This window comes from Leptodactylus fuscus, chromosome 11 (assembly GCF_031893055.1).
Source record: "Leptodactylus fuscus isolate aLepFus1 chromosome 11, aLepFus1.hap2, whole genome shotgun sequence".
Taxonomy (NCBI): domain Eukaryota; kingdom Metazoa; phylum Chordata; class Amphibia; order Anura; family Leptodactylidae; genus Leptodactylus; species Leptodactylus fuscus.
In genome coordinates, this window is record NC_134275.1 from 46,127,049 (window position 1) to 46,248,944 (window position 121,896).

The 121,896-nt window shown below is 44.7% G+C and overlaps 4 protein-coding genes across 8 annotated transcripts; 1 reads left to right on the forward strand and 3 right to left on the reverse strand.

Annotated features, from left to right (window-relative positions):
* Positions 1 to 20,646: 20,646 nt before the first annotated feature.
* On the reverse strand, positions 20,647 to 22,227 carry LOC142184197 (uncharacterized). Its single transcript, XM_075258952.1, has 5 exons — positions 22,144 to 22,227; positions 21,685 to 21,823; positions 21,247 to 21,493; positions 21,013 to 21,118; positions 20,647 to 20,926 (listed from the first exon to the last, which is right to left on the reverse strand). The coding sequence occupies exons 1-5, from the start codon at positions 22,208 to 22,210 to the stop codon at positions 20,715 to 20,717; spliced, it is 771 nt and encodes a 256-aa protein (XP_075115053.1). The 5' UTR covers positions 22,211 to 22,227; the 3' UTR covers positions 20,647 to 20,714.
* Positions 22,228 to 46,929: 24,702 nt separating this feature from the next.
* On the forward strand, positions 46,930 to 103,984 carry SYN1 (synapsin I). 4 transcript variants are annotated; one of them, XM_075259587.1, is made up of 13 exons: positions 46,930 to 47,252; positions 61,965 to 62,022; positions 65,392 to 65,483; positions 74,548 to 74,704; positions 75,351 to 75,440; positions 92,664 to 92,726; positions 93,388 to 93,530; positions 98,764 to 98,838; positions 100,161 to 100,263; positions 100,359 to 100,502; positions 101,593 to 101,653; positions 101,803 to 102,505; positions 102,988 to 103,984. In XM_075259587.1, exons 1-12 carry the CDS (start codon positions 46,930 to 46,932, stop codon positions 102,471 to 102,473), a joined length of 1,980 nt encoding a protein of 659 aa, XP_075115688.1. In that variant the 3' UTR covers positions 102,474 to 102,505; positions 102,988 to 103,984. The 4 variants fall into 4 exon arrangements, with proteins under 4 accessions (XP_075115688.1, XP_075115685.1, XP_075115686.1 ...); XM_075259584.1 differs by having other exon boundaries at positions 101,803 to 102,469; positions 102,950 to 103,984; XM_075259585.1 differs by having other exon boundaries at positions 101,803 to 102,469.
* TIMP1 (TIMP metallopeptidase inhibitor 1) lies at positions 77,316 to 83,353 on the reverse strand. Its single transcript, XM_075259606.1, has 6 exons — positions 83,261 to 83,353; positions 82,111 to 82,244; positions 80,602 to 80,681; positions 80,100 to 80,217; positions 78,030 to 78,151; positions 77,316 to 77,802 (listed from the first exon to the last, which is right to left on the reverse strand). Exons 2-6 carry the CDS (start codon positions 82,217 to 82,219, stop codon positions 77,476 to 77,478), a joined length of 756 nt encoding a protein of 251 aa, XP_075115707.1. The 5' UTR covers positions 82,220 to 82,244; positions 83,261 to 83,353; the 3' UTR covers positions 77,316 to 77,475.
* A 2,726-nt stretch (positions 103,985 to 106,710) lies between the features above and the next one.
* ARAF (A-Raf proto-oncogene, serine/threonine kinase) lies at positions 106,711 to 120,229 on the reverse strand. 2 transcript variants are annotated; one of them, XM_075259741.1, is made up of 17 exons: positions 120,164 to 120,229; positions 117,902 to 117,942; positions 116,515 to 116,764; positions 116,162 to 116,265; positions 115,415 to 115,517; positions 115,189 to 115,340; positions 114,254 to 114,340; positions 114,022 to 114,160; positions 113,156 to 113,183; positions 112,934 to 113,052; positions 111,983 to 112,185; positions 111,722 to 111,898; positions 111,290 to 111,336; positions 110,267 to 110,385; positions 110,057 to 110,188; positions 109,668 to 109,802; positions 106,711 to 107,779 (listed from the first exon to the last, which is right to left on the reverse strand). In XM_075259741.1, exons 3-17 carry the CDS (start codon positions 116,755 to 116,757, stop codon positions 107,639 to 107,641), a joined length of 1,929 nt encoding a protein of 642 aa, XP_075115842.1. In that variant the 5' UTR covers positions 116,758 to 116,764; positions 117,902 to 117,942; positions 120,164 to 120,229; the 3' UTR covers positions 106,711 to 107,638. The 2 variants fall into 2 exon arrangements, with proteins under 2 accessions (XP_075115842.1, XP_075115840.1); XM_075259739.1 differs by having other exon boundaries at positions 114,022 to 114,163.
* Between the last annotated feature and the right edge of the window lie 1,667 nt (positions 120,230 to 121,896).

Here is a 121,896-nt window from a genome sequence, read left to right on the forward strand (position 1 = left end):
AACCAGTCTGGCCATTCTCCTCTGACCTCTGGCATCAACAACGCATTTCCGCCCACAGAACTGCCGCTCACTGGATGTATTTTCTTTTTCGGACCATTCTCTGTAAACCCTAGAGATGCTTGTGCGTGAAAATCCCAGTAGATCAGCAGTTTCTGAAATACTCAGACCAGCCCTTCTGGCACCAACAACCATGCCACGTTCAAAGGCACTCAAATCACCTTTCTTCCCCATACTGATGCTCGGTTTGAACTGCAGGAGATTGTCTTGACCATGTCTACATGCCTAAATGCACTGAGTTGCCGCCATGTGATTGGCTGATTAGAAATTAAGTGTTAACGAGCAGTTGGACAGGTGTACCTAATAAAGTGGCCGGTGAGTGTAAGTATCTGCGTGTGCTCCTCAATAATAAACTAGACTGGGCTGATCACCTGGAGGCGCTGCACAGAAAGGGCCACAGCAGACTCTACCTGCTCAGGAGGCTGAGGGCCTTCGGAGTCCAGGGGACACTTCTTAGGGCCTTTTTCAACTCTGTGGTTGCCTCAGCCATCTTTTTCGGTGTGGCCTGCTGGGGGAGCAGTATATCAACCAGGGACAGAAATAGACTTGACAGGCTGATCAGGAGGGCCAGCTCTGTCCTGGGGAGCCCCTGGACCCAGTACAGGTGGTGGGTGACAGAAGGATACTGTCCGTGGTGACCTCCATGCGGGAGAACAAATCCCACCCCATGTATGGGACCTTAATGGGACTTGGCAGCACTGTAAGTAACCGTCTGCTTCACCCCAAGTGTGAGAAGGAGCGCTATCGCAGGTCCTTCCTTGCAACCGCGACCAGGCTGTATAATCTACATCAGACCAAGCGAAAATCACTCCGCACAGAGAACTAATGATTATGACAATGACCATGAAGTCTCCTTCTTTCTCTTCCGTTCCTTAGCTGCTATGGACTCCTAGTATATCTTCTCTTCTCAGCTTATGTGTGTCTACTTCCGTAATATATTACCATGTATTATCCTGTACGTGTATTACTATGCCGCTGTAGCATACTGAAATTTCCCCACTGTGGGACTATTAAAGGGTTATCTTATCTCTTATCTAAGAAATACATTTAAAAAATGCCATGCAATGTGCTCCATGACCACTAGGTGTCAGAGCTGTACTTAGAATTATACTCCATGTATAATTCTTAGTAAGGTCGGGGCAGACACCAGTGTATTGGCATTAACATGCCCTTTCCATTCAGCAGCTCAGACGTGTCAGGTCACTGGTTACATTACATTAAATGGTGCTCAGTACAAACACAAGAATGAGGCTTGTGAACTTGAGGAACCCGGAGGCGAATCGCTGAATATAATGTTATGTAATGACAACCACAGATCAGCAAGAAATGCATTACTATGGAATATGTCCTCTAAAATGTCTGCGCACTGCGTGTTTGAATCATGTTCATCCTGAACACTCTGATTCATGGACAGAGTGCTACCAAAAGTACCAAGACACTAAACCAGTGCATAGGAGCCTGTCATATAGTAATAGCACTAAAGCTGAACACTAAAGGGCTAATATATAACTTATATAAGAGCTTCACAGTCAGTCCCATGAAATCTAACTATTAGAGATGAGCGAACACTAAAATGTTCGAGGTTCGAAATTCGATTCGAACAGCCGCTCACTGTTCGAGTGTTCGAATGGGTTTCGAACCCCATTATAGTCTATGGGGAACATAAACTCGTTAAGGGGGAAACCCAAATTCGTGTCTGGAGGGTCACCAAGTCCACTATGACACCCCAGGAAATGATACCAACACCCTGGAATGACACTGGGACAGCAGGGGAAGCATGTCTGGGGGCATAAAAGTCACTTTATTTCATGGAAATCCCTGTCAGTTTGCGATTTTCGCAAGCTAACTTTTCCCCATAGAAATGCATTGGCCAGTGCTGATTGGCCAGAGTACGGAACTCGACCAATCAGCGCTGGCTCTGCTGGAGGAGGCGGAGTCTAAGATCGCTCCACACCAGTCTCCATTCAGGTCCGACCTTAGACTCCGCCTCCTACAGCAGAGCCAGCGCTGATTGGCCGAATTCCGTACTCTGGCCAATCAGCGCTGGCCAATGCATTCTATTAGCCCGATGAAGTAGAGCTGAATGTGTGTGCTAAGCACACACATTCAGCACTGCTTCATCACGCCAATACAATGCATTAGCCAGTGGTGATTGGCCAGAGTACGGAATTCGGCCAATCAGCGCTGGCTCTGCTGGAGGAGGCGGAGTCTAAGGTCGGACCTGAATGGAGACTGGTGTGGAGCGATCTTAGACTCCGCCTCCTCCAGCAGAGCCAGCGCTGATTGGCCAGAGTACGGAATTCGGCCAATCAGCGCTGGCCAATGCATTCTATTAGCCCGATGAAGTAGAGCTGAATGTGTGTGCTAAGCACACACATTCAGCACTGCTTCATCACGCCAATACAATGCATTAGCCAGTGCTGATTGGCCAGAGTACGGAATTCGGCCAATCAGCGCTGGCCAATGCATTCTATTAGCCCGATGAAGTAGAGCTGAATGTGTGTGCTAAGCACACACATTCAGCACTGCTTCATCACGCCAATACAATGCATTAGCCAGTGCTGATTGGCCAGAGTACGGAATTCGGCCAATCAGCGCTGGCTCTGCTGGAGGCGCTTAGCGCTTAGCACACACATTCAGCTCTACTTCATCAGGCTAATAGAATACATTGGCCAATCAGCGCTGGCCAATGCATTCTATTAGCTTGATGAAGCAGAGTGTGCACAAGGGTTCAAGCGCACCCTCGGCTCTGATGTAGCAGAGCTGAGGGTGCACAAGGGTTCAAGTGCACCCTCGGCTCTCCTACATCAGAGCCGAGGGTGCGCTTGAACCCTTGTGCAGCCTCGGCTCTGCTACATCAGAGCCGAGGGTGCGCTTGAACCCTTGTGCACACTCTGCTTCATCAAGCTAATAGAATGCATTGGCCAGCACTGATTGGCCAGAGTACGGAATTCGGCCAATCAGCGCTGGCCAATGCATCCCTATGGGAAAAAGTTTATCTCACAAAAATCACAATTACACACCCGATAGAGCCCCAAAAAGTTATTTTTAATAACATTCCCCCCTAAATAAAGGTTATCCCTAGCTATCCCTGCCTGTACAGCTATCCCTGTCTCATAGTCACAAAGTTCACATTCTCATATGACCCGGATTTGAAATTCACTATTCGTCTAAAATGGAGGTCACCTGATTTCGGCAGCCAATGACTTTTTCCAATTTTTTTCAATGCCCCCGGTGTCGTAGTTCCTGTCCCACCTCCCCTGCGCTGTTATTGGTGCAAAAAAGGCGCCAGGGAAGGTGGGAGGGGAATCGAATTTTGGCGCACTTTACCACGCGGTGTTCGATTCGATTCGAACATGGCGAACACCCTGATATCCGATCGAACATGTGTTCGATAGAACACTGTTCGCTCATCTCTACTAACTATCAATGAGTCAGTGCAGAGAAAGGACAGAAATAGCAAAAGTATCTCATTGGTGTGTACAGCGCCTTGTCTAAGCACCCGCACTGTTAAAAGATTAATGTGAAAATGGATTTCTTATTATGCAAATGGAGAGAGAACCGAGTTACAGGAAAAGGCATTGCAGACCCAGCGCACACCATTATATATCCAGTGCAAAGGTTATACAAAAATATAACTACTATAATATTGCCCCGTGTGTACAAGAATATAACTATATAACTGCTATAATACTGTTCCTATGTACACGAAAATATCTACTATAATACCGCTCCTATGTACAAGAATATAACTACTAAATACCGTCTCCTACGTACAAGAATATAGCTACTATAATACCGTCTCCTATGTACAAGAGTATAACTACTATAATACAGCTCCTATGTACAAGAATATAACTACTATAATACTGCGCACTATGTACAAGAATATAACTACTATAATACTCCCCCTATGTACAAGGGTATAACTAATATAATACTGCCCCCTATGTACAAGAATATAAATACTATAATACTGCCTTCTATGTACAAGAGTATAACTACTATAATACTGCCCTTATGTACAAGAATATAACTACTATAATACTGCTCCTATGTATAAGAATAGAACTGCTATAATACTGCTCCTATGTACAGTACAAGAATGTAACTATTATAATACTGCCCCCTATGTACATGAGTATAACTACTATAATACTGCCCCTTATGTACAAGAATATAACTACTATAATATTGCTCCAATGTACAAGAATATACTGTAACTACCATAATACTGCCCCTATGTACAAGAATATAACTGCTATAATACTGCTCATATGTACAAGAATGTAACTATTATAATACTGCCCCCTATGTACAAGAATATAACTACTATAATACTGCCCCCTATGTACAAGAATATAACTGCTATAATACTGCTCCCTATGTACAAGAAAATAACTATTATAATACTTCCCCTATGTAGAAGAATATAACTACTAGAATACTGCCCCCTATGTACAAGTATATAACTACTATAATACTACTCCTATGTACAAGAATGTAACTACTATAATACTGCTCCTATGTACAAGAAAATAACTATTATAATACTCCCCCTATGCAGAAGAATATAACTACTAGAATACTGCCCCCTATGTACAAGAATATAACTACTATAATACTACTCCTATGTACAAGAATGTAACTACTATAATACTGCTCCTATGTACAAGAAAATAACTATTATAATACTCCCCCTATGCAGAAGAATATAACTACTAGAATACTGCCCCCTATGTACAAGAATATAACTACTATAATACTGCCCCCTATGTACAAGAATATAACTACTATAATACTGCTCCTATGTACAAGAATGTAACTACTATAATACTGCTCCTATGTACAAGAACATAACTACTATAATACTGCCCCCTATGTACAAGAAAATAACTATTATAATACTCTCCCTATGCAGAAGAATATAACTACTATAATTCTGCCCCTTATGTACAAGAATATAACTACTATAATACTACTCCTATGTACAAGAATATAACTACTATAATACTGCTCCTATGTACAAGAATATAACTACTATAATACTACTCCTATGTACAAGAATATAACTACTATAATACTACTCCTATGTACAAGAATATAACTACTATAATACTACCTCCTATGTACAAGAATATAACTTTTGTAATACTGCCCACATGCAGAAGAATATAACTACTAGAATAATGCCCCTATGTACAAGAATATAACTTCTATAATACTGCTCCTATGTATAAGAATAAAACTGCTATAATACTGCTCCTATTTAAAGTACAAGAATGGAACTATTATAATACTGCCCCCTATGTACATGAGTATACCTACTATAATACTGCCCCCTATGTACAAGAATATAACTGCTATAATACTGCTCATATGTACAAGAATATAACTATTATAATACTGCCCCCTATGTACAAGAATATAATTACTATAATACTGCCCCCTATGTAGAAGAATATAACTACTAGAATACTGCCCCCTATGTACAAGAATATAACTACTATAATACTACTCCTATGTACAAGAATGTAACTACTATAATACTGCTCCTATGTACAAGAAAATAACTATTATAATACTCCCCCTATGCAGAAGAATATAACTACTAGAATACTGCCCCCTACATACAAGAATATAACTACTATAATACTGCTCCTATGTACAAGAATGGAACTACTATAATACTGCTCCTATATACAAGAATGTAACTATTATAATACTGCCCCCTATGTACAAGAATATAACTACTATAATACTGCTCCTATGTACAAGAACATAACTACTATAATACTGCCCCCTATGTACAAGAAAATAACTATTATAATACTCTCCCTATGCAGAAGAATATAACTACTAGAATACTGCCCCTTATGTACAAGAATATAACTACTATAATACTACTCCTATGTACAAGAATATAACTATTATAATACTGCTCCTATGTACAAGAATATAACTACTATAATACTACTCCTATGTACAAGAATATAACTACTATAATACTACTCCTATGTACAATGATATAACTACTATAATACTACCTCCTATGTACAAGAATATACCTGCTATAATACTGCTCCCTATGTACAAGAAAGTAACTATTATAATACTCCCCCTATGTAGAAGAATATAACTACTAGAATACTGCCCCCTATGTACAAGAATATAACTACTATAATACTACTCCTATGTACAAGAATGTAACTACTATAATACTGCTCCTACGTACAAGAAAATAACTATTATAATACTCCCCCATGTGGAAGAATATAACTACTAGAATACTGCCCCCTATGTACAAGAATATGACTACTATAATACTACTCCTATGTACAAAAATGTAACTACTATAATACTGCTCCTATGTACAAGAAAATAACTATTATAATACTCCTTCCATGCAGAAGAATATAACTACTAGAATACTGCCCCCTATGTACAAGAATATAACTACTATAATACTGCTCCTATGTACAAGAATGTAACTACTATAATACTGCTCCTATGTACAAGAATATAACTATTATAATACTGCCCCATATGTACAAGAATATAATTACTATAATACTGCTCCTATGTACAAGAACATAACTACTATAATACTGCCCCCTATGTACAAGAAAATAACTATTATAATACTCTCCCTATGCAGAAGAATATAACTACTATAATACTGCCCCTTATGTACAAGAATATAACTACTATAATACTACTCCTATGTACAAGAATATAACTACTATAACACTGCTCCTATGTACAAGAATATAACTACTATAATATTACTCCTATGTACAAGAATATAACTACTATAATACTACTCCTATGTACAAGAATATAACTACTATAATACTACCTCCTATGTACAAGAATATAACTTTTGTAATACTGCCCACATGCAGAAGAATATAACTACTAGAATACTGCCCCCTATGTACAAGAATATAACTTCTATAATACTGCTCCTATGTATAAGAATAAAACTGCTATAATACTGCTCCTATGTACAGTACAAGAATGTAACTATTATAATACTGCCCCCTATGTACATGAGTATACCTACTATAATACTGCCCCCTATGTACAAGAATATAACTACTATAATACTGCCCCCTATGTACAAGAATATAACTGCTATAATACTGCTCCCTATGTACAAGAAAATAACTATTATAATACTCCCCCTATGTAGAAGAATATAACTACTAGAATACTGCCCCCTATATACAAGAATATAACTACTATAATACTACTCCGATGTACAAGAATGTAACTACTATAATACTGCTCCTATGTACAAGAAAATAACTATTATAATACTCCCCCTATGTAGAAGAATATAACTACTAGAATACTGCCCCCTATGTACAAGAATATAACTGCTATAATACTGCTCCCTATGTACAAGAAAATAACTATTATAATACTCCCCCTATGTAGAAGAATATAACTACTAGAATACTGCCCCCTGTGTACAAGAATATAACTGCTATAATACTGCTCCCTATGTACAAGAAAATAACTATTATAATACTCCCCCTATGTAGAAGAATATAACTACTAGAATACTGTCCCCTATGTACAAGAATATAACTACTATAATACTAATCCTATGTACAAGAATGTAACTACTATAATACTGCTCCTATGTACAAGAAAATAACTATTATAATACTCCCCCTATGTAGAAGAATATAACTACTAGAATACTGCCCCCTATGTACAAGAATATAACTACTATAATACTACTCCTATGTACACGAATGTAACTACTATAATACTGCTCCAATGTACAAGAATGTAACTATTATAATACTGCCCCCTATGTACAAGAATATAACTACTATAATACTGCTACTATGTACAAGAACATAACTACTATAATACTGCCCCCTATGTACAAGAAAATAACTATTATAATACTCTCCCTATGCAGAAGAATATAACTACTAGAATACTGCCCCTTATGTACAAGAATATAACTACTATAATACTACTCCTATGTACAAGAATATAACTACTATAATACTGCTCCTATGTACAAGAATATAACTACTATAATACTACTCCTATGTACAAGAATATAACTACTATAATACTACTCCTATGTACAAGAATATAACTACTATAATACTACCTCCTATGTACAAGAATAAAACTTTTGTAATAGTGCCCACATGCAGAAGAATATAACTACTAGAATACTGCCCCCTATGTACAAGAATATAACTACTATAATACTGCTCCTAAGTATAAGAATAAAACTGCTATAATACTGCTCCTACGTACAGTACAAGAATGTAACTATTATAATACTGCCCCCTATGTACATGAGTATAACTACTATAATACTGCCCCCTATGTACAAGAATATAACTACTATAATATTGCTCCAATGTACAAGAATATACTGTAACTACCATAATACTGCCCCTATGAAAAAGAATATAACTGCTATAATACTGCTCATATGTACAAGAATGTAACTATTATAATACTGCCCCCTATGTACAAGAATATAACTACTATAATACTGCCCCCTATGTACAAGAATATAACTGCTATAATACTGCTCCCTGTGTACAAGAAAATAACTATTATAATACTCCTCCTATGTAGAAGAATATAACTACTAGAATACTGCTCCTTATGTACAAGAATATAACTACTATAATACTACTCCTATGTACAAGAATATAACTACTATAATACTGCTCCTATGTACAAGAATATAACTACTATAATACTACTCCTATGTACAAGAATATAACTACTATAATACTACTCCTATGTACAAGAATATAACTACTATAATACTACCTCCTATGTACAAGAATATAACTTTTGTAATACTGCCCACATGCAGAAGAATATAACTACTAGAATACTGCCACCTTTGTACAAGAATATAACTTCTATAATACTGCTCCTATGTATAAGAATAAAACTGCTATAATACTGCTCCTATGTACAGTACAAGAATGTAACTATTATAATACTGCCCCCTATGTATATGAGTATACCTACTATAATACTGCCCCCTATGTACAAGAATATAACTACTATAATATTGCTCCAATGTACAAGAATATACTGTAACTACCATAATACTGCCCCTATGTACAAGAATATAACTGCTATAATACTGCTCATATGTACAAGAATGTAACTATTATAATACTGCCCCCTATGTACAAGAATATAACTACTATAATACTGCCCCCTATGTACAAGAATATAACTGCTATAATACTGCTCCCTATGTACAAGAAAATAACTATTATAATACTCCCCCTATGTAGAAGAATATAACTACTAGAATACTGCCCCCTATGTACAAGAATATAACTACTATAATAATACTCCTATGTACAAGAATGTAACTACTATAATACTGCTCCTATGTACAAGAAAATAACTATTATAATACTCCCCCTATGTAGAAGAATACAACTACTAGAATACTGCCCCCTATGTACAAGAATATAACTACTATAATACTACTCCTATGTACAAGAATATAACTACTATAATACTACTCCTATGTACAAGAATATAACTACTATAATACTACTCCTATGTACAAGAATATAACTACTATAATACTACCTCCTATGTACAAGAATAAAACTTTTGTAATACTGCCCACATGCAGAAGAATATAACTACTAGAATACTGCCCCCTATGTACAAGAATATAACTACTATAATACTGCTCCTATGTATAAGAATAAAACTGCTATAATACTGCTCCTATGTACAGTACAAGAATGTAACTATTATAATACTGCCCCCTATGTACATGAGTATAACTACTATAATACTGCCCCCTATGTACAAGAATAAAACTACTATAATATTGCTCCAATGTACAAGAATATACTGTAACTACCATAATACTGCCCCTATGTACAAGAATATAACTGCTATAATACTGCTCATATGTACAAGAATGTAACTATTATAATACTGCCCCCTATGTACAAGAATATAACTACTATAATACTGCCCCCTATGTACAAGAATATAACTGCTATAATACTGCTCCCTATGTACAAGAAAATAACTATTATAATACTCCCCCTATGTAGAAGAATATAACTACTAGAATACTGCCCCCTATGTACAAGAATATAACTACTATAATACTACTCCTATGTACAAGAATGTAACTACTATAATACTGCTCCTATGTACAAGAAAATAACTATTATAATACTCCCCCTATGTAGAAGAATATAACTACTAGAATACTGCCCCCTATGTACAAGAATATAACTACTATAATACTACTCCTATGTACAAGAATATAACTACTATAATACTACTCCTATGTACAAGAATATAACTACTATAATACTACTCCTATGTACAAGAATATAACTACTATAATACTACCTCCTATGTACAAGAATAAAACTTTTGTAATACTGCCCACATGCAGAAGAATATAACTACTAGAATACTGCCCCCTATGTACAAGAATATAACTACTATAATACTGCTCCTATGTATAAGAATAAAACTGCTATAATACTGCTCCTATGTACAGTACAAGAATGTAACTATTATAATACTGCCCCCTATGTACATGAGTATAACTACTATAATACTGCCCCCTATGTACAAGAATAAAACTACTATAATATTGCTCCAATGTACAAGAATATACTGTAACTACCATAATACTGCCCCTATGTACAAGAATATAACTGCTATAATACTGCTCATATGTACAAGAATGTAACTATTATAATACTGCCCCCTATGTACAAGAATATAACTACTATAATACTGCCCCCTATGTACAAGAATATAACTGCTATAATACTGCTCCCTATGTACAAGAAAATAACTATTATAATACTCCCCCTATGTAGAAGAATATAACTACTAGAATACTGCCCCCTATGTACAAGAATATAACTACTATAATACTACTCCTATGTACAAGAATGTAACTACTATAATACTGCTCCTATGTACAAGAAAATAACTATTATAATACTCCCCCTATGTAGAAGAATATAACTACTAGAATACTGCCCCCTATGTACAAGAATATAACTACTATAATACTACTCCTATGTACAAGAATATAACTACTATAATACTACTCCTATGTACAAGAATATAACTACTATAATACTACTCCTATGTACAAGAATATAACTACTATAATACTACCTCCTATGTACAAGAATAAAACTTTAGTAATACTGCCCACATGCAGAAGAATATAACTACTAGAATACTGCCCCCTATGTACAAGAATATAACTACTATAATACTGCTCCTATGTATAAGAATAAAACTGCTATAATACTGCTCCTATGTACAGTACAAGAATGTAACTATTATAATACTGCCCCCTATGTACATGAGTATAACTACTATAATACTGCCCCCTATGTACAAGAATAAAACTACTATAATATTGCTCCAATGTACAAGAATATACTGTAACTACCATAATACTGCCCCTATGTACAAGAATATAACTGCTATAATACTGCTCATATGTACAAGAATGTAACTATTATAATACTGCCCCCTATGTACAAGAATATAACTACTATAATACTGCCCCCTATGTACAAGAATATAACTGCTATAATACTGCTCCCTATGTACAAGAAAATAACTATTATAATACTCCCCCTATGTAGAAGAATATAACTACTAGAATACTGCCCCCTATGTACAAGAATATAACTACTATAATACTACTCCTATGTACAAGAATGTAACTACTATAATACTGCTCCTATGTACAAGAAAATAACTATTATAATACTCCCCCTATGTAGAAGAATATAACTATTAGAATACTGCCCCCTATGTACAAGAATATAACTACTATAATACTACTCTTATGTACAAGAATGTAACTACTATAATACTGCTCCTATGTACAAGAAAATAACTATTATAATACTCCCCCTATGCAGAAGAATATAACTACTAGAATACTGCCCCCTATGTACAAGAATATAACTACTATAATACTGCTCCTATGTTCAAGAATATAACTATTATAATACTGCTCCTATGTACAAGAATATAACTACTATAATACTACTCCTATGTACAAGAATATAATTACTATAATACTACATCCTATGTACAAGAATATAACTTTTGTAATACTGCCCACATGCAGAAGAATATAACTACTAGAATACTGCCCCCTATGTACAAGAATATAACTACTATAATACTACTCCTATGTACAAGAATATACGTACTAGAATACTACTCCTATGTACAAGAATATAACTACTAGAATACTGTCCCCTATGTAAAGAATATAACTACTATAATACTGCCCCCTATGGACAAGAATATAACATCTATAATACTGCTCCTATGTACAGGAATGTAACTATTATAATACTGCCCCCTATGTACAAGAATATAAATACTATAATACTGCCCCCTATATACAAGAATATAACTACTATAATGTTGCTCCTATGTACAAGAATATACTGTAACTACCATAATACTGCCCCCCTATGTACAAGAATATAACTATTATAATACTCCCCCTATGCAGAAGAATATAACTACTAGAATACTGCCCCCTATGTACAAGAATATAACTACTATAATACTGCTCCTATGTACAAGAATGTAACTACTATAATACTGCTCCTATGTACAAGAATGTAACTATTATAATACTGCCCCCTATGTACAAGAATATAACTACTATAATACTGCCCCCTATGTACAAGAATATAACTGCTATAATACTGCCCCCTATGGACAAGAATATAACTATTATAATACTGCCCCTATGCAGAAGAATATAACTACTAGAATACTGCCCCCTATGTACAAGAATATAAGTACTAGAATACTACTCCTATGTACAAGAATATAACTACTAGAATACTGCCCCCTATGTACAAGAATATAACTACTATAATACTGCCCCCTATGTACAAGAATATAACTGCTATAATACTGCTCCTATGTACAAGAATATAACTATTATAATACTGCCCCCTATGTACAAGAATATAACTGCTATAATACTGCTCCCTGTGTACAAGAAAATAACTATTATAATACTCCCCCTATGTAGAAGAATATAACTACTAGAATACTACTCCTATGTACAAGAATATAACTACTAGAATACTGCCCCCTATGTACAAGAATATAACTACTATAATACTGCCCCCTATGTACAAGAATATACTGTAACTACCATAATACTGCCCCCTATGTACAAGAATATAACTGCTATAATACTGCTCATATGTACAGGAATGTAACTATTATAATACTGTCCCCTATGTACAAGAATATAACTACTATAATACTGCCCCCTATGTACAAGAATATAACTATTATAATACTACCCCTGTGCAGAAGAATATAACTACTAGAATACTGCCCCCTATGTACAAGAATATAACTGCTATAATACTACTCCTATGTACAAGAATATAACTACTATAATACTGCCCCCTATGTACAAGAATATAACTATTATAATACTACCCCTGTGCAGAAGAATATAACTACTAGAATACTGCCCCCTATGTACAAGAATATAACTGCTATAATACTACTCCTATGTACAAGAATATAACTACTATAATACTGCCCCCTATGTACAAGAATATAACTGCTATAATACTGCTCCTATATACAAGAATATAACTACTATAATACTACCTACTATGTACAAGAATATAACTACTATAATACTGCATCTATGTACAAGAATATAACTACTATAATACTGCTCCTATGTACAAAAATATAACTACTATAATACTACCTCCTATGTACAAGAATATAACTACTATAATACTACTCCTATGTACAAGAATATAACTACTATAATACTACTCCTATGTACAAGAATATAGCTACTATAATACTACCTCCTATGTACAAGAATATAACTTTTGTAATACTGCCCACATGCAGAAGAATATAACTACTAGAATACTGCCCCCTATGTACAAGAATATAACTACTATAATACTGCTCCTATGTATAAGAATAAAACTGCTATAATACTGCTCCTATGTACAGTACAAGAATGTAACTATTATAATACTGCCCCCTATGTACATGAGTATAACTACTATAATACTGCCCCCTATGTACAAGAATAAAACTACTATAATATTGCTCCAATGTACAAGAATATACTGTAACTACCATAATACTGCCCCTATGTACAAGAATATAACTGCTATAATACTGCTCATATGTACAAGAATGTAACTATTATAATACTGCCCCCTATGTACAAGAATATAACTACTATAATACTGCCCCCTATGTACAAGAATATAACTGCTATAATACTGCTCCCTATGTGCCAGAAAATAACTATTATAATACTCCCCCTATGTAGAAGAATATAACTACTAGAATACTGCCCCCTATGTACAAGAATATAACTACTATAATACTACTCCTATGTACAAGAATGTAACTACTATAATACTGCTCCTATGTACAAGAAAATAACTATTATAATACTCCCCCTATGTAGAAGAATATAACTACTAGAATACTGCCCCCTATGTACAAGAATATAACTACTATAATACTACTCCTATGTACAAGAATGTAACTACTATAATACTGCTCCTATGTACAAGAAAATAACTATTATAATACTCCCCCTATGCAGAAGAATATAACTACTAGAATACTGCCCCCTATGTACAAGAATATAACTACTATAATACTGCTCCTATGTTCAAGAATGTAACTACTATAATACTGCTCCTATGTACAAGAATGTAACTATTATAATACTGCCCCCTATGTACAAGAATATAACTACTATAATACTGCTCCTATGTACAAGAACATAACTACTATAATCCTGCCCCCTATGTACAAGAAAATAACTATTATAATACTCTCCCTATGCAGAAGAATATAACTACTAGAATACTGCCCCTTATGTACAAGAATATAACTACTATAATACTGCCCCCTATGTACAAGAACATAACTACTATAATACTGCCCCCTATGTACAAGAATATACTGTAACTACCATAATACTGCCCCCTATGTACAAGAATATAACTGCTATAATACTGCTCATATGTACAGGAATGTAACTATTATAATACTGTCCCCTATGTACAAGAATATAACTACTATAATACTGCCCCCTATGTACAAGAATATAACTGCTATAATACTGCTCATATGTACAAGAATATAACTACTATAATACTGCCCCCTATGTACAAGAATATAACTATTATAATACTACCCCTATGCAGAAGAATATAACTACTAGAATACTGCCCCCTATGTACAAGAATATAACTGCTATAATACTACTCCTATGTACAAGAATATAACTACTATAATACTACTCCTATATACAAGAATATAACTACTATAATACTACCTACTATGTACAAGAATATAACTACTATAATACTGCATATATGTACAAGAATATAACTACTATAATACTGCTCCTATGTGCAAAAATATAACTACTATAATACTACCTCCTATGTACAAGAATATAACTACTATAATACTACTCCTATGTACAAGAATATAACTACTATAATACTACTCCTATGTACAAGAACATAACTACTATAATACTACTCCTATGTACAAGAATATAACTACTATAATACTACCTCCTATGTACAAGAATATAACTTTTGTAATACTGCCCACATGCAGAAGAATATAACTACTAGAATACTGCCCCCTATGTACAAGAATATAACTTCTATAATACTGCTCCTATGTATAAGAATAAAACTGCTATAATACTGCTCCTATGTACAGTACAAGAATGTAACTATTATAATACTGCCCCCTATGTACAAGAATATAACTACTATAATACTGCCCCCTATGTACAAGAATATAACTGCTATAATACTGCTCCCTATGTACAAGAAAATAACTATTATAATACTCTCCCTATGCAGAAGAATATAACTACTAGAATACTGCCCCTTATGTACAAGAATATAACTACTATAATACTGCCTCCTATGTGCAAGAATATAACTACTATAATACTGCCTCCTCTGTACAAGAATATTACTACTATAATACTGCTCCTATGTACAAGAATATAACTACTATAATACTGCCCCCTATGTACAAGAATATAACTGTTATCGTACTGTTTCTATGTACAACAATATCTTGTCTTGTCTTCCATAACTTCTTGCATGTTGTTACTATACTGTATTGGTAACTATGGGGGCGTTCACACTACTGTCATTGTCTGACAGCTAGTGTCCGCTGCTAGTGTCTGTTCAAAATCTCGCACGGAAATTAGGAGCAGAGACTAGCTGTGTCCGTGACAGTTTTCATTCATTTAAATGGCAATCGGGTGCATTCTTTTGCACTCCGTGCCTGTCCGTAACTGTCCGTTTGTAAAGATGTCCGACTTTTCAAGCGAACAGAAAAAACCTACATGTCGTGTTTTCCTGTCCGCTTGAAAAGACATGGACTGTAAAAGAACGCACCCGATCGCTATTTAAATGAATGAAAAATGTCACAGACACAGCTAGTCTCCGCTCCTAATGTCCGTGCCAGATTTTGAACAGACACTAGCAGTGGACACTAGATGTCAGACAATGACGGTAGTGTGAATGCTCCCTTACAGATTATTCTGCCATATCTGTAGTGTTTAGGGGAAGCATGGACATGGAGGATTGTATTTACTATGGCCATGAGGCAGATGCAGTGAATTTTGGTTAATGTTCTTACTCTGTGGTGTGATCAGACCCCATGGTGGTTCCTAATAAGATGACTATGTGACCATTCACCTCTAGGCAAGAGTCTCCAATCTTGTATGGTCAGACTTTGCATATCCTATTAATGATCTTCATATCTGGATCTTCTACAATTCTTTGAGCCCCCCCACCAGACAGCACAACAAGATAATTTCCCCCCTCCCCCTCGTCCCATCTCCTCCATCACCCCTGTTTTTGGCCCTCAGCCACCCATACACATTGATCAGTCTTTTCTACATGATACAAGATGGCTCTTTGTCTTCCCTGGATTCCGGAGTGTTTGATGTAGGGCCTTAGACAAACCTATTGTTCTTTTTAGATACCCCGAGGGGCAAATTGCTTTTTTTCTATAGAATGACACACACAGGCATTCTTCACATATAGCCTGCAGTCTTGGATTTCCTTCCAGGAGACCGGTCGGACCGGTTGATCCAGGGATCGTATTCCTGAGTGGATTGTAGCTTCACAACTCATAGCCTGAGGATTGTTGTCTGAAGAAGGTAACACCTTAAAGGGACAGCTGTGGCTGCTTGGCATGTGGGGAGGAATGCTCCTGTGACATGTCGAGAAGCTGCGAGGACTTGTCTAGAAGGTGGGGTGGACGGCTGAGGACTATTACACATCTCCCAGCTTCTTATTAGCCATAGCTCTTAATTACCCCTCTTGAAATCCAAGGAGCGCTCTCATGTCTGACCGATTTATGGAAACATCCTCAAGGATATAGCGCTTATGTTATGTATGTACGGAAATCTAGGATGGAGTCTCAAAAAATTACTAAGCATCTGAGAGGTCACATCACTGGGTCAAAAGTCAAGAAGATGAAGGATGTGCTTCAAGATGGCGGACCTTTGGCTCTAGACTTTAGACGCACTCCTTTCCTATTAAAGTTACCCCTATCCATACTGTCAGATCCGACCCATCATGAGAATGGGGTGTCTGGTGGGCCTGTATGATTGGAGCGGATGGTTGCTGCATGTGGCTGTCCACTTCTGTAGGACAGCTGGAGATACGCTGTAGCCAAGCCCTCTGCTTGTATCTCAGGCTATAGCCAAGCACTGTACTTGTATCTCAGGCAGTCCTATAGCGAATGAATTGGGTGGCAGTATATGTGTGAGCGGCTACTCCATGTGGTGCCACATTATTGTGATCAGTAACGATCCCCGGGGTCGGACCCTACTAATCCCATATCCAGAATATTGCTGGAATATTACTCTAATGTCATTCATGGAGCAGAGGAGCAGAGGAGTATCTCTCTAGATATCTGTGTGATATGAGCTATGTATCTAAGCCTATCATGTGTGATATGAGCTGTGTATCTAAACCTATCATGTGTGATATGAGTTGTGTATCTAATCCTATAATGTATTATATAAGCAGTGTATCTAAACATATCATGTGTGATATAAATTGTATCTAATCCTATTATGTGTGATATTGTCTGCTGAGCTATAATGCTAAGCCTATCATGGGTGATACCTTTGAGCTGGTGTATCTAAGCTTATTACGGGTGCTACTGCTTGCCTGCTTGTATATGTAAGCCTATCATGTGTGATACCTTCTACTGAGCTGTGTTATCTAAGTCTATCATGTCTACTGTATCTAATCCTACCATGTGTGATACTGCCTGCTTATCAGTGTATATAATCCTATGTGTGATGTGATACTTTCTTCTGAGTTGATGTATCTAATCTTATCATGTGTGATACCTTTTTCTGAGCTGTTTATATAATCCTATTAGGTGTGTGATACTGTGTACTGAGTTGCTGTATCTAATCTTTCCATGTGTGATACTGTCTGCTGAGCTGAGTATCTAATCTCATCATATGAGATACTGTCCGCTTGTATATGTAAGGACATCATGTATGATAATGTGTATCTAAGCCTGTGTGTGCAATATTGTTTGCTAAACTGGTGTATCTGAGCCTATCACGTCTGATACAGTTTGTTGTATCTAAACTGATCTATTATCATTATATACAAAATAGTATAATATGATGAATAGTGGGTAATTGTGTCACCTCTATAGATATGTATATATTATATATACACACAGTGGAGGGGCCGCCTGTCTTGGGGTCAGATGAATCATGGTGCCGCCGTCTATAGCGCAGTGAATCACTCGCCGCACACCTGGGTCTGAGGATTTGTGTCAAGTTACAACCTGTTCATTATAAGAGGCGTGATCCTGGGCCCCGGCGTCCTCTATAGGGGCCACCAGTTCTCCATTAGATACAGTATAAAGCTTCAGGGTGCCTATACTTTTGCACTCTGAGCTTTCTCATACACGTGTCTCTCAATTTCATGACGTTTACAATCACTGCTTGTTGTCAGTGGATGGGGGGACATCTAGGGACTGAAAACCTGTACTTCTCACAGCTGAGGGTTCGGTACAGTTGTATCCAGTCTCTAGACATGCATATATTCTATCTACACTGATACATAGTGACAAATCATCAGCACAAGAATTGTTCTGCCATTGTGTTTCCCTTGCAGAGGATGATTTAGTCGCTGACAACCAGCAGAGATCCTGAAGATGGTGAGGAATTAAATCACCAACTATCGTATTATATTATCAAGCTTTGACATAACAAAGCTTCGCTTCTTACATATGGGCCCCCGAGTTTTACAAAAATGTAATTCAGTACATTGCAAAAGTATTCAACCCCCTAAAAATAGTTCATGGACGTATCTGAATTACAGATTTGACTTAGCCAGGGTGCTCTTGTCTGCCATCTTTTCAGTTTAGGGGGTTGAATACTTTTACAAGACACTTGTTAGAGAATTCAAAGTCTATATTGTTTCCACAAAGGAGTTTTCCCTCCATTGACACTTATTCTCTATACTCAGGGCATAGGGAAATATGTCTCATTACTGCAGGGACCCCCATCAATCAGAAGGGGGGGGGGGGCACCGAGTCCTTATATGAATGGAGCTATTAGGTCATGAACTTATATGAGACTGACAGAGATAGCCAAGCTTCATCAGTCCCATAGAAGTGAATGGGGCAATGGTCACCCATGTGCATTACTACCCCATTCACACAGGGGACTTGGGGATCCCCAATGTTGTGGTCAATGGGCACCCCAGCAGTAATGAGACATCATTTCTCCTACATCCCTTGTATAAGGATTACACAGCAATAGTGGAAAACCCATTTAGAGAGTCAAGGACTAGAGAGGTTACTAATTCTAAAAAAAAGTGACTTGCAAAAGTATTCAACCCCTTAAAATGGAATGGAAAGATCTGGGTAAGAGAAATCTATTGACTATTTATAGGGGGGTTGAATACTTTTGCAAGGTACTACGTTGCCCTCCCATCAATAAAAATGTAGTTTCTCATGATTGTGGGGGGCTCAGCAATGGGACCCACCAGCAATCAGACATATACCCAATCTCCTGAGCAGAGGGGATAGGTGTTCTTCATGGGAACACCCTTCTGATCTTGTTACGTGAATTATATGGGTTACACTGTATTACTGGCATGGCCGTATGGTCAACTGGACGTACCCTGACGGCCACCAGAGGGACTACTCCAAGAACCCATCTTTCCATGGCCATAGATTCAGATCTTGGCCCCACCAGAGGTTCCATTTTTGGAAGTTTAGAGAACCGAGTCCATCATTAAACAAATCACTTTTATTACAATCATTTCATTTGTACACAGTGATCCAACATAAACATGTAAAAGGTAAACAGCGACCCCAAACCCATCGCCCCTCCAGTGATAACCTGCACCCCCAAAATTCTTCAAAATTCCTTTTTCGACCAAATATCAATAAATATATATTACAAAGTAGAAACAAAGAGTCTATGATCTCCAGTCCTTGGGCAGTGGTCACACATGAGTGTGGAAGGTCCAATAAAGGTCCATTAGTCAGTGCTAATGCCTGGTTGGGTTTTCTTGAGAAGATGGAGAGTCTGCTGCTGCTCGAATTAAGAGCCATCTGGAGCCCAGGGCTTTGGAGAAGTGGTCTTCTACTGAACTGTAGGAGGAATGAGATGGAGGGGAGCGGGCACTTGGTTGGGTGGTGCAGGATTTGAGACTTCTTTGGAAATGTTCTTCTACTTCAGGAGAGCAGGTTCTAGGTGATCCTACAGATAGATGAAGATCATTTTTTTAGGTCAAATTCTAATAGTCATATGAGGCAGTGATTAGAAATGAAGGTCCAAGAACTTACGTTGGGTTTGTGACTCCTGGAGAGACCTTGCTGTGGTCTTGTTCTCTGTAGCTGGAGGTGAACATGCTTTAGGTCTAGATATGCAGGTGATTACAGAAGGTCTCATCTGAAAGAAGGACAGTCATATTAGGCATGGCAAGGTCGACTCTGGCCAAGAGACCATACAGGTAGACCTAAAGACGACAACAAAGCTTCTGCTACTCATTCATGGTCAGCCATGAGGACATTACCCACCTGTTGCAGCATGGCTGAGGTCACCATAGGTTGTTCACTTGGCTTCTCCAACCTTTTGATCAAAGCTAGAGGTTGTTCTTCTTCAGTGTGTGGTGTATCCTCCTTTTCCAAGAGCCTCTGTTCAGGTATCAACCTTCTGAGAACATTTTTCAGGTTCACATGGGCAGCAAGGACTTTAGGACTGGTGGGTACTGCTGCGGTAGGTTGTCTGGCTGCACACTTCACATTCACGGGTGAAGACTTATCCCTGTTAGAAGATAATAAAGTCTTAATGGGTGGGTTTACATACATTTTCATATGACAACGTGGAAGTTACAGTTGGCGAAGAAGTTTTAGGGACAGTGTTATGTTCTACAGGTCTCCGTATAGGACAGTGGAGGAAGGGTCTGCAAATTTTTGGTTGGGTATGTTGTATATACATGGTAGAACAATGCTTACCGATTCTGGTGACTGGAAGAACAAAACCTCTTCTGAGGTTGTGGAGGATCTGGGCTCAGTTTGCGCTTGATGGGGTAGATGGGTATTCCATGGTTGGTTAATGGACGGTACCGGTCCATGTTGCGTGCGCTGTGCTGCCCTGCAATGAAATAGTGAAGATTAGTGATGCTGGTAAGTGAGATTGCTGAAGACCCCCAAGAGATTAGTGAGGACCTCCACAATATGACATGTGAGGTCCTCAGTTTTATGGGCAAATGAAGGAGCCAATACATAAAGATAAGTCAACCCATCTGTAGAAGGTCTATTGATGGCCACCTAGATTGGACCGTACTGCAACTTTTCACAATGCAACTTTTTCAACAAATCATTGTTAAAATTGGGGTAGACCACCCTAAAAATTCATAGGATAAACAATATAATAGTAAGCCAAATATTAGACTGAATGAGAGCACCACCCACCTTCTAGGATGTAGACTTTGAAGCCACTGGAGATTCCCATGGTATACTGCAGGCTGGACACGGCCATTGTCCTTGTGGTACTGAGATCACAGACAATTCTACCTGCAGCTGCACTGAGCTGGTTTTATATTTACCTGGATAAAAGGACAGCCAATCAGAGGCGGCGTGATGCTTGGCCCCACCCCTCACCTGGATGATCACCTTACAGAGCATGCAACCCCCCCCCCCAAACTCTTCACCTGTGTTGTCAGCACCTACTGTGCTTGCACCTTTTAAGTAAATGCAGCGGGGAGGGGGATAGGAAGGTGGTGGTGGTGGGGTGGTAACAAAAAAGAATTCCTAAGACATGATAACGCTATATGTGGCAGCCCTGGAACAGATACAATGTCTGCACAGCTTCAGTCTGCTCCCTCCATAGAGTCAGCAATGCAGTTCATGTGGATCTATCTTGCATCAAAGGTAATGCAGGATATGAGCAAAACATCTGTCATACTGTGCTGAAATATCAGTAAACAAATAATATCACCATGTAGTACTGACAATATCAGAATACAGTCCCAGATCAACAGCAGCATACTGTGCCCTAATATCGCCATACAGTGCCCAGACAATATCAGTATACAATCCCAGATTAACAGCAGCATACTGTGCCCTAATAATATCGCCATACAGTGCCCAGACAATATTAGTATACAGACTAACAGATCAACAGCAGCATACTGTGCCCTCATTTTATCGCCATATAGTGCCCAGACAATATCAGTATAAAGTCCCAGAACAACAATAGCATACTGTGCCCCAATAATACTGCCATACAGTTCTGCATGAGATCACAAACTTTACCGCAGTAATACAACTATTTGTTGTCTAAACAGACAATATCAGTATACAGTTCTGGAAAACAGCAGTGTACCATCTAATAATATCGCCATATAGTGCTACACGAGATCACACAGTGTCCCAATAATATCACTAATGGAATAATAATAATATAATGAAATAATAATATCGTAATATAGTGCCCAAACAATATAAGTACACAATCCCAGAATAGTAGCAGCTTACAGTGCCCAAATAATACTGCCATACACTGCTGCACAAGGTCCTCATACACAGCTCCAATAATACTATTATTTATTGCCTACATAATATCACCATATGGTGCTAAAATATTACCAGTATACAACCCCATAACAATACCAGCATACTGTGCCCTAGTAATATCACCGTATATAGCTGCATGAGATCACCAGTCAGTACCCCAATAATATCACCATTGAATGCATGAATAATATTGCCATACAATGTTCAAATAATATAAGTATACCGTCACAAAACAATAGCAGAATACTGTGCCCTAATAATACCGCCATATAGTTCCCAAGCAATACTACTATATAATCTTAGAACAACATTAGCATAACATGTCCAAATAATACCACCATACAGTGCTTGCATAAGATCACCGGGCAGTGCCTCATTAATATTTCTGTTCATTGCAGTTACTGAACAATATTGCCATGAAGTGCCCACACTGTGTCAGTATATAGTCCCAGAACAACAACAGCATACCATGCCCAAATGATACCGCCATACAGTGGTTTCATGAGAACGTCTGATATTACCCCAATACTAGTTCTATTCATTGCCATACATTGGCCAGAACTATAGGAGAATACTGTGCCCAAATAATACCGCTATACAGTGATTCCTCATACATCTGCAGTTTGTTATAATGTATTAGTGCATGCAGTAACGTATTTTTAGACTATTTCCATTCACTGTCAGCAAGTAGAAATGTCGACAACAGAGAGGATCTGACACAAAGTCTATTAGAAACCTGCACAACTTGCAGGTTTGTACATTTGGGGGGTTAATATTTTTGCAATCTACAATAATCAGCTCGGCAACTACTGGCTTGCAATAAATAAATTAGTCTGAGGGGCATGATACAGAATTATTGAGCAGGTATGATGGCGGGCAGACAGACGCAGGCATTGGTGGTGGTACAGTACAGGCCCGCACACGTATCAGGCAGGTAGCAGGCGCATTCCCTCATACAATCCAGTCGGTTTACATACTTCTCATTCCTCCATAGGATCACAAGGTATGCGCAAGAACATGTTACAGCACAACATGTATTGTTTGTCCATATTACCGATCCAGCACATGACACAGAGTCCCCGAGGGGGGAAGACGTACGCAGGAGCTGATGACATATCTTTGATCGACGACCCCATTGTACTGTGCAGATGAGTAAACTGGTGGTCAGCAACCCTCTGTATCATTGTATCAGTCTGAAAAGGGTTAATTCCGCCCATAGAGTCACAAAGGCTTCTTACATTTCAAATTCAGTGCATTGCAAAAGTATTCAACTCCTCAAACCTGCCCATTTTATCAGTCCAAAAAGAGTTGATTTTGCCTATAAAGTCAGAAGAGTTGCCCAAGTTTTAAATTTAACACATTGCAATAGTATTTCCCCCCCCCAAAAAAAAAAAAAAAAAAACTATCACCCGTTCACAAGCCCTCTGTATTATGGTATTAGTCTTAAAAAGGGTTAATTCTACCTATAGGGTCTCAAGGGCTTCCCATGTTTTAAATTAAGTGAATTGCAAAGGTATTGGACCCCTTCTAACCATCAACAGATTTGGATGGGTTACAAATGAAAGAAACTAAGGCCTCTTTCATAGGATGCATTTGAGTGCCCTAAGGATATGTTCACACTACATTGTTGTCATGCTGAAAAATCCCACAAAAGCAGAGACCTGAGATTTTTTGTGGATTTGTAATACGAAATGTCACAGACCCCCACATGAAATAGCCCCATTCGATGTGCCAAATCTGAATGAGCAAAATTCACCTTGTGGAATCCACTGCAAGTTTATTGCAAAATCTCATAGTTGGTCGGTTATCAAGAACCTAATTCACAGGTAGGACAAATTCATTCATCATAAATCTTGTAAATTTGGCGTGAGGTGGTGGGTGAATATTTTTGCAATCTACAATAATCAGATCGCCCTGTTGCCTAGCTCAGTGGCATAACTAGGAATGGCCCGGGCCCTGTGGCAGCCGCCTCCGCTGCCTCTACGGTAGCCACGCCCCTGGCCTAGCTGATTATTGCAATCTACAATAATCAGCTAGGCAACAGGGGATCAGTAAATGGATCAGATCATGGGGCATCTGTTCTATACTACTCCCCTCCCAGAGGCTGAATATTTTTGCAATTGGCAATAACGAAAGATTGTGAATGACAATTTGTTTTCCCTTAGCCCAAACAGCAGCACACTGGGGTAATCCTGCCCCTATGAGCTGTTAGGACAGGTGGAATATTTAATTACCAAACAGCAATCAACCCCTATAAGAGGTCAGAGGACCAACTCCCCTTTGTGTTAGTAGCAAGTAAAAAGTTTTAGACATCTATTTAACAGGAGTAATATGACATAGTACAAACAAATAGTACAAATACAGCATAGGGAGGGAGCCTTGTGCTGCTGTTTGGGCTAAGGGAAAACAGATTGTCATTCACAATCTTTCGTTCCCCCTACGCCCAACAGCAGCACAACTGGGGATTTAGCAAGTATCGCTTTACCCTAGGGCGGGTGATCCTGGCAAGCTGATGCCAATACTGAATGTCGAAATGCTGTGAACTCCCTTGTTCGCCACTCAAGTCTATAATGTTTGGCGAAAGTTAGCTGAGAACTCCAAGAAGCCACTGCACATATCTGTTCCAAGGAAAGAAAACGTCTCTCGGCCCATGATGTCGCCACTGCTCGGGTGGCATGGGCACGGATAAGGTCTGGTACCGGGAGGTTCTGAGCACGTAGGGAGCAGATAATGGCTTCTCTAATCCATCTTGATAGAGTTGGTTTGGATGCTTTGGTCCCCTTGGTGTGGCCAAACACATTGATCAGTAAATTCTCTGACTTCCGAAAGGACGCAGTCCGCTCAAGATAAATCTGCAACGCTCTCACCAAGTCCAACTTGTGCATCCTTTCTTCCCACTCAGAGGTGGGAGAGGGGAAAAACGCTGGTAAGACGATTGCCTGGTTAATGTTCTGAGGTGTGGGTACCTTTGGCAAGAATCCTGGGACGAACCTTAGTTGCACTCTGTCTGGAAAGAAGGTTATAAATGGCTCAGAAGCCGCTAGGGCTTGTAGCTCACCGATCCTCTTGGTGGAGGTTATTGCCAACAGGAAAGTTATCTTGTATGCTAGGTACTTCAAATCCACTTCAGATAGGGGCTCGAAGGGGGGCGCACAGAGCCCCTGCAGAACTGCGGCCAGGTCCCAGGTCGGGACCGGAGACTGCACCTGAGGACGAAGTCTACTAGCCCCTCTTAGAAATTGCTTAATCAGAGGATCTAGTGCTAGCCGGGTCTCCAGGAGTGCGGACAGAGCTGAGACTTTGGACTTTCAAGGTAGCAGGTGCTAGCCCCTTCTCCAGGCCGTCTTGTAGGAACTCCAAGACTGCATTCCTATCAGGGTCGCGCTGGTTACTCGAACACCAGTTCTGAAAGATTCGGGCGACCCTCCGATAGCTCTGGTTAGTTGACTTCGCTCTTGAGTGCGCCAAAGTTCTTAGCACTCCCTGGGACAATCCTCTTTCGCCAGCTAAAGGCTGGCTACCCTCCAGGCAGTGAGGTTGCATCTGTTCAGGCCTTGATAGGGCCGACTGTTCCGGATTACCAGAGTTTACACTGGTGGAAGCCTCCAGGTGTTCCTCCGTCTCATGAGAGTGAGGACGGTGAACCATGCCCTTTCTAACCAGAATGGCGAACTCCTTGCCAAGCTCTGGTTCTGCCTGCGTTTTGTCAATACCTTCCGAATCCTCAGTTGATGAGGGTAGACGCACTTCCGTCTGAACCTCCCGGGTCTTGACAGGGCATACAGCGCCGGAGGATTGTCTTCCCGAACTGGGGAGCAACGTTCCTCTATTGCGGCGCCGTTTGAGGTGGCCATCAGATCCACCTCCTTTGGTAGGATAGTGGAGAGCACCCTGGTCGGGGGATGACCTGGCTAAGGTGATCCGCATTCTGGTGAGTCAGTCCCGCAGACTGTAACCTGGAATCTGAACCGCTGGCCGCTGGGAGATTCATAGATCCGAATAGATGAGGATCCTGGCGTCTGGTAACGTGGAGAGGGCTCTCATCCTCCGTTCGGAATGACCGTAATCGGCTGTGATCAGGCTGTCCGTCCTGGTCCTTTACTCCCGAAACTGTAGAGTCCACGTTAGAAGCTTCACTTGAGCTCTGGTAATCTCTCGCCAGCTGGGTAAGCGCGTTCTCTTCAGGTAACGCCAGGTGCTCTGTACCAGGGTCTCCCCCAGATGAGCTCCCCTGGACAGGGAGGCATCTGTGGTCAACAGGGTCTAGGTAAACCTGACCGAGGACCTGCCATCGCGAAGATGGGTCTGCCGGGCCAATCATGGCCGGGCACTGATGGTTCACTGGATAGGCTTTTTTAGTCCCTAGGGACAGCGATTCCGGACTCGCAGCTTCTTGACATAGAGAAGGTGCCTCCAGGTAGGAGAGTCCCTGGTGAATCCCCGGAACTGGATTAGATTTGATGGAATCATAAAAAATCCTAACGGGTCTTCCTTGATCCTGGCTTAGAGAAGCCCTCTGTCCCATTAAAGGGCTCCCCAGCCTTACTAGGGGGCTGGGGGAAGACCCGTGGATACTACTCCCCTGGAAATAGGGGGGGGGCTGAACTTCTGCCGTCTGGGAGGGTGGAAACTTGAGGACAAGGTTTTCCATTTGGGTGTTCGTCCCTTTGATCTAAGGTCCTGGGCCGAGCTATGAGAGATCCTGCGAATATACCTGGCCTGAAGGTCCCTTAAGGAAACCGCATCCTGTGGCGGAAGCGGTCTAGGTCGAAGATGAACCTGAGTCCTTCGCCCAAGATTCTGGAAACCAAGAAGCCTGGAGAGAGATCCTTCTGGACGGGTATTCAAAGATGAAGTTGTTTGGAGCCCTAAAAAGGGCAAGATGTTCTCTCGGCCGGTGGAGCCTTGATGTAGCAATGACCCTGGGACCTTTGCGTCAGGGCCCTAGATGGACGGGCCCGATTTCTCCCAGGATGGCAGACCACTGATGGGTCAGGGATCCGTCTTACGATCGCAGAAAGTGCCGCGTCTTCTACCTCTGCCCTGGGGAGCGGAGCGTCCACGCCCCCTGAAGCCTCTGGTGGAGGATCCTCGGCCCCGAAAGGCAGTTCTTCTCCTTTCAGGCAGCTGCGGCAGATTTTTTGTTTTAGTGTCCGCCAGATCCTCCATGATTTTGTCCAGGGCTTTACCAAAAAGCCTACCTGGCTCAAAGGGCAGGGTACAAAGCCCTAGTCTGGAGGCGTTGTCCACCCTCCATGGTTTAACCCACAACGGTCGCCTGGCCACAGTGGTGAGGGCCATAGATTTGGAGGCGAGTTTTAGTTGCGACCTGGAGGATTCAGCCAAGTGGTCCACCAATAAATTAATATCAGTCATAGCCGATAGGAGGTCGTCCCAGTGGACCCCCGTGTCTATGTCCCTAGCAAGGGAAGATAGTTCGGCCTGTAGGGCAGAGACCACCTCATTAGCCGATATGGCCACGGAGGCTTGTGACGAGGCGACAGAATATGCCCGCCTCAGGGACCCCTCTACGCAGCGGTCCAACGGGTCCTGCAGGCTTGAGCCGTCCTCGGCTGGCAGGACTGTCCGGCGGGATAGTTTGGCAACTGCCACGTCAACTTTAGGCGGTGGTCCCCAGGCACCCTGCTGGGACTCTGACATAGGGAAGAGTGCCCTGAATCTAGCGGAAGGTGTAAATGCTTTCTCGGGACGCTTCCACTCGCCTTCCATTACCTGGACCAGGTCAGTATTAGCCTTAAAGGACTTAGCCCTCCTGCTTGGCCCTTCCCCTGCCTCCCGATCACATGATCTGAGGACTCTGAAAAGTCTGCCCATCTTGTCGAGGGGAAACACCTCCTTCTCCACCTCCACAGGGTCCTCCTCAGAGGACTCAACCTCCCCAATATGAAGCCTCTCAAGAGGCGGGAGGGAGGGCTCCGAAGCCTCCAGCCGGGGCCTCTTGGCGAGGTGGGAAATGGTCTCGTCCACCTTTCTCATGGACTGGGACACGAAGTCCTTAACCCAGGAGACCATCTCTCTGATCAGGGTAGCCTCAGAGGGAGGCGCTCTGCATCCCTGGCAGTACCTGTATTCACAGGCATCAGGGAGGGGGATTTTACATTGGGCACAAGACAAATGTCTCCTCTTTGCCGTGGTTTTCCTCCGAGGGAGGGTCGAGGATGATGAGGAGGACATACTAAAGGGAGGAAGGAAAGAGACAAGAACCCAAGGAGCACTATATAAAAAAATCCGGACCACAGTTACAGCCCCAGCCCACTCTCCCCTCCACCATCCTTGATAGCACGAACCAGCAGTTCCAGCTCCTGAGCTTTGAATCCTGAGGCAGCAATGCTTCAGAAGTACCTGTAACCGGAGCGACAGGTACCATCTTGTGGTGGAGGGGGGTTTAAATAGGCCAGCTGGGGGAGGGACAGGGGGCGGAGCCACGCCCCCACCACCTGGGTCCAAGCTACTTCCTCCTATTATCCTCAAAGTTATTCACCCCCCTCCCCGAGCACTAGGGGGGGGGCTACCTCACCAGCAGTGGCTTACCTGCTGATCTTCACTGTCATCCGACAGCCGCGGCCTCTAACTCTGGCCGCGCGGTCTGCGCATGCGTGGTTTCCCCGGAAACGGTCCCTGGCTCGGGTGGAACCCGGGAACCAAAAAACTAGTTCCCAGGCCCTGCCGGCAGACGAAAGTTCCTACCTGCCGGCTCCTGCAGTATCCGACATCCGCGATGCCGCTGCACACACGCTCCAGCGGGACCCGGACCGGAGCAGGGGGAGAGACTCATCCGGACCACGCAGCAAGGTAAAAAACTTAGGGGGGGGAGAGGGGACCCCTGTAAGAGGCCAGAGCACCTCTCCCCCATCCACCTGTCCTGTCCCACAGGACAGAAAAAACACAAAGGGGAGTTGGTCCTCTGACCTCTTATAGGGGTTGATTGCTGTTAGGTAATTAAATATTCCACCTGTCCTAACAGCTCATAGGGGCAGGATTACCCCAGTTGTGCTGCTGTTGGGCGTAGGGGGAAAGAGGTATATCAAGAGGGCTGTATAGATTTTTGGTGACTCCTTTCACCCCTTGTCATACCTTCCAACTTCTATAAGTAGCCACACTTGTGCATAGCCAGATCAGAATAGAAGGGGTCTTGGTGTTAATGACCAGTGCATATGAGGTTCCTTCAAAACCCAGTAGGATCTGTTATGGCCACAACGATTACATGACGGCAACCATGTTATCTGGTGGCTATATATACTGCCATATTGGTCCATTTCATAATTGTTGGAAAACCCAAACAGCCTTGGTGGGATCTTCTGCCCATCTAAAGTCTATGGCTGGCTTTAACATAAGAAATTCAGAAGACCAGTGTTAGACTGGCTACTAGAGGATCCTTCAGTGGGCCCAGGTTCTAACATATTAATGGTCCAGCAGAAGACACCCAAATTTGAAGGGTACTATGGTCTATTTACTAGGGGATGTTGGAGGGTGGGCCCCAGAATCATTATATCTGGTGGTCCCAAGGATCCTCACTCCAACACTATGGAATAAATATTAAAAATTGGGGTCTACCTAGAAATATCCAATATCTATGGTGATCTTCAACCCAAGATTTTCTGAAGACCAGTATCAACCTGGCCCACCAAAGTAGGCTCTAACACAATAATGGTTCAGCAGAAGACACCCAAATTTGAAGGCCACTATGGTCTATTCCCTAGGGCTTGTTGTTGGGACCCAGAATTATTTTATCAGGTGGGCCCAAGGAACCTCAATCCGACACTGCAGAAGACACATTGAACATTGGGGTTTACCTAAAATATTCAATATATAAGGTGACTTTCTAGCCAAGATTTTCAGAAGACCTCCCAGGCCCACCAAAGTACCAGCGGATCCTTCAGTAGGCCCAGACTTTAACACAGTAATGATCTAGCAGAAGGGACCCAAATTTGAAGAATACTATGGTCTGTATCCTAGGGGTTGTTGGAGAGTGGGCCCTCAGAATGATTTTATTTGGTGGGTCCAAGGAATCTCAGTCTGACACTGCAGAAGACACCTTCAACATTGGAGACTACCTAGAAGAAATAGCCAATACATACGGTGACCTTCAAGCCAAGGAACATCATCTTATAACATCTCAGTCCTTTATAAAGTCCCTCACAAGGTCTACTAAGGTGGAATCTGGTTCTCCCAGTTTAGGTGTAAACCAGCATGGTCTTGAATTGCGGCACCAAGAAAAGTTGCCTCAGGGGCAACTTTTTGAAAAATGACCCCCCAAGGTTCTACTTATGCATGTAGTCAGATTGTATCCCTATTCTGATGAGGGAAGACAAAGCATTCCTTAAAGGAGACCTGTCCAAGTTAACCCAGGTTGGACAGAGCAATGTATAAGGTGAAATCCACAGCAAATCTGAAACAAAGAAGCCATGGATATTTTCATTTCTGCTTATGTCCAGTGTGAATGTACCCTTAAAGGCAGTGGCATAACTAGGAATGGTGGGGCCCCGTGGCGAACTTTTGACATGCCCCTCCCCCCCGACCGACACCGACGACCTTGACCGACCCCCCCTACGCATTCCTGCGTGCTCTATTATACCCCATAGTGGCCCCTGCACAAACTATTAGGTCCCTTAGTGGCCCCTGCACACAGTATTATGTCCCTCAGTGGCCCCTCCACACAGTATTATCCCCCATAGTGGTGACCCCTCCACACAGTATTATCCCCCATAGTGGTGACCCCTGCACATAGTATTATCTCCCATAGTGGTGACCCCTGCACACAGTATTGTACCCCATAGTGGCCCCTGCACACAGTATTATGTCCCACTGTGGACACCCATAAACAATTATTATACTCTGGGGTCTTTTCAGACCCCAGAGTATAATAATCGGAGACCCGGGGGAGAAAAACATTTAAAAAACACCGTTACTTACCTCTCCACGATCTGGGCAGGCTTTGGCCTAGTCGTCTGAAGTCTCGTAACCCCGGACTGCGTGCCCGGTCATGTGACGTCTGACGTCATTGAGGATGGACTACTTCGGAGGCCGACAGCGTAGGAGCCTGGAGATAGGTGAGTAACAGAGATTTTTATGTTTCTTACCTCTCCCTGGCCGCTGATCATTATACTCGGGGGTCCGATAAGACCCCCCCGAGTATAATGATAGCAGCGGTAGCGGCTGTCACCGGGCCCCTAATGTCCCGGGCCCTGTGGCAGCTGCCTCCGCTGCTATGGCGGTAGTTACGCCACTACTTAAAGGGCCGTGTTTTTTATGTTCTCGGCATTGAGCTAAGTGACCTAAATTAGTGATCCCGGGGGCAGGGATTTCTTTGCACTTCCTGTCACTAATCCCAGAAGAATGCTACTGGCAGCCTCTCCCCATACCTGAATTGGCTGATAACAGGGAGCACTAGACGGCATTTACCTGCAAATGGCGCCACAATAGACTATAAGGGAGACTGTCTCTTTAAAAATACATATATCCTATAGTTATAATTTCCAGTTATTTAAGGGAACGCCCGGCTCTGGAGAATGGGAAGTGTTCTGAGCACACACGACGGGCACCACGCACAATGTCATGTAGCTATGAGTTATCCGATGTGGGGCATCAGGCCCCGGGCTATGGATTGATGTGCATTGTTATTAACTGATATTTCCTGATCTGCCCCCCTCCCTACAGACATAAGGCCAGGCATAACGCTGACACACCTTCCCAATCCTCACCCTGCCCCGAGGGCGCCACAGGAAAGGCAAGCCAGACTCTGCACACTTCCATGGGAGCGGCACAAGCCTGATCCGTGCCTCACTGCCTGTCCCCACATACCAGTCAGCCGGGTCTATGTTTACTTAGCCATCACTCACATCACAAGGAAGAAAAGCCAACACTACACCCAGCTATCTTGTCCCCACACCGCGGCCATAAATCACTGGGATGCTCTGTCTGGATGAAATTACTTAAAGGGGAGCTCCAGTTTTAAAAATCGCCTATTACTAGAAGGGTCCCTAGTGATAAATTCATCATATGGAGCCCCCAAAGCTTGGCACCTGAGCACTTACATAGGGCGGGTTCACACCAGCGCCTGGTCACTTTGCAAACTCAATCAAGTGAATGGGTTTGAAAACTGACTTCCAGGTTTGTGTCTCCAGTTCAGTTTCTCTGGCAGAAGATGGAAACCGGCCAGATTGCCTAAAGTGGAGACCGGGTGCTGGTGTGAACCCGCTCATACAGAGATGTCAACGTGATAGAGCAAGACCCCAAAGCAGACCGAAAAAAACTTATAAGCCCCATATATTAATATCAGACCTCTTAAATGTAGTCATACCTCCTATATTACTATAAGACCCCTATATTAATAACACATGCCAGACCAGACCCCATGAATATCTTCAGACCCCCTATATTACTACCAGACGACCTTAACATTAATTACGGACCCCTGTATCAATATCATATCTGAGACTATACTCTTATATTACTATCAGACCCCCAAAATATATTCAGACCCCTATATTAATAACCAGACCCCCTACATTATATTTCTATCAGATCCCTATGTTATTATCATATCTCAGACCAGACCCTAAATATATTTCCATATATTTCCATATTACTATCAGATCAGACCCCTACATTAATTCCACGCCCCTATAATAATATAAGACTCCAGACCAGACACCCTAAATACATTCAAACCCCTGTATCAACATTAGTCCCAAGACCAAACACCTATATTATCATCAGATCCCAGACGAGGTCCCCTAAATCTATTCAGACCTCCTATATTACTATTAGACCCTTATATTAATATCATACAGCCTAAATACATTCAGACCCTTATATCAATATTAGTCTTCAGACCAGATATTAATATCATAATATCAGACTTCAAACCATACCCTTGTATAAATATACCCCCTTATATACCCCTAAATATATTAAGACTCCATATATTAAACCACAAACCAGACCCCCATTGTATTTAATTCAGACCCCTAAATATATCTAGACCTCAGATCAGACCACTTAAATATTCAGACCCCCTTATATCAGATCTTAGATAAGATTCAAATATTAATATCAGAGTAAGACCTTAGTCCAGGTCCCCCTAAGTATATTCAGACCCCTATATTTATATCAAACTCCTACATTAATATAAGTCAAACAAGACCACCATAATGTATTAGACTTCAGACGAAACCCCTATATCAATGTCAGACTTCAAACCAGACCAGACCCTATAAATATTCTCAGACCAGACCCCTATATTAATATCAGACCCCAGTCTGGACAACCCTAAAGATATGTAGACCCCAATATTATTATTAAACTCCCTACCAGATCCCTCAAATATATTCAGATCACTATATTAGACCCCAGAGCAGATCCCTATATTAATATAAGACCAAGGTTCCTATTTTAGTTTCCAATCTCAGACCATCCCCTAAATACAATCAGACACCCTATATTAGACTCCAGACTCCTTATTTATATCAGACAGAAGACCCCCTATATATATTCAGACAGTAGACCCTCTGATATTAATATCCTATAAATGGCTGTTTCCTTTCAATTTTTTTTTCCATACCATATAGTAGCATAGCTATAGGGTGCGGGTTCACCAGCCTGCAACTGTAATTTGTGGGGGATCCTGGTATTCAGATTCCCTGCTGCGCCACCATAGGGGAAGTAAAGAATTACATTGTGTCCACTGAGGTCAAAGAACCGTCTGACTGTATGGACAGGCCGAGTCCTCCAGAGAGAGGGACACTCTTTGCAGCCACAGACACTACGACCAAAAATCCAGCAGGTGTGGATGAATGGGAACATCTCTATCATAGTCAAATGAGGTCACATGTTGCCACATGACCGCCTAGATATAGTACGCAAAATCAAAGTCGCCGTGTAACCCTAGCCTTATACTTTACAGCAAGAATTATAGGGAGCGGCAGGTGCGGGGAGATCAAATCCCTTGCAGCTGCTCCTTCCAGCTCCACCTGCAGGATACAGGTGCCATTTACAGACCCCTTATAGTGACCACATCTGCCATACATGGCCTGCCATCTAGAGAGCGCAGCTGTGGTGAATTTGATCTACCTGTCCCTGCTGATAGATATCTGCAGGTCTGGCTGGGTATAAAGGGTGTTTACGAGGAATTATCATCTGGGGGATTTCCACCCTATAATGAAGAATAATGTAATACAGAAGCGTGCGCGGGGACAAGTCTCGTCACATCCACCGGGAAAAAATAGAATTAGGTCAACAGGTGAACAAGTTGTGACGGCGCGTTGTTGGGAGGTGGGGGTGTCGTGACTTGTGCACATAATGATCCTTTCACAAGCTGCACACACTCCTCAATTGTGTGATGGGGCAGATTAAAGCGGGCGGCCCCCCCACCACCACCACTCATCTCCTTACTTGTTGAGTGAAGGCTTGTGCCAGCCATCTGCTGGTGTTTACTTTGCAGGGTGTTTGCTCAGGAATGTCAGCCCCCGGGCACTTGTGCGGCTCAGGGGAGGGGTCAGCGAGGGGGGGTCCTGGTTGGGTTTTGGAGAGATAAAGATCCCTTCAGGGGGGTGGACATTGGGGTCAGAGATGCTTCCTGTGAACAGGTTGAGGTGACATAAGGGTGGAAGTTATATAAAGGTGCAAGGGGTGATGGGAGGAGCAACGTGCAGAGCGATCGGGGTGATCACCCAGGATCAGTCGTGTGTTCTGGGAGAAGGCACGGATTAGTGATTGTGATATTATAGAGAGGGGAGTCACTATAAAGAGGGGGTGCACACTATAGAGAGGGGACTCATGTAAAGAGGGGACTCACACTATATAGAGGGGACGCGCAGTACTATACAAATAGTAGGGACACAGTATAGAGGACATATTTACAATACAGAGAGTAGGGGCTTAGTATAGAGGACATATGAACAATACAGAGAACAGAGACACAGTATAGAGGACATATATACAATATGGAGAGCAGGGGCATATTATAGAGGACATATGTAAAATACAGAGCAGGGGCACAGTATAGAGGACATATATACAATACAGAGAAAAGAGGCACAATATAGAGGACATATGTACAATACAGAACACAGGGGCACAGTATAGAAGACGTGTACAATACAGAGAGCAGAGGCACGGTATATAGGACATATGTATAATACAGAATACAGGGACACGGTATAGAAGATGTGTACAGTACAATACAGAGAGTAGGGGCTTAGTATAGAGGATATATGTACAATAAAAAGAGCAGAGGCACAGTATAGAGGACATATGTATAATACAAAGAGCAGGGGCACAGTATAGATGACATACAGGTGCATCTCAATAAATTAGAATATCATCCAAAAGTTTTTTTTTTTTTAGTAATTCAATTGAAAAAGTGAAACCCATATAATATATTGAGTCATTACAGAGGGAACTTTTTCTAATGTTTCTTTCTGTTAATGTCGATGATTATGGCTTACAGCCGAGGAAACCCCAAAAGTCATTATCTCAGAAAATTACAATATTATCTAAGGCCCAGTTCACATCAGCATTTCGGTTTCCGTTTGGAGAGATTGCTTGGGGACCCCCCTAACGGAAACCTGTACGCATTAAAAAGGGATTTCCAAAGAAACCACACAGATCCCATAGACTATAATGAGATCCATGTGGTTTCCACACGAAACATGCGGAGAGAAAAGTACTGCAAGATGCACTTTTCTTTCTGCATGTTTTGTGCGGAAACCAAGCAGAAACCACATGGACCTCATTATAGTCTATTGGGTCTGTGTGCTTTCTTAGGTAACCACTTTTTAATGCATATAGGTTTATGTTCGGGGGTCCCCAAACGGTCTCCCCGAACGGAAACCTGAACGCTGATGTGAACTGGGCCTAAGACCAACTGTAAAAAAATTATTTAACACAGAAATGTTGGCCAAATGAGAAGTCTGTCCAGTAAAGGCTCTCAATACTTGGGGGCTCCTTTTGCATGAATGACGGCATCAATGCGGCAATGTGGCATGGAGGGATCAACCTGGGTCACTGCAGAGGTGTTATGGAAGCCCAGGTTGTATGATAGCAGCCTTCAGCTCATCTGCATTGTTAGGTCTGGGGTCTCATCTTTCTCTTGACAATACCCAATAGGCTCTCTATGTGGTTATGGTCAGGTGAGTTTGCTGGCCAGTCAAGCACAGTGATTCTGTGGTTATTAAACCAGGTCTTGGTACTTTTGACAGTGTGGACAGGGGCCAAGTCCTGATGGAGAATGAAAATTCCATCTCCAAAAAGTTTGTGGGCAGAGGGAAGCATGAAGTGCTCTAGAATTTCCTGGTAGACGGCTGCCCTGACTTTGGTCTTGATAAAACACAGTGGACCTACACCAGCATATGACATGTCTCCCTAAACCATCACTGATTGTGTAAACTTCCCACTAGACCTCAACCAGCTTGGATTGTGTACAGCGGCCTCTCCGCTCTTCCTCCAGACTCTGGGACTGAGATTTCCAAATGAAATGCAAAATTTACTTTAATCTGTAAACAACACTTTTGACCACTGAGCAGCAGTCCAGTTCTTTCTCTCCTAGGCCCAGGTAAGACGCTTCTGGAGTTGTCCATTGGTCATGAGTGGCTTGAGACACAGAATGTGACACTTGTAGTCCATGTCCTGGATATGTCTGTGTGGTGGCTCTTGAAGCACTGACTCCAGCAGCAGTCCACTCCTTGTGAATCTCCCCAAAATTTTTAAAGGTCCTTTTCTTAACAATCCTATCAAGGCTACATTTATCCCGGTTACTTGTGCACCTTTTTCCACCAGACTTTTTCCTTCCACTCAACTTTCCATTAATATGCTTTGATACAACACTCTGTGAACAGCCAGCTTCATTAGCAGTGGCCTTTTGTGGCTTACCCTCCTTGTGGAGTGTGTCAGTGACTGCCTTCTGGACATCTGTCAAGCCAGCAGTCTTCCCCATGATTGTGTCGCCTACTGAACCAGATTATAAGGGACCTTTTTAAACACATAGAAAGCCTTTGCAGCTGTTTTGGGTTAGTTATACTAATTTTCTGAGATAATGACTTTTGGGTTTTCCTTAGCTGTAAGCCATAATCATCAGCATTAACAAAAAGAAACACTTGAAATTGTTCACTCTGTAAGAACTCAATATAATATATGGGTTTCACTTTTTCAATTGAATTACTAAAAAAAAAAATTACATTTTGATGATATTCTATTTCATTGAGATGCACCTGTATGTCCTCTATACTGTGCCCCTTCTCTTTGTATTATACATATGTCCCTTATACTGTGCCCCTGCTCTCTGTATTGTACATATGTCAGGGACACAGTATAGAAAACATATGTACAATACAGGGAGCAGTCAGAAATAATTGAGATTCATAATCCGCATCCAGCTACTGTATAACGTGTCCACACCAGAGCGATTCACAACAAAGAGATCCAGAGTCACAATATGGCGGATCCAGAGTCACAATGTAGTATGCACTGTGTGTGTGTTCTTTCACCTAATCTGTAAGATTTACATTTGCTGTCAGTAACTAAGAAACTTCTTATTTACAGCAGCAGTGGAGGCTGGAATGGAGGTCTATCCTCTTCAGTGATGAGTCCTGGAATGGAGGTCTATCCACTACAGTTTGTAGTCCTGGAATGGGGGTCTATCCTCTTTACTGATGAGTCCTGGAATGGGGGTCTATCCTCTTCAGTGATTAATTCTCACATGGAGGTCTATCCTCTTCAGTGATAAATCCGGGAATGGAGGTCTATCCTCTTTAGTGATGAGTCCTAGAATGGTGGTGTATCCTCTTCAGTCATGATTCCTGGAATAGTGGTCTGTCCTCTTCAGTGAGTAGTCCTGGAATGGAGGTCAATCCTCGTCAGTGAGTAGTCCTGGAATGGAGGTCTATCCTCTTCAGTGAGTAGTCCTGGAATGGAGGTCTATCCTCTACAGTGATGCATCCTAGAATGGAGGTCTGTCCTCTTCAATGAGTAGTCCTGGAATGGAGGTCTATCCTCTTTAGTGATGAGTCCTAGAATAGTGGTCTATCCTCTTCAGTGAGTAGTCCTGGAATGGAAGTCTATCCTCTACAGTGATGCATCCTAGAATGGAGGTCTGTCCTCTTCAATGATGAGTTCTGCTTGTGTCTCGAATACAATGATAGCTGGAGATTGGACTGGAGACCACATAGGCAACGCCACGTAGAGGCCTTCACAAGGAAACATCACACCATTTGTCCTCCCAGGATTATGGTGTGGGGTTGTATAATGCATGGCAGTCGGACCTCTCTAGTCTACATTTCAGGCATCTGGTACATCTAGGTTGTCATTGGTTGTCCATTGTAAAGGGAGCCAATCCTGATGATTTACGTGCCCAAGTGTATTAGCGTGGCATAACATTTCTCAGACAACCATTAATAACCTCACTGACAGCTGTGAAGGCATGTAAGTGCGGGGATTTCTGCAGGTGGCGCTCACACTGCATACTGGATAAATCCAGATGTTTTATTCCCACTTTTTATCATTTATATATCCTTGACATGTCTGTCCATCTTGGGATTTCCAGAACTCCAAGACTTTTCCTTCTTGGTGCTACAATTTCAACAAAACAACGTGCCATGTGCTCCTCAGTATATGAACCTCCTGGCTGAAACAAAGCGACACTTGCTCCTCAGTATATGGAGCTCCTGGCCGAAACAACACGCCATGTGCTCCTAGGTATATGGAATTCCTGGACGAAACAACACACCATGTGCTCATAAGTATATGTATCTCCTGAATGAAACAAAGCGACGTGCTCCTCAGTACATGGAACTCTTGAACAAAAAAAAGCGACATGTGCTCCTCGGTACATGGAACTCTTGAACGAAACAACGCACTATGTGCTCCTTGGTATATGGATCTCCTGAACGAAACAAAGCGACATGTGCTCCTCAGTATATGGATCTCCTGAACGAAACAAAGCAACACGTGCTCCTCAGTATATGGAGCTCATGGACAAAATAACACACCATGTGCTCCTTGGTATATGGATCTCCTGAACGAAACAAAGCGAAACATGCTCCTCAGTATATGGAACTCTTGAACAAAACAATGCGCCATGTGCTCCTTAGTTTATGGAATTCCTGGACGAAACAACACACCATGTGCTGAAGCTCCTGAACTAAACAATGCACCTTGTGTTGCTTAGTATATGGAGATCCTGAAAGAAACAATGCACCATGTACTCTTCAGTTTGTGTATCTCCTGAATGAAACATGTGCTCCTCAGTATATGCAGCTCCTTAACGAAACAACATGCCATGTGCTCCATAGCATATGGAGCTTCTGAATGAAACTACACACCATGTGCTCCTCAGTATATGGAGCTCCTGAACAAAACAATGCACCATGTGCTCCTCAGAATATGCAGCTCCTGAACGAAACAAAGCAAAGTGCTCCTCAGTATATGGAGCTCTTGAACGAAACAATGTGAAATGTGCTCCTCAGTGTGCAGAGCTCCTGAACGAAACAACGCACCACGTGCTCCTCAGTATATGGAGCTCCTGAGAAGTCGAGTGAAGGGATCTGAGCATATAAACAAGGATGTGGCAATGGCTGTCGGACAGTGCTGCCCTATTTTGAACCTGGAGTCCATGACGTCACCCAGGAGGCCAGAAGTCACCTGCAAAAGGATCCAGAAGGAGCACCAGACGCTACAAGGATGTCCAGAAGAGTTGAGGGAAGGTGAGTATGAATGTTTTTTTGGTTTTTTTAACATCTATTATACTCTGAGGTCTGAAGACAGCCCAGAGTATAAAAATTTCACTTCTAGTTCACGATTGACGAACCCCAAAAGTTTTGGGTCATACAAAATTTACACTGAAGGGTTCAACCCAAAGCAGCTAGCTCATCTCTAATCCAATCTCGTTCAATGCTCCATACACTGAGGATCACATTGTACGTTGTTTTGCGCACACTGCTTCATTTGAGATTGCAGAATATTCAGGAGTTCTTTCCTGTGAATCTCTGTACAATCCTGCAGGTAGTAGACAAATGATAGGAGGCCATCTAGTGGTAGCTCTGTGAACTGCATGCCTCTATACCTGCAGTGCTACACAAAGCTCATGAATGGTTACCCACTGGCCGGCTCGGCTTCATGTAATCATTTATTCATAACATGCACGGCTGCCGGGGAGAGAACATAATATAGTCATTATAAACAGATGTAGACGGATATTAAGGCTGGAGGAGTCTGTTCCTCAGGAATTAGTGCTCGTGATTTATGCGATGAGTGTGGTGGCATGCATATGGTCTATAGGATGGTGTAATAATATACTGCGTAATGTTTAAGTAGTGCAGATTATATGGATAAGCGATCTTATTATATCTATAGCGCTTGTATCCGCCATCACTATTGTGTTCCGCCATGCCCTCCACTATACCTATACTATAGAAATAAGTAGACCTACTCCTCCTATAACTATATCTCAGCAATTGGCAAAGCTGATGTAGCAGAGCTGAGATTGTCATTTAGCACACTGAGCCAATGTACTAAGTTATTGGAACAGAGTTGTAAGGCCTCATGTGCAGTCCAAGGGGGTTCCAAGAATAATAGAGCATATCCTATCCAGCTGCGTGAAATCTGATCAAAATAGAATCCCCATTGATATCAATGTAACTCAGAAGGCACTAAGATGTTATTTAAGTGCCTTCTGTTATAAAATCGGAATCCCCTCGGCCTACATGAGGCTATTGTTTTCCTCATTGGCAAACAATGGACCAACATAAAGTTAAATAACAATTCAGCTCTGATACATCTCTTTTCTTTAGGTATATGTACAGTAGTCTTTAGTATTAGGGAGGTAAGGCATATTATCTGCAGTGGTCGTGTAATACCGTCAGATCATGTGACCTGATGAGGGTCATAGGGTGAACTGGGCTCATTGATGTGATTGAAGGCTAGTCCATCTGGTCCAAGCACACAGCAGAGCAAATTGCTGCAAAAATTCCTGTTATGATATAAGGTGTCAGTACACACAGAACATCATAGCTTGTGTATATGGGTTAGTCACAGACTGGTCAGAGCGTCCATGCTGATCCCTGACCACTGCTGACTATGATATAAGGCAGGGGTCCTCAAACTTTTTAAACAGTGGGCCGGAGGCAGAGCAGGTCGCACAGACATCGGGAGCAGTGCCCTCCAATAGGTAAAGTGAAGTGCTCTCCATGGCCTCGCCCGAGTTCCCCAGGAGCTTCATTATAAATGCACGCCTGCCGGCGTTGTCGGCGGGGCCAGACAGAAGTGCTTGGCGGGCCGCATGTGGCCCTCGGGCTGCAGTTTGAGGACCCCTGATATAAGGTGTCAGTACACAAAGCTTGTGAATATGGGGTAGTCATAGACTGCTCAGAGTGCCCATAGTGATCCCTGTCCACCTACAATGGACACAAGACGCAGAATTAGAGCAAGGAGAAATGGTAGAAGGCTCCTGGTCTAATGGATCACGTGCCGCTTACATCTTGGTGCCACAGGACACCATCAAGCCCCCTGTATGCTCCTCATCCATAGATATCCTGATGAGTGGCTGACGTCTTTTTTGTCACCATATGTCTGGATACAAATATTTGTCAGTCTCGCTCCGCAGTAAACGCTCATATCCTTCCAGATATCTCCAGCAGATTACCGCTGTCACCATGGATCCCTCCACGTCTCCATACACCTGTCTCTCCATCTGTACCAGGATGTCTTTGTTTGTCTGACTCTCTCGAATTCACAGTCTTTCTACTGGTATTGTCTGGTCATCCCTGGAGAGTTCAGTTGTTGTTGGTCTTCTGTTCCGCTCTACAGTCTCCAGATAATCAATGGTAACTTACTCTACGCTCTTCTTTGTTTGCTTCATATTGACTCTCTAAAGACGTCCACATTACATGGAACCATCACCAAGCCTATGTTTTCTGTAAGACAACCAAGGCCTCTGATATTTGTCTGATGGTGATGGCGTACCAATAGCATGCCAACACTTTCTGAAATATCTGGAGACTCTTGAATTGTGCAGAGGTCTCCTGAAAAGCAGACAAATATCCTGAGAGCTGCAGTGTATGCTATCTCTAGTAGTTCTTTATTTGCTTCTGATCTTGAACACTGTCTTGACCCTGCACGTTTGGTCTGTGGTCCATAAGGCAGTGGTCTTCAACTTGTGACTCTCCTGATGTTGCAAAACAACAACATCCAACATGTCAAGACAGCCAAAGGCAACAGCCGGAGAGCCACAGAATGTAGACCACTAGTTCAGGCCAGAATTTTGCACACCACACACAGAACACTCCCTTTTTTCACCCCTTTTCAATATTTCACTGATGTTCCTGCTCAAAAGTAGGTAGGTTTGACCTGAAAGCATATCTGCAGCTTCCGTCTATGGTGGATTTAATGTGTACGGGGTAAGAGGTCAGCCATGTTGTGGGGACCATTACACATCTGGGTTGGCCAAACAGCTAATTCCACCCACGAAGAGTCCAAGTATGAGGATATCATTGCTACTACGTTGGATCATCGATGGATCCCACCACCAACACAAGATATTGAGACATCTACGTCTTGGAGCTTATTAGCAGTGGTTACCTCCCTTCCATCTCTCCACAGCTTAATGAGTCAAACAAGCTTTATTGATACAACTGAAGTCACAGTGGACCTAGAGTTAGGACTGTTCCTTATTATAGACACTTCAGCCTCTTCCTCCTGTTGCTTACAATATCTTAGCCTCTCTAAGGATGCTTATAGTTGGCTAGCTGGTTGCTTTCTCTCTTATGTTCCTTATCACCAGCTGTCTTTCCAAGGGGAAGAGGTCTCAGGGTGATATAAAATACACATATATGATGCAAACGACTTCTCGGTCTCCTCAATGTGCACTTCTTCTTAAAGGTAAACTGCACACAAAAAAAAGCGTTTTTTTGTTTTTTTTTAACAGGTGGGGTCTACGTAATTTTTGGTTGTTGAGGAAAAAACCTAAGAACACACCTCGAAGCCTGAACATTCAGAGATCACTGCAGATAATCTCAGTATGCTGTATGACATCCCACCCATATTCATTAGAGGCGGGGGGGGGGGGGGGGCATAATGCTTATACTGTATACAATGATGTGTTTGACAGAGGCAGTGCACCCTGCTCCATCTCTCCCATCTTTATTTGCCCCCTGTCCCATTCTGTACACTCTCTCCTCCCTGTAAGCCCCTGGTTCCTCTTTCTGTATTGTCTGTCCTCTCTGTATACCCCCAGTCCTCTCTGTGTACTTTTATCTCTTTATACACTCACTCCTCTCTGTATACTCACCAGTCTCTCTCCCTGTAGAGCCTCTCCTCTATGTAAACCCCCCGATCCCTCTCTCTGTACAGTCTCTCCTCAAAAATATACCCCCCCTTTTGCACACTCTCTCCTTTCTGTACAACCCCTGGTCACTCTCTCTGTATTCCCACCAGTCCTTCTCTATATACACTCAATTCTCTCTGTATACAGTGTTGGCCAAAAGTATTGGCACCCCTGCAATTCTGTCAGATAATACTCAGTGTCTTTCAGAAAATTATTGCAAGCACAAACTCTTTGGTATTAATACCATTTATAATTTATTTTGCTTGAAATGAAAAAACCACAAAAAAGAATGAAATAAAGTCAAATCATTGATCATTTTACACAAAACTCCAAAAATGGGCCGGACAAAAGTATTGGTCTTCAGACTTCATAATGCCATGCACCCGGTCAAGCAGTCCAGTACCAGAGGCAGCAAAGCAACCCCAAAACATCAGGGAACCTCCGCCATGTATGACTGTAGGGACCGTGTTCTTTTCTTTGAAGGCCTCTTTTTTTCCCTGTAATCTCTATGTTGATGCCTTTTCCCAAAAAGCTCTACTTTTGTCTCATCTGACCAGAGAACATTCTTCCAAAACCTTTTTGGCTTTCTCAGGTAAGTTTTGGCAAACTCCAGCCTGGCTTTTTTATGTCTCTGGGTAAGAAGTGGGGTCTTCCTAGGTCTCCTACCATACAGTCCCTTTTCATTCAGACGCTGACAGATAGTACGGGGTGACACTGTTGTACCCTCGGACTGCAGGGAAGCTTGAACTTGTTTGGATGTTAGTTGAGGTTCTTTATCCATCATCCGCACAATCTTGCGTTGAAATCTCTCGTCAATTTCTCTTTTCCGTCCACATCTAGGCAGGTTAGCCACAGAGCCATGGGCTTTAAGCTTCTTGATGACACTGCGCACAGTAGACACAGGAACATTCAGGTCTTTGGAGATGGACTTGTAGCCTTGAGATTGCTCATGCTTCCTCACAATTTTGCTTCTCAAGTCCTCAGACAGTTCTTTGGTCTTCTTTCTTTTCTCCATGCTCAATGTGGTACACACAAGGACCCAGGACAGAGGTTGAGTCAACTTTAATCCATTTCAACTGGCTGCAAGTGTGATTTAGTTATTGCCACCACCTGTTAGGTGCCTCAGGTAAGTAACAGGTGCTGTTAATTACACATATTAGAAAAACATCACATGATTTTTCAAACAGTGCCAATACTTTTGTCCACCCCCTTTTTTATGTTTGGTGTGGAATTATATCCAATTTGGCTTTTAGACAATTCTTTTTGTGGTTTTCCATTGAAGATAAATTAAGTGAAGATAATAATACCAAAGAATTTGTGATCGCAATCATTTTCTGGAAGAAACTGAGTATTATCTGATAGAATTGCAGGGGTGCCAATACTTTTGGCCAACACTGTACACTCTCTCTATACTCCCTGGCCCCCCTCTCTGTATGGTCTCTGTATATCCCCAGTCCTTCTCTCTGTATACCCTCTGCTCTCCTCCTCCATCTTTCCCCTGTATTTCTCTCTCAGTTGCTCCTCAGTCTCCTGTAGTTCTCTTCCTGTACAATCCCTGCTCTCCTCCATTCCCTCAAACTCCTCTGCTGTCCTTCATTCCCTCAGTGTCCTCCATTCGCTCAACCTTCTCGGCTCTTCTCCATTCCCTCAGTGTCCTCCATTCACTCCGTCTCCTCCATTCCCTCAGTCTCCTTTGCTCTCCTCCATTCCCTCAGTCTCCTCGGCTCTCCTCCTCAACTCTCTCAGTCTCCTTTGCTCTCCTCCTTCCCCTGTATCTTCCGTTCTGTCTCCATAACTGCTGCTCTGCTTCTTCCTTTGGGTACCGGACTGCACCAATTCCCCGCATTGTAGAGGGAGGGATGCCGGTGATTCACCATCACCGCCCCGCCGCCCCCTTTTAGCGCTTGGTATATTCTATCATTGCGGAGTTCATAGCACGAAAGGACTTTTCCATGGTCACATATAGGGGAGTCCACTGGACAGACCAAGTTGGCGGGGGGCAGGGAAGAAGATGCTCATCACGCTCGGTCGCCGAGGAGACAGATTGAAGAGCAGCCTCGGAGCGGCCGGAGCAGCTGGCGGTCCCCCGGTCTCACGGCTCCGTCCTGGCGGTCTCCCGGTCTCACGGCTCAGTCCTGGCGGTTCCCCGTCCTTAGCTGTTTGAGCCGGTCTACAGCGACCTTATATCTTCTAGATTTGTCACCGACTTTAAGAGGAGAACGGATCGCTGACTGGAAACGGAGCAGCCCGAGCCGTGACACCGGGTCCCTACCGGGCGCAGCCGAGCCCCTCAGCGGTCACAGACCGGTCATTCACACCGACTCGTAACCGATCAGCAACAGCACATGATGAATTACCTGCGGCGCCGCCTGTCGGACAGTAACTTCATGGCCAACCTGCCCAACGGCTACATGAGCGACCTGCAACGGCCTGACCCCCCCGCCCCGCCCCCCGCCGTCTCCCCGGTACCGCCGGCCGTGTCACCGGAGCCCAGCACCGGGGGAGGAGGAGGCGGCGGCGGAGGATTCTTCTCATCCCTCTCCAATGCCGTGAAGCAGACCACGGCCGCCCTCAGCGAGCAGGTGTCCACCGCGGCCGGGGGGGTGTCCGGGGCGGCCGCCAGAGGGGCCAAAGTACTGCTGGTGGTGGATGAGCCGCATACCGACTGGTGAGGAGGGCAATATGGAGGGGGGCTGAGGGGATGGGGCAATATAAGGAAGGGCAAGTCATTGACAGGAGATTGTGACTGGAAAGGGCAGGGCATGGGGGGAGGGGGGTATTTGGTAGAGGATGAAAAGGACACCTGAATGGAGGTTATTATTGGAGGGTGGAGATGGGTGGGTGGTAGGTACTTGTGGACAAGGGCAGGAGTGGGTGGGTACAGGTGGAGAAGGGCAGGAGTGGGTGGGTACAGGTGGAGAAGGGCAGGAGTAGGTGGGTACAGGTGGAGAAGGGCAGGAGTGGGTGGGTACAGGTGGAGAAGGGCAGGAGTAGGTAGGTACAGGTGGAGAAGGGCAGGAGTAGGTGGGTACAGGTGGAGAAGGGCAGGAGTAGGTGGGTACAGGTGGAGAAGGGCAGGAGTGGGTGGGTACAGGTGGAGAAGGGCAGGAGTAGGTAGGTACAGGTGGAGAAGGGCAGGAGTAGGTGGGTACAGGTGGAGAAGGGCAGGAGTAGGTGGGTACAGGTGGAGAAGGGCAGGAGTGGGTGGGTACAGGTGGAGAAGGACAGGAGTAGGTAGGTACAGGTGGAGAAGGGCAGGAGTAGGTGGGTACAGGTGGAGAAGGGCAGGAGTGGGTGGGTACAGGTGGAGAAGGGCAGGAGTAGGTAGGTACAGGTGGAGAAGAGCAGGAGTAGGTAGGTACAGGTGGACAAGGGCAGGAGTAGGTGGTAGGTACTTGTGGACAAGGGCAGGAGTGGGTGGGTACAGGTGGAGAAGGGCAGGAGTAGGTGGGTACAGATGGAGAAGGGCAGGAGTAGGTGGGTACAGGTGGAGAAGGGCAGGAGTAGGTAGGTACAGGTGGAGAAGGGCAGGAGTAGGTGGGTACAGATGGAGAAGGGCAGGAGTAGGTGGGTACAGGTGGAGAAGGGCAGGAGTAGGTAGGTACAGGTGGAGAAGGGCAGGAGTAGGTAGGTACAGGTGGAGAAGGGCAGGAGTAGGTGGGTACAGGTGGAGAAGGGCAGGAGTAGGTGGGTACAGGTGGAGAAGGGCAGGAGTGGGTGGGTACAGATGGAGAAGGGCAGGAGTGGGTGGGTATAGTTGGAGAAGGGCAGGAGTAGGTAGGTACAGGTGGACAAGGGCAGGAGTAGGTGGGTACAGGTGGAGAAGGGCAGGAGTAGGTAGGTACAGGTGGAGAAGGGCAGGAGTAGGTAGGTACAGGTGGAGAAGGGCAGGAGTAGGTAGGTACAGGTGGAGAAGGGCAGGAGTAGGTAGGTACAGATGGAGAAGGGCAGGAGTAGGTAGGTATAGGTGGAGAAGGGCAGGAGTAGATAGGTACAGGTGGACAAGGGCAGGAGTGGGTGGGTACAGGTGGAGCAATGCAGGAATGGGTGGTTACAGATGGAGAAGGGCAGGAGTCGGTGGGTATAGGTGGACAAGGGCAGGAGTAGGTAGGTATAGGTGGACAGGGACAGTAGTAGGTGGGTACAGGCGAACAAGGGCAGATGTAGGTAGCTACAGGTAAAAAATAGCATGGGGTAGGTGGGTTATTAGTGAAGGTTGGTGAATACAGGTGGAAAAAAGAAGGAGCAGGTGGGAACTAATGGACTAGAGTAGATGGGTACAGATGGAGAAGGACAGGGGTAGAGTGGTACAAGTGGGAAAGGACAGGGTTAAGTGAGCACAGGTGGAGACGGGTAGAGTAGGTGGGTGAAGATGGAGAAGGGTAGGGTATAGGGGTGACGAGGTGGTGTGGGGTAAGGGAGTGACTTGGGGTGGTATAGATGTGCCTTGAGGGAGGGCAGGGTGTATAGTGACTAGAAGTGCAGGGTATACAGGTGTCTTGAAAAAGGGGGACAAGTAGCTGAGGTGTAGATCGACCAAGTCTGCAAAGGAAATTTCAGTGTTAAAGAAGGAAACTACAGGAGGTTGAGTTGGTGTAAAGTTATGGTATAAGATGGAGAAGAATATTAGGGTTCAGGGGTGACATATTAGTGAATGGGGTGATGAGATAAGATGAGGCCACGTGGATTTTCAGCAGGATGTAGAGTTCTACAGATCTGTGATGGCATGTCCTTTATAATTATGATGATGATGGGTAGGGGCACCCCACAGATAGTGGGCATCCTCAGACACCCCTACAGTAGTATTCTTGTGTGATATGAAGCATTTGCCTGTGGAGATCACTATTTTCCTCTCTGCCCTTCCCCCCGCTCATCATGTAGTAACAGGTTGTATGTAGAATTGTGGCCAGTGAATTAAATGTGGACGTGGCCCTATTCTTGTGTAATTTTCATTAAGTCTTTGGCCAGGGGGTTGGTGTCTGCATAATGCTATATTGTGTGTTTTTAGTACGTGCTACAATGTCTTTGGAGTTGGTCAGATTGTAATGGGCATTGGGTATGGGTTCGGGGCTGCCCGTACATTGCCTGCCGCTTACTCTACTGAAGTTGATGCCCCGCAGTTGCCCTGACTTCACAATATGTATTGAATGGCTTGAACATACAGAGTTTATCATAACACTTGGAATATCACCCCGATCATTCCCGGCGTGTGGTCGCTGTGCAGACGCAGGCATGTACTGGCGCTGGAGGCTTTTAGCTAATAACCGCTGAGGATAAGCAGATGGCCGTGTCTAATTTGGCCAACGATGTGCATGAACTAATTGCAGAAACCTGGTCCTCAAGCTGAGGGTCTAGTGGCCACGGCAGCCTGCGCGTGGTAATATGTTCGGCTCTGGTGGGCGAAACATTGTACTGCTATAGGTGTGGGATGGAGTGTGACTATAGAGGCCCTCATAGTGGTCCTCAGGTTTCTTCAGCCTACTTCTATGACCTGAATCAAGTTTCCCTGAGACTGAGAACATGTTGAAAGTCATATCCAAAGTCTGCGACAGTGGACTGGGGTAGCGTTGAGGTGGGTGTCTTATCAAGGCAACTGCTTCTCTAAAAGGAGCCATCTTTAAGACCCCTGCCAGTCATAGCCAATTTTGTGGGACTGTCACAGATAGCCAGGCTAAAAATTAGGGACAGGAGATAACCTCTCTTGTGATCAATCGGGTCCCAAAAGGTGGACTCCCACTGATCAGACACTTATTCTGGTGCAATGCCTTTAGGAGATGAAATGGCCAGGAGGGACGTGATAAATTGTTCTGGCCTTGGAAAGAACCACCACAGTGCCCCAATAAAGCGTCAATGAGCCAAGTTGTAACCCTGCCCTGGAAAGAGGGCAGAACAAGTCTATGAAACTAGACAAGAGTATTATATGGGGGTGTCACACGTACCCCATAGAGGGATGTGACGCCATTGACTGTTAGAAATAGACAAGAGCGGAGGAAAAGACCAAAGGTCAGGAGTGAAGGTAAATTATGTGCCATGGACAAATGACAGAATGATGGAAGGACAGAAAATGTAGACTGATGGACACAAAGCAAGTAGGATGGATGATGGAGGGAAGTGGGGCAGGGAAATGGTTCAGAGGATAGAAGAACCAGAGACTATTCCCGTAATGTGATCTGAACTGGAGGATCCACAGGGAAGACTGAAAGAAATATAGATAAATGCAGCAGTGTAACTATATCCAGTACCTGTATACATCATGTTATCAACTTACACTTAGTGTATACTCTGAGAAGAGCAAGGTAGGTTAGGCTGTTACTTAAAAAGGTATAAAATAGAACTATATGGTGGAGAAGATATAAGTGATGTATCCCAGCATATATCTATTCAGTGACAGATGTTGTAGCCCTCTGCTGAAGATGGTACAGTAGTATATAACAAGAGAGAAACATACAAGCTCATGGCAGATAGAGAAATCCTAGGAATCATAGCAACTAAAAAGAAAGTGATGTTGATAATACAGCCCGACCGTGGTTGGAGGACATGAGGAGGGGGCACAGCATGTAGATATAACAGGCAGAAATGTTTTTTGCAGAGGTTGGGGACATATGCAGCTATCACAATAACATGTGGTAGTTCTTTGGTAGGTAGTGAGATCTCATGCTCACAGCTGATAGTTCGTATCTTGCATCAGCACTATTGTTCCTTAAGCACAAAAAAAAATGCCCCAAATGTCCTTCATCACAAGCCCTCCTCCTGCTTTCTTCTTACCGCTGTGTTCTACTGCCCAAAGAAGTCTGAAGCCATCCAGGCAGACAGGGTGCTGCTCTCTTGCCAAGCTTCCATAACTCATGGGGTAGGTGGGTGATGGTAGGTTCCCAGGCTGTGGCAGAGTCCCACGTGTCCACAGTAATAGAAAGAAATACCAGTCAGCTGTAGGCATCTTCACACATCAGCAATAGACGTAGACACCTACTATACAGCAGACCCCGTGAAGTAGTTAGTGAGCGTATACACCTTGATCAAAATGTATAATAATAACCGTGTGTTCAGTTTGTTCAATGTGTGTTCAATGTATAATACTGGGATGTGGTACAGAATTGTAATATGATACTGCCCCATGTACAAAATTATAACTACTATAATACTGCCCTCCTATGTACAAGAATATAACTACTATAATACTTCTCCTATCTACAAGAATATGACTACTATAATACTGCCCTCCTATGTACAAGATTATAACCACTATAATACTGCTCCCACGTACAAGAATATAACTACTATAATACTGTTCCTATGTACAAGAATATAACTACTATAATACTGCTCCTATGTACAAGAATATAACCACTATAATACTGCTGCTATGTACAAGAATATAACTACTATAATACTGCTCCTATATACATGAATATATCTACTATAATACTGCTCCTATGTATAAGAATATAACTACTATAATACCACCTCCTATGTACAAGAATATAACTACTATAATACCACCTCCTATGTACAAGAATATAGCTACTATAATACAGCTCCTATGTACAAGAATATAACTATTATAATACTGCTGCTATGTACAAGAATATAGATACTATAATACTACTCCTATGTACAAGAATGTAACTATTATAATACTGCTTCTATATACAAGAATATATCTACTATAATACACCTCCTATGTACAAGAATATAACTAGTTTGGAATTGCCAGAAAAAAGGTTTGCAGTGTTTAATATATATTACATTATCTGATAGACATGAGGTCTGGGGAGGTGACCATTGATTTTATACTGCGGGTTATTTATAGTGGATGTTGTAGAGATATGGGTGTGGATTAGTGCATGTATATGCTGGTTATGTATATAAGAATTGTGTATACAGAGGTCCTTTATGTAAGGCTCGTGTATATGGTCCTCCAGGTCTCTGGGACATTTCTAGGTCAGTGACACTGGTTGTCTATATGTGTTCCGCTCACATTGTGTGGGGTCTGATTTACAGGGGCAGTGTATTGTTACTTGCAAGTGTCTACATGGAGGGCGGACATTTTCTTGGAGGCTAGATCAATATTTGTGAGAATGCAGTCGATCAATATTAATAATCCCATTGACCTCTCCAGGATGTTTCATGGCTTGGTTCCTGGCCGGAGATGGCGGGCACAGTGTATACAGCACAGTTGCTGATATTGGTAAGCTCTAGACTTGTAGACTTGGGGTTGAGGCTTTTTTTTACTATTCACTTTTATTTGATTCCCTTTAAAGGGATCCTGTCAGTCAGACACACTTTTTTCTAGGTACCACGTCGGAATAGTCTTAAGAAAGGATATTCATTTCCTACCTTTCGTTGTCTTCTCCGCGCTGCTGTTCCGTAGATATCCTGTTTCTTGTCGGTATGCAAATGAGCTCTCTCACAGCACTGGGGGCGGGCCCCAGCGCTCAAACAGCATTGGGGGCGTCCCCAATGCTGCGAGAGAATTCTCTCCTGCACCGCCTTTAGGGGGCATTCACACGGAGTAACGCCGGGTGTGTATTACAGCCATACACGCCGGTGTTACGGCAGACTGCCGAACACTTCCCATTCACTTCAATGGGAGCGCTCGTAACAGCGGCGTTTACGAGCGCTCCCATTGAAGTGAATGAGAAGTGTTCGGCAGCCTGCCGTAGTACCGGCGTGCACGGCTGTAATACACGCCCGGCGTTACTCCGTGTGAATGCCCCCTTACACAGTAAGCAGTGAAATGTATGGACTGCCCATGTAATGCTTTGAGGTCTGAAGACTCTGCTATAGTTTCTGTTATGATCCTCTGTCATTCCTCCTGTCACTGATATTTTCCTCTTGGTCCTTGTCTATTGGCATTTTGGTTTTGTCCTTTGTTAGGCTGTGCTGTGATAGACACTTGGACTGCTACTATGTGGATGGGACTAGAATGCTAGCGCCCTCTTCTGGTCTGCTAGGGTGTAGTGAGAGTCTGTCCGGCACAGACTGATACCACCTTGACTAGATTCGAGAACTGATTCGTAACCAGCTGGTTTCAACCTGAATATTTCAAAAGTCTCAGGTTCATCCCGAAATTTTGGGGGTTTGTTGCCTATGATCAGTAAGTGAAATTATTATACTGTGGGGTCTCTTCATACCGCAGAGTATACTAGCCGGAGGCCATGGGGAGGGGTTTTGGGGGGGGTCCTCCTCTGGTCTTTTAGGTGATGTCATGCACCTGGGTCCACCACTGAGACCTGTAATTGGGTCTTAGTGGTCACATGAGGCCAGAAGATGACCCGGAGACTCTGCGAAGAGGCCCAGAAGAGGTGACGGAAGGGGAGTATAAATGTCTGTTATTTTTTACAGTAGAGAGAGAATTTCACACCTCACAGAATTGCCATATGAATATTCATGCTGTTTATTCATCACACGTGATGATCGCCTTCCTTACTCTGCGCCACCGTCTTCTCCCGCACTCCTATAGCATCCATACTATCTGGTTACTTGTCTGAGAGGCTGATGAAGGTCACTGTGCTGACCGAAACGTCACTGAGTTTACTCTACATGAAATGATCATTCTGTGAAGTGTGAAATCCTTCCTCTACTGTATGGGTTGGGACCCTATATCTACACTAATATTGGAGTGCAGCCTACGCTCTTTGGATATTGGTATTTTTACACCTACTCTGGGTGTCCACGTATTATACTTTGGGGTCTGAAGAGATCCCAGAGAATAACAATTTCACTTCCTGTTATATCTCAATTTGATCGACCCGAAACAAATCTTTGGGCCGAACCTGAAACAATACAAATCTTCAGAGTCAGAGAGTCTATGTACAGCCCCCAGACTCTATTGCCATACCGGAGGATGAGGAGACAACTCTGCCATATATTGTTTGCCGGACTGGCACTGCTGGTAAAGGTAATACATGAGGTCCCTCTCATCTATCTATCTATCTATCTATCTATCTATCTATCTATCTATCTATCTATCTATCTATCCATCCATCCATCCATCCATCCATCTGTCTCCTATCTTATCTCCTATCTATCTATCTATCTATCTATCTATCTCATATCTATCTATCTCTTTCATATCTATCTATCTATCTATCTATCTCATATCTATCTATCTCTTTCATATCTATCTATCTATCTATCCCATATCTATCTGTCTCTTCTTTTAGAGCTGCACTGTAAAGCATGGTGGCTGCTTTGGCCTCTGTTGAGGTAGGCTGTCTGGTTGCTTTAGACACCCAATGGAAAACCCATTAGTCATTGCCCTTGTGTCTTGGTGGTCTTAGAACCCTTAAAGGCATTTTCCACCCAGGGTAGCGACAACAGTCTTCATCTTATTCTAGACTCATGTCTGTGGGTGTCACATTTTTGGACCCCTATACTGGCATTAGCTTGATAGGATCTGGGTGTCTCATGTCGGTAGATGTATTGGTGACCTGATGATTTGGGGACCCTCTCGCAGGTCATCCTCACCTCACCCTTTGAGCCCTATTGTTTCTTTACATTGTCCATTATGCGACATTATACTGTATTGTAAGTGAAGGTCAGTATGACACAGGTTTCCTTCTGCAGCCTGGTCACATGACCAGAAGGGGCAGAAAGGAGCCATTTAATGGTTTTAGTTGTATCCCAGTTATATAAGGCTCTAATTTATTTATATGGCTGTTTTTCCGGTCTGCTGCTATCCCTGTCCTCCCCTCCCCCGCCTGTCAGCCAGTAGCATTGCAGATTATAGCTTCAATGACCACTATAAGAGTCCGGCTATAAAGCTGAGGCCTGCTGCCCCTCCTGCCCATCACTCATCCCTGGCAGTATAATCAGTAAGAGCCGCAGCAGTGTGCATAGCAGGACCCAAGAGGAGCACCGGCGAGGTGAGAAGAGGAGCGCTCTTCTGCGGACACCTCCATTATACCTCATCATGCCGCTCCTCCGTGCAGAGCATATATTGACTCGCGCTGACTGCAGGAATAAACCTCCCCATTCGTTTCTTCCTTTGGTAATTGCACCCTATTACCATGCTGAGCTGGCAGGGAGTAGGGGAGGGGGCTGCCGGCATGATTGTGTTTCTATCTCACAGCTCTGCAGGATGTGCGGCTTCTTCAGATTACTCGAGATCTCAGTCCTGCCTGCAGAACAATGCTACGGGGGCTCCTAGGGATCATGGATGTGACTCTAGACTCTAATTTTGGGACCAGTGATGTCATCACACCAAATAGTGATGTCACTTCTGTGCAGTAAATAGGGATGGTGCACCTTGCCGCCATGCTTTCGCAAGTCATGGGCATCTCAGCATTGTATCTTGTCCCAAATCTACTAGAGGATCACCATAATGTGGGTCTTCAGTACAAAAGCTAATAGTGGTCCATCATGGTGGTTTATGGGGAGCTGGTGGCTCCCATAGATCCTCGGGCATGTTCACAAGTGGATCATGTGACAGTGATAATGTCTGCACATTCATCATATGACATGATCCAGAGTGTAGGTATCACGCTAACATCTCGAGCCCCCCCCCCCCCCCCCCCCCATATCACCAGCCAGCGTTTTTTCGCCTCCTGCAGCATCAATCACGCTGCATCCAGCTCAGCTTAAAGCAAAAGTGCGAAGTAATTTCACAGTCTCGCCCCCTCACTCCAGAAATATGTGCTGCACAGATAAAAGACAGCGGTGCCATCAGCTCCAGAATTACGGGCAGTGATTCACATTGTGCAAGGAGCAGAGGGATGATAAGACGCAGGCACAGGAATAAATAGGCTTAAAGACTGCAATTCTTGTGTGCGGAGGGATTGAGAAGCCTCGGGGAAGGAGCCGGAGAGCCAATCAGGGCACATCTGTAGGCAGGGATTGCTTGCCGTGTGCACAGTGTGGGGGGTCATTCGTCGACTAAGGCTTCATTTAGACATCTGCTTTCTGTATTATGTAGCACCCCAGGCTCCTGACCTCCTTAAATATCTCTAGCCAAGATCTCCAAGGGAGTGCGGTTCCGTAGCAAAAAACAGGCTGGTTCCCTTCAGAGACAGTAGGAACTGGTGTCCCACTTCTTACTGTCCCCTATTGGATAACATTACATTGACTGTACAGAGGGGGGAGCCCTTCAAAGGTTTACACCATCCATGGATGCAGAAAATGGTAACAGCCTGAATTTGCTTCCCAGAGGCTCATAGCAGAGGTAATATTGCCATGACCGCTGTATTACTGGTGTCAGGTATTATCGGATTTGTAGGGAACAGCATAGTTGTCACATCCCTTCCCCCCACTAGACAATGTATTATGGTCACATTCTGGAGATGTGGTAAGCAATAATCCATTCAGTACTGGGTAGGTAGAGTGTAAGGGGTCCCCTGTCTTCACCTTTAAAGAGGTTGCCCCATTACAGACACTTATCCTCTATGTCACTTCACTGTTGGTCTGACTGCCCAATACCCCAGCAGTCATGAGAGCAGGGGACTGAGTGGACTGGGGGTTTACAGTCTGTAGTGAGACAACCCTGGACTTTGCTGCTGTGGGATCCTCAGGTAGCGGCTCCTAAAACATTTCAGAGCCAAGGGTCATTAGCAGTAGGAGCTAGGCCAAGGACAGGGTCAAACCAAGAACACTAGCACAAGGAACGAGAGCCATGATATTATTATGAAATCTAAGACCATTAATATTCTTTAGCTTGCTGTTTTCTTGACTAGATTTGGGTGGAGGGTTCTTTAAGGCCTGGGTAATGCCTGATCGAGCCACGTAATTGCATCTCTAGTATAACAGTATTGATAGTTGCGATGTTGGCCTGAAGTCAGGTAGCTGGAAATTTTTCACTTTTATCTTTTAGTGCAAACCAAACAATATTGAAGTGTCTGCAAACTGACGCCCCGAGCGGGGCAGAGTGCGTGGAGAACGCAGTGGTGATTTACTCATGCTCTCTGCTTCTATTTGACGTGAGCATAGACTGGAAGAATCGGCTGCCGCAGTAACATCTGCCCTGTTTCTGTAGCTGCCGCAGCCGGTTACAACTTCCCAAGTCCAAGGGTAATTCAGCAAGGCTAAAGCACCTTATTATGGAGGAAGAATATCAGCGTGACTCTATAAATGTTACATGGGTCCAGCTGTTCCTGGTAATTAGGGCGAGAGCACCCCCTACAGTCCATCACATTGAAGTGAACGTTTTATTATTGGTCATAAGTGAGGAGCAGTACAGAATCGGAGCCTTGATATGGTCATGGGCTACCGATTATATCCCAGGCTGTGGACATTACAATGAAGACTGGGGATAGGAATAATTTCAACAAGGAGCAATGAAAGAGAGATGGCTACTGGACTTATGGGTCAGACTGGCTACTGGAATTATGGGTCGGACAGGTTGGGACGTTTCACCATGCGTGAGCTTCATACATGTTAGACTAGGGTCTTCAGAACTTACCATTACGGCAGGACCAGCCAGCTATCTAATGTGTATCACCCAAACGTTGCTCGGGAGTTGCAAAGGATTGGCATGTTCTTAATGGAGATGTGCCACCACTAGAGGTATCTGGCAGCAGTTTATTCTACCCTCTCTCTTCACAATATATCAAGCGAGCGTGTATGGAGAATCGGAAGGAATACCATTTGGCTGACAGCCATTGAAGATGTTTGGGCACCGTAGGTCTACTGGCCAGTGACAACTGTTGAGTGGTCGCAAAAAGTGACAGGAACCGTCAGCCAACAACAGTTTTGGTCTCTCTTAAGATTACAAAGGTAGTAGAGACTTGTTACTCACTCATAACCAAAGCCAAGTCAACTCTTATGTCTTTGACCATCCTGATATCCATGACCAGACATTGAACGAATGTAAGCAAGTATGTGGGCACAGTCCCATCCTGACAGTTTTGTCTATTTTGACCCTTATTCTCAGATTTGGCCAACATCTTCTGTATTTGGTCATTTGATAGTCCGCTTGGCCATACTGAAGCCAATCCTACAACCATACAATGGACGTATATAACAATCTCTTCAGTAATCAGAATGCTCCTTGAAGATTTTCAGGAGCAATATGAAAGTCTTGAGCTGAATAGCAACCTTTACTATTCTCAGGAAGGTCCAGAATCGGGCAGAGGTCTCTTGTGAATATGGTCTCTATGTATGAGAGAAAGAGACAGGTTCAGACCTTAACCACTTAATTTATGCGCTCCATCACTGAGATGTGGGGGACAGAAAGTGACAACCTGGTCAGCTCATCTGCCACCTAGTTCAGCCTCTACCTCTTGTGATGTAAATCCCACAGCGTGAAGATTTCCTTTCTCAGGATGGAATTGCTTGTTAATTCCTTGAATCGCTCCCTCCAGCGACATCATTTTTAAGCACCGCTATTATTTCATCTCCAAAATTATCACTTCCACAACCCTACAGCTTCAGATGTGCTGCAGTTCGGCTGCGATGGTGGATTTTCTGTATTCATGTGCTTGGGGCTGTGTCTCCAAAGCCTATTGATTACAATGAAATTTCAACAGCAGGACACCAAGTATTGTATATGCCTGGAAGAAGAGCGGAATATTCAAGGATCAATACTATCCTTAGGATCAATGGTATCAGCCGTGTCTGGCTCTCCCTATATGGGAATTTACATCTCATATTAGGGTGCATTCAGACTACGTAACGCCGGGCGTGTATGAGAGCCGTACACGCCGGCATTACGGCAGACTGCCGAACACTTCCCATTCACTTCAATGGGAGCGCTCGTAACAGCGGCGTTTACGAGCGCTCCCATTGAAGTGAATGGGAAGTGTTCGGCAGTCTGCCGTAATGCCGGCGTGTACGGCTCTCATACACGCCCGGCGTTACGTAGTCTGAATGCACCCTTAATGTGGAGGGATATGGGGCCCCCATTCACATGATCCCTGAGACACCCCCAACTTTCTTTAAGCAACAGTGTCATTGATGGTACAAACCCTGTTTTAAAGTGTCCTGCCCACAAGAAAGAGGTTGAGTTGTAGATAAGTGGAAATCCAACTGCTGAGACCTCCACTAATTCAGAGAATTGGGGTCCCTTGTACCCCAATCTGAAAGGAGCCACCGTTGTACAGGCTTCATCTCTATAGTAGCATTCCTACTCCCATCGCTCAATAGATGTAGGTCTCAGTGGGTGGAACACCAAAATCTACAATGGATCTCTGTCCTATGGCTAGGGGATAAATACAAGTTGCAAGCCCCTTTTTAAAGGGATTTGTTTGAGCTCAATAACCCCTTTTATTAAGATAAATACAGTCTGGCAGCCATGTGTCTAGCTTTAGAAGAATTCAGTGTTCCAGAGCTTTAATATATAGGTCATTCAGGAAGGGGTGGCTTATAAAATGAGGGTGACACAGCGACTTTGGTTTGTGTATTTAGAAACATTGTAAAAAAAATGGTGGACTAAGTTCCCTAAGTAAACTTGGGTGGATACTTCCAGCATTGAGAAGTTGATCAGTGCGCCTTGTACTATAGTCCCTCAGTCTGAAAACGGACACTGGCCAGCACAGGTAGTCCATCAGGGTAAATCTCAGGCCCATTACACATCTGCGTTCGGGATTCTCTTTGGGGACCCCCTGAACGGAAACCTATGTGCATAGCAAAATGGTTACCTGAGAAAACGTGGTGCCCATAGACTGTAATAGGGTCTATGTGATTTCTGCTTGGTCTCCGCACGAAACATGCACAGACTTCTCTCTCCGCATGTTTCATACGGAAACCACACAACCCCCATTATAGTCTATGGGGTCCATGTGTTTTCCTAGGTAGCCACTCTTCTATGTGTATAAATTTCCGTTTGGGGTCCCCAAGCGGACTCTCCGAACGGAATCCCGAATGCGGATGTGAACTGGGCCTTAGATGGATGAATAGATGAATGTTCTTTATCATCAGGTAGACAGGTGACATGGACACCTCCTCTATTACATGGAATTATAATAAATTTTGTTTAGAAAAATCTTGTCGCTATCCAGCTCTAGAACTGCAGGAACCACTGAATGAGCTTCAGCTTAGTATATAGATCATTCAGAAAGGGGCGGCTATAAGATGAAGGGTGTTTTGTCATGTATGTGTGGAGATACATTATAAAAAGGTGGGCTAAGCTCCCTAAGTAAACATGGGTGAACACTCCCAGCACAATGTAATTCATCAGTATACGGTATATCTTGTGCGGTCTCAGCTCATTTGGATACGTTGATGAATGAATGATGACAGGCGGCACAGTGCAGGACACATTTGTCTGTTACAGTGTATTATAAATACCCCTATAGTCTGGTGTCTGGCTTTAGAAAACCACAATGATGAGAGGGATGGCCGGACAAGGTGTTTTATATACATTGTAAAAAGGTGGACTAAGCTCCCTTAGAAAACATGGGTGAACACTACCAGCACTGGGTAATTCATGAGTATACCATACATCTTCTGCCGTTTCAGCTCCTTTGGATGAGTAGATGATTGCTCTTTTATTATCATATAGACTGGCAACATGGTGCAAGACACATCATCTATTACAAGGAATTGATCGCTGTGAAGGGAGATCAGTGGAGCGGAGACTCACAATGTGGCAGTATGATGATTTTGACTCTACAAACCATTCAGCCGATTATATTTCTTCCGTCGACCCTTAGCATGGAAGATGGTCTCCTCGGAATCTGTCACTTCCCAGTCATGGCTGTCTAGATGTATGGTGGAGAGGGGTTACTCGGTTTTTGGTGTTTACCCTTAACATTTTAGGCCACTTCATAGGCTCATCTACATATTCAGGAGTGCATGAGGTATAAAAGGGGACATTTGGGGGGATTTTCAATTGACAGTAAGGAGGGGGAAGGTCCTTCAACATTGTTATTAGCAACTCTCACACTGGACAACCAAACACATCCATGTGTTACATGGACAACTCATTGGTTTGAATGAACATCATGTAATACTCCATTTCCCCTTTGGGGGAGCTGTAGGGAAATTGATCACTTTTTTGTGCTTGTTTTGATAAATGGAATGACTTACCAATCAGCCAGTGAACACTGTCAACAGCTATACTTAAACAATATGGATGCCTGGCAGTCACATGACCCTGGGTGCTTCTCATAGTGTTCAAGGGCGTTAGTGTGGCATAGTTATTGTGGTCATATAATCAGATCATGTGACAACTCATATTTTGCAGATTTCATATGCATAACTTGTACTGATCTTGAGTTTTAGTATCTTGTACATCAGTCACACCCAGAGCTGCATTCAAAATCTTGCAGGTTGCTGAGCCTCTCACCACAAATCCGCTCAGTACAGACACTGAACCAGCAGGGGACAGCAGTGAGATGCTTACAGGGAAAGAGAACAATTGTGAATGCTGCTCTAGCTGTGACTAGAGCACAAGACATGTTTTATATTCTCTGACTTCTCATTAAGTTTATCATTCACATTGCAGGGTAAAAATATTTAAAGGAAAGAAAATCAGCGGAGAGTTTGACATCAAGGTTGAGCAGGTAAGTGAGGAGAATCTAAAATGTTTGCCCCCTGTGTTTTATCACCCTCTAACTCACATCTATTGCCCTCTGTAAGAAATCACCCTCTATATATGACATATATCACCCCCTGTGTCACATGTATCACCAGGTACCTCACATGTATATCACCCTCTGTGTTACATGTATCACCCACCACCATTACATGTATCACACTCTTATATCACATATTTCACCTTCTCTATCACATGTATCAACCTCTACTGTCCGTGTAACACGCTCTATATTGCAACCTCTCTGTTACATGTATCACCCTCTACATAACACATATATAACCCTCTATATCACATCTATCACCCTCTATATAGCACCCTCTACATCACATGTATCACCCTCTATATATCTCATATATCACCCTCTCCTTCTCATGTGTCACCCTCTATATAGAACATGTATTGTCCTCTATATAAAATAATATCACCCTCTCTGTCACATTTATCACCCTCTATATATCACATATCACCCTCTCCATCGCTTGTATCACCCTCTATAGATCACATGTATCACCCTCTATATATCAGATATATATACCCCAGAAACGAACCCCTTTTATACAGACCCCAGAACAGAACCCTTTGTATACAGACCTCAGAACAGAACCCCTTGTATACACACCCCAGAACAGAACCCCTTGTATACAGACCTCACAACAGAACCCCCTATATACAGACCTCAGAACAGAACCCCCTGTATACAGACCTCACAACAGAACCCCCTATATACAGACTTCACAACAGATCCCCCTATATACAGACTTCACAACAGATCCCCCTATATACAGACCTCACAACAGAACCCCCTATATACAGACCTCACAACAGAACCCCTTTTATACAGACCCCAGAACAGAACCCTTTGTATACAGACCTCAGAACAGAACCCCTTGTATACACACCCCAGAACAGAACCCCTTGTATACAGACCTCACAACAGAACCCCCTGTATACAGACTTCACAACAGAACCGCCTATATACAGACTTCACAACAGAACCCCCTATATACAGACCTCAGAACAGAACCCCCTGTATACAGACCTCACAACAGAACCCCCTATATACAGACCTCACAACAGAACCCCCTGTATACAGACCTCACAACAGAACCCCCTATATACAGACTTCACAACAGAACCCCCTATATACAGACCTCACAACAGAACCCCCTATATACAGACCTCACAACAGAACCCCTTTTATACAGACCCCAGAACAGAACCCTTTGTATACAGACCTCAGAACAGAACCCCTTGTATACACACCCCAGAACAGAACCCCTTGTATACAGACCTCACAACAGAACCCCCTATATACAGACTTCACAACAGAACCCCCTATATACAGACCTCAGAACAGAACCCCCTGTATACAGACCTCACAACAGAACCCCCTTTATACAGACCCCAGAACAGAACCCTTTGTATACAGACCTCAGAACAGAACCCCTTGTATACACACCCCAGAACAGAACCCCTTGTATACAGACCTCAGAACAGAACCCCCTATATACAGACTTCACAACAGAACCCCCTATATACAGACCTCACAACCGAACCCCCTATATACAGACCTCACAACAGAACCCCCTTTATACAGACCCCAGAACAGAACCCTTTGTATACAGACCTCAGAACAGAACCCCCTATATACAGACCTCAGAACAGAACCCCCTATATGCAGACCTCAGAACAGAACTCCCTATATACAGACCTCACAACAGAACCCCCTATATACAGACCTCACAACAGAACCCCCTTTATACAGACCCCAGAACAGAACCCCCTATATACAGACCCCAGAACAGAACCCCCTATATACAGACCCCAGAACAGAACCCCCTGTATACAGACCTCAGAACAGAACCCCCTGTATACAGACCTCAGAACAGAACCCCCTGTATACAGACCTCAGAACAGAACCCCCTGTATACAGACCTCAGAACAGAACCCCCTGTATACAGACCTCAGAACAGAACCCCCTGTATACAGACCTCAGAACAGAACCCTCTGTATACAGACCTCAGAACAGAACCCCCTGTATACAGACCTCAGAACAGATCCCCCTGTATACAGACCTCAGAACAGATCCCCCTGTATACAGACCTCAGAACAGAATCCCCTGTATACAAACCCCAGAACAGAACCCTATGTATGCAGACTCCAGAATAGAACTCTCTATATACAGACCTCAGAAACAAACCGCCTGTATTCAGACCCTAGAACAGAACCCCCTGTATACAGACCTCAGAACAGAAGCCTCTGTTTACTGAGCGCAAAATAGAACTCCCTGTATAAAGACCTCACAACAGAACCCCCTATATACAGATCCTAAACAAGAACTATACACCCAAGGCCAGATTCCTTTCATACAAATCCCAGATCAGAATTCCCCTGTGATAAGAGCTTAGGCCAGAACCTGCTGTATACAGATTACAGATCTAAGACCAGAACCCCTCTGTTAATAGACCCCAGGGCAGACCCCCCCCCCTTCTGTATACAGCATACAGTTCTATTACCCCTACATGCTGATCCCTTCTGTTTACAGATTCCAGACCAGAGTACCCTGTATACAGATATTAGAACAGAACCCCCTATATATATTCACCCCAGGCCAGACTCCCCTTACATATAGGCCGAGGGTCAGACCCCCCTGAATACAGGAACTAGATCAGACTCTCCTTTAAACAGATCCCAGGCCAGTCCACTTCTCTATTGATTGTTCTGTTTACAATCCTTTATACAGTAACTAACCGCAGCCCCCTCTGTTCACAGACCCCAGAATAGACCCCAAACTACCTCTTTACAGACCTCACACCAGATATGTAGCTTTCATCTCTCTCCATTCCTGCAAATTGTCCCCCAGACGTATTCCTGATGCTCAGGTGCCCCACACCCACATCCCTCACAGTTAATGCACTCCACCCCATGTATACAATAGGACAGCTCTATCGATTAACCACCGCATCCTGTTACTGTCAGACGCCCGATTTGGAAAGCTTCCAGTCCTCCCTTTAATTCATCCTCTCCGGCAGCCATTACCAGCTCCTGCGGGACGCCGCTGCGAAGTTTTATGGGTCGAGAAAGCTGTTTTTATAAAGAATCTATAAAGCCGGCGATTAAACGCCGCTCCTGCCAGCCGCAGATGATGATGCCGGATCCTCTGCGGAAAGTGAAAACCCTGAGAGTTTGCACTGAATATTTAGTATTCGCTGATGTTAGCCCAGATATCTGGTGTGGAGACTCTTCCCATAGCTGCCCGAGATCCCTTAGGAACACAACTCTCATCATCCTTGTACATGGCTCATTACATTGATCTGTTGTATCCTGTCCGCAGGCCGAGTTCTCTGATCTGAACCTGGTCGCCCATTCTAATGGAACCTTCTCTGTGGACTTAGAGGTCATGAGGAATGGCGTGAAGGTTGTCAGGTGAGTTGTACACCCTGTAGGTTGTATAGTACCCTGTATGGCGGTTACACTAGAAGCCTTTAAGGATTCGCCATCTCATTATGTCTAACCTTAGAAAGACCCACCATGAGAATGAAGGGGCAGCTGAGCTGATATGCAGTATGCCCCTCCTCAGGGTGCATTACATGCAACCAAAATCATGATTGATTGCCTGATTATACTGCCCCCTGGCTGCACAGTAAACTGCAGCACAGCTCTGTTCAAGTGAATAAAGCTGCAGTTCCCTGCACAACCAGGTAACTGGGGGCGCTGCTGTACATGGAAAACTTCATCACTGGAGCTCCTTCTGTTAGCCCTGCAGCTTCTTCCTTCAGCCCTGCAGCTCATTTCTTCAGCCCTGCAGCTCCTTCCTTCAGCCCTGCAGCTCCTTTCTTCAGCCCTGCAGCTCCTTCCTTCAGCCCTGCAGCTCCTTTCTTCAGCCCTGCAGCTCCTTCCTTCAGCCCTGCAGCTCCTTTCTTCAGCCCTGCAGCTCCTTTCTTCAGCCCTGCAGCTCCTTTCTTCAGCCCTGCAGCTCCTTTCTTCAGCCCTGCAGCTCCTTTCTTCAGCCCTTCAGCTCCTTTCTTCAGCCCTGCAGCTCCTTCCTTTAGCCCTGCAGCTCCTTCCTTTAGCCCTGCAGCTCCTTTCTTCAGCACAGCAACTCCTGTCTTGGGTTTAGGGGCTCCTACGGATCACCTGGCGGCCACTTCACCCTTCATGCAGGTCCTTTCATCTTCCATCCTCAGACGTCTTCTGTTTGAAGGAGCGTTTGATGATGGGCAGCAGAACCTCAGTGTGTGCCAGAAGGGCAGTGCTGCCCACCAGGGGCCAAAACTAATAGTCAGTATGTAAGTTACCAGCACAGGCTTGTGAGATCTGCCCCCGTACCCCAGCGGCACATTGATAGTGCGAGACATGACCACACTGCTAGAGAATACTAAGCAAAGCCGCTAACGTAACACATCAGGGTGTTGCAGCTAAAGAGCTAAAGCTCCCCTATGTAGTCTTATCTAAGGGGGCGTTCACACTACCGTCGGTGTCCGACATGTAGTGTCCGCTCCTAGTGTCCGCTCAAAATCTGTCACGGACACTAGGAGCGGACACTAGATGTGTCCGTGACACCTGTCATTCACTTTAATGGGCATCGGGTGCGTTCTTTTGCACTCCGTGCCCGTCCTTTCCTGTCCGCAAGAGAAGATGTCCGACTTCTCAAGCGGACAGAAAAACCCTGCATGCAGGGTTCTTCTGTCCGCTTGAGAAGTCGGACATCTTCTCTTGCAGACAGTGAAGGACGGGCACGGAGTGCAAAAGAACGCACCCGATGCCCATTAAAGTGAATGACAGGTGTCACGGACACATCTAGTGTCCGCTCCTAGTGTCCGTGACAGATTTTGAGCGGACACTAGGAGCGGACACTACATGTCGGACACCGAAGGTAGTGTGAACGCCCCCTAATACAGGTATGTGTCAGGGCTGGAGGCGTCTCGTAACAGGGATCCAACTGCGATAAGCATCATCGGGGAACGTCCAGCAGCTCCTCATCTCTTCCTCTCCATGGGCTTGCATACACCAAGAAGAGCAATTTCAGGACTGAATGCAATGTGGCACTGAAACATGAATAGAATGACAAAACTTCAGTGAATACTGACACACTAGAAGAGAAGCAAGAGAGAGAGAGGTTGCAGAACCCTGTAGGTTGTATAGTACCCTGTATGGCGGTTACACTAGAAGCCTTTAAGGATGTGCCATCTCATTATGTCTAACCTTAGGAAGACCCACCATGAGAATGAAGGGGCAGCTGAGCTGATATGCAGTATGCCCCTCCTCAGGGTGCATCACATGCGACCAAAATCATGATTGATTGCCTGATTATACTGCCCCCTGGCTGCACAGTAAACTGCAGCACAGCTCTGTTCAAGTGAATAAAGCTGCAGTTCCCTGCACAACCAGGTAACCGGGGGCGCTGCTGTACATGGAAAACTTCATCACTGGAGCTCCTTCTGTTAGCCCTGCAGCTTCTTCCTTTAGCCCCGCAGCTCCTTACTTTAGCAGGGCAGCTCCTTCCTTCAGCCCTGCAGCTCCTTTCTTCAGCCCTGTAGCTCCTTCCTTCAGCCCTGCAGCTCCTTCCTTTAGCCCTGCAGCTCCTTTCTTCAGCCCTGCAGCTCCTTCCTTCAGCCCTGCAGCTCCTTCCTTCAGCCCTGCAGCTCCTTCCTTCAGCCCTGCAGCTCCTTCCTTCAGCCCTGCAGCTCCTTTCTTCAGCCCTGCAGCTCCTTCCTTCAGCCCTGCAGCTCCTTCCTTTAGCCCTTCAACTCCTTCCTTTAGCACTGCAGCTCCTTCCTTCAGCCCTGCAGCTCCTTCCTTCAGCCCTGCAGCTCCTTCCTTCAGCCCTTCAACTCCTTCCTTAAGCCCTTCAACTTCAGCCCTTCAGCTCCTTTCTTCAGCCCTGCAGCTTCTTCCTTTAGCACTGCAGCTCCTTCCTTTAGCCCTTCAACTCCTTCCTTCAGCCCTGCAGCTCCTTCCTTCAGCCCTGCAGCTCCTTCTTCAGCCCTGCAGCTCCTTCCTTCAGCCCTGCAGCTCCTTCTTCAGCCCTGCAGCTCCTTCTTCAGCCCTGCAGCTCCTTCCTTCAACCCTGCAGCTCCTTTCTTCAGCCCTGCAGCTCCTTTCTTCAGCCCTGCAGCTCCTTCCTTCAACCCTGCAGCTCCTTTCTTCAGCCCTGCAGCTCCTTTCTTCAGCCCTGCAGCTCCTTTCTTCAGCCCTGCAGCTCCTTCCTTCAACCCTGCAGCTCCTTTCTTCAGCCCTGCAGCTCCTTCCTTCAACCCTGCAGCTCCTTTCTTCAGCCCTGCAGCTCCTTTCTTCAGCCCTGCAGCTCCTTTCTTCAGCCCTGCAACTCCTGTCTTGGGTTTAGGGGCTCCTACGGATCATAAAGTGATGGTATATCCTAGAAGTGTGCCAGATGGGATTACCGGGTTAGTAACCATCATGTGATGGCGCCCCCTTAGTCTTTTCTTGTAACATTACGCAGGTCTTTGTCTGTCTCATCTCATTAAGGGGCATAAAAGCAGTTCTTGCACCCCACAAATCTGCCTCTGATGAATGAGATATGGCGCTGACTGGTTGCTATGGGCAGCTTCTCCACCTTCTCCTCTGGTTTTGATCCATCTCCCCATTTCATATGTAATAGGAGTCGGTCCACCTGGCGGCCACTTCACCCTTCATGCAGGTCCTTTCATCTTCCATCCTCAGACGTCTTCTGTTTGAAGGAGCGTTTGATGATGGGCAGCAGAACCGCAGTGTGCCAGAAGAGCAGTGCTTCCCACCAGGGGCCAAAACTAATAGTCAGTATGTAAGTTACCAGCACAGGCTTGTGAGATCTGCCCCCGTACCCCAGCGGCACATTGATAGTGCGAGACATGACCACACTGCTAGAGAATACTAAGCAAGGCCGCTGACGTAACACATCAGGGTGTTGCAGCTAAAGAGCTAAAGCTCCCCTATGTAGTCTTATCTAATACAGGTATGTGTCAGGGCTGGAGGCGTCTCGTAACAGGGATCCAACTGCGATAAGCATCATCGGGGAACGTCCAGCAGCTCCTCATCTCTTCCTCTCCATGGGCTTGCATACACCAAGAAGAGCAATTTCAGGACTGAATGCAATGTGGCACTGAAACATGAACAGAATGACAAAACTTCAGTGAATACTGACACACTAGAAGAGAAGCAAGAGAGAGAGAGGTTGCAGAACTCAACGTGCAGATTTATATGCCATTTATGATGTTGACTGTCCCTAGTGGTTGTGAGGAGTAGTTGCAGAACATATAAACAGCAGGATCATCTCTGGGTCTCCTCCTATGATCTCAGTAGGATCAGTCCTCCATAAGTGCCCGGGAGGGGTAAAGTGGTCGCCTGGCATTGTGCCATTTAGCTCACTTGTGTATTGGTGATACCCTGGGCAGTGTGAGTGATCTGCGATATGGTTTATATAGTAGATGTGCAGCGTCACTCACACACAGGGGCGGCATTTGTGTCATTTACTTTGACATGTCTAATAACAGCTCCTGCCGCTGCTATTGTGCTTGGTTTACTGTAGAGGCTGCCCCCCTGTGGAGATCGTGCAGCACTGCGATAATGAAACCAGTCATTTAGAAGTTTATGCTTTGCAGGAAGGCGTCAGATATTCTCTAACATCATAAGACGCTGTAATGACATTCTGTGTGTTTTTCTGCAGCGTATGATCCCGTGTAAGCAGGGGGAGGATATAGTGGGCATAGTGATGGTAGATGAGAGAATAGTAGGCATAGTTTGTAGATGAGAAGAGTATAGTGGGCATAGTGATTGTAGATGAGAAGACTATAGTAGGCATAGTTTGTAGATGAGAAGAGTATAGTGGGCATAGTGATTGTAGATAAGGAGGGTATAGTGGGCATAGTGATTGTAGATGAGTATAGTGGGCATAGTGATTGTAGATGAGAAGAGTATAGTGGGCATAGTGATTGTAGATGAGGAGGGTATAGTGGGCATAGTGATTGTAGATGAGTAGAGTATAGTGGGCATAGTGATTGTAGATAAGGAGGGTATAGTGGGCATAGTGATTGTAGATGAGTATAGTGGGCATAGTGATTGTAGATGAGGAGGGTATAGTGGGCATAGTGATTGTAGATGAGTAGAATATAGTGGGCATAGCGATTGTAGATGAGGAGAGTATAGTGGGCATAGTGATTGTAGATGAGGAGAGTATAGTGGGCATAGTGATTGTAGATGTAGAGAGTATAGTGGGCATAGTGATTGTAGATGAGGAGAGTATAGTGGGCATAGTGATTGTAGATGAGGAGGGTATAGTGGGCATAGTGATTGTACATGTGGAGAGTATAGTGGGCATAGTGATTGTAGATAAGGAGAGTATAGTGGGCATAGTGATTGTAGATGAGGAGAGTATAGTGGGCATAGTGATTGTAGATGAGGAGGGTATAGTGGGCATAGCGATTGTAGATAAGGAGAGTATAGTGGGCATAGCGATTGTAGATAAGGAGAGTATAGTGGGCATAGTGATTGTAGATGAGGAGGGTATGTATAGTGGGCATAGTGATTGTAGATGTGGAGAGTATAGTGGGCATAGTGATTGTAGATGAGGAGAGTATAGTGGGCATAGTGATTGTAGATAAGGAGAGTATAGTGGGCATAGCGATTGTAGATGAGGAGGGTATAGTGGGCATAGCGATTGTAGATGAGGAGAGTATAGTGGGCATAGTGATTGTAGATGAGTAGAGTATAGTGGGCATAGTGATTGTAGATGAGGAGAGTATAGTGGGCATAGCGATTGTAGATGAGGAGGGTATAGTGGGCATAGCGATTGTAGATAAGGAGAGTATAGTGGGCATAGCGATTGTAGATGAGGAGAGTATAGTGGGCATAGTGATTGTAGATGAGGATGGTATAGTAGGCATAGTGATTGTAGATGAGAAGAGTATAGTGGGCATAGTGATTGTAGATGAGGAGGATATAGTGGGCATAGTGATTGTAGATGAGGAGAGTATAGTGGGCATAGTGATTGTAGATGAGGAGAGTATAGTGGGCATAGTGATTGTAGATGAGGACGGTATAGTAGGCATAGTGATTGTAGATGAGGAGGGTATAGTGGGCATAGTGATTGTAGATGGGGAGAGTATAGTGGGCATAGTGATTGTAGATAAGGAGAGTATAGTGGGCATAGTGATTGTAGATGTGGAGAGTATAGTGGGCATAGTGATTGTAGATGAGGAGAGTATAGTGGGCATAGTGATTGTAGATGAGGAGAGTATAGTGGGCATAGTGATTGTAGATGAGGAGGGTATAGTGGGCATAGCGATTGTAGATGAGGAGGGTATAGTGGGCATAGTGATTGTAGATGAGGAGAGTATAGTGGGCATAGTGATTATAGATAAGGAAGGCATAGTGGGCATTATGATTCTAGATGAGGAGCGTATAGTAGGCATAGTGATTGTAGATGAGGAGGGTATAGTGGGCATAGCGATTGTAGATGAGGAGGGTATAGTGGGCATAGCGATTGTAGATGAGGAGGGTATGTATAGTGGGCATAGTGATTGTAGATGAGGAGAGTATAGTGGGCATAGGGATTGTAGATGAGGTGAGTATAGTGGGCATAGTGATTGTAGATGAGGAGAGTATAGTGGGCATAGTGATTGTAGATGAGGACGGTATAGTGGGCATAGTGATTGTAGATGAGGAGAGTATAGTGGGCATAGTGATTATAGATAAGGAAGGCATAGTGGGCATTATGATTCTAGATGAGGAGCGTATAGTAGGCATAGTGATTGTAGATGAGGTGGGTATCATGGGTATAGTGATTGTAGATGTGGAGAGTATAGTGGGCATAGTGATTGTAGATGTAGAGAATATAGTAGGCATAGTGATTGTAGATGAGGAGGGTATAGTAGGCATAGTGATTGTAGATAAGAAGAGTATAGTGGGCATAGTGATTGTAGATGAGGAGGGTATAGTGGGCATAGCGATTGTAGATGAGTAGAGTATAGTGGGCATAGTGATTGTAGATGAGGAGAGTATAGTGGGCATAGCGATTGTAGATAAGGAGAGTATAGTGGGCATAGTGATTGTAGATGAGGAGGGTATAATGGGCATAGCGATTGTAGATGAGTAGAGTATAGTGGGCATAGTGATTGTAGATGTGGAGAGTATAGTGGGCATAGTGATTGTAGATGAGAAGAGTATAGTTGGCATAGCGATTGTAGATGAGGAGAGTATAGTGGGCATAGTGATTGTAGATGAGGAGAGTATAGTGGGCATAGTGATTGTAGATGAGGAGAGTATAGTGGGCATAGTGATTGTAGATGTGGAGAGTATAGTGGGCATAGTGATTGTAGATGAGGACGGTATAGTAGGCATAGTGATTGTAGATGAGGAGGGTATAGTGGGCATAGTGATTGTAGATGGGGAAAGTATAGTGGGCATAGTGATTGTAGATGAGTAGAGTATAGTGGGCATAGTGATTGTAGATGAGGAGGGTATGTATAGTGGGCATAGTGATTGTAGATGAGGAGAGTATAGTGGGCATAGGGATTGTAGATGAGGAGAGTATAGTGGGCATAGTGATTGTAGATGAGTAGAGTATAGTGGGCATAGTGATTGTAGATGAGGAGGGTATGTATAGTGGGCATAGTGATTGTAGATGAGGAGAGTATAGTGGGCATAGTGATTGTAGATGTGGAGAGTATAGTGGGCATAGTGATTGTAGATGAGGACGGTATAGTGGGCATAGTGATTGTAGATGAGGAGAGTATAGTAGGCATACTGATTGTAGATGAGAGGAGTATAGAAGGCATAGTGATTGTAGATGAGGAGGGTATAGTGGGCATAGTGATTATAGATGAGGAGGGCATAGTGGGCATTATGATTCTAGATGAGGAGCGTATAGTAGGCATAGTGATTGTAGATGAGGTGGGTATCATGGGTATAGTGATTGTAGATGTGGAGAGTATAGTGGGCATAGTGATTGTAGATGAGGCGGGTATTGTGGGTATATTGTTTGTAGATGAGGAGAGTATAGTGGGCATAGTGATTGTAGATGTGGAGAGTATAGTGGGCATAGTGATTGTAGATGTGGAGAGTATAGTGGGCGTAGTGATTGTTAGATGAAGAGGGTATAGTGGGCATAGTGATTGTAGATGAGGAGAGTATAGTGGGCATAGGGATTGTAGATGAGGAGAGTATAGTGGGCATAGTGATTGTAGATGAGTAGAGTATAGTGGGCATAGTGATTGTAGATGAGGAGGGTATGTATAGTGGGCATAGTGATTGTAGATGAGGAGAGTATAGTGGGCATAGTGATTGTAGATGTGGAGAGTATAGTGGGCATAGTGATTGTAGATGAGGACGGTATAGTGGGCATAGTGATTGTAGATGAGGAGAGTATAGTAGGCATACTGATTGTAGATGAGAAGAGTATAGAAGGCATAGTGATTGTAGATGAGGAGGGTATAGTGGGCATAGTGATTATAGATGAGGAGGGCATAGTGGGCATTATGATTCTAGATGAGGAGCGTATAGTAGGCATAGTGATTGTAGATGAGGTGGGTATCATGGGTATAGTGATTATAGATGTGGAGAGTATAGTGGGCATAGTGATTGTAGATGAGGCGGGTATTGTGGGTATATTGTTTGTAGATGAGGAGAGTATAGTGGGCATAGTGATTGTAGATGTGGAGAGTATAGTGGGCATAGTGATTGTAGATGTGGAGAGTATAGTGGGCGTAGTGATTGTTAGATGAAGAGGGTATAGTGGGCATAGTGATTGTAGATGAGGCGGGTATTGTGGGTATATTGTTTGTAGATGAGGGTATAGTGGGCTTTGTGATTGTAGATAAGAAGGTTATGATGGGCATAGTGATTGTACATAAGGAGGGTATCGTAGGCATAGTTATTGTAGATGAGGTAGGTATAGTGGGCATAATAAACTAACATGAGGATCTTTGCAGTCTCCTAAAAGTGCATCTGTCCCTATAGTTCAGTGTGACATGTTTGATTCCGCCTGGATGATTCTGCCCCCAAATCGCCCAACCATATGTGAGATATATATACTGTATATATATACAAAGTATGACATCCCTCAGCTGCAGTGTAGGTTATTGGCTCCAGGGCGGTGTGCCATAGCAGACTTTGCCGCAGTGCATCACAGGCTGTAAATTACCCCCCCGAGCCCTGACGCTCAGATAGGAGCCCCCTGACACATCGCTAATTGTAGGCTGAGGATAAGTGTCACATCTGGGGTTCTCACACTGATGGTTGGTGTCCTTAGAGCCTGGCATGGTAACCTGTGCCAGTTATGACGCCATATATTGTCACATAGCTAGACAGGTTTTCCATTCAGGATTCTAGGAAAGCTGGGAAACAATTCCTAGAGTATCTGTAATGGCATCCATGTTGTCCCTGTAGTGTTTCTAAAATCAGGGTAACTTGGACTCATATTTACTAATATTATGGTGGATGTCTGTTAACCTCTTACCTCTGAGTTATAATTGCTTATTCTGTTTTCTTATAGGTCTCTGAAGCCAGATTTTGTTCTCATCCGTCAGCACGCTTTCAGCATGGCACGGAATGGCGATTTCCGTAGCCTGGTGATTGGCCTGCAGTATGCAGGTGTCCCCAGCCTAAATTCTTTGCACTCAGTCTATAACTTTTGTGATAAGCCCTGGGTGGTGAGTACTTCTAATTTCAATTCACACTAGTGAGTCCTACAGCTCAGGGAATATGATGAAATAAATGGAGTGCTCAGCGTCACAGCAGGCTGTAAAGCAGCTTAGTCTGCTTGTTGTGGCATAGTCTGCTATGCTGACATCTAGTGGTCAGTATGAAAACTACAGTATTTTATAATCCAAAAATATGTTTCCGTTGACAGTGACCCTAGAGTTTGCTGCCACAAGTATTTATTAGTGCTGCCTCTTGAGGGGGATCTCCATTTAGCTTAAAGGGTTTCTTCAGGACTGAGGATAGGTCATCAGTATATGATCGCTGGGGGAGGGCCGATATAATAATATATAGCACTCACGAAAGCCATTTAAGCAAACAGTTTCTTAAAAAGTGGATGAATGTCTGACTATTAGGGGTCTGATGGCTGGATCCCAATCGATTACAAGGATGGGGACTGGAGTCCAACCATTTGGAGTGACAGTACACATGCATGACCACTGTCTATTCCAACAGGGAAATTCGAGACCCCTCCATGAGAGTTGAACTCCACTGATCAACCGCACAGACTAAATTTGTAGTGCAGCCCCTTTAACCTTTTGTTCCACAACATCCATAATGTTCAGCCGGTGACCTCTTTTGTTATTCATCCTTCAGTTTTCACAGCTGGTTCGCCTGCAGAGGAAGCTGGGACCTGAGGAATTCCCTTTGATCGAGCAGACGTACTACCCCAACCACAAGGAGATGGTGAGTCAGAGACCATGGAGATGTGATTGAAGCCCACCACAGACCTTCACTTCCTATAGTCCCACCTAAGGGAGTCATTTCCTGAGCTGATATTGTGAATTACACCTTGTTTGGAGTCCCGTGTCCTGTACTGACCCCCAGACACAAGCAGCAATGCTCCTACTGTACACTGCAGGTTACTTCCCTGGCCCCTCCTGTCTGGAAGGAGGTTATGTGTCATGGAAGAACTTAAGAAATCTGCAATCGTGAAGCCAATGATGAAAAACAGATGTCTGTATAGAATGCCGAATTTAGCTGCACGTTTACTTTCTTCACACTCGCTGATCTGCCTTCAGTCACCTTGAGGTCTACAATAATAATTGAGACCAGTCTCAATGGTGAAAGGTATATGGAGAATAAGGTCAGACTCTTTACAGAACAGCGCCACTCTTGTCTGTGGGCTGTGCCTCATATTACAGTTTAAGGGTAAGTCTACATGGGATGTGTAGGCTGTGGATTTTCTATCACATAAATCTGCAGGATTTCATTGTGTGATCACTACAGGTTTCACTTTGTCAAATATATAATCCGCAGGGATTGCTGTATACAAGAATGTAACAACTATATTATTGCCCTCTATTGCCCTCTATGTCTATACTAATGCCCTCAGAATATAACTACTATGATACTATCTTCTATGTTGAAGAATATAACTACTATAATACTACCACCTATGTACAAGAATATAACTACTATAATGCTGCTCCTATGTACAAGAATATAACTACTATAATACTGCTCCTATGTACAAGAATATAACTACTATAATACTACCTCCTATGTACAAGTATATAACTACTATAATACTGCTCCTATGTACAAGAATATAACTACTATAATACTGCTCCTATGTACAAGAATATAACTACTCTAATACTGCTCCTATGTACAAGAATATAACTACTATAATACTGCTCCTATGTACAAGAATATAACTACTATAATACTCCCCCTATGTACAAGTATATAACTACTCTAATACTGCTCCTATGTACAAGAATATAACTACTATAATGCTGCTCCTATGTACAAGAATATAACTACTATAATACTGCTCCTATGTTGAAGAATATAACTACTATAATAATACCTCCTATGTACAAGAATATAACTATTATAATACTGCCCCTATGTACAAGAATATAACTGCCATAATGCTGCCCCCTATGTACAATAATATAACTACTATAATACTGCCTCCTATGTACAAGAATATAACTACTATAATACTGCTCCTGTGTACAAGAAAATAACTACTATAATACTACTCCTATGTACAAGAATATAACTACTATAATACTGCCCCTTATGTACAAGAATATAACTACTATAATACTGCCTCCTATGTACAAGAATATAACTACTATAATACTGCTCCTATGTACAAGAATATAACTACCATAATACTGCTCCTGTGTACAAGAATATAACTACTATAATACTACCTCCTATGTACAAGAATATAACTACTATAATACTGACCCTATGTATAAGAATATAACTACTATAATACTGCCTCCTATGTACAAGAATATAACTACTATAATACTTCTCCTATGTACAAGAATATAACTACTATAATACTACCTCCTATGTACAAGAATATAACTACTATAATACTGACCCCATGTATAAGAATATAACTACTACAATACTGCTGATATGTACAAGAATATAACTACTATAACACTGCTCCTATATACAAGAATATAACTACTATAATACTGCTCATATGTACAAGAATATAGCTACTGTAATACTGCCCTCTGTGTACAGTAGAAGGATATCCTGGTATGGTGCCATATTGTGGGGTATAAGATGTAATAATACCAGATATTTGTATAAAAAATCCTAGAAACATTTATTAACCATAGTCCTGTAATACATGTATATAGCAGTACAGATTCGGTGCGGTTCTCTTACACGAGTAGCTTTATAATGACGCTCACTAACAGCTCAGGACAAACATGTTGCAGTTATGACTTCCTGGGCCGCATTATACGCTTTTGCCCCCTGGGTGGGGCTGGTGAGCTTCAGAGATGTCATGTGACAGTGCTATTTCTTGGCAAGGGTCAGGAGTGGTAAATCGTGTGCCGGTGACTGCGTAAGTCTTACTATTGGGCTGTGCTGTTGGCGGAATGGTGGTAGCGTACGTGCGAGATTTCAAGCTGTTCCAGATACACAGATCTTTGCTTTTGATCACACAGGCCCAGGTTGCAGCCTGATGACTGGCGTAGAGAGACTTCTTTCGTGACAGAGGGTCGGTCCAGAGACACTGGAGTCCACTGTCCACCTGACAGGGCAGTTCGAAGCAGTTCTTGATCTGGAATGAAATAGATGGACATTAACGATTGTATTTCATGGTAATCTGGTGGTGTCTGAACAAGCAGAGCTTCAGTATAAAGCATGAGACAAAAGAGCAACCTGAACCCTTCATGAGGCAGAACATGGATTTAGCTAACCAGAGAAAATGCCACTCAGCTGCCACTGATCATAGATGTCTCTGAATAGCTGCAGTATAAAGTATGGGGATTACACAGGGGGTCTCACCTTGCAGCCACAGTGCTTGGCATACACCTGCAGGAATCCCCTCTTCTGGCCCATGGTCAAGGTGGCCCAGGGCACCACAAAGCTACAGGAGTTAATGTAGACCTTGTTATCCACCATGGTGCCTGTGTACGGAAAACGAGAAAAAAGGGGTGAGGAGAACAAAGGAGCACAGGGGAGAGACTGGGGGTTACTATAGATGGATGATAAGTGGTTTTATCTCCTATAGAAGGTTCCTAGATACTGGTGGTTACTATAGAAGCATGATTGGTGGTGTTGTCCTGTATAGAAGGTTCCTAGATACTGGTGGTTACTATAGAAGCATGATTGGTGGTGTTGTCCTGTATAGAAGGTCTCTAGATACTGGTGGTTACTATAGAAGGAGGATAGGTGGTGTAGTCCTGTATAGAAGGTTCCTAGATACTGGTGGTTACTATAGAAGCATGATTGGTGGTGTTGTCCTGTATAGAAGGTCTCTAGATACTGGTGGTTACTATAGAAGGAGGATAGGTGGTGTAGTCCTGTATAGAAGGTCCCTAGTTACTGATGGTTACTATAGAAGGAGGATAGGTGGTGTAGTCCTGTATAGAAGGTCCCTAGTTACTCATGGTTACTGTAGATGGATGATAAGTGTTGTTGTTTCCTATAGAAGGTTCCTAGATACTGGTGGTTAAAGTAGGAGGATGGTAGGTGGTGTTGTCCTGTATAGAAGGTCCCTAGATACTGGTGGTTACTGTAGGTGGATGATAAGTGGTTTTATCTCCTATAGAAGGTTCCTAGATACTGGTGGTTACTATAGAAGCATGATTGGTGGTGTTGTCCTGTATAGAAGGTCTCTAGATACTGATGGTTACTATAGAAGGAGGATAGGTGGTGTAGTCCTGTATAGAAGGTCCCTAGTTACTGATGGTTACTATAGAAGGAGGATAGGTGGTGTTGTCCTGTATAGAAGGTCCCTAGTTACTGATGGTTACTATAGAAGGAGGATAGGTGGTGTAGTCCTGTATAGAAGGTCCCTAGTTACTGATGGTTACTATAGAAGGAGGATAGGTGGTGTAGTCCTGTATAGAAGGTCCCTAGTTACTGATGGTTACTATAGAAGGAGGATAGGTGGTGTTGTCCTGTATAGAAGGTCCCTAGATACTGGTGGTTACTATAGAAGGAGGATAGGTGGTGTTGTCCTGTATAGAAGGTCCCTAGTTACTGATGGTTACTATAGAAGGAGGATAGGTGGTGTAGTCCTGTATAGAAGGTCCCTAGTTACTCATGGTTACTGTAGATGGATGATAAGTGTTGTTGTTTCCTATAGAAGGTTCCTAGATACTGGTGGTTAAAGTAGGAGGATGGTAGGTGGTGTTGTCCTGTATAGAAGGTCCCTAGATACTGGTGGTTACTATAGAAGGAGGATAGGTGGTGTTGTCCTGTATAGAAGGTCCCTAGTTACTGATGGTTACTATAGAAGGAGGATAGGTGGTGTAGTCCTGTATAGAAGGTCCCTAGTTACTCATGGTTACTGTAGATGGATGATAAGTGTTGTTGTTTCCTATAGAAGGTTCCTAGATACTGGTGGTTAAAGTAGGAGGATGGTAGGTGGTGTTGTCCTGTATAGAAGGTCCCTAGATACTGGTGGTTACTATAGAAGAATGAGAGGTGTTGTTGTCCTGTATAGAAAGTTCCTAGATATTGGTGGTGATTATAGCAGGCTACAAGATATTATTGGTTACTATAGAAGGATGATAGGTGGGGTTGTCTCCTATAGCAGGCTACAAGATATTATTGGCTACTATAGAAAGATGATAGGTGGCATTGTCCTGTATAGACAGTTACTAAATATTGCTGGCTACTATAGAAGGATGATAGGTGGTGGTGTCATCTATATAAGTTTCCTAGATACAGGTGGTGACTGTAGAAGGATTTTAGGTGGTATTGTCTTTAATAGAAGGTACCTAGATACTGGTAGTGCCTATAGAAGGATGGTAGGGGGTGCTGTCCTCTACAGAAGGTTCCTAGATATTGGTGGTGAATATAGAAGGATATAGGGTAAGTAAGGGGCAGCATGTAGATTATACTAACCGGCGACCAAGAACTCTTCACTCTTGTTGTTTGAGCTGTGGTGGTAGCCGCACATGCTCTCTATCTTGGAGGTGTACAAAAACCGGATGTCGTCCATTTCTTTAGGAGCCTTGATAATCTGATGATAAAAAAAGGTGTATATATGTGTCTTTAAGACCTCACAATCATGTCCTCTAACTACAGTCTGTAATGCATGATCCTGAGTCATGGATATGGCGCCATTTTAGGTGACCTGGACCTAAATTTATGACAATGTGTATCGTCCAACAGGTCTAGAAGGACTAGAATACAATGTGGCACCTAACTGGTTAAATGAGCAGAAAGATGGGAGGTCTGTGGGCAGGAGCGGAGTTACCCAGCATGCAATGTTCTGTAGCCATGCCTGAAACGTGTGGTCAATCCATAGCCAAGGAAAGAGATAGTATGCTCCAGTTACAATGTGTATACTCCTGGAGGGCACAGACCAGCAGGTCATTATGGCAGTAATTTTGGGGAGTCCTACCTTGGTGGCTTTAATCTCGTGTAGCATCCATTGTTCCCGTTCTGGGTAGTCTTTCTGCCCAATAAACTTTGCCCGGATAACTGCAAATACATAATCACCAGATCAGACAACATAATGACAAATCTGTAGCTGCTATGGAACTACAACTCCCAGCATGTTCCTCAAGTTACAGCTTTTAGACTGGTACTAAGCCCAAGTATTGATGACACACATATTAACCCCCGAGATTACAAGTATCGCCTAATAGACTCATAATACACCCATTCATCAGTATAGGGGTGTCACGTACCCCTATACTGTGTTTAGGTGTGTGGGTGCACATTGGATGTGTCTTTACAGGGGTGTGAGTAATCCTAATCTGTACAGAAAGATTCACTTCTTCACATCCATCCATAGACTACAGGCTGCCGTAAACTGTAATCTGTAACCTAAAGTAGTGTCACTGTCTACATAAATTACTTAACTTGTATTATACTCCAGAGCTGCACTCACAATTCTGCTGGTGCAGTCACTGTGTACATACATTACATTACTTATCCTGTACTGATCCTGAGTTACACCCTGTATTATACTCCAGAGCTGCGCTCACTATTCTGCTGGTGCAGTCACTGTGTACATACATTATATTACTTATCCTGTACTGATCCTGAGTTACATCCTGTATTATACTCCAGAGCTGCACTCACTATTCTGCTGGTGCAGTCACTGTGTACATACATTACATTACTTATCCTGTACTGATCCTGAGTTACATCCTGTATTATACTCCAGAGCTGCACTCACTATTCTGCTGGTACAGTCACTGTGTACATACATTACATTACTTATCCTGTACTGATCCTGAGTTACATCCTGTATTATACTCCAGAGCTGCACTCACTATTCTGCTGGTACAGTCACTGTGTACATACATTACATTACTTATCCTGTACTGATCCTGAGTTACATCCTGTATTATACTCCAGAGCTGCACTCACTATTCTGCTGGTGCAGTCACTGTGTACATACATTACATTACTTATCCTGTACTGATCCTGAGTTACATCCTGTATTATACTCCAGAGCTACGTTTATAACTCTACATGCTTCAGAGCTGAAATTCCTGCTTATTCAGTGTATCTTTAGAGCTGGTGATTTCCGTGGACATGTTATATTTATATCTAGTTGCCCCCGTACATATAGCAGCTCCAGTAATCTCTCATCGGCTTCCCCTATAAGTTACTGACTGTTTCTAGCAGAATTGTTCTCTATTAGTTTTCGGAGAATTGTATCTGCAGATCTGCCCATTGTGTGCATTTCTTGTTCCGTTATACTGCCTGCTCAATGGTGGGTGTTAAGGGTGTCTCGCCTGGTATTTGGGCAGGCGTCACCATGGCACTGTGATGTGGTGTCACTATCTCGCTAACTTCCCAGTGGGATGTGGAATGATCCTGAGTGTTTCTCCTCTGTCTGTTGTACAGAATATTTCCCTTATGAGAGACACTTGTGCAAAATATCTTATGCACTTACCGACTGGTGAGTCACAGTAGACGCTCTGGGGGTGGCGGGGACCACATGAACAAGTCCATGCCTCTTTGCTCAAACACCCCAAAATAGTCAGCACCACCACGGAGAACATTGTGCACAACGGGTGCTGTTCCAGTCTGTAGAAGGAAAGAGAAATGGCTGTGATCTAGAAGTTTAGATACTGAAGGTTTACCTTGGCAAAGGATGGACAGGGGTGGGGGTAGAGGATGGGCAGGGTGGGGGTAGAGGATTAGTTGGGGACAGAGGACAGGCAAGGAGTGTAGGGCAGAAGATGGGCTGTTGAGGATAAAGGATGTGCAGGGGCTGTGGGGAAGAAGTCTGATAGATGGGGGGGTAGAGGGCGGGCAGTGATCTGTACAGTCAAGGCTCAGGCAGGGACTTGAATGTGGCAAGAATCCTGCAGAAGTTAAATGATAGTCTTTGCGGTTTCGGCAGGAAATGGGTTGACGCCTTGACATGGTGGAGCTGAATGATGTTATTTTGGGCACTGGGAGCACAGGAGTTAAGTCCTGCTGGATATTGCAAGTTGTTGAGAGCAGATGATAAGGGATGTAGTTGTGCAGGCTTCCCTTGGATGATGGGTGGAATTTTTGTGCAAGGTTTTGGCAGAGAAGTGGGTTATTGGACTGGGGGGTGCGATGAATGATATATAGGGAGGTGGAAGAAGATGGGGTTGTGTGGGGGCATGAAAGACATAAACAAAAAAAAAAATACCCCAAAATTTAGGAGCCAGCTGGCTACAGCACTGTGTAAAGCCTTAGGCTAAGTGTGGTGGGGCAGGGGTCAAGGCATTGGACATCGTTGCAGAAGAGAAGACAATGGGTTAAGTCTGTACAGGACACTAGCAGACGATGAGTTAAGTGACAGTGCAGGGTACTAGTAGATATTGGGGTAAATGACAGTGCAGGACACTAGCAGACAATGGGTTAAGTGACAGTGCAGAGTTCTGGAAAATTTGCAGTCCAATTGCAAGTTGCGAGAGGGGGCAAGGATAGGTAAACAGTTAAACAAAGTTCAGTGTTGGCTGTTTTGGGTCCTAGAGTGGAAGGGGTTAAGTCGTGCAACAAAACCAGAACCCCAGAGGGTCAGTTTGATGTTGGGTGAGGAGCAAGCGTTGCGAGCAGCCACTTACCTGGATCTCAGGGTTGTCAGCGGGTCTGAAGTTCAGCTCTGCATCTCTCTCCATTCCATGTCTGGAATTTAAAGCGTCTCCGTCTCCCCCTCCCTCCCGTGAGGTGATTGGCCAAGAGCCCAGCACCAGACGCCTGCCCTATTAGTCAGAGATTTCAAAACAGGAAGAGATCATACGGGGAGCTGGGAAATTATTTTGGTCATCCACAATGACCCCGGCCGGGCACTCCAGGGTTAGGGTGACCAGATCAGCTAATCTACTATAGGATGGACTCCATAGGAATGTAGCGTGCTTGTGCACTGGTGCATGCTGGGGAATCCATACATGCGCCATGTCAAGCATCATTGGTAACGTATGTAGTGCTGCACTGTGCATTGACCAGACATCCTGCATGAGTGGTGGCATCAGCAGGGCATATACATATACGGTATAGGAGACAAATGTGTGATTACTGAGGGCCCAACCCATGGGACCACCAGGAATTTTCTGTGTGAACCAAGCCATAGTGCACATGCAAGATCGCCGCACCATTCAATTTTAGGGGATCTGTGGAAATACCTGAGCATGGCTTTGTTCGTCCCGTAGAAGAATAGAGCAGTGGTCACACATGGGGACTCGAAGACCCCTGTTCTCCTAATCACTGGGGGTCCCAGCAATCAGACCTTCTGGTATAGGAGATAAGCTATGGTTGCGGCTGGGACATGTAACCAAGAGCACTACTGGTACGATATATTCAGTTGAGTCTCAGAAGAGATTGCTGGTTTCCTTCATCAGCGTACCCCGCCATCTGCACAAAAACAAGTTTACCAAACCTGACAGAGAGGACAGTCCAGTCTTTATATTTTGGGTTGATGTGGACCTATGAGGATGGCAGTAGATCGTCCAACTATCTTATGTGTATGGGGGAATACTGTCTTAACAGATGTTGTCAGGAGAAAGAAGGTCTGGCATGTGAAATTTTGGGGCTCGCCCCATTTTTGTTCTGGGGGGAAGGAATAAGCTGCTGAAAGAGTGGACAGGAGGGGACAGAGTGGTCTGGAATAGGGCAGAGGGGTTTGGAAGGGACAGGAGTGTAGAGAGGACAGAAGGGTGTGAAGGGGACGGGGATGTAGTAGGGACAGAGGAGTCTTGAGGATGAGTGTTTGCAGAGGACAGCGGAATCTGGTATCAGCTTACTCCCCTCTCCACATTTTGTACACATGCAAGCTTGGCTAAGATTGCATCTGTTTAGCGGGTCGGGGTGTAAGAGCCATATGAGTGTTCAGATGTATGAACTTTGCTGCATCTTGAACACGATCATGTTCCTTGGTGAAATATACTGATGTCACTGATGTCCTCTGATAGACTTGTCCAGAGACTATTAGGATGCCCTATAGAAATCTGATGGATTATGGACCAAGATATTCTGTCAGATTAACATAGGTCATTGGAGAGGATACTGTAGTTGGAAGATTTAAAGAGCAATGATTGATGGAAACCGCTAGAGAAACCATGAGGACACCATTAAGAAGCCTGAAGACCCAGAAGAAAATAGGGCTTCCCAGAGAGACCTTACACATGTGGTCACCTTCAGTCCAGGCCAACTAGTAGGAGAGAACCAGAGAAACCATGAGGAGACAGTCAAGAAGCCTGAAGACCCAACAGATAATGGGACGTCCTGGAAGAATCTTACATGTATGGTCACTAGAAGTCCAACTAGTAGAGAGAACCATGAAGATGCAGTCGAGAACCCTGGAGACCCAACAGAATATGTGACATTCTGAGGGAATCTTACACCATTAAGAAAGACGAACACCTAACAGAAGATGGAACGTCCCAGAGATACCCTAAACATGTGGTCACCAGAAGTCCAAGCCAACTAGTAGAGAAGCAGCAGTAGATGTCATACTCAGGCCCTCATATGGCACGTGGTAGGTGGTGGACCCTGTTACAGTATTGCACTGGGGCCCAGGATCTTCAGGTTACACCTCTTCTACCTTATACCTTTACCCCACCACCTGCAGAGCCATGACAGATACCTGCATAGCACACCATATCTCACCATGAAGGTCTCATCCACATTATCACATCTCCATAATCCGGATGCACAAGTTCTCCTCTGCGGGTTTATTTTTAACCACGAACTGAAGCCATAAGACTTAATATTTGTGTTGTAAATCCCCCATTGTGCGAAAGCCGTATGGTCTTAATGTATGACATCTGTCACCGCGGGCCCCCCAAGCTCTCCTCCAACTGGTGAAAAATGATGAGTGCTGTCTAGTCTGATAAGTGCCAAGGAAATATGTAAACACGGCTCAGCCAAGACCAGAGCATAGCCATAGCATCCTAGCCCATAGGAATTGGCAGGCTGGAGGCTGACTCTCATAATAGAGCGCTCCTACAGTCCTGTAGTAGGTACTGCAGGATCTGGATTAAGACCAAGGGGTGGTCCGTCATCAGAATCTATCACTTATGAACTTGGAGCCCCACTGATCATTAGACTGGGGGTATCCGAATTCCCTGTGTGAGTGGCGCCATTGTGTCCATGTCTGACCACTGCTCCATTGACTTCTGCATGTGCAGTACAACTCCATTAACATGGGGACCTCTGTTCTCCTGATCGTGGGAGTTAATAGAGGGGTCAGCACCTACAACAGATTTACTGTATTTCCCACAAACACCCGTTGTAATGACATCAATGGCAGATTCATAGTCCTTGCAATGGGACCTGCCTGCAATACCGTGCACAGCCTGTAAACAGGTGTGTTGCTGTTTACAACATCTTTTGGAGGTTTTTGGGAATTTTTCTTGCACTATTTGCAGCCTTTGAATGTACGATGTTAACAATTATCACTCTCTTAGCAGATTTCCGTGCCATCCCTGTATATCCTGCCGACGATTGATATAGAAACCAGTAAAAACCAGTTTACAGTAATGTGGATGAGGTCATATATGGAAGGAGAAAGTGAACTGTACAGCACATGCCGTGGTTCTGCTTTGTCCGCTGACGTCCGCCACATTCTTACCAGTAATGAAGAGCCCTCCGTCATTTCCTGGGGTTTCCCCCTCACTATGTACCGCCTGTGTGCTATGTGAAGCTGCCACCACCAGTACCGCCACTCTCTGCTGATAAACGCCTCTGTGCTGGAACACACCCAGCTCTCATACAGACGGTCTGTGTGGACTGTCTGGACTTCGAGGCAGTCACGTGTTTTCCATAGAAGACCACAACACTTACAGTCTGATGTGAGGGGGGGCAGCTCAGCAGCACGTAATACAGAAGCTTTGTGTTCTGCTATATCTGGCTCTGAGAAAGCTGGGTGACATCCAATATGGCCACTGTTAGAGCTTGAAGTTTCTGTTGTAGTTTCCGTTTGCAGGATAGAAGATAACGGTCTAGTCAGTGGGACCAAAACAGGGGTCCCTAGTGCCCATATGAATGGAGCAGCAGTATGATACTGGAACATGCGACCACATTCTCCCGCTGATCTGACAGTTACCACCTATCACTGGAATACCCCTTTAAGGTGTATAGACAACTATATTGGTTGTCACCTATCTTTCCCAGAACCAGATAATGTGGAGAGGAAATAACTTACACTACCTGGACTACCCCTTTAAGCTTCAAAGATGGTCATTCTGGCCATCACCCAGCTTTCTTCAAACCATAATAACCGACATATCCATAGCAAGTCTGGATAACAGCTCTTTAAAGGGATATTGTGGTTCCAGTCTGGTCTGGATCTAGGAAAGCTGGGTGACTGTCTAGTCTCCATTACAAGTGTCAAAAGATTTTCCTTTCTATTGACGGGGAAAGCTCGGTAACAACACTTTTGGCTCCTCTAATGGTGACTGTGGTGGCATCCAGCTTTCCCAGAACCAGATACTGACCTTTTTTGGCACGTGTAATAGAGACTATACTGTCACCCAGCATTCCTAGAACCAGATTCTGTGGCTAGGAAATAACTTACTATACCTGGACTACCCTTTAAGCTATAGTTGGTCACTCAACTATCCCAGAACCACTATACCCCCATACAGCCCCACATGTCTGGACAACAGCTCTTTAAAGGGGCCCCTCTAAATTATTTCTTATAGTCAGGTTGGCTTTGCTTTCTGTTGTCTGGAAAAGCTGGGTGATGACACATTTATCACTTCTAATGATATCTACAGTGTCACCTAGCTTTCCCAGGATCAGATAGTGTGGAGAGAACAACAACTGTACTACCCCTTTAAAGAGCTGTCATACAGAGATACCGGAGCAGTACATATGTAGGTACATTTACTTTTCAGTTGCCTGGGTGATGACCACCCCTTCTTTGACACCTGTAATGGTGACCAGTCACCCAGCTTTTCTAAAAGTGGAAAGTAAAGATACGTATTGAATATTATTTGTAAGAGGAATGGCCAGGGGACTTAGCGGTCACTTCACACCTACTGGAAAAAGAGGCAATTTTTCCATAGAAATCTTCCCAGGCCCTTGACGTTCCAGGCTTTGTTTTTGTAGCCGCCACTGCCCCGTTCTGTTGACCACATGACTATGATCCCTGATCCCCCCCCTTCCCCCCAAGACCGCATCTGCTAAAAATAACATCCCAGGTAATGAAATAATTATAATAGCCAGGCAGGAAGCGGCTACGTGTGGGTGACATCTCCATCTCCACCATGTCATCTCTGACCGCAGCCCCTCAGGCTGTTGTAATCCGATCTAAACAAAGGCGAGGTGACTACAGCCAGCCGAGACCACTCTCAGGGGGGATAGAGAGTGTTTACATAACGTGTACCTGGAATCTTTCTGGCAGCAGCCTGCCATTGAGCACACACGTCATTATTGACTTTGCATCACTAGAGCGGTGAAGGACGTGAGATCAGCGGACGAGCGCTATGATCTACCCCAGGATTATGTCAAGGGTGAAGAATTTAGGTGAAAGTCGGGGATAAGTAGGAAAGAAGAAGCCTTGGGGGTTATGTCAGCAGTGAAATCTATAGGTGTTAACTCCGGAAGATGGACTGAAAGGCTTTGAAATATTATACACGTCGCGACTGAGGCATTATAGGAAACTAGTCATCCCAACACATGCAGTAACTGCTTTACATACATGCCACATATATGTGCAGTCAAGGAAGGTTCACATGTGGTCACTTGATCATCTCCTAACCCCATTTAAGGTGACCTTACACATTATATAACTATAGGTACCAATCCTCCCGGCTTCTCTGGTGACAACTTACCTCCTTTGAGAGCCAAAGTATCGGCCCGACACCCTTTTTGCACCCCAGAATCTGCCATTGGGAATTAGATGGTATTGCCGTGTTCGTCTCATGTTCAACTTAAAGGGATTATGTGGAGAATACAAATCTTGGGCAGTGTATTCTCTGAGCAGATCACACCTTGGGGGGGGGGGGGGGACGACAGAAGTTTTACCTCTTGTGATATGGTGCTAAGACTTGGGCTCATGTCGCCAACTCTGCTCTACTCAGTGTACAAGCAGCAGGAGTAGAACAGAGCTGGTCATGTCACCTAGAGTCAGAGGGTCAGCAGAGAGGCAAAACCTCTGGCCCCACACAGCGCAGTGATGGGACAAGGTGTGTAGAGTATGTGAAGGGGTTAATTATAGGTAGTTGGGAGGAGCCAAACTGCTGACTGTTTCCAAGGACAATCAGAAGAATTTTGAAAGGAGAGATTTTTGGGACAGCTCTGAGTGTTTTAAGACCCCAACAAAATTTGCGAACATCTATAGCCTATGTCCTGGTATTGGGGTGGCATTTTGGTGTCCACAATAGATGGGGATAATGTTGCAGCATATTAAAGCTGACCATAGATATTAGATGGACAGAGGACAGTTTAATGTCAGTCACCCCATTTATGGACACTCGACACTCGGCCTGGTTGATAACAGGGAACAATAGATGCTAGTTTTACCAGCAAATAGAGATGAGATTTAGGTTCATGCCCCTTTAAATGCGGTCTCAGCCCACCGTCCTGAAAATGAATTTCTTTGTCCCCGTGCCAGGGGTGTTCCATGATTTTTGTAGAAAGTTGCGGTGGGATGCCAGGCTTTCAGTGAACTGTGTGCTTCACCTCTGTATCTGGGCTCCTCCGTCCTGGGCGTGAGGCACACGGTGTTACTGCCCTTCCTCTGACCACAAGAGAAGAGAGAGAGTAAAACCGCAGGAGCCGGAGAGACGCACAAAGGGGGAGGGGGCACCACCAGGACCACGCACGCTCTCCCCTACCTCCTCTGCCTTCCTGTATTACCACACTTTTGCTTTTTCTGATGCCAGCTTACATTAAACTCCCTCACCCCTCCGTCCGGGCGCAGATTAGGAGAAGTGACTGCGGGGAAGAGGAGAGCCGGACGTCACATTGTTGATTGTTCTGGGGGGAAAAAAAACACGTCTGGGTGATCTCGTCCTTTTGTCCTCTGGCGTAACCACAGACTTCTAAAAATAAGACCACCAGTGTTCTGGACAGATGGAGGGTCCCACACGTAGGCTGACTGGCCGGCCACATGAAGAAAGGTCAATATGCAGATGTCATTTGTGATCCTTATGTTGGCATGTGTGCCCGCATTGGGGTTGATATAGGTTGCTATATTAGAGAACTGCATAATGCACCTTTCCCTACTTCTATAACTATAGTCTGTATACATATACAAAAAGAGAAAAACATGGCCCGCACATCCCAATCTTATACATTGATCTAGTAGTGCTTCTCAGCAAATTCTACAATACTGAACATGAGGTTCTTAGTATACATATTGATCAAGGTGTATAAGCCCACTAGCCACTTCACGGCGACCTCTTTATAGTGGGTCCCTACTCTACTGGGTGTGGTGCCGCACAGCGACCGCCACAACCGCAACACGGCGCCCACAGGGCGAGCGACCCAGTGGTCCGGCAACACCCCTGCCACCAGACCAAGCCCCCAGGCTCCGGGCCGCGCCGCCCCATGGGCACCGCACCACAGAAGCAGCAGACACCACGCAACACCACACCATGTGAAAAGATCTCAAAAATTCACCTTACCATGTTGCCCCAGTCAGAGGACTGAGAGCTAGTAGGTGGGTCCCTTTTTGCAGTCTCCTGCTAATTAAAAACACCTGGGCAAAATGGGGGGAGTGCTGGTACCAAGGCAAAACAAAAAAAAAATGGTGAAGGAAGAAACTTACCGGAAATATACAAAAAGAGAAAAACATGGCCCGCACATCCCAATCTTATACATTGATCTAGTAGTGCTTCTCAGCAAATTCTACAATACTGAACATGAGGTTCTTAGTATACATATTGATCAAGGTGTATAAGCCCACTAGCCACTTCACGGCGACCTCTTTATAGTGGGTCCCTACTCTACTGGGTGTGGTGCCGCACAGCGACCGCCACAACCGCAACACGGCGCCCACAGGGCGAGCGACCCAGTGGTCCGGCAACACCCCTGCCACCAGACTTGGTACCAGCACTCCCCCCATTTTGCCCAGGTGTTTTTAATTAGCAGGAGACTGCAAAAAGGGACCCACCTACTAGCTCTCAGTCCTCTGACTGGGGCAACATGGTAAGGGTAATTTTTGAGATCTTTTCACATGGTGTGGTGTTGCGTGGTGTCTGCTGCTTCTGTGGTGCGGTGCCCATGGGGCGGCGCGGCCCGGAGCCTGGGGGCTTGGTCTGGTGGCAGGGGTGTTGCCGGACCACTGGGTCGCTCGCCCTGTGGGCGCCGTGTTGCGGTTGTGGCGGTCGCTGTGCGGCACCACACCCAGTAGAGTAGGGACCCACTATAAAGAGGTCGCCGTGAAGTGGCTAGTGGGCTTATACACCTTGATCAATATGTATACTAAGAACCTCATGTTCAGTATTGTAGAATTTGCTGAGAAGCACTACTAGATCAATGTATAAGATTGGGATGTGCGGGCCATGTTTTTCTCTTTTTGTATAGTCTGTATACACCTGGCAGGCAGGGCCTGAATATGTATATGGAATGATCAAGAAGAAAGCCATCAGGTGACCAGTGTCTTCTCCAACATATTATACCCATTTTGCTTGGCTAGTTTGGTATATTGTTTTTTTTTGGAGGACATAAGCGGCTGCTAGACCTTTCTACAGCCACTTGTCTCAGAAAACAAGGTTAACGTCCAACCTCACCATTAGGTAATCACATCAACACCGTAGATCTGAAATAGGCAACCTTGGTGAGGGTGAGATCTACTGTAGTAATGCGGAGGTTACAGCCATGTTTAGGCGAGCGCCCCCCAGTGACTCCTCAGAACTGAACTAAAGCAGTAAGTGTTCAAAATCCATCAATATGGCCATCAGACACACTATGTCACACAAAGGACTATAGCAGCAGACATTGACGACAAGTCAAGGTTCTGATATTTGCAACCATTGGTCGTCTTCGGTACTTGTAAAGTTGCTTGTGCCAATAAAAAACATCTCAGATCAAGGTAGAAGCCAAGGCTGTCATTTTGTCATTTTATATATCACTGTCATCTAGAATAACATCCTTCACAGACCAACCCTGAAAGACAGGTTCAGAAGATCTCTTGTGGGTGTAACAGAATCTGAGCTTGAAGCTTCTAGGCCCCCACTTACCATATACTACCTAGAATGCCGGTGCCGTCTTATGTTGTTGAATGGCCTTTGGGCCCCCTAAGACATCCAAACTCGGTAGCAACTGCTCACTCTCAATTCAGGGATCATGTCCATCTTCACAGAGGACATGACACTCAGTTGAGAGATGAGGTTATAGATGCAAGCCATAGAAGTATTGAGGATGGAGAGAGAGACGATGCTGCGCCTTCACCCTAGTGCTGGATTCATGGCTGTACTGCCGTATAATGTTCTGCACATTGCCGAGTAATTGGTATAGGGGAGCAAGATCTTCTCTGTGCTGTGTGCAGTATATAGGAGACATCATATCAGTTAGTCTCCTGCTTCCTCTCCCCCCCTCCGTTCTCCATAGACTTCTATAGGCAGCAAATTTAACCCGATCTCTGTATATGAATTCAGAGCGGGTGATCAGTGCAGGAGAAGTGGCTGATAAGTGGAGGAGAAAGCATTTTTCCTGAAATTTCTTGTATTTGGAGCTTGACTTTTTGGTTTTGTGATTCTACACAGGAACTGTCAGTATCTGACAGCAGATCCCTAACTACTGATTGGCTTAAATATAGCATTGGACCCTATTGAAACTGGTGGGATCTCCGAAGAAGGGATTTAAGCACTTCCCAGATGGATAGTAGTTCTTAGCATCGGAGATGTGTGACCCAAAGTAGTGATCATGGTGGGAAGGGAGCGTCCTGCGCTTGTTACTCATAGTGTTTGAGGGTGAAATGGCTGATAACAGAGCAATAGATTGTAGGTTTAATCAGATGCATATGTAATGGTATCCGTTGTAGTCGAATGACTCAAGCTCTTGTCTTTTCTCTTACAGCTGACCGCCTCTAAGTTTCCAGTCGTGATCAAGATGGGCCATGCACATTCTGGTATGGGGAAGGTGAGTACGGGTCAGGGGGACAGCGGGTCAGCTCCAGGACAGATGTGAGGGATGAACAGGTCACTGAACGCTACACGTTACACAATATGACGGTGTGGTTGTCCTCATGGAGTGTGACCCTTTAGGAGTCAGCCGCAGGTCATCTCTTCCTCTTCATGCATTTGACCTCCATTTCCTCTGGATTGCTAAATCCAGTATTGAGGCGTCGTACTGGGGTTTGTTTTTGTTTGCACCTTTTCTTGTGTCACTAGACTGAGTCATCGAGATCGGATGCAATGACTGGTAATGGAGGTTACGATAGAGTATGTTCCCCATAGTGACATAAGCCAGGGTTCACCCATACATTACACTGGAGGGTCACATGTTCGGAATTCCCATTGACTTTGTTGGAGAGTACTCCACGATCTAATATTCATCACCTATCGTCAATATCTAAACCCTGAAACAACACTTTAACCGTCTATTTGGGGACTGATTTTTATAGGGATTATTAGGGCTACAATTCTGTACAGATCTATTTCTCTATAGGTATTTATAGTAATCAAGACCTTGGTTTTCCTGATATAGAGTAACAAACCCCCCAGAAGTCAGAGATATATCCCCTATCTGATGTGATCCTCTTAGGTGTAGAGCCTCTGACAACCCTCATACCTCATTCCAGGTGAAGGTAGACAACCAGTATGACTTCCAGGACATCGCCAGTGTGGTTGCTCTAACGAAAACATACGCCACCTCTGAACCATTTATTGACGCCAAGTATGATGTCCGTATCCAGAAAATCGGAAACAATTACAAAGCCTACATGTGAGTGCGCAGAGTATACAAAGTGTATAAATGTCACTTTACCCAACAGCTCCTAAACGTATGAATGAGATAAAAAAGTGCTCTTACTGGGTTAATGATGTTAAGGACCACCAAACCACTGTCTGATCCTCCTACATTTGGGGTATGGGGCTGTAACCCTTGGGATACAGGATAGTGATATGCTGAGACTTAGGGTACAGGATAATGACAGGCTGACACGGGGCGGTACAGGATAATGACAGGCTGACACCTAGGGCAATAGGTTAATGACAGGCTGTCACTCGGGGTACAGGATAATGATAAAATGACACTTGGGGGTACACAATACTAATAGGTTGTCACTTGGGGGTACAGGATAATGACACGCTGACACTTGTAGGTACAGGATAAGAGTTAAGATAAAATAATCCTTTAATAGTCCGACCATGGGGAAATTCAGTAGTGAAAGCCTGAAACTTGGGGTACAGGATAATGACAGACCGACATTTGGAGGTTCAGGATGACAGGCTGACACTTGAGGGTACAAGATAATGACATGGTGACACTTGGGGTACAGCATAATGACACGCTGATACTTGGGGTAAAGGATAATGACATGATGAAACTTGGTGGTACAGAATAATGACAGACTGACATTTGGGGGTTCAGGATACTGACATGATGACACTTGGGGTACAGCATAATGACAGGCTGACACTTGAGGGTACACAATACTAACAGGCTGTCATTTGGGGGTACAGGATAATGACAGGCTGACACTTGGGGTACAAGATAATGACATGATGACACTTGGAGTACAGGTTAACGACACAATGATTTTTGGGGTCACTGATATGACATCGCTACTGTCTTGCGCTTATTGCCCTAATGCTATCCTACAGCTCCTATTGCTTTGCTCCTGGCCGGACATCTGATAGCAGTGGCTTTGCAGGGTCTGTGTGGTTTATTGAGAATTTGCTGCTGTTTTTATGACTCTTTCTTCCCATGAAGCTAGAAATAGTTTCACAGTTTACCTCAAGCTAAAAATATCCCTGTGTTGGTCTCTCTCGGTCTCGGTTATGCTCGTCCGGGTCTCTCTCCCTCCCTGTCTGCCGTGCGGGTTTTTCTGGTTCCGTACATGATTATTCCTAGCCTCTCCCTTCCCTCTCTCTCTCTCTCTCCGACATGACCTGGCACGAGTCTTTGAAACACCTAGATCCTGATCAGCCCTTCTATGAGGACAAGATGATCTGCGCTCTGTCTGTGGGAAAGTAACGTGCATACAATCTCATTATGTCAGGCTGGCAGGGATTAGAAGGTTGTTAGTGGTCACGACGGCCCATAATACTGTTTATGATATCCATAGAAGGAAGCTGTCTTTCGGTGGAAAGGATTTTATCGCCATCAGATGTCTGAGCAAAAAGGAAAATTCCCAGAAAGCCAAATCTTCACTGACATTCCTTAAAAAATCCCACATTCTCAAGAATGTTAAATCATCTGGTCGTGATTAACTGACCGTACCTGAGATGTGAAGATCATGTTCTAGAGTCTGTCCTCTGCATACGTGGAGCCCATGAACTTTTCTCTTAAAAGAACTATAGCACCATGGATCAAAAAACCCTTTCATTTGTAGTCTGGAAGCAACATAGAGGATTGATGTAGACAAGGACTGGTGAGGCAAGTGGACACGTTGCTTCAAACCATTGATGGAAGAACTAGCCAAGAACTAGATGCTGGGACCTCCAGGAGATGTAGAAATTAATAATCTATCAGTCATACACAAGAATCTGTGTCCTAGATGAGGGGCAGAATATAGTGATAAGGGCAGCTATGATCTAGAACAGTTTTACAGTAGGACCACTCATGGACATGATCTTTAATCCTAGAAGAGAAGATCAAAAGCGATGAGAGACTTGAGGGCTGGAGTCATGGGCAGGAGACCAACTCTGGTCATTAACTCAAAGTTCAGGACAGAAGTGAGAAAATAGTGTATTGTCTACAAAGAGTATATACCACAAGACCACCATGAGCATGAATTTTGGATCTAGAAGGGGTATAAAGCTGAGGCACCATTAACTTCAACTTTTAGACTGGGACAAGTATACAGTAGGTCGTTCATGGACAAGAAGTATCTCCTAAAAGAGGTATAAAGCAAAAACGAAACTTGTGGTCTAGAACAGGTATACAGTAGGATCCATCAGGGACACCTAGAGCAGATATCAAGCAGATGGTATAGCCCAAGTATACACTAGGCTAGACATAGATAAAAACTAGCTCCTGGGGCAGAAGCAAAAGGATAACTTGTGATCTAGGTATACAGTAGGATCAATCGTAGATAAGAACTTAAAGCCTGTGTGGAGAAGATTTGCTAATATCTGGTCTAGAACATGTTTACAGAAGGAAAGTTAGGACATAAACATGGGAGCTGAAGCGTTGAGACAACTTCTGGTCCAGAACTGCTATACAGTAGGACTTCTACTCACAGTCATGAGTTTTGGCCAAAGTCAGAAGTAGGAGGTAGAAATGATTTGATGCTTCGAGGTCTGGAATTAGTATAGAGGAGGCCAAACATGGGTGTGGAGTAGATGTGATAGGACTTGTGGTGTAGAAGTAATCTACAACAGGATCACTCATGGATCTGAGCTTTGGTCCAAATAGTATGGAGTAGAAGTGATAAGATGAGCAAAGGAGGCCAAAAGTAGAAATGAACAGAGTCTGGACCTAGCGTAAAGCAGACGTAATAGGACAATTTATGATCTAGAACAAGAATACAGCAGGAGCACTCATGGACATATACTTTAGGTCCTAGAAGAAGGATAGAGTGTACACTAGGCCAGTCACAGACAAAAACTAGCTCTTACAAGACATATAAAGCAGGAGCAAAAAGACAACTTGTGGTTGAGAACAAGTATACAATAAGATCAATCACAGACAAGAACTTGAGCTCTAGTGCAGGAATAGAGGAGAAGGGATAAGGTCTAGAACAAGTATACAGTAGGACCATAGTATGGAGTAGAAGAGATGAGATAACTGGAGGTCTAGAATCTGCATACAGTAGGGTATTGTGGGCACGGACCTAAAGCCTAGAAGATGGGCACCACAAAAGTGATGACGTATGGTGTATAAAAGTATACAACTGGTCCAGCCAAGGACACGAGCTTACCTTCTATAGAAGCTATAAAGAAGAATATGAAAAAGTATACAGAGCATTCAGGAGCCTAGTAAAGGTATAGAACAGATCTAGAATCAGTATACAGTAGGTCAATTCCTAGCATAGGAATGGGCCATCTTGATGTTGGTACCAGTTATTAGGCAGGGTTATACTGGACAGGTCAACAAGAAATTTTGAGCTTATGCCTGACATTTTTGGCCAATCCTGGTCTGAATTCTGAAATCTACCCTAAGACAGTCTATGGTATGAGTAGGTCCAGTCACAGACATGAATTTGTGTCCTATAAGAGCTGTACAGTAGGACAGACCATAAGGACCAGTCCAGAACATGGTGTCTTCTGCAGCTTGTGAGGGGCAGAAGAGCTTCCCGTGCAAGAATCTGACAAGAAGTCTTAAGACTAGATAATATGGACAGCCCCCGACATTCTCGCCCGAGCCTGACTCCTATTGTCTCCGGTACAGTATGAGCGGTGTGGGAGGCTGCCATCTGCTCATGTTGTGTTAGGGCCAAGAGAGATGATCTGTTCCAGCAGTGCGAGTAGAATTGTGGGCGAAATTCTTATTTCTTAAAGGGACGGTTCACATGCAGTCTGTTTCATCTTCATTTTATTTATATAATTTGGACGCAATCTTGTTCCCTTTTATCAGCCACTATTAGGTGAGATGATGCAAGACCCCTTGCACTCCTCCATGAGGAGGGGCTCAGCTGGAAAATCAGGCGGGTTCTGGGGTATGTTATAGGTGATGATGTCACGTATCCGACCTCAGAGATAAGAGATGATGTAAAGGGCGCTGACTAACTACAATACTATGGGATATTGAGACACAAGGCTAGAAGCCTTGACCCGCTGGAGCCTCGAGGGCTATATGGCCCACATTGGTCTGCTGACATATACCAACTCTATGGAGGCCAAAGGGACACTATTTTGAACCTTGTTGGGTAAATGAAGCCTGATGGTCATGTTTGACCTCCATGATGGGAGCTTTTCCCTGTGTATATGCCAAACATAGGGCTCAGACAAAGTCTGAACACTGCCTTACCCTGCTGCTAGCTCTGTTGATGGGCCTCGTGCTAGACCATGTTCACATTATGATAGATTTTGGTCGGGGGTTGCTGTCCACCAGTATTCTGGGGTCCTGAGGACATAATGGCCCAAAGTCCATTTGAGCACCTTTGTCTAGTCTGCTAGCATATACTAGCCCCATGGAGGCCAAAGGGACACTGTTTTGACCCCTGTTCAATAAATGGCACCCTGTGGACTCATTTGACCCCCTTGACCAGAGCTTTTCCCAGTGTATATTCCAAACCTAGGACTCTAATGCAGTCTGTACCGAGCCTTACCCTGCTGCTAGCTCTGTGCTACGCCATGCGGTAGGCCATGTTCACATTGTGACTGTATGAATGTATTTCAGTCTTGGAGTTGCAGTCAGTAATCCGGCACTCGCTGGACTGCGCAGGTGCCAGATTGTCATATATCGCACAGATATCAGCCCAGACTCTTAGCACTTACAATACGGGGCCATCAGGTTTTCTCAAGTCTCCATCCCTACTACTCAGCCCTGAGTCACTTCTTACAGCAGAGCATGGCAGACAGCCAGGGGGGACACAATCGCTGCAGTTTACACATAGGTGACCTGGCATATGACAGGGATTGTGAATAATGGAAGGTTATTCAGTTTATAGTCTATTTCTGTAGTTGGGTCAGAAGCCTGTCATGCCAGTAATGGCCACTAGATGGCGGCACGCCAGCAAGTGCAGAATGATGCAATGTACAGTATTTCACAATGACGGCGTCCAGTCTACAGCGGGGAATGATCAGCGCTCAGATGCCGAACAGCTCACCTCCTCCGTAATTAGCAGGGTAATAATCACAAGCCTGGGGGCGCTGTGACACTGGAGCGTATGCAGTGTTTGAGGAACTGGTAGTGGTGAAAAGTGGTACTGCAACCAGTGAGCACATCATAGCCCCAAGTGATATATGAATGATCTCTATTTGTATATAGGGGATGAGCGCTGTGACTGCACACACAGCTCTATGGAAGAACACAAAGGTCCTGACTTTCCTTATTCTCTACATTTCAGGAGAACATCCATTTCTGGGAACTGGAAAACCAACACCGGGTCGGCCATGTTGGAGCAGATCGCTGTGTCGGACAGGTATGGTATACAGCAGGGCTACTATTAGTAAAGGGCCTGCCATCCGGTGGAGGTCCAAGCTCAACATATCCAGGATTTACATGTGTTAAGACACACCTGTAAACCCGTCAGTGCCCCCTCAGACCCCACCAAGTTCGTTTTGTGCCTCCAAATAATAATAGTGCCTTCCTCTGTGTAACATACAGTGATTAAGTGACCCCATACAGTATAATGTCCCTTCATTGCCCCCATACAGTATAATGCACCATACACAATATAATGCCCCCTTAATGGCTGTAGTGGTATCTACATGGTATAGAGCCCAAGTGGTGCCCCCTCATATTATAATGACACATTTGTGCCACCATAGGGCTCCTTCTGTCAAACCATGTGTCTAGGTGTAGGGGCTCTGTGGGGTGTCAGGTCAGGAGAAATACTGAGCACCTTACCGATGTCCCTTCTATTCTGATATAGTGGTGGAGCAGGGACCGGCAGTGATGGGTTCCGCTTAGGGCAGGGGGTTGTATGTTCCCGCTCTCTCACTATGGCGGATCAGCTTATTCAATAAAGGGTGTTGTTCTAATTATTATTATTGTTTATTTATATAGCACCATTAATTCCATGGTGCTTTACATTTAGGGGTTTACATACGGTACACTAAATATACAAACATAATACTAACAATGACCGACGGGCACAGTGGGGTAGAGGCCGCAAGGGCTTACAGTCTATGAGGGAATAGGGATAGAGACAGAAGGTGAGGGGAGAGACTGTACAGATAGTGGTGTGGTGACAGTAGTGTCATTGGAGGTTGTAGGACTAATGGACGCCCCTATAGGTCCAATGGACATCATAGTAGGGTGAGAGTCCATCTCTGTTATCAGTCAATCAGATCCCGATTTATATCTAGAGAAATGTGATTAATAGCCGGCTGACATTTGACATGAGCGAGGACAAGCTCCTCCCCCTCTAGCTGTGAACAGCTGAGTCATGTCTGACAGTCTGGTCGCTATGGATACCCTGCCTGAAAATGCTGAGTCAGGCTACGCGCTCCTTTGTTTCCAATTACTCAGGCCTTCAGCTTAAGGCAGAACTGGCACAGGACTGAGGGCAGAGAAGGGGCAAAGAGGCTCCTCAGGGCCCAATCAGGGCGAAGCCGCCATGTCTCAGCATGTTACCATGTCATCAGATCAAGTGAGACACAAGAACAGCTCACAGTGCCCCCTAGTCTCACATAGGACAGATTCAAGACAGCAAGGACATAGTGTGTCGCCTTCTATTTGGATCCGAGGTATTTGGCTTGGAAAGGATAAAAGCTTGACATATGGCCATTTGCTTTGCAGGTACAGGCTCTGGGTGGACGCTTGCTCAGAGATATTCGGGGGTCTGGACATCTGCGCCGTGGAAGCCCTGCACGGGAAAGACGGCAAGGACCATATCATAGAGGTGAGCGAAGGCAGGATAATACGACCACCACTGCAGCACCGCCTTGTGGCCCTAATAAAACATTGCTGACCTGTAATTCCTCCTCTCTCCATCAGGTCGTCGGCTCCTCTATGCCTTTAATTGGTGACCAGCAAGAAGAGGATCGCCACCTGATAGCTGACCTGGTTGTTAGTAAGATGGCCCAGTCTCTTCAGTGCAGCTCCTCCCCGAGCCGCACCATGCATGCACAGCAGCCCCAGGTAAGACCAAAGGGACAGTGCCCTCCTTAAAGGGGTATTCCCATAATTCTTGTCCTGCAGCCTGCAGGGCTCTTTGCTCTCTTCACTTCCTGGATTTCTCAGCACATTGGTGGGCGGGGTTTCACTTGCTCTGCTATCTGCTATGTTTGCAGTCAGTAATGAGGGATTGGTTGTAAATGCATTAGCACAGTATAAAACTGATGTAGCAGAGCTGGATTTGAGTCAGCTTGCATTACATACAGAGGTAACGGACCCCTTATCTCAGCCCTTATCAGCCAAATTCAATTAAACCGGCTGATAAGTGGAAAAGCTGAAGATAGACAGCACAGTAATCCTGGAGCTCTCACCTCCCCCCTCCCCTATGTGAGGAGCTCCTTGCTTGTCAGCCCCCACACACCTGAGAGCAGGCAGCCACATCACTTGAGAACTGAGCAGATAAGCCCAGTGGCCATAGAAACACAGTGTCAACAATGAAGTGAATAAATTAAGATAGCGGCCAAACAAAGCAGTTTTGATAAAGCAATGTATTTAGGAAAAGTCTTAAATCCACATAAACTAGCAGTATAGCTAGGATGCTTTTCATGGGACAACCCCTTTAAGCAGGGTTTAGGATTCAGGGATTTTAGGATTCAGTTCCTGATGTCAAATGTGTCTGATCTTCATATGTAATCCTGTCATTCTGACATCATGGTGTCTGCAGAAACAGACTCTTAAGGACTGCTCGGCCCTTTGGCACTGCCCAGAGATTTGTCTTTGTGTGTCAGATTTCCAGCAACAGTAATTTCTGGACTGTGTCAAAGGGGTCTGAGCTTTTTATATATCTCTGTCACTCGGAACTCTTGGACCACCACTAGGATGATAGGACTCTATGGGCAGCGCAGCCCTTTGGCATGGCACAGACATTTCTGTCACTGATACAATGGGTCATTCAGTTACATGTAGGGGTGTGAGCTCACTAGAAGCCCTCCGGTTAGCCCTGAGCCTCGTCCGTTTTATTTTTTTTTGTACAAATTGGGCAGGTTGCCCTTGGAAACACTCAGCAGCTAAGCTCCGCCCACTGTCTTCATTGGTGATTTTGTCTGTATTGCAGGCTCAACCTGTTCACTCGCGGTCTGGCACCCCGGTCCAGCAGCAGAGACCTTCTCCACAAGGTAGATCTCCACCCTATACCATGTAGTCAGGAGCATTATGGGAAATATTTAGTGCGGCCATGGCAATGTAGCCGAGCTGGGCAGGTTAGATGTGCTAACTATTCCCCATATGCCGAGCAGTCACATGTGCTGTTCCTCATCTGTTGTAGGGGGTCCTCCAGCGGCACAGGGTCCTCAACGACAAGGACCTCCCTCTCAGCAGAGGCCTCCACCCCAAGGACAGCAGCTTCAAGGTTTAGGTCCTCAGCCATCACAACATCCACCAAACCTCCCCAGCCCTGGGGCACAGCAGCGACAGATGATCCCCCCGCAGCAGCAGCCACCGCCGCAGTCGTCACCCCAGCAGATGAGGTCCCAACAACAGCCATCACCCCGCCAGTCTCAATCCCCCCAAAGGCAGCCAAGCCCACAGTCACCCCAACGTCAACAGCAGGCTCCCCCTATGCCAGCAGGCCCAAAGCCAATGGGCGTCCAGCCCCCTCAGCCACGGCAACCCGGACCTCCAAGGCAGCCCATTCCTGCAGGACCCCAGCAGAAGCCCCCTCCTCCCGTCCATCAACAGCAGCACGGCATCCGCCAGCCTGGACAGCAGCCACCACCGCAGCAACGGCAGTCAGGCCCAGGCGGACCCCAGCAACAGCTGCCACCCCAGCAACAGCCGCCCCAAGCACAACAGCCGCCACAACGACCCATGACCCAGCAGCCCAGGCCTAACCCTCAAGGACCTGGGCAGGGTTCACGTCCTGGTGGGCCCCAAAAGCCTCAATTGGCTCAGAAGCCGGGCCAAGAGCTGCCCCCACCCCAGCCGCAGCTGAAGTAAGAGCCCCTCGAGGTTCTGGGTGGGCCACACAGGTTTCAGCTTCCTATACTACCTATTGCATCCCTTTTGTTGCATGCCGCTTAGGTGAGGTGGGCACAGCTTTGGCACAGACCGGGTCACCTTGCCTTGTTTTTTTTGTACTGTTAGCTTGGACCCGGTTGGGTTTTGGTGGCTGCGCTCGGTCCCTGGTGACTGGGGACACTTAGTCATGTGGGTTCAGTGGGTCCCTGGGGTTGCCCGCCTCCTGGCAGTGCCCAGTGTAGCAGGTGGTGACTAGCTTAGTGTGAACGCCTACCAATGCATGACTTTAACTGATCATTATTTTTCTTTCCCCCTCCTTCTACCTCCAACATATATAACACATCCCCCTCCCCCGTCTCTTGTGTCTTCCCCACCCCACCACCCGCCATTACGAACAAACCCTCCGCTCATCCCCATCCCCACCCTGCCATCTTCTCCCATCATCGGCCATCCAGTAAGTCCCAGTCCCTCACCAACTCCTTCACCCTTGCAGACTCGCCAGCTCCACGTTCCAGTCTTAGTCACGACGAGGTGAAAGCCGAAACGATCCGCAACCTGAGGAAATCCTTCGCCAGTCTCTTCTCAGACTGAAGGGGATCCATTACTCCCGCGTCACATCTCTCCCGACCAACCGACCCAGCATCGCGGCTCTGTGTGTTATCCCGCTCCCTCCACCTGTGTGCACGGCTTAAATTCCTTGAAAAAAAAAAAATTGTAAAAAAAAAAATTAAATACGCCGCCGAAGAGGTAGATACGGAGAGGAGACCAATCCCGGGAGGAAGAGAGGACCCTAGAGGCCGCTATCGCCACTTACAGATGGCGTAGGGAATAGCAGAGCCCAGAGCGCCTGCAGCAGTACAATCCGTAGGAGCCAGTCCTCCGTGTACATACGTGTATACAGACACCGCACATCCGCAAGGAGCCTGCGGCGCTCATTTTGTATATGTTGTGTATGTCCCCTCCTGCGCTCCTCCCCGCCCCCCTCTCGGTATCTATCCCTCCTGGTTCCGTCAGTTCTTTTGAAACGTGGTGTGTTGCGGTGTTCCTGCCTGTGACCCCCCCCACCCCAAAATATTCTGTTGACATCCCCACCCAAAACATTGAAATCCCTCCATCAACGCTTTGCTTCCTGATTTTGTCTCTTCTTCCCTTCCCCATTTTTCATGGCTGTACCCCTTCCCACCTCCGCTGTGTCCCCCCCATTCCAGGTCTACTTTTTCGTGTGACAGTAACACTGTTGTAATGTGCGTGCTCTGCAGCTTGCCGTGCGGTTACTATCGTGATCTGATTGTTCTAAGTATTCAGAGTAATATATTATATCATGACTATATTAAAGAACTTATAATTCCACCGCCCGCGCGGAGCGGGCGCCATGACATGTGCGTGTAACGTGTGTCAGCGTTTGTGTGCAAATGTGAAAAAGAAAAAAAAAAAAATCCCCAAAGGGGGCAAGAAAATGTGATTTGTCCAGATTAAACTATTCTCTGAAAGCAGAAAACTGGTGTGGTGTTGCGTCTGTGGAGGGTGGCTGCAGGGGCCGAAATACTCAATATGGGACCTCACTTTCATCTGCAGCGTAATATTGGCCTGCTTACATAAGCACGAGTGGTCTGAAATACTCTGTGCTGCAGAGGAACCCTGCTCAGCCCACTAACAAATGTGATTTCCAACTTGTTAAATGAAAGGATAGGTCACTGCTCTCCTTGGGATCAGCACATTCCTCCTAAAATACTCTGTGCTGCAGGAAAACCCTGCTCTCACATCAGTCTGTAACTCTACCCCTCATCCCATTCCTCTGGTCGCATGCAGCCCTTCTCCTCCTTACATCATGACTTTGCCTGTCACTCCCAGCCCCCTCCTAACATTATTGCATGATCCTCCTGAAATACTCTGTGCTGCAGGAGACCTCCATACTCCTTTCACTATTGGTCTGTGGACTTACTTGACCACATTCCCCTCCTCACACCATCACACTGCGCGTCACATTGTGACACCAGTGGATAGGTCACTCATTACCATCTCCTGAAACACTCTGTGCTACTAGCTCCTGCTCACATCAGGACCTTACTCTCACCACATATAGTCCTGTCCTCAGTGGAAAGTTCATGGACCATAGTGTATCCCTCTCCTGAATATTCTGTGCTGCTGTGAACCTGAACCTTCTGAACCTCTCATCAGGATGTTGCCCTGTCCTTACTTACATTGTCCTTTCCTGTAATACTCTGTCCCTATTGCTAGGGACGCTTCTTCCTCCCATCAAAAGTCTGCAGCTTCGTTCTGCAAACTAGTGTCAAGGAACATACAGCTTTCTGCTCCCTCTAGTGGTGATATTTAGCATTACAACACTTCAAAAATAGATTCCACATTGCTGGTCAGATTCGGGAGCAGCACCAAAACCTCTGAAGCTCTCGCCACAGCCTTACAGACGAAGTGCAATACCAGACACAACCCATAGTCCGGTGTGGCGCTGTTTACAATCATATGTGATCACCAGGCTGATACCCAGGACCCCACAGATCAGCTGTTTGAGGCCGCAGTTTTCAGGTGAGCGCTCCAGCTTCTATACTGAAAACTAAGCACAGTGCTGTACATTGTATAGATCGAGATCAAAACGGCAGCACAGGCAGACGTACAAACCATGTGATCGATGAACATCTCATCATCAGCCTCATAGGAACAGCTGACTGGGTATACATAGGACCAGGTATCAAACCCCACCGATCACATACTGATGGCCTATCCCAAGGGTCGGCCATTATATATATATATATATATATATATATATATATATATACACTCACCGGCCACTTTATTAGGTACACCTGTCCAACTGCTCGTTAACACTTAATTTCTAATCAGCCAATCACATGGCGGCAACTCAGTGCATTTAGGCATGTAGACATGGTCAAGACAATCTCCTGCAGTTCAAACCGAGCATCAGTATGGGGAAGAAAGGTGATTTGAGTGCCTTTGAACGTGGCATGGTTGTTGGTGCCAGAAGGGCTGGTCTGAGTATTTCAGAAACTGCTGATCTACTGGGATTTTCACGCACAACCATCTCTAGGGTTTACAGAGAATGGTCCGAAAAAGAAAAAACATCCAGTGAGCGGCAGTTCTGTGGGCGGAAATGCGTTGTTGATGCCAGAGGTCAGAGGAGAATGGCCAGACTGGTTCGAGCTGATAGAAAGGCAACAGTGACTCAAATAGCCACCCGTTACAACCAAGGTAGCCAGAAGAGCATCTCTGAACGCACAGTACGTCGAACTTTGAAGCAGATGGGCTAGAGCAGCAGAAGACCACACCGGGTGCCACTCCTTTCAGCTAAGAACAGGAAACTGAGGCTACAATTTGCACAAGCTCATCGAAATTGGACAATTGAAGATTGGAAAAACGTTGCCTGGTCTGATGAGTCTCGATTTCTGCTGCGACATTCGGATGGTAGGGTCAGAATTTGGCGTCAACAACATGAAAGCATGGATCCATCCTGCCTTGTATCAACGGTTCAGGCTGGTGGTGGTGGTGTCATGGTGTGGGGAATATTTTCTTGGCACTCTTTGGGCCCCTTGGTACCAATTGAGCATCGTTGCAACGCCAAAGCCTACCTGAGTATTGTTGCTGACCATGTCCATCCCTTTATGACCACAATGTACCCAACATCTGATGGCTACTTTCAGCAGGATAATGCGCCATGTCATAAAGCTGGAATCATCTCAGACTGGTTTCTTGAACATGACAATGAGTTCACTGTACTCCAATGGCCTCCACAGTCACCAGATCTCAATCCAATAGAGCATCTTTGGGATGTGGTGGAACGGGAGATTCGCATCATGGATGTGCAGCCGACAAATCTGCGGCAACTGTGTGATGCCATCATGTCAATATGGACCAAAATCTCTGAGGAATGCTTCCAGCACCTTGTTGAATCTATGCCACGAAGAATTGAGGCAGTTCTGAAGGCAAAAGGGGGTCCAACCCGTTACTAGCATGGTGTACCTAATAAAGTGGCCGGTGAGTATATATATATATATATATATATATATATATATATATAAATATATATATATATATATCCTTAAAGTGCTTGCCCCATATGACTGGTAGAGTATAGACGCTGCCGCTCTATGGGCCTCCAGAGCAGAACTCCCTCCATTCAGCCTAAACTGCAGGGACTTTGTTTACAAAACGTTAAAAAATTTTGCCAAAGTTTTTACACCAAACTTATTTTATTTAAAACTATATATATTACACATCCTTATATTCATCGCATTTCCGATTTGCGTTTATTTCCCTCACCGTACAGTTTAATTTATGGGTTCTCAAGCATGACCAGGCTCAATTTAACCCCCACCATCCTCACGCGAGAAGACGGGCGACTTAACACATGATGAAGCAGGATTGATACTAGAAAAAATTTTTCCATAAATTTCATAATTTTTTTTTTTAAACAAATGATTCTCCCCAATTAACGGAAAAAAAAAACTGCAGAAGATTCTCGGAGAGAAGGAATCAGGCACAAGTAGAAATAAATATCTTCCCCTCTTGTATTCACGGCTCGCGACAGTCTTTGAGTAGTAGGTACAATGGCGGCAGGAGGCGGGGCAGGGCGTGGCGAAACCCCATGGGAGGGGTGCGCTACATTCTGATTTGTTCCTGGAAAGTAATTTGCAATGTGGATAAACCGTAGATTTCATTGGTTCAGATGTCACTAGGGAACGCTGATAAAATCGCCATGTAATGGCGAACAGATAACCGCCCTTCAGTGTCTGTTAATCTGATAGTCCATTACCTATCAGTCACCTTAAAGAGGAGCTCCAACCAAAACTGATCAATTGCTTCTGATATTGTACGCACATGCTCCCTGTTACAGTATGGTTTCCACATTGTAGCAGCTTGTGGCTGTTGTCTCCAGTACACACGTCTTCCCACTCCTCGTGGGTGTGTCCATCTTGGAGGAAGCAGGAGGCTCACCCAAAAGAAGAGAAGTAGCTTAGAGGAAAAGTCTAGTGAAGAAGTGACTAGAAGTTAGAGGAAAAGTGTGAACTGTACCAGAGAGGCAAGACAGCACAGAAGGACAGGACAGGAGATGGGGCCCCTGAATAAGAAATACTGCCACCTAGGGGAAGTTGATAGATGTAGGACGCTGCTCACTGAGGCACGAGGCGCAGGGTGTTAATAAGGAAGGGGTTGAGGTCCTCAGAGTTCACCGCTCGGTGAAGAGAAGGCTCTGACGCACTGCGCTCTATTTTTGGGAGAGCCCGCTGCAGCAGCTCAATAGAAGAGAGAATCTGAAAAGAGAGAAGTTATAACACAAGTAATATCTATGTATACAGTATACATGCTATACTGATCCTGTATTATACTCCAGAGCTGCACTCACTATTCTGTTGGTGCAGTCACTGTGTACATACATTACATTACTTATCCTGTACTGATCCTGAGTTACATCCTGTATTATACTCCAGAGCTGCGCTCAATATTCTGCTGGTGCAGTCACTGTGTACATACATTACATTACTTATCCTGTACTGATCCTGAGTTACATCCTGTATTATACTCCAGAGCTGCGCTCACTATTCTGCTGGTGCAGTCACTGTGTACATACATTACATTACTTATACTGTACTGATCCTGAGTTACATCCTGAGCTGCACTCACTATTCTGCTGGTGCAGTCACTGTGTACATATATTACTGATCCTGAGTTACATCCTGTATTATACTCCAGAGCTGCACTCACTATTCTGCTGGTGCAGTCACTGTGTACATACATTACTTATCCTGTACTGATCCTGAGTTACATCCTGTATTATACTCCAGAGCTGCACTCACTATTCTGCTGGTGCAGTCACTGTGTACATACATTACTTATCCTGTACTGATCCTGAGTTACATCCTGTATTATACTCCAGAGCTGCGCTCACTATTCTGCTGGTGCAGTCACTGTGTACATACATTACATTACTTATCCTGTACTGATCCTGAGTTACATCCTGTATTATATTCCAGAGCTGCACTCACTATTCTGCTGGAGCAGTCACTGTCTACATACATTACATTACTTATCCTGTACTGATCCTGAGTTACATCCTGTATTATACTCCAGAGCTGCACTCACTATTCTGCAGGTGCAGTCACTGTGTATATACATTACTTATCCTGTACTGATCCTGAGTTACATCCTGTATTATACTCCAGAGCTGTGCTCACTATTCTGCTGCTGCAGTCACTGTGTATATACATTACTTATCCTGTACTGATCCTGACTTACATCTTGTATTATACTCCAGAGCTGCTCTCACTATTCTGCTGGTACAGTCACTGTGTACATACATTACATTACTTATACTGTACTGATCCTGAGTTACATCCTGTATTATACTCCAGAGCTACATTCACTATTCTGCTGGAGCAGTCACTGTCTACATACATTACATTACTTATCCTGTACTGATCCTGAGTTACATCCTGTATTATACTCCAGAGCTGCACTCACTATTCTGCAGGTGCAGTCACTGTGTATATACATTACTTATCCTGTACTGATCCTGAGTTACATCCTGTATTATACTCCAGAGCTGCACTCACTATTCTGCTGGTGCAGTCACTGTGTACATACATTACTTATCCTGTACTGATCCTGAGTTACATCCTGTATTATACTCCAGAGCTGCACTCACTATTCTGCTGGTACAGTCACTGTGTACATACATTACATTACTTATCCTGTACTGATCCTGAGTTACACCCTGTATTATACTCCAGAGCTGCTCTCACTATTCTGCTGGTATAGTCACTGTGTACATACATCACATTTCTTATCCTGTACTGATCCTGAGTTACATCCTATATTATACTCCAGAGCTACACTCACTATTCTGCTGCTGCAGTCACTGTGTATATACATTACATTACTTATCCTGTACTGATCCTGAGTTACATCCTGTATTATACTCCAGAGCTGTGCTCACTATTCTGCTGGTGCAGTCACTGTGTACATACATTACATTACTTATCCTGTACTGATCCTGAGTTACATCCTGTATTATACCCCAGAGCTGCACTCACTATCCTGCTGGTACAGTCACTGTATACATACATTACATTATTTATCCTGTACTGATCGCGAGTTACATCCTGTATTATACTCCAGAGCTGTGCTCACTATTCTGCTCACCTGTGGGAACAGCGGCCTCTCCTCCCTCTTGAATTTCAGGCAATTTGCTAGAAGTCTTTTCATGGCTTTGGGGCAGTTGTTGGAGACTTTGCTGAGGTCAGGTGTGAGGTATCCGCGGCCGACCATGAATATAATCTTGGGGGGTGGATTACAACATTATATTATTATTATTGTTAGATGACTCCTTCCCATTACAATAACTGCTGAACTTAAATTATTAATATTCCTGTAGCTTTAAATCTCAATCCCCTGACCATGCATTATACCACTAGCTGTTGCTGAACTACAACTCGTAGCACGCTGGAGCCTGTAGTTTTTCAACAGCTGGAGAACCACAGGACAGTAGAACCTGAAGACGCACTACAAGTCTCAGAAGCCTCTGCCCTCACCTGGTCCCTGTTGTTGATATTTGCATATGGTAATAACCCGGCCATCAGCTCGTACAGCACCACCCCATAGGCGTAGACGTCGGACTGGAAGCTGTATGGACTATTCTCCTGCATTCTTATCACCTCTGGGGCCTGGTCACAAGGAGGAGAAACGGAAACCATCAGCACAAGCGTGAGACATTACAGCGTGCCAAAAAGTGAAGAACTCACCATCCATAGGATGGATCCACTAGGCTGCTCCACCTGCTGCGATCCGCTCCACCTCGTCTTCACCGTGGCCAGCCCAAAGTCACCGATCTTCACGGTGAGCCCCTCGTGAAGGAAGATGTCTGAATGTCCAGGTAAGGAGGAAACTCAGCAGGGTTAATAATTGGGAGGGGACCCTTTACTATTTAAGGGGTTTTCCATGATCCTAGGAATAGAAAATTGGTGGGGGTCCGACACCTGAAGAGGCTGCAGCATTCGGGTGAGCGCTGCAACCTCTAAACTACTTACTAAGCACAGAGCTGCACATTGAATAGTGGCTGTTTTTGGTACTGCAGCTCAACCTATTCTCTTGAATGGAACTGAGCTGCAATCAGGCCATTTGACTGATAAATATAACAACACATGGCCTGTGAACCAGAAGCATCACCCAGGGAGCGCAGCTGCCACTTCTCACAGCTGATCTGTGGGGAGGAACTAAAGCAACGGACCCTCAATGACTTTCAATTGATGACTTATTCTAAGGAAAGAGAGTCTCTCACCGGAGGACCGGACATGTCCATGTGCTACGCGGTCAATTAAATTCTACTCGTACTGTGTAATGCTTTATATGACCTGTGGTGGCGCTGCAGGAGAACTGATCACTTATTACCACAATCTCTCATGTCGTTACAGTTGATCACTAGGGGATCGAGCAGTAGGAAACCCTTCAATCAACTTATTTTAGGCAATTCTGCTACCAAAATTGAGATTTTCCCAAGGAAGAGTGCCCCTTTAATGGTAAAATGCAGCCAACAGTAGCAGCTAAAAATGTAGCGTCTTCCTGAATCTTACCTTGAACTTGTATCTGGTCAGATCCTCAGGGGTGGAGCATGACATGGGTTTAAAGAGAGAATCCCTGTCTCATGCCCTGCTTCTCAGACCCTGTAATAGGCATAATACTATGTTTACTCCTTGTGTTGCTTTAAGAAAAATATGCTTTACGTAGGCGCAGTAAAGCAGAACTTCCTGTATGATGTGGAAGGATACTGTTGGATTTCAGATCACGATGTATGATATTCTTAGCATGGAGGTAGCTGGATAAATAAAAAGGTAAAAATGAGTGAAAAATAGAAAATTTATAGATAAACAAATCATATATTGTGTATTCTATATAGGCAAAAATATGCAGAAAATCTGATAATCAGCATCTTATAGGACAGCCATTCATGTTCCAGGCAGCAGCATAAATTTTAAAAAATTGCAGTACTCATGATTGTCCACCAGGTGGCGCAGTACCTAAAATCAAAGCTATGCATTACCAATGTGCAGGGATTCTTGCCTAAACAGTGGCCAGCAACCTTTGTGAAGCTACAACTCCAACTCTCTTTTGCTGGAATTTCAAGAATTATGAATGCTGGGAGTTGTAGTATCACAATGGATGAAGGCTGCTGAGCGCTGAATTAGAAGCTTATGACTTACTCCATCCCCTGTGCCGTCTGCCGTGCGATGTCAATCAGCTGGAAAACGTCAAACCGTGTCTCGATGACGTGCAGATGGCGGTACAGGCTGCTCCCCTCACACCACTGTGTTATTATTGCAAAGTTGGGTTTGGTCATGAAGCCCATGAAGAGCAGGATGTTGACGTGACGGGTTTTCCTTTAAGAAGGAGGAAGGGGGTCAGTTAGCCATGTGAACAGGTGTTACACCTGAGGGGTCTCCAGCAGGGGGTCCAGCCCTCACCTGAGAACCTGCATCTCATTCTTGAAGGCCTGGATTTGCTCTGCAGTGGGACTGGTCACTTTGAGGATCTTGACGGCCACATCACCATGCCACTTGCCTCTGTACACCGTGCCAAAGGATCCTGTGCCAATACGTTTCAGTATCACCACCTCGCTGGAGTTGACCTCCCAGTAGTAGCTGGAGTCCCGGTAGCCGAGCTGTTTCTGGAGGAGAAGGAACAGGACAGTGTCATGATGGGTGAAGAGCAGACATACAGGATCATAAACTCCTTGTGCCCCCTCCCCACTGACTACTGTGCTGTACCACAATGACACCTGCACAAAGTCAGTAACCTTTGTACAAAGCATCCATGGACCTCAAGAACAGGACTAAACATGGCAAAGGTCACATGACCTTATCAGGTGTGATACAGGACAAGTGCCTGGTCACATGATACATTCAGGTCATGTGACTGTCACATGGTCAATTTATTGACCTGGCCCTTGTCTTTTGTTATATAAGGATATGCTTATGTAAAATACAGGTGCATCTTCCAGGAGAACTGGCTATCTCTACCCCCTAACCTTAAAGGGGACAGTCGAGTGGGTGCTCCCTAGGCTGTCAGCTTTATCCAGGTTTAGGACAAGTCATTAGGAAGGTCCAACACTCAGGCCCCCGCTGATCAGCCCTTGAAGAGACAGCAGCTGTTATAGGAGCGCTGCGGCCACAATCAGTCACAGTGCTGTCCATTGTATAGTGGTTGTGCCTGGTATCGCAGCTCATTCATTCACTTGAATGGGACTAAGCGGCAAACAGACCATGTGACTGACCAACATGATGTTATGAGGCCTGTGAGGCTGATCTGTGGGGGTCCCAGATGTCAGACCCTCAGTGATCTTCAATTGATGACCAATCCTAAGGAACAGATCATCACTTCCTGGAAACCCCTTTAATGTATTACCAGTCACTCACCACTTTCTTCTTATCATCTGAAGATGAGGTCCTTCGGTCTCTCGGGGCCTCCACAGGTGACTTTGCTGGTGGAGACTTACTGCCAATGGTGGCAGCTGTTTTGGGGGTTCCATCCTTGGCTGAAAACATAAGATACACTGTTATTGATAGCCACAAGGGGGCACTGTAGGGAGCAGCACAGAGAGCAGAACACATAGTATAAAAAGTAGAAGGATAACTCACGAGAGATGGTGGCGCTCCTTAATGCCTCCTGAAAAAGAACAAAAAGTTACTGTGAATGACCTTAGAATAGGAAATATCTGATCCCCCTTCAGTCCATTACTACATAGTATGTACCTCTGTCTGACGCTTCTCTAACATTCCAAGAAAAAGATGAATCACAGGAGGAGATGTCTGAAGATGGATGTATATGGCCGACTGCACCTACCTGTATACAGACACAAGGGACCAGGACTACCCATCCCCCACCCAGCAGGTACAGGCATGCTATAGCAACAGATTACATGATTCTAAAAGGGGTTGTACCATACTGAGGGAAGGGAGACACTCTCCCCAATGAACCGAAAAACAAAGGCCCTGTGTCCCGCTTTGTGTAGTAGGGCAGCTGCGCATGCTTGTTACTGCTTCATCTCTATTGGATAGCTGAGAGTTGTAGTCCTCTTATCTTCCTCCCACAGAGATGAATAGAATAGTAATGTACACGCTCGACTGTCCGGCCACCTGGGCAGCCATCTTACAGGGTATTGCAAGGCCCATTAGTTTACTACTCATTTAAAGGGAACACATTCTGATGAGTCAAAGCGGACGACCTAAATAAAGAGCCCTGCAGGACCCTACCCCACCTCAACACTGGCCCACCCATTATCAAAATACCCACTGACGAAACCACCAGCGATCGATCAGCTGTCTTCACTGGGAGAACCATAAATCAGTCGGTGCTCCAGAGATCTTTGCATCAACTGTAGAATACCATAGGGGCTCTGACAGGCTGACCCCTCACCAATACCAGTATCACTCCCATGCCCACCAATCTTATGCCCCTCTATATACCATCTAGCTTCTATATATATATCTTCCTGCCAGGGTACCTCAATAATGCTGTTATCCACGGGACCAGTGGTGCTGTCAATGTGAACGTTGGGGGTGGAGGTGGAGCGATGCCGTTGCAGGGGTTGCCCCTCACTGGGGAATGAAAAGGAAGCAGCTCCAGGGGGCTGTGTCCGGGGGCTGCTGGAGGGAGAGATGGAATGGGGATGGGAACCAGGGACATCAACGGAGAATGGCACAGACATGACGAGGACTGTATGGAGGTGTCATTACCTGGATGGCTGTGGGGTGTAGGGTTCATGGATAATGCCAGGGGAATGATCGGGATACATTGCATAATCCTGATAACTGCTTACTGGTCTAAAGAAGCAAACGAGAAGCATTAGCCGGCAGCGGGAACAGGGTCAGGCGTGAGCCCCGTAACTGGCATCTGAATGCCAGGCTCTGCAAAATTCATCATGTACCTTTTGTGAGCTCCACCTAGTGGTGATTACAGAATTTGTCTCGTAATAGTTCTATATAGATCCAGAATTCTTTCCCGATTCATTTCTTACTATATCGTTACAGTGTTTACAACTCGCCTTTTCGGATACAGAGCTCCAAACTCCCTTCATAACCACAGATACATTATAAATTTGTAGCTACATACGGTCACCACTAGATGGTGCTCAATGAACAGCTTTCCACAGCACCCATAAGTACATAGATTGTGAGCTCCACCTGGTGGTGACTGCAGAATTCATCCTGGGTTTTTTCTATATAGATCCAGAGTTCTGTTCTGATTCATTTATTAATAGATTTGTATAGTGTTTCAGACTCAATTTTTCCAATAAAGAGCTCCAATCCCCCTGTACACCCATAGCTACATGATAAACATTGTACCTACCTGCAGTTACCACTAGATGGAGCTTACAGCTCCCAGTAACTGTATAGATCGTGAGCTCTACCTAGTGGTGTATCAGAAAAATGGTGCAATAAGCATCATAAACGTATATTAGGAAATCACGTTAGTGGGTAGTTGTGTTAAAATCTCTTCTCAGTGAATTGCATGGAAACAGTCTTTAAATCCGCAGGCTGAAAACCCATCCTGATCCCGTAACAAGTAACAAGCCCCGCTCCATGATCAGGTCAGATTTTCATTCAACAACAACAAGCAGGGTAGCGACTATAGACCCCTACAGGGACTATGAGTGGCCCAGGACACTTACTTGGGCAGCTTGGTTATGTCCACGCAGGCTGTGGGCACCTTACTGCTACAGTGCTGATGAAACTTATAGCCGCAGGTCTGACAGCGAAAGCCGTGAAACAGGAACTTGAGGCAGAAGTCGCAGAACGCCAGGTTAAAGTGGGTCTTCCGCACCTGCAGCAAAGGATTGTGGTAAGATTAAAAGGAGTTAGGTGGCTTCAAGGTGGGGAGGATAGAAAGATACTTACAAAATTGTGCATGGACAGGGGGACATCAGCCAGGACCTCCACCATCAGCTCCTCCCCCACCAGCGGCGTGATGTCTGTCTCCCAGTCTGTGAGGGTCTTACGCCTGTGGTGGGAATTAGAAAGGTTTAGAGTATAGCGAGCCCCTTCCCATCCAGTCTGTGTGACAACCTCATTTTGCAGGAATATACCCTAATGTACAGGTGATAACAGTACAAGGTGTGTTCCTATGTATGCTCTTCCTGTCAGCAAGGAGAAGGGTGCACCTATTGACAAGGCGACATCCCTGCCAAGGATGGCGTCTTGAAGCAAACAGATGAGAGTGATATCTGCTGCAGTATGGCGTTACATAATCACATCCAAGGAACAGCCATACTGAGAGAGACGTGTGAGGGGATGGCGCTGCCAACATGCCGGGAAACAGAGCGGAGTGACACGAGCCCATATGGTACTGATCTCTCTGTGTATGGAGATGTAGCAGAGCTGAATCTGTCAGTACATCCTTAGGGGACTGCCCTTATTTATGTATCCTGATAACACAAGGTAATAAGTAGTTAATCTGCAGTCCTATGTAAACAAATTATTAACCTCTCCCATAGCTGTGCTAAACACCCTCAGTTCTGTTACATGCAGCACCCATACACAGCCAGTAATACCCACGTCCCGTCTAGAATCAGTCTCAAGCACCCAATGTCCAGATGCTGCTGATATAGCTGTATCCCTCCTCCTGACTATATACCCCTGTCATACCCATGCAGGAGACGATACACCGCACAGCACTGCTGGTTCAGACCCCGCACTTTCAGCGCCTTATCCAGGGAGTCGTAGACTGTCATTCCAGGCCGGACGTTCACCTAGAAACAGAGGAGACGATTAGGGACAGTTATATAGACTATAGAGGTGTTATCTATATATCTATGAATAGAACTCTCTCACCTATAATATCCACCCATCTAGCTCTCCGCTATCTATCTATCTATCTATCTATCTATCTATCTATCTATCTATCTATCTATCTATCTCATAACAATCTATTTCTCTATTTCATATCACTCTATTTATCTATCTATCCACGTATCTGGTCTCACATGTACAGGACTCACCACTGTCCTCTGCTGGTTGGGCAGATAGACTTTGACGGTGCCCCCGGATTTGCCCTCCGTAGCTGGAGCTTCACTTTGTGATCCTCTAGGTCCATCGTGGTGAACCAGTCCCCGTCCCCCAGGACTGGGCAGCTCCAGGACTGCTGCGGACAACATGACGGCACTGCCTTTGCCGAGCTCTTGTGACAGAGAGCGCAGGGCACCATTGACGATGTTCCCCGGGGGTGTATGAGATCGCTTCATTGGGACTCTGCAAGCAGACGAGCGAGGTTTAGAGTCAGAGCGGCGGCGGCCGGACCTTCTGCTTTCACCCAGAAATAGAGACCTCCGCCTGGTCTCTGCTTCTCCTCGCTCCCCCACTGCCCGTCGCCTGCTAGCGAGCTGCATCTCTCGCAACGGAGAGAAAAAAAAGCGTGTTTGTGCCATTTGGTGGAACAATACTGTGGCAGATGGGAAGGAGAAGGGAGTCATAAAACAAGCAGAGAGAAAGTGGGAGGTGGGGAGATGGGGGAACAGACAGCAGCGGGGCTGACAACCACACAGCGCTTAAAGGGGACCCACACCAATAGAGAGACAAATACAAGGCCATCATATAAGAATAGGAGGGGAACTACATATACCAGCATGCCCCGGAGATGGGGGAAAAAGCAGCAGCGGGGCTGACAACCAACAGTGCTTAAAGGAGATCCACACCAATAGAGAGACAAACACAAGGCCATCATATAAGAATAGGAGGGGAACTACATATACCAGCATGCCCCGGAGATGGGGGAACAAGCAGCAGCGGGGCTGACAACCAACAGTGCTTAAAGGAGATCCACACCAATAGAGAGACAAACACAAGGCCATCATATAAGAATAGGAGGGGAACTACATATACCAGCATGCCCCGGAGATGGGGGAACAAGCAGCAGCGGGGCTGACAACCACACAGCGCTTAAAGGAGATCCACACCAATAGAGAGACAAACACAAGGCCATCATATAAGAATAGGAGGACTACTACATATACCAGCATGCCCCGGAGATGGGGGAACAAGCAGCAGCGGGGCTGACAACCACACAGTGCTTAAAGGGGACCTACACCAATACAGAGACCAACACAAGGCCATCATATAAGAATAGGAGGGGGACTACAAATACCAGAGATTTACTGCCCTTATAAGCACTTCCTACAAACACCACCAGGGGGCACTTACTGTCAGTTTCTACATATAAGTCAATAACACCAGAGTCAGTTGCTGAGTGCTGACTGCCCTCTAGTGGTAGTGGCAGGTAGTGAAAATGTTGTCATAACCCTATAACCCTATGCAGAGCGTTTGGAGCTCTGTGTCAGAAAACTAAAGCTCCGATCTGTATGCATTAATAAATGATACCCATGTACTCACCTCTATGGGATCCTATCTTCAGGCTCAACGCTGTGTGCTATCTGGAAGAAAGAGGGGTGGAAAGAGTTAATAGAGCAAAGCCAGAAAGCAAGACTGGGCAGCAATATTTATCAGCACTCTGCCTCTAGTGGCCAAGAAGGGCAGTGCAGCCAATGATTATAGGGTCACCTGGGGCAAATTCAGTGGATTTGAGGTGATCTGGAGAGACAATACCCTGTCTATATAAGAGCAGAACTGCCAAATAGAGCTCAGAGACAGGACTGTGCAGAGGGGGCAGATCTAGAGCCAGGAACAGCAAAATCCTTCAGCTCTGAAAGGTCCCATAAATTTTACTGGGAACAGCTGGAACCCTCCCTAGAGCTAGCCGCCCCAACAAGCTAAAGGGCTTTGATAGGAGAGGGGTCCAAGAACCCAATGGCCACTCTAGCTGAGCTCTGATGCTCATCCATTACTACAGCAGAGTGGCCAGAAAGAAGCGTGCAAAAATCACCGAAAGGACTCTGATGGTAAGACTCCATATACATCGTAGAGTGCAGGCGGAGGCTCCTCCGAGGGTCCATTTGGTTCCCATGAACATAGAAAAGAACCTATCCTAATCCGTCTCATCAAAACTGAACGTATTACAAGAGGTGAGTGCACTCACTCCAGGGGTCATTCGAGTGCGTTCCGCTGCAAGCTCAGATGAGTGTATGGGGCCTAAAGATGCTCTCACATGGAGGAATTTGCTGTGGATTCTGTCCAAAATCTGCCCCCTCCCCCATTGTTTTCAACGGCAGGCAAAGATAGAGGAAGGACGTCAGCTGCCCGTGGACGAATATGGCGTCAGAAAATGAAGAGGAATTCCTGTTCGCTTTCTGCCGTGTGAACTTGCCCTTAGGCTCCATGTACATGACACAGCTAGCTGTAGCGCACACTGACCCATTCCATGGTAACGTACATTATGTGGCCCAAGCTCAGCGCAGTAGGATGGTCTGCGGAGGCAATGGCGGTATATGGGTATTATCCCTGTGCCACGCATCCACAGGCCCAGCTCACGCATGCAGTCGTGTGAATGTAGCCTTAGAAACAAGGCTGGCGTTACATCAATTCTAAAGGTCTGTTCACACTGCAAAATTTGGCACTGAAAACTGGCTCTAAATTGTGTGTGAAACCGATCTCTATGGGAGGCTGATTTTATTTCATTTATTTTCTGTGCCTAGGAGGTCTCTGCCCGATAGAGCCCGGGTGATGGGGAAGGGTGTGGGCAAACCGAAAACTTACATGAAGCCGCTATTGCCCAATTCCACCCCTACAGTGAAGCATCATACCATGGTCCAAAGAGAACGGTCAGGCTGGTGGGAAAGCTGAATGGAGCAGAGAGAGCTCTGTGAATGGCCTCAAGTGCCCCAGCCAGAGCCGTGACAAAAGCGCCCCAAAATCTAGGAGCGTAAACCTTGTGTTATCATAGCCAAGAGAACTGTAGTCACTGCCAAAGCTGCTGCAACTGAGAACTGGAGCTGAATCCTTATAGTAAGGAAATGTCTAAAATTGTTTCCACATTCTCAATATTACACTGAGCGCAGATGGAACCCCGGCAGATATATACACAGACTATATACACTGCAACCCTATATATACTGCAGTATACTATATGTAAAGACACTGTCATTACAGTATACACAGGTGTATAACTATATACCCGCTCCATATTACATGTATACAGGCCTGTCAGTGTAAATTATAATGTGCAGTATAGCCTGGTATACAGACACTAAATACTACAGCCCAGTATATGCATACATACACTATATACCACAGCCTGGTATATACAGAGCATGTACACTACAGCCTGGTATACATATACACACTATACACCACAGCCTGGTATATACACCTATACTACAGCCTAGTATATACATACAGACACTATACACCACAGCCTGGTATATACACCTATACTACAGCCTAGTATATACAGACCCTGTACACTACAGCCTGGTATACATATACACACTATACACCACAGCCTGGTATATACACCTATAATACAGCCTAGTATATACTGACCCTGCACACTACAGCTTGGTATACATATAGACACTATACACCCCAGCTCAGTATAAATATATACAGACCCTATACACTGCAGTCCGGTATATACAAACACTAGATAGTACAGGTCAGTATATACAGGCACTACAGGACGTGTCATTATGTTCTAGACACCCGGAGCCGCTTCCCGGCATGCTCAGGTGACGTCATGCCAGGCTTCTTCTCACTCACCCGGTGCTGGAGTCGCCGCCATGTCACACGGAGAACGTCCCGGTCCCGCCCCCTCCTGCGCCCAGGTCTCCGGGGGACGAGAAACCGCCACGTTCTATTGGTCGAGGCGAACGTCAATCAAACGTCTCTTGGTTCCACCCAGGGCCAAAGAGAAGGGAGAGGGCGGCAGTGACGTCACTTGAGGGCGGGGCCGATGTGGCGGTGACGTAATACGAATAACCTAAAGGAGACGGAGCGTTCCTGGCGTCTGTGCAGACTTGGGGGCGCGGCGGTTCTGTGTGCCGTGTATGTGTGGGGCCTGCGGGGGGCGCTGTCTGTAGACGGTTCTGTATATTCTATAGGACATATAAAAGGCAGAAATACCTCATAAGTTTAGAAACCATGAGCAGGGGCCTCACATTCCTGTCAGCAGAGCCTTAAAATGCCTCAGAGGGCCCTCAAAGTGCCAGTGAGGGGCCTAAAATTAACCCTTCACAAGCCTCGCCCAGGACACCATTTGCTGAGGTGGAATTTAACAAAATGTGTCACATTTATTAAAGTTGTCACCGCTGACAGGAAATCTGTGACACACACTGAAGACGCGCTGACTACGCCACACAATGTCACAGGCGCGAGTTCTCACATAGTACGGTATTACGCTTTAGACACCTCGCCTTTCTGTTCAGTTAAAGGGGATTCCAGGATTTTAAAAAAACTTGGTGGCTTTCTTCCAGAATCAGCGCCACCACTGTATACTGGTGGAGTATGGGATTGCAGCCTGGGTCTATTGGTGTATAGTGGGGATGAGCTGCAGTACTGTGGTGCCCATATCCTGAAGAAGGCAGCCATGTATAGTTATTACTGAGCAACCCCTTTAGTTACTATGAGGCTGCAGTACCAGACACATCCTGTGGACAGGTGCGGCGCTGTTTATTAGATATTTATAAAGCAGAGCTGCAGTGTAAAGCATGGGGGAGACTCAGACACAGCAGTCATTAGTACATGGTGGTAGAGCAGAGTTGCAGTGTAAAGCATGGGGAGACTCAGACACAGCAGTCATTAATACATGGTCATAGAGCAGAGCTGCAGTGTAAAGCATGGGGGTAGACTCGGACACAGCAGTCATTAGTACATGGTGGTAGAGCAGAGCTGCAGTGTAAAGCATGGGGAGACTCAGACACAGCAGTCATTAGTACATGGTGATAGAGAAGAGCTGTAGTGCAAAGCATGTGGGAAAGACAGACACAGCTGTCATTAGTACGTGGTCATAGAGCAGAGCTGCAGTGTAAAGCAAGTGAGAGAGACTCGGACACAGCTGTCATTAGTACATGGTCATAGAGAAGAGCTGTAGTGCAAAGCAAGTGGGAGAGACTCGGACACAGCTGTCATTAGTACGTGGTCATAGAGCAGAGCTGCAGTGTAAAGCATGGGGAGACTCAGACACAGCAGTCATTAGTACATGGTTATAGAGTAGAGCTGCAGTGTAAAGCATGGGGGAGACTCGGACACAGCAGTCATTAGTACATGGTGATAGAACAGCTGCAGTGTAAAGCATGAGGGAGAGACTCAGACATAGCAGTCATTAGTACAAGATTAGGGGGCATTCACACAGGGTACCGCGGCGCTGATTCTTGCACGATAACTCGCATAAGAATCAGCGCTGCAAAACAGAATCGCATTGATTTCAATGTGTTACGTGCGAATGGGATTGTTTTGCAGCGCTGATTCTAACGCGAGTTATCGTGCAAGATTCA

What these genes read in the sequence shown, in the direction of transcription:
- ARAF (XM_075259739.1), bottom strand. Translation starts at nt 116,757, where the DNA reads ATGAAGCGATCTCATACACCCCCGGGGAACATCGTCAATGGTGCCCTG. An exon ending in GACATAACCAAGCTGCCCAA is followed by an intron (nt 114,341 to 115,188) that starts GTAAGTGTCCTG and finishes TTGCTTCTTTAG; the next exon opens with ACCAGTAAGCAGTTATCAGG. An exon ending in CAGATGATAAGAAGAAAGTG is followed by an intron (nt 112,186 to 112,933) that starts GTGAGTGACTGG and finishes CTTCTCCTCCAG; the next exon opens with AAACAGCTCGGCTACCGGGA.
- LOC142184197 (XM_075258952.1), bottom strand. Translation starts at nt 22,210, where the DNA reads ATGGCCGTGTCCAGCCTGCAGTATACCATGGGAATCTCCAGTGGCTTC. An exon ending in CAAAGTCTACATCCTAGAAG is followed by an intron (nt 21,824 to 22,143) that starts GTGGGTGGTGCT and finishes ATTTCATTGCAG; the next exon opens with GGCAGCACAGCGCACGCAAC. An exon ending in CCTCAGCCATGCTGCAACAG is followed by an intron (nt 21,119 to 21,246) that starts GTGGGTAATGTC and finishes TCCTTCTTTCAG; the next exon opens with ATGAGACCTTCTGTAATCAC.
- TIMP1 (XM_075259606.1), bottom strand. Translation starts at nt 82,219, where the DNA reads ATGTTCTCCGTGGTGGTGCTGACTATTTTGGGGTGTTTGAGCAAAGAG. An exon ending in ACGAGATTAAAGCCACCAAG is followed by an intron (nt 80,218 to 80,601) that starts GTAGGACTCCCC and finishes TTTTATCATCAG; the next exon opens with ATTATCAAGGCTCCTAAAGA. An exon ending in CCAAGCACTGTGGCTGCAAG is followed by an intron (nt 77,803 to 78,029) that starts GTGAGACCCCCT and finishes ATTTCATTCCAG; the next exon opens with ATCAAGAACTGCTTCGAACT.
- SYN1 (XM_075259584.1), top strand. Translation starts at nt 46,930, where the DNA reads ATGATGAATTACCTGCGGCGCCGCCTGTCGGACAGTAACTTCATGGCC. An exon ending in ACCCCAACCACAAGGAGATG is followed by an intron (nt 75,441 to 92,663) that starts GTGAGTCAGAGA and finishes TTTCTCTTACAG; the next exon opens with CTGACCGCCTCTAAGTTTCC. An exon ending in CACATTCTGGTATGGGGAAG is followed by an intron (nt 92,727 to 93,387) that starts GTGAGTACGGGT and finishes ACCTCATTCCAG; the next exon opens with GTGAAGGTAGACAACCAGTA.